Below are 142,218 nucleotides of genomic sequence, written 5' to 3'. Positions count from 1 at the left end.
ACTTCAGGTCCTGGTTATTCTCTATTTATCAAATTACTACTCTGGATTTTCAGAGAAACACTAAAATCATATAAGCAGACAAATCTCTCATCAGACAGTTACAGGATGATTGAAAGAGCTATTCAGGCCACCAGAAAGACCTGAGGAGAAGCAGTAAGGATTCTCACTTTATTCCAAAAGTATTCATGCTCTTCTGCCCCTCCTTTGGGTTAGTGGGAGCTGGGAGTGTATTTGATGGGTTGCAGGGAGAGAGGGAGTCCTTAATTGTGTCAGTGATATAAATTTGACTTGGGAAATCCTGTGAAAGCAGTGGATTACCCTTCTCAGTTTTGGTAGATGTCTGTGCCATGCTTCTCTTGGAGGTACCACCACCAGCGTGACCTCCAGCCTGTCTTCTCTGAGCCCGGAGAGAAACTGTTCAGCAGCCTCATGAGTCCCAGGAGCAGCACCACAGCCGGGTACAGCTGTGTAACTTCAAGTTACACTGGAGCCTACAGGGCAGTTGCATTCAGCATGTCTCTCGTGCCTTCCTAGGGACTTCACAGACATCACCCGGCCTTTACCTTCATGTCAGGGAGAGGGTCTCCCGTCTTAAAACAAGGGAGCAACTCCTGAAAGGCAGGTACTCCCTCACGCACACGCCCTTTTAGACTGCAGTGGTGTGAGGTTCCAAAACAAAGTCAGTGGAAATAAGAAACGGACCTCAGAAATTTTGAGTGGTGAAAGTCACCGAGCCACCAACGTGCTGCTGCACAAATTTATGTAGCAACACCCTGATGTGAGCTGGAAGTTCTAAGTATAGGACCATGCTTTGCCCGCGCTGCTCCACAACCACCCTCTACCAAGACGAGGAGGAGCACACAGCCGGGCAGGGACTCTGCTGCAGATATGCCCGCACGGCTCATGTGTCCCCTTTCAGCAGGGCTCATCTGCTGGGGCCCTGATGGCTCCAGGAGCAACCAGGATGGTTGATTCCTCCTCCTGAACCCAGCACTGGAAGCACAAACAAGCACCCACAAGGCATCGTCTCGCTGTTGTTTAAGCCACTGTTTCCCCAGTGCCTCCCTAACAATGACCGATGGGCTTGCAGCAAAGATTTTTCAATTTGAGAAATCCATTCTCATTTCAGAAATCATCTTCCGCTGAGCTCATCCATTTGTCATAAGTTGCAAGGCAGAGCTGGAGCTGCAGCCGGCACCACTGCCACACTCCTCTTCATCGGGGAAGGAAAGGTCTGTGGAAAGCTGGGATAGAAAGTATGGCAATTACAGCCTGGACAAAGGAGAATAAGTCATTGACTTTGTTTCAAAATAATTAAAGAAAGGATGCTTGAAAGTGTTAAGAGGCTAGTTGGACCTAAGAAAATATTATGGTGGTTATCAATACTTTAGAGCAGGTCTTATTTTTTTCAGGGTTTAGACACTTCTTTCACCTCTTATGCTGAAAGGCATCTTGCATGGAGGTCACCTGGGAGTGGAGGCACACGGCTGGGTGTGGAACGGGCAGCACACGGAGCCCCTCTGCTGAGAGGACAGGCTGGGAGAGCTGGGGGGGTTCAGCCTGGAGAAGAGAAGGCTCCGGGGAGACCTTAGAGCCCCTTTCAGTCCCTAAACAGGCTCCAGGAGAGAAGGGGAGGGACCCTTGATCAGGGAGGGGAGCCATAGGACGAGGGGAAATGGTTTTAAAACTGAAAGAAGGGAGATTGAGATGAGATATTAGGATGAAATTCTTTGCTGTGAGGGTGGTGAGCCCCTGGCCCAGGCTGCCCAGAGAAGCTGTGGCTGCCCCATCCCTGGAGGGGTTCAAGGCCAAGTTGGACGGGGCTTGGAGCAGCCTGGTGTGGTGGGAGGTGTCCCTGCCCAGGGCAGGGGGGTTGGAATGACATGGTCTTTAAGGTCCCTTCCAACCAAAACCATTCTCTAATTCTATGTCCAGATGCATGGCTCCATGCTGAGACTGTCCTTGCAGATGCTGCTGAGACAGAAATGGCACAGAGTACAACAGTTTGAAGATGTGACCTCAGACCTCTGTCCAGAGGTGGGGCTTTACCAGAAGCCAGAAAAGTTTTCTGTAACCCCTAGGAAACACTGAAACCTCCTCCAGCTCCGGGAACACGGATGATAAATGACAACTATTCAGGTTGCCCTTTTGCAAGCTTTCCCCTAATTAAAAGCAGGATGCTGAGAAATCACTTATCCTCATCACAGCTGTGGCCTGAGGGACCACATTAGGTGGCTGAAAGCTTTGATGCATCCTCTCAGGAAGACGTTCACAGCCCTGGAGGCTCCCCTTGTATATTTTTTTTTTCCCCCCCACAGATGAGACTGCTGTGGGCACCTAAGTAGACAGGGAGCCTCCGATCTGATTTAAGCAGAGAAGCAGCCTGAGGATTTCCTTCCTGCTTCCAACAGAGCAATGTCCTGAATCAAACAGTCTATAATCAAATGAGAAAGAGCAAAGAGAAACACGGCTTTTCTGGAAGCTTCACCAAGGTGTATTTCTAGCATCGTTGTTCACAAATTTCAGAGAAAGCAGGATGGAAAAAAATGAAATCATTAGAACTGTTTTCTTACACAAATACTGACCCCGGGATGTCATTGTAAGAGTTTTCCAAGGAAAGCTGCTCAGAGAGATCCAGCTACATAAGGAGGATAACCAGAGGTGTTACGGGAAAGACTGAACCCCTCCACCTCTCTGCGGTGCTGAGATGGTGCGGTGCCTGTGGTATCCATCAAAAAGAGGAGCCACATGGGAGACCAGATAACACCAGTTAGGACACCTAACACCAAGTAGCATCTTGTGAGCAGCATATTGTACCCAAAAGGAGAAGCACAGGGAAGAAGCGCGACGACACCTGCACCGTGCACACCAGCCTGCTCCCATCGGGTGTATTGGTGGGTGTGATTCTCAGTCCCCTTCAGCAGCCCTGCAGGCCCCAATACGGATGAGCACCCCAGCACCTCTGATGCCGTCCTTTATGGGGGTCCTGGCAGCCCCCCATTGCCCAGAAGCAGGCGGAACACCACAAGGGGGTGGTGGCAGGTCCTCCTGCCCAGGGCAGCAGCTGCAGACTCTCCACTCCCAGCCAGGGCAAAGTCTCCCCACCTAGGGGCTCTGACACCCGCCCAGGGAGAAGGGTGTCCCCAGCCAGTACACGTCCGTGGCATCTCTGCCTTTTGCATTTTCCTCCATCTATAAGGAGCTCTCTTTTCTGAGCTCATTAATACACGCCAGCTCCTCCTAGTCATTATGTGCCAGCAGGCTCCTGGAGCTTAACCCCTAATTAGAGTGAAGAAACAAACTAGGAGATTTCCCATAACTGCTACCCAGCACCTCCTGAAATCACTGAGAAATTGCAGCAATCTGTCTCCCTGCAAAGCCAGCAGTCGTTACCAAAATCAATTGTTTCATTTTCCTGCTCAGGTACCTCCTGCCTCCCTCCCTAAAACATCCAAACAGAGAGAAGACAAACAACAACAAAAGAAAAAAACAAAACCAAACAAAAACACAAGAACAAAAGAAAAACTCACCTTTGTGGTTTCTCTCCGAACTGAGGTATGTTCCAGTGAGGTGACACCAAAGGTTTCTGCACTGCACACGTGTCTTTGGTAAAGCAGGCAGCAAGGCTCCCCTGGGAACTAGGGAGTTCCCCTCTGCATCTGCAATGCATGTTGCCCCACATTAAATCCCCAGGCAATGATAAAATAAATCAGGGCTGTCAGTTTTTCCTGAGCACATGGATTGCTGGGGAGAAGGAAGATATGGATAGCCAGGCAAATCCAGCTCCTTCGGATGAGTGCGTCCCCTCCACCCATCACAGCCATCTTCCTTCTCTCACAAGGCCCTCACCACTGCTTTCCATCCCACAAACCCAACCATCGAGTCACCTCCTTGAAGAAAAAGACTGGCTCTGTTTAAAGGTAGGCAAATGGGATGAGAAGGACTCAGGATGACCTGCTGCAAGGATCAGAGAGGGGAAGCCATCCTGTGGTCATGCAAGGCTTCCTCTGCCACCGTTTTGCCAAGCACAAGGGACACATCTGCTCCATGTGATGGCAGCAGCAGGGACCTGGGTAAATCCAGACACCCAAGTCATGAGGAATGGGGATCACCCACTGTGTCTTCCATTCCCAGCTCACCAATATTGCCTGCCTTCTCCTATGGCAGTGTGCTCCGCTTGTGACATCTCCCTCCAAGTTCATATTTACTTTACTCCAGTCAGGGCTTCAACTCTTCGTCCTAACCACCCGTGCCAGGTCACCCTCCAGTATACTTAAGGTTGTTACATACCTCTCAACCTTCAAAGCCTTGCCAATCCCACAGGAGAATATCGTTTCAAGCGTTGATCCTGCTGAATTCAAACATTGCATTACAGATTACCCAACAGCAGGTTTTGTCTGGGCCTATTTATGTATGAGTGGGGAAGAAAAAGAAATTAAAAATAATAATAATAATAAAACTCTTCACTTTAGGATCCCCTGGAGCTGTAGCTGCAAGAGTAGAGTTTGCACCAGGTGAAAGAGGTCTGGGCTCACCAAAGGCGCCTGCTGAGGATGGACAGAAAGCATCAATAAGAGAGCTAGTCCATTCAAAATCCAGCATGAGCAAAAAGGGAGATGGGAATAGTTTAGCTGAGATATCAGCCCTCATTTCTTAGGAAAACCCCCTTTTCTTAGGAAAAGCACAATGGGGTCATTCACCTGTGGTAATAACTCTTTCTGAATTGCTCTGAGCAGAGATGCACATCTAAAGACCGGCGACTCCCCACTGGGGCTTCAGCTGAAGGATGCAACAGGCACCTGCATCCAGATATCGGGGCTGCCTGAAACAAGACTGCTTCTCTTCACCATGCTAATGTCTGACCACTGCCCCAGGGCACACACATCGCACCAGATAAAAGGGCAAATAGATCTAATTAGAATAGAATCGTAGAATCATTTTGGTTGGAAGAGACCTTTAAGATCATCAAGTCCAACTGTTAAGCCAGCACTGCCAATTTACCACTGAAATACCAAGTAGGCAGAGAATAAAACTGGGTCCAAAGGCAGAAATTTTGTAGACAACAAACCTGCAATAACAGTTATCTAGACTGTGATGTCTTTGGGCTGCAAACCATTCATGTGCGCTCATGGTTGAGCACAGGCTTCTTGTCACTGCGTGGCTGGGAGCTCTGGTTGCCAGAACAGCCCAACCCTAGGGGAAAGGACACAACATGCAAGGTAAAACAAGACTAGCAGATGGGCAGAACCCCCGGCCTGGGGGCTTCGCCAGTGGCCTGTGTGTCTCACCCACCCATCCACCAGTCAAGGGCAGGGGACATGAGAAAGTGCAGCGGAACCGCCATCTCCACCTGCAGGCTCTGCCCGTGGGGACTCCACTGAGCTGCACCAGGGTTCGTACCTGCTGGTTTCCCCAGCCCACCACGCAGGAGGCAGAGCTGATTCAGCCAACTCCTATCTGTAGCAGAGATGCCACTGCAGCCCTTGAAATGCATGCATTTTGCTTTGGGTTTGGTTTTGTGGGTTTTTTTTTTTCTGCAGGAAGGGCAACCAGTCTGGAACAGCGTTTCCTTCACTGCTCTCTAGCTTTTGATATTCATAGCTGCAACTGAGTCTCCAAAGCCCCGCCATTCCCCCCAGAGGAAGCAGGCAGTGAGACAAAGAATTCCAAAAGGGAGCATCAGAGAAGTTTCAGCCACCAGGTTTCCAAATTTCATGTCCGTTATCCGCAGGCAGCACTCAAACTCCCCAGGGATGCCAACATCGACATAGGACTGCAGTTTGCTGAAGCTTCAGGGAAGCGCACCAGAGGGGATGCCAGTACAGAGTCAATCAGACCCCACTGAAGCAGCTAAACCTTTAAGACCCTCACTTCTATTTAAAAACAGCATGGCTGAAACACAACACTGACAGCCAGGCAAAGCTGTGAACAAGCAACAAGGGTAATTAATCGATGTTTTGCATGGGGGATTATGCGATGGGGGTAACCTACCCTCCTTCCTCCCAGCACCGCAGCCGCCCGCTCTGCTGGGGCCAGCACATAGCAGCAAAGGCTGTTCTGCTCCACCGCTTCCTGAAGGAAGGCACTTTAAGATGTAAATCTAGGGGGTTTGTTCAAAGGACAAACCAATTACTGATGGCAACTTCCAAAGAGAGCAGTCCTCCCTGGGCTGCAGTGGTTGATCGCTTAACAGATGTTTTATGGAAGTCCCACCCCCCCCCACCAGTGTTTTAGTGTTCAGGATCTGGCCAAGCCACCGGCTTTTCCCAGTAGCAATACCTCATGGACAGGCATAAGGCATGCTGATTTTTCATTCTGGCAATCAACCAGAACCCACAAATAAATCATAACTTGGAATTTGCTTTCTCTGCTCTGATTTTTTTTTCTTCATATATGGGTTTCTTGGGAGAAAAATGGAAACAGCCAGCTCAGCCACAGTGGAATGAAACCAGCCTCTCGGGGCCTCTGTCCTTTACCTCCTGTATTCTGTAGGCTTTGCTGCAGTCTCTCTTCTGAGCCAAACTCTTCACAGCAATAACGACAACAGGAAGGTTGGAAAACCCTGAGCCAGGATCCGTGGAACCACCAGACTTGAAAGCCATACGCGTTGCCTGGAAAGGGCTCTCCTTTTCTTCTGCGTTGTTTCATTCTACAGCTTTTAAATCCGAGGTATAGAAGTGTACCAAATTTTCTTACCTGTGGTCGAGATTATCCAGTTGTGACTGTAAATCAGAGTCAGAAATCCTGAGTTCCACAATATAAAAGTTTGTTTAGCCTCACCGAGGAATTTGGAGAAAGTGAAATGGAAAACATGGAGGTCAAAGATTGCACTGAAAGTCTGCTGGTTTTTTTTAAATGGACCCCACTACTTATTCTTGTTTCTGCGTTTAAATTGCAAGTGACAGAAAAATAAGACCCTTCTTCCACAGCCAGGGCCTGAAGCAGGTGAGCAGGACTCGCTAAACATGAGATAAGCCTCGCATCTTCTCCAATACTGCTTTTATGGTGACACAGATCTACTGTGCAGAAAGTGAGCGTTTTTTTGTAACTTATCAGCCAGTTCAATCCCTGGCAGAGGCACAACCCTACCCCAGGACAGTGTGAGGAACACGTACGTGAGGGTACCTGCAGTGGGAACATGAATTTGCAGCCCCTCAGCTCCAGACTGTCTTCTTGTCTTCCCATTTCCCCTGATAAGTTAATGAACTTCCAACTCATCCACTGCACACAAGCCCGTTCGCCTGCTCGTACTGACACTGCCTTTCATCCAGGAACAGCTCTATCAATACCTGTCGTACCTGTGCATTTACTGTGTTTTCACTTGTGCTCATCAGGTCGTACTAATTAAACTACTCTGCCACAGACAAAGCCTAAGAGATCCTCTGCTCCTTACCCAGCCCTGCCCAGCACCACCCTCGGCCACCCCTGGAGGACGGCCAGGGAGTGCTGGCAACCAAGAGAGCTCTGAAACGCTCAGGACCACCTAAGGTCTGATCCCCCTCTGCTTTACAAGCACTCTTCCAGGGGCTGACCCATCAATGAAGCGTTAATCCTTCACGTGGTGTGCAGGTGAGGCTCAGACACCTTCTTTGGCATCATGGTTCAGCCTTGGTCAGAGGATGAGGGGATCCAGACCAGGGCACAGCCAACCGCAGCACCACGTAGACTGTGTCATACCCTGATCTGCCGAGGATCAGTGGGAGGGGACAGGGCAAGACATATGTATCAGGAGACATCACAAGCAAAAAAAAAAAAATTTCAAAGCCCTAAAATTGCTTTTCTCTGTTCCACAAAATGGCAGGTGTTTCCAATCAGTTTCTTACAGGGTAAACACTGCACTTGTTTTGTAATTTGTTTGGTAAACCTTGTATTTTCAGCTATAATTACCCCATCAAGGCAGCTAAGTGAAGATGACATTTAAAGTGACCTTCAGCTTACAGCTGCAAGAAGCATCCCACAGGAGAGGTGCAGCAGGGAGGGGAGGCAGCACACTGTCCCCCAGGCAAGGGGTGCCTGTGAACATGCCAGCCAGATGTTCCTCCAAAATCAGCCACTGCAGGCAGAGCGGTGTTTCAGTGAGGACAGCATGCAGAAACCCAAACCATATGATGTATCTGCTAGGGGAAGGGCCACAGTAAGATGCAGGCAGTTGGTGTTTCCTCAAGTGGGAGAACCCAGGATGTCTTTCATCCTAGGGAACAACAGCTCCTGCAAAACCATGGTCTGTGATGATACCACCTTGCAGCAAGGTCCATGCAAGAGTGGTTTATGCAGATAACTCCCTGCCATCTGGTTCCTCTCCTGTCCCCCAGTCTTCTCCACCTTGCCCCAGTCCTACCCCAACTGAACCCCTCCCTGTACAGTCCTCCCCTACTTTCCTGCTCCAATCTTCCAGATGCTCAGTTTACCCCTCCTCCCCCATACTCACTGAATTCTCACATTTAATCTCAATACACTATTTCCCATCCAGCCTCTCATCTGCTTTCTAGTTGCCCCCAGCCCTCCCGGCATCTCCTCCTCCAGCTCTCTCCCACCCTTCGCACTTTCCCATTCCACCTCTCCCCAGCCTTAGCTTCAAACTTCTCCATGCGGTTCCCTTCCTTGCTGTTTCTCACTTAGCTTTCCCAAATAATTGCCTTTAACAACTCCCACGCCACCACACCCTCCCCTTGAGGGAGGCAGGACAGGGCACATGGGGAGAAAGGGGCAGGAATCTGCCCATCTGCCAGCCTGCCTCCTGCACTAAGCTCCCATCAGAGTTTATGAAGCAAGCCTGGCGCAAACAGCCAAAAAAATATCAGCACTGAGGATGGCATAAAATCCAACCATGTCAGCATTCGGCTTGTTAATTATCCTCCGGATCACCTCCCCTCCAAATTCACTGCTGGAGAACCTCAAGCCATGGCTGAATCTAAATAAATATGGGAATCGGAGGGAGACCAGGAAGTCAATACTGCAAACTAACCGCTTCTACAAATGGATTTTCATTACCACAGGAGCAGGAGACAGTATCCAGAAAGCACCACAACAAGGGTAATTATTTGCTGGCAGTGCTCTGTATCCACAGAAGGTACTTTGCCGTGTTTGCAGCAGTAAAGGGCAGCTGAGCTATCGATCAGGTCAGACGCCTGTCACTCCTAGAGGCATCAAGGGTTTTAACAAGCCACACAAAGACCATATTGGAATTGTCACAAGTTCACGCTTGGTTTGTAAGGCAATTTGAAGCAGATTTATTGACCCCCTTCCCTCCTCCGCCATCCGCAGGGTACAGAGGGAAGGAAAGCTGTCCAGTAAAAAGTCTTGCCAGGACCTGCCAGAAGAGGCCCCTGGCTGGAACTTCTGAAAGAAGGAAGAGTTGAGTGCCGACATCAGCAAAGATTTTAGCTGGAAAAGCATCCGTGTGCTTCAATTGGGAGTACAAGTCACTGCAAAGTGCTGCTACTGAAAGCACCTCTGTCCTTCTGCAGCAAAAAATTGCCCATTTTCAGCTGCTCCTGAACCCACGCTGGTCTTACCTGACCCTTTCACCCTGCCCAGCAAGGCACAACCCAATTCAGAGCACAGGGAATACCCTCCAGGTTTCTCTTCCCCCATGCTCTGAAACACTTGGTGTCCTTCTCTGATGCAAGGAAAGGAGGTGCAAAGGGAAAGAGATGGGGATGGAGAGAGTTACAATAGGAAAGCACAGGGCCGAGTGCTAACCAGCAGACTGAAACTCCTGCCTGCCCACATCAAACAGCAGCAGGAGGAAGACCTACCAGAAAAGGTCCCACAATCTCATTCTACTCAGTCACAGCATCCTCATCTTCCAGCACTGAGGGCAGAAACTTAATCCATTTTCCATTGCAAATTAATTCCAATAAGCTTTGAGGGTTTTAAAGTTCCCCAACTACAGGGACTTAAGGTCATACAAAAATTGGAACTCCAACAGCTCATGCCTGAGCAAGGCCCCAGCTACCCAAGCAACTCTTCAGGGAGGTCACAAGCCTTTTTAAGTAGCATTATTTTACAGTAGGTAATAGCATAGCTTTTTCAGAATAGGTGACAACGTCTAAGTGTGTCAAGAACCATGGAAATGAAAAGGGGAAATTAAGCTCCTTGCAAACAACTAGAGCACTTTTGCCTTTCAGCACTTGCTAAGAACTTCAGTTTCCCAGTCTGTTGCCTTCGTGACAGAGCTGCTTGGAAAACCCTCCTTTAAGCAGGTACCCTTGCCAGTTAGACGGCACGGTAACATGTTGGCTAATGCCTCCTAACTCCACTTGTGAAAGGTGTCAGCCTTTTTGAGTGATGCCCAAGGTAGCCTTCACCCAGTGCCAGCGCATTCCCTGACCCAGAGGTCAGGCATTTGAACAACGAACAGCTGGGACTACATAAAGAAAGGCAGAAGTACATGAATGAGAATTAAATAATAGAAGTGTTAAGCAAACTGGCAGAGGGAGATGAGGTGGCATCTACCAAGAGGGTAACAAGGACCAAGTGCCCCTGTGATTGCATTTAAAATTCAAATCCGCCTATAACCGAACTATCACATGTGACCTCAGCCTAAGCAGGGAGGAACAGCAACAGCAGAGGGTAAAATAATCACTTGGACTATAATTATCAGAATCAAGGAACACTACATCATTCCCCAGGGGCTACTGAGAGCCAGAAGAGATACCTCAAAGCACATCTTCCCTGCTGAGGTGTTTGCCTAGGGTTGCCATATTACCAACACACTTTTTATTTCTATCCAAAATAACTCAAAAGTAAGTGCAGATAGATATATAGGCTTGGATAAAATGGAGAACAGCCTGGATACTCTTCCAGAGGTCAGATGAGTTTCCATTTTAAACAGTGCAGAAGGCCAGTCCATTTCTCATTCCCCATTTCTTTCCAGCCTTTATCCTCCTGCTGTCTCTGCAGCATGGATGACACCAGAAGAGAAAGAACAAATAAAGTCAAACTGTTCCTAGCCGTGGCTTTTCATAGAATCATAGAATCTTCATGGTTGGAAAGGACCTTTGGAGATCATCAAGTCCAACCATACACACACATAAAAAAATCAAAACCCTACAATCTCTGCCACTAGAGCATGCCCTGAAGTGCCACATCTAGACATTTCTTAAATACCTCCAGGGACGGTGACTCAACCCCCTCCCTGGGCAGGCTGTTCCAGTGCCTGACCACTCTTGCAGTAAAGTAATTCTCCCTAATATCTAATCTAAACCTCCCCTGCTGCAGCTTCAGACCATTTCCTCTGGTCCTGTCATTATTCACCTGGGAGAAGAGGCCAACCCCCACCTCTCTCCACCCTCCTTTCAGGGAGTTGTAGAGGGCAATGAGGTCTCCCCTCAGCCTCCTCTTCTCCAAGCTAAACATGCCCAGCTCCCTCAGCCTCTCCTCATATGCCCTGGTCTCCAGAGCCCTCACCAGCCTGGTAGCTCTCCTCTGGACACGCTCCAGCACCTCAATGTCCCTCTTGTACAGAGGGGCCCAGAACTGAACACAGCACTCGAGGTGAGGCCTCACCAGTGCCCAGTACAGAGGCACCATCCCTTCCCTGCTCCTGCTGGCCACGCTATTCCTGATACAAGCCAGAAAGCTGTTGGCCTTCTTGGCCACCTGGGCACACTGCTGGCTCATGTTAAACTGGCCGTCCACCAGCACCCCCAGGTCCTTTTCTGCCGGGCAGCTTTCCAGCCACTCTGCCCCAAGCCTGTAGCGTTGCTTGGGGTTGGTGTGACCGAAATGCAGGACCTGGCACTTGGCCTTATTAAACCTCATACAGTTGGCCTTGGCCCATGGATCCAGCCTGTCCAGCTCCCTCTGGAGAGCCTTCCTACCCTCAAGCAGATCAACACTCCCAGCTGGTTTGGTGTCATCTGCAGTCTTACTGAGCGTGCACTCAATCCCCTCATCCAGATCATTGATAAAGATATTAAACAAAACCGGCCCCAAAACTGATCCCTGAGGGACACCACTGGTGACCAGCCGCCAAGAGGATTTCACCCCATTAATCACAACTCTCTGGGCACGGCCATCCAGCCAGTTTTTTACCCCACGAAGAGTACACTTGTCTATGCCATGATTCGCCAGCTTCTCCAGGAGAATGCTGTGGGGGACGGTGTCAAAGGCCTTACCAGAGTCCAGATAGACAATGTCCACAGCCTTCCCCGCATCCAGAAGGCGGGTCACCTGGTCATAGAAAGAGATCAGGTTGGTTAAGCAGGACCTCCCTTTCCTAAACCCATGCTGGCTGGCCCTATTCTTGGTGAGAGTTTTGCCCTTCTTGTTTGGTCTAACATATCTCCTTGGTCCCCTGAAACCTTGGAAGGTAAGCAAAAGTTAAAATGCACATAAAGGCTCCCTCTCAGCCTCCTCAAGTGGAGCTTTAGGGACTGCCATGAGAAAGTCATTTTAGCCTGCTGTAGGCCATGGGGACTGTAGCAGCAGACCCACAGAAGCCTTACAGGCACTGGGCTGTCCTGCACCAGCTCCAGCACAGGGAAGCAGGGGGGCCCCAGCCACACGCAGCATTTAAGCTCCCAGCTGCAAATGCACAGGGGCCCATGTGCTGGGCACCAGGCTGACAAGGGGAGGACAGCCAGTGGCGTTTGCAGGAAGTGAGTTTAATCAACAGGGGAGAATACACCCCAGCAACCCATAGGCAGAGGCAGCACGATGTATTACACTAAACACAGTATTAACATAAGTCAGATGCGCTGCATTGACAAATCAATATCAAGTACAGGGATGTCTAGCTGTTTCTTAAAAAGCACTTTTATCCAGGTAGGTGTAAAACAGGATTCGGGCACTTTGCTGTTGAGAAGACAACACAAAGCATATTTCCTACCAAGCAGAAGGACTACCTCCAATGCTGCTTGCAGTTCGTGCCCCACTTCCCGCCCTACAAGTCCAGACATAATTACATTAGGCAGACTGGATCCGCCTCTCCTTGAGTGCTTTGCCAGAGAGAAATCGCTTGGCAGCAATCAGAGAGCGTGCGGTGGAGAGATGACCCCTGCAGTTTGTCTCTCAGATCTCAACAATAGCTTGGCTTGGCAACTTCAATTGGCTTATTATTTTGCCTTCAACACAAACTAGTTGTTACGTGAGAAACACCGGTTAGACGGTTGTCTGATAACCTCTCCAACATGCAGAGCTCAGTGAAGCTGGATCCAAGTCTTTACTACGTGAGGGTGTTGTGTTGCATCAATGGAGTAACTGATGCCAAAAGCTTAAGAACCATGTAGTCCCACCACGTTACAGCACTAAGCCATTATACATAGTAGTGTAGGATTATGAGCATTGTTCCAACAGTATTCGCTTCTGCTTAAAAGAGGTGGGAAAGTTCCACCTCTTCAAACCTGTACTTGCTCACCCCAGTCTTGTTTCTTGCTTCCAGGAAACAAGAATTTCAACTATTTTTTTGAAAAATTAAGTCCAGAAACAGCAGTACTCACACCGGGAGCAGATTCCACTCCTTTCCTTGAGGACAGAAGGACAACAGGCAAGGAGCAGAGCTTTTCATTTAGAAGTTCAATAGGCATTTGGTCTGTCAGGCTCAGCTACATCTTGGTCTGGCAAGCCTGAAAGCACCAACCTGTTCCAGCTCTTTGGAAGACGGTCAGACACAGCAGCTGAAGAGCTCTTAGCTCAACTGAAACATCTGTTGGCCAGGAGAGATCAGTGCTGACAATAAGTATCTGTTACCTACACCGTAACGACTCTCCATCTAGGAGTCCACATCTCTCCCAGGCAGCCACTCCCACAGCCCACCCTCCCACCAGACTGAAGTCTTCACCACCAGGTAGCAGCAGAAAAATACAGATGAAGAATTAGACCTAGGAGGTCTTTAGACCCAGGAGATCTAATGACAAGGGATGCCAGGATCCTGACAGCTCCCCACAGCATGGGAAAGTGCCAGGAGGGCACATCCCAAACCTCCAGGTTTGGGAGTGATAAGGAATTACAACTCGGTACTTCCCAGGACAGTAGGAGAGTTTACCAGCTGCAATCCTTACTGTACCACTGACCGCTCACCAGTTCCTGCATTCCCCAACTGCACTGTTCCACCATCAAGGAATAGGTAGGGAGAGTAGCATTCACATCTCTTGGGCAATACTCACTCTTGCAGTCTTTCTCCAGGAGACAATGGAGACAGTAAGCGATTTTGCATGCAGTAATTTTATTTTAAGCAGTTATGATCTAGTACAAGCAGCCTCCAGGAAGAAAATTCTTTACATGGCATACTAGCTGAGGGTTTAAGGCCAACAGCAACCATTGTTTTGTATATAGGCGATGCCTGGATACACTGATGAAGGACATACCACAGACAGTTTCCTAGGGAGGTGGGAGCATTGCAGAGCTTCAACTCTGTTCTCCTGGCCCAGAGCTCAGCCACCATTCCTGAAGGCAGCTACAAGCACTTAGGAATGGCCCTGCTACTTTCACCACCTTCCTTGAAAGCTCCCAAGGATTTATTCACTAGTACCCAATAGTCATCCAAGATGTGACAGCTCCACCCTTAGCTGGAGAGTGGAGTTTACATGAAGACAAGACCAAAGTCCTCACCAGAGTCATGCTAAGCAGGCCTGTGCTCATGGCCTTATCCTTTACAGGAGGGTGGTGGAAGCTTCATGATCCCCTGCTCCTGCTGTCTCCACCTCTTTCTCCTGCAAGGGTTCCTCTGCCTGTGAGGTTTCCACCTCCTCCTCCCTGGGGGAGAAGGGTCCCACCAGCCAGGACAGAGGAGTGTTGTTTTTCAGGTAGTCCAGCAGCTCCTCCATGTACTCCTGGATCACAGCTAGGTTTCTCTGGCTCTGGGTCAAGACACTGCTGGACAAGTCCTGGAAGGAGTTTGCCGCTGAGAAAGAAGCATGAAGCTCCTCTATGGTACTAAGAGATTGTCTCACCTTATCCTGAAAGCTTGAGGGAAGGCCTTGAATTGCAGACACTATTTTACAGCAGGTGATTTGCAGCTGCTGTGTGATACTGCATGCCATGAGCAGGGCCAGGGACTCCATCTCCTGGGAGAAGGCAGGAAGAAGATCAGAGGAGTTGATTTTAGAAAAGTGAAGGGGATGCCCAGTGCCCTTTTTCTTCCCTCCCCAGGAGGTACCTCTGGCTCTGCAGAGCTTGTGTCTCCACTCGCTTTGGAAGACTTCCTACTCCAGTCCAGCCACATCTGGTGAAGTTTCTCCTGCCCCTCCTGAAGCTTTTGATTAAAGCCTTGCTTAAACACTTCGATCTGTGGCAGGGGAAGATCAGAGCGTCAAGACAGACAGATCTGCTGGTGAGCAGCACAGCTCTTTATCATAGCAATGAAGTTGAGACCAAGCCAATGACTTGGTCCCCTCCTTCCAAGAGACTGGGCTCTACCTACCAGTTCAATAATGCGGTGAAGCTGTGCAAGGGCCTCCCGCATGCCCTGCCAGACCTGCTTCATTTTGTCTGTTGAGTGCAGGTAGGCAAATAGGCGAAGTTCATCAGAGAGAGATCCCAACCTCACAAAGTATCTCTTTGTCTCCTGCTGCTGCTCCACTGACATTATGCCTGCACCCTCCTCAGCTGCTGCCAGTTTGGCTGAAGAAAGAGACAGTGTCTGTAAGTGTCTGACCAGAGATGCTTACCACACAAACAAGTATTAGGAGATCTTGGACAAGTAGCCTCCAGCATGACCCATTCCAGAGCAGTGAGATGAGGAATGGGGGTGATCATCCCCTGTTTGGTGGTTCCCATTACAAGTAGTCACATGCACCATTCCCTTACCTAGTTCTTCATTTCCAAGAGGGAGACAGCTGTCTTCTGTTCTCCCCAGCACAGCTTCTGCTCCACTTAGAGCAGTCTGGCCCACTCTGGAGCCCATGACCATCCCCACACTGCTGGTCACTGCAGATCTGGCAGCCTCCACACCACTCTGAAGAGTCTCCTTCGTTACATCTATCACCTCTGTCACTTTGCTGCTCACAGCATCCTTTGCGTCAGCCACTCTGGATGACACCAGCTCTTTTGTGTCAGAGATAATCTGTGGAAGAGGAGACTTACGTCAGAGAAGGGACTGGGTCACTTAGCACACTACAATTCTGAATTGCACTGAGAGGACAGTTAGCACAGCGACTGAGTGTTTTACTCCTGTAGGAGCTTGCACCACGCACCTAGGGCTAGTTTGTTCCTCATACGAGAGCCTACTTCACTCCCAAGCTTAGAAACCCTGAAAACCAGGCCCCTCTGCCAGCCAGGGACTGCACAGACTTGGATTCTTACCTGTTCCACTGGCTTTTGAAGGAGTGGGAGCTTTTCCCCTAGTTTATCCAAACCCTTGGAGGCATACTCACTTGCTGCAGAAACTGAAAAAAAAAAAAAGTGTCAAAACCTGGTTTTCTGCTATTCCATCCCAAGTTCTCCTTTCCTAAGCATGTTGCTCTGCAGGGGGCTTAGATGAAAGTCTCTGGTCAGATCACCAAGCCAGGTGCATCATAAGCTGAATTTGTAGAGCAGCTTGTCTTAGTCTCCTCATAGATCTGTTCACTTTGCAAGCAGCCAGTGGCTATGTCTGACCATTTGTAGAGACATAGCCACCTACATCGGATCCCCTCCTGCAGCTTCTTGAGCTCTTGACTAAGCAGATGCATAGCCCTCATCTCTGCCCAAGCCTCCACATCCCAAGGATCCAGGACCACATGGTAACTGACAGGAGGGAAATGTGCTTTCTGGGTTTAGAGTGAACTCAGGCCTGTCACAGACTATTTTGTGAGACACTTGTCATTAGTAATAGCCCCTCTCACCAGGAGTTTAGAGCTTCTTCTCTATGCTACAGTCATGTTCTTTAAAGGCCATGGCAAACAGGACCTTTAGACTTAACAGGCCTCCAAGAGGAAGCTTTTTCCTGAAGCCACCATGAGCTTGTAAGAATCCTACTATAAGCATCTGCCACCTAATACTTTGGACCTTGCAAGATCAGTTTTAGGGAAGTCAACATTGGAGTCACATCCTGGTCCTCCATCGGACTACTTGGACTAAGATGCAGCTTTTTTAGCCAGGAGTTGTCATTTTAGTATGGCGATGGAAAGGTGTGTTTCCACATCCTATGTCTCCTTCTGGAGCTGGAAGGAGCCAGAGAGTCCCTCACAGACAGATGCAAACCTGCCCTTCCACAGGGGATTACCATGAGGCTCCAGGGTAGTCAGAACTGGCTGCACACGGCTGGCTGTGGCTTCAGTCACACTCTTCACTCCTTTCTCCGCTGCATCACACACAGATCTGATGTAGGGGTGGCTCTCCTTAGTGGAGGCATAAGCTGTAGAAACCATGTCACAGGCAGAGCTGACCAAGGTCAGGTTAGCCACCTGACTTACTGCATCCTAGAAGAGAGGGGAAAAAAAAAAAGCCATGAAGCTTGCAAACATGACCCTGAGCCTCCTATGCAGTTTTCCCCAAAATTTCCTCTTCTGTTTGCCTGTTCAAGTCACCTAGTCTGGGCGAGGAAGCAAGGCTTGCCTTGCTTGGACACTTGTTTTAAAGACTACAACTCAGTTAAATAAGCTGTGGAGCATTAACACTTATGGTTGGTCCATTCTAGCAAGATCTTCCTCTAGCACAATGCTACCAAAGGGACAGCTGAGTCTGTGGGCAACCTAAATACTTCTGTACCCATATCCAGCTGTAACTCATTTGGTACAGCTATTTAACAAGCTAATACCCCAGGAAAACCTTCATCACACAGGATCGAGTTGGTTTTAAGTCGACAGACTTTACACCAGTCTGCAAGAAGCATGCTGCTGGGCATGGGAGTAACACAAGTGCAGCAGGCTTCAGGGCTGTTGAAGCATTGGAACCTCTCCACAGAAGCACTGCCTGCAGATAGCCAGGATCTTCACTACAGAGCTAGAGAAACATCTTTCCAAGCCAAGAAACAGGCTGTTTTGCCTAGCCCAAGAGGTTACTTACACAGTCTTCAGGCCTGCTCTTTTGGCTGTGCCACCACTCACATTTCCAGAGAAGCTGCAGGGCACAGCTCGAGCAGAGGAAAGACTCTTGTTGTGGGGGGCTTGCCTCCCCCAGCCACAGCAGGGCCACCTCCTCCTACCTGCACCCAGGAGCTAACACTCATTACAGCTCACAGGGAACACCTACCTGCTGCTCCTCTTCCTTCACCTCCAGGGAGCTCTTGGCAGCTTCCTCTTTGTCAGGCATAGCAGAGGCCATTGCAGCTGAAACGCAAGTAGAACCACGGGTTTAGGAAGAGGAAAAGACAAGGCAGCCAGGGAGCCTCCAGAGGAATTCCCCTTCCCAGGGGCTGCTTCCCTCTGACCTCATTAAAGGGAGAGGTTCCATCACCACCCATTTTGGAGATGTTCCCATTACAGAAGGAAGGGACCTGGGCTACTTGCAAAGCCATCTAGTGTTCAGGTTTCACAGGGTTTATGTTAATTCAAGGAATGAAGAGAACAAAGTCTTTCCTCACACAGGAGGGCTCCTATCAGGGAGAACCTAGTGCTTATTATCAATATATTTAGAAGAGGCACTGGGTGCCTCCTTCCTCCCCATCAAGACTGCAGGGAGGTCTTGCATTAGAGAGGTAGTAACAGCAGAACTGGAAAATAAAGCAGCTCAAGATGCCACCCTGCTGCTGCTAGCACACACCAACCAGCACCAGCTTTTCACTCAAAACCAGCACAGGCTGTAGCCAACCTTTCAGGCAGGACCACAAGCAACCTTGTGTTAGCTAACACAAATTCCATCATTAAGCCGGGTAAGAAACATCTAAACATGAACCAGGAGTTCAGAGAACAATTACAGCTTTAACACCTGCAAACCTCCCCCAAAAATGTGAGAACAGTACCTTCTCATCCAGTTAGAGATGATCAGCAAGGAAGAACCAAACACCACACCATGCTCCAGCATCCCTGCTCTGCCTTTTTATGCCGGCTGGGGAAGTGGGGTAAGGAGGGACCCTCAGTGACTGACAGCTCTGGGAAGCAGCAGAAAGGAGCCAATCTCTGTCCTGGCCAATTAGAGGTGGCATGGGGCAGAAATGGGCCCTGCTGTGGCTCGTTAATTGCTCTGTAATCAGGCAGGGACACCTTGCCCCGTGTAAAGGAGCTCCCTTCAGAGGCTGGTGCTCCTGCAAAATGCGAGGCATTGCTGGCATGGACCGTCCGCCCTTTATGAGGTTGCCTCAGGTCACGCACTGTTTGGAAGCAGCAATTAGTTTTGTTTCTCTTTTTGATGGGAAACAATAACCAGAAAAGAAAAGCAAATATAGTAAAACAAACCCAGAGAAGGACTTCACACCTAATGTGGGATTCCTCTTCCTTTTACCTGCTAGTGCTTAACGTATAATGACAGAAGTAGCTGCTCAGCTGCTGCCTAATCTTAGAAGCACTGGCACTCAAGTTTCTCATCTGGAAGTCCCCAGAGAGCCTGGTCTCTCTACATCTTCCCCAAAGGCCTGCAGGGTGGGCACCCTGAGCGTAAGGCTGGTTGGTAGCCAGGGCAGACCCCTTCTGCTTGGCTTCAGTGTGTACTTTCAGGGTGGATCTGACTCATGCCATCCCCCTCAGACAATCCGCTTTCCTTTAAACACAATTGCACAGCAGCCCACTGATCTTTCCATGCATTTTGAGAATTGCAGCTTCCATTCATCCCTGCGCTGGGGGAAGTTTGGACACTCGGCAGCCTGGGTCAGCCACGGTCCTCCCCACCTCAGCAGAACTTCGCCTCGCTGCAGAAGGACCCTTCTGATTCACCGGGTTTCAGACCACACAGGGACCTCCGCGTGGTGGTGGGCACCGTCAGCGGGAAGAGGGAAGCCAACGGTGTCTGGGTCCTGCAAGGACTCTCCCTGTATGTGATCTAGTGACTTCAAAATACAGCGGTCTCGGAAATGGCTCTGGTTTAATTTATAGAGGAACAATTATATTGAGCAATCGCAGGAGCAGTGGGTTTCCCACCAATCTGTGTCTTGGAGCTGCTTTTCTCTGGCTTCTCTGAGGATTGACTCCACCAGGATTGAGGACAGAAGCAGTAAATCACAAGAGTCTGGAAGTCCTTTGTGACTGTGGTTATTTTAACTATTTACTAAGCAAGTCCCTCTCTCTTGCTGCAGAGCCTGAGCTTTTTGTACATATAGAAATGCAAATAGACAGGATAAATTGTGCTTGTCCTGCACAATGACTGGTCTCTGGGAAGGCGGCATTTACCAGGCACTGGACACATCTGCACACCTGAGGGTCCCACGTGCCCACAGCTCGAGCTTCATCCCTGGGGGTGTTGCAGCTCTGGGGTAGCTGCAGATTTGGGATTCTGCTCCCTCAAGTGTCTAGAGGAGGGACCAGCCCAGTTAAAGACCTGAGGAGCGCACAACAGCTTAGTCTTTGCACAAGGTGGGATTAAGTATGTGACAGAGCAATCTTCAGAGTCAAACCATGCATTTGGAAGCACCCAAAACTACCATCTGAGGGAAGGACCATCAGACTACCATCTGATGGAACAGGTTACCCAGGGAACTTGTGGATGCTCCATCCTTGGAAGTGTTCAAGGCCAGGCTGGATGAGGTTTTGAGCAGCCCGGTCTAGTGGGAGGTGTCCCTGCCCAGGGCAGGGGGGTTGGAACTAGATGGACTTTAAGGTCCCTTCCAACTTGAACCATTCTATAAGGGCTGGTGTCTCCAGCCGTTGGAATAGCTGTGCTTGGAGTCCAGCAAGGAAACACAGCAGCGGGGACCAAGGCTGCAGGCCCCTGGAGGGAGCTCAGATGCTTGCTGTGGGTGTCCTGGAGGAACCACATCGAGCAGCTGTGACACACCGAGAAGGGCCTCAGATCTCTGCCAGGGCTTCATAAGCTTCAACTGATGTCTAACATTTGCTTTAGGTCCCTCCTAGAGCCAATCCTGGCTCTAAGAGCCAACTTTCGTGGCCTGACTGCTGTGGGAAAGGCCACAGCAGCCATGTTCACCTGCAGTGATGGTGGTGTCTGCCCTCGCACACCAAGTTGATGGAAACCAGACCAACGTGGCGCGGAGCAGCGAGCGTGGCTGGAAACAATGCTCGCACAGCCGGTTACAAAACGTGGTTCCTTTCAGCCCTGTCCTTGGCAGGCCGCCGAGCAGGACTCCTGCTGCCAGAGCCAGATAAAGAAGATGGCAGATCTTTACACAGCAGAACAGTGGGGAGCAGGTAAAGCTCAATCAGGGAGGAAAACAGACTTTAGCCAGTCTTTTAGATACACAAAACAGCTACCCTGATAAACCCAAACAACTCAAATGTAACAGAGAGAAAAGCAAATCCTTCCTAATGAGATGATTGAAAATAAAACGGAAATTTCTATGTCTTTTCTCCTTTGGCTATAAAATCTGAAAGGGAACCCAGGCAGTCCTTAGCTTGTTCTGAGGCCACCCACACCCCTCATGCACAGTGGCAGAGGGGCAGGGGTTGTACATGGGTGCAGGATGTCTTAGCCCGAGGGGCATGGGGAGCAGCTCCGGGCAGAGTGGGGGTGAGCAATGGCCCCCATGTCCTGTTTGCCTGGCTGGTGAAGGCCCCCTTGGCATTGAATTCAGCTCTCCTATAACCTGGATTAATTCCATGCATCAGCGTGTTTCTAGTATCACCGCCTGTATTTTTGCACGAGGGTAGAATGGCTACTGGGTTTTGAGAGGAATAAATGTGTGCTGAATATCTGCCGAACGAAACCTTAGAAATACCTAGAAAAAAAAAAACGTTTGACTGGATGGTCCCAAACAGACACTGATTTGGTTGCATCCGTTTCATCATCAATAGCTGTGGGCATGTGTAAAGCAGTTTCTTGTTCCTAGATAACATTATTGATGAACAATAAGATTTCGGCCTATTTAAGGGGCACTCCATTTCTAAGTTTTTCTGAGGTGCCACAGTCCTTTGCAGACCAGGTTCCAGATATCTGTCTATAACTGTACCAGTTACTGACAGATCTCCTTATGTCCCTGGATTCTGAACATTACAAGTAATTCAGTTGCTCTGATGATGGACACTATGTTCCAAAGATCCTAGTTTTTACACTAAATATAAGGCATTAGCTGTGGTTTCTCAGGTGCATTTACTGGTAAACTCATTGTTAGAAAAAGAAAAAAATACCTTTGAATGTCCCTGGCTGCACAAAGATCACAGTGTCATGCAGTTTTCTGGATGATGATCTTGGGTGATTGTGAGGTTGCAAAATAAGTCCGCTGTAATGGCCATGAAATGACTGGCAAGTGTGATGCTGGAGGCTAATCCAGTAAATCTGGAGGTTCTGACATATTGCATCTTGTCAGAGCTCCCTATTGCCGTAATAGGGAACATATGAGCAATCAGAGTCTAAATCCCTCTCTATGCTCCCTCGTATCTTTTCTGCAAAAGAGGAAAAAAATCTTCTGCGCGTGAACTGTCCTCCAGACAAGGTCTGAAGCAGTAGTAAACTCCATGTCAGAGGATCCATCGTCCCACAAGGCTTTGAGGAAGGACCAGTGTTTGTGCCATTATCCTTGAGGTCTATCTTTCCCTTTCTGTTTCGGAGCGACAGCAGCATCCTTGAAATACGTCATCCTCCAGCGTGAGGAGCCACGCACCCACCTCTCATTGCTCCTCATATCCTCAGCTGTGAACACCATGTGCAGCAGGGGCAGCGTATCAAGGGTAGAGACCAAGCTGGGTCTTTTGGTGCTGAGTAGAGGACTTGAGGTGAGTAGGTCCTCCACTTGACAGAAGTCCCAGTAAGGCTTTGGATGATCAGACTCGTAATGGTTGTACAGGGACAGAAGGGCCCTTGGTGTCTTGAGCTGTTCATGCAGTCTTCTCTGCCTGAAGTGAGTCTCCTGAAGATCTTTATATGAGAAACTGAATTTTGAACCTGTGGAAATGGGAGCTACCACTGCTTCCAACCATCTTCCAGAATAGGGGCTTCATCCAGCTCATCAGTACAGCACAAACCTTTAAGGGACCCCAGACCCTCTTAGGAGGAGGGCCGCTCCTGCTGCCCCACACCCGTCAGGAGCACTGAGGCAGTGATCAACCCTCAGATCCTACAGGTTTCCCAGAAAACAAAAACGCATTACTGTTTCTGTTCCTGTGCTCGAGCTGCCGGGCAGTAGAAAGCCAAGCAGTTAGATCTCCCTCTTAGCTCCCTTTGGCTGTCACCAGAGGAAACAAGTACCAGTTACAAAGAGATGGATGCATCAGCCTGACTCAGCACCTGAACTCCTGCGGGAAACCTTTCCAAAATATACTGTCTTCCAAGAAATTGCCCCTGTCCTCTCTTGCACCCTTTCTTTGCCACTGGTTTTCCACAGCTCTTTTTGAAAGCAGGATGTTTTGCTAAGCCCCCTTGGCAGAAAAAAGCTCGCAGAGAGGTAGAAAACAGCAAGCGATTTCATGTTATGGGTCTGCTGCTGTTAGTCACCAAAAGGCATGTCCTAGTGCTTTGTGTCACAGGGAGAGCAGGGACTCTCTACCTGGAAACTGCTGTTCGGATCCTTTCTAGTATTGACTGAGCCTTTCTGTCTCAGGAAGAAGTAATGGGCGCGAGAGCTGTCAGCCTGCTGCGGAGCTTAGCGTAATCGCTGCACAGCTGGGTTTCAATAGCTGGGTAGTTACGGGATAGTTATGGTGATAACTACCCCTTTGCCTCGGCCAAAGCTGCACAGCACCTGCGTTTGCAAGGAAGGCGAAGACGAACAATCAAAAACAGAAAGGGAGACACTGGGAAAAACAAACAGGAGAGTTTTTGATGTTTTTCTCCTCCACTAAAGACCATTGCCATCATCTGCCCAAGCCAGATTTATTTTGGTGTAACGGATAACCTTTTTTTCCCCTTGTTTAGCAGGGGTGAAGGGGATAGGAAGAGCTAGCCAGAATGGCATTGGCTGTAGCTTTTGCTCATGGGCAACACAATTAATGCAGGCAGGTGATGGTGGTGAATGGAATCAGAGAATCCTTTGCTGCTTGATCATTGATGGTTGATGGGAAAACCTGTGCCACAGAGTCTGCATCCAGCTCAGTGGCAAGATGCTATAGTCAGCAGACTTGGGAGTAGTTTCCCTGGACGTAGGCAGACTCTGAAGGACTGGGCAACACCAAGCGTGCTGCTCTCAGGAGGAGATTGGCTTTTTTTTTTAATGACAGCATGGTGGTGTTGACCAAATGCAGTAACTGGTTGAGCAATAGTTGGTCTTCAGAACTGAGCATCATCCATCAGTAGGTACTATGAACTGTCCTGGTCTGGGGTAGGGGTGGTCAACACAGCAATGTTAATACAAGAGGTCCAAAACAGAGGCCTTCTTCCCATCTGCTTTACCTTGGACCTGTTGAGTGCCATGGTGTATGGTGCCATTGGTGCCTGGTGCCAAGTGCCAGTAAATCCCTGTAACTGCAATTTCAAAGAGACTAACAGGAGGATAGAGAGCTGAGCCTTGCTTGGGAGGGCTGCCTGGACAACAGCTCCAACTTCTCCCATTTTGACTTCTTCAAGGTATGGGGTTTTTTCTTTTCCTGCTGAAACTTATCCTAACCACACTGGACAAGGAAGAAAAACATACTGCATTACAACAGTTATGCTAGAAATGAGCAGCTTTCTACCACTGCTGGATCAGGCTGGCCCTGCTCGTCACACCTGGCCAAACTCTGCACTAAGTGGACCTGTTCCTCATAATATTTGTGCGCATGGATTAAAGTGGACAAGGAGGCCGCTGTGAAGCACTGCATAAGGGTCCTGTCCTGCACAAGGTAACTGTAATATGCCTATCCTCAGGTGTGCAGTCAAGGTTTTTCTGGCTATTTGCTCTGAAAGCGTGGCAGACCCTCTTGTAGGGAAGAGAAGTGGGTTGGGAGTGATCTGAGAGATGTACTGAGCTCAGCTGGGAAAGCCAGCACCTCTGAGAAGGAGATGGTGTGGTGCTCTGGTGAGCTGAGCATCCGTGCGTGGGCAGAGATGGCGGGTCAGGTTTGTCTGTGGGTTGGCAGCCAAGTTCTCAGCACTGCAGGTGGATGCTCATCTGTGCCTCTCTGCAGCTAAAACATTCTTTGGGGATGCATGTTCATGTGTGTGTGTGGCTGGGGGGGGTCTTTCTTCATATTCACTGCTAAGGCCACCTATTGCAAGGGAAAGACACTACCCAAGGCGGGGACAGGGAGAATGCAGATGCTGTTGTGCTGTGAAGGGCACAAGTTGCGTGTAAATCCTGTGTAGAAGTTATGGGAGGTAACTGATCCATCCAGCAGGTGCTGATGGCCTGCTCCAGCTGGTGCTAGAGAAATCAGTGAATCATCCAGCTCAGTTAATCTCAGAGGGTCAGAGCTAACAGTTTATTCTGTCTTTGTATCACATGGCAAGCATTTGCACCGGTTGCAAATGAATCGCTCTTTCTGTACTCGTTACTGCACTGATGTTTGAAGACCACAGAGCTATTGTGGAAGAGAAGGGCTCCAACCAAGACAGAGGAGAGCCTGCGGATGCTGTATCCACGACAACAGCTCCTTCCACTTTCAAACATTCGACACCAATTAGAGGTAGTCTTCTCAGTGCTAATGATGGGAACAGGGAGGCCGGAGCACTGGGCTGGACTTGGGGACTGTGGGACTCTGTCCTCAGTTCTGCCAGCTGCCTGTAGGGAGGCTTTCTCTGAGACTGTTGGGCTCTCTGTCTCAGCTTCTCCATCTTTAAAATGGTGATCATGATTTTGACCTTTTTCCACAACATGCTTTGTGATCTGCTGATGAAAAGTGCCAGATGAGAGCTAGGGATTACTGATAATAAACTCGACAGTTACCGTTAGAAAGGCAGTTCCTGCTCAAGTCAAGCCACAGTCCCCTTAACCAGAGAAATGGAGTTTCTCCGTGCAGACCTTGCCAGCACCATTTTCCAAGTCCTTGGACTTGCTTCCCTCCAGCAGGAAGTGGCATATTCAGCCTCTGACATGGGGATGTGCTGATGCAGGAGCTCAGCTCGAGTGTGTAAGCAGAGCTGTCAGGAGGACAAGCTGGGGTCCGCTGCCCATCAAATCTCGCTCCTTCTCCTGAGACCTGGGCGAACTACACACAGCGACTGTATGAAATAGGTGCCTGTCCCCTGAGAAGGTGCCACCAGTTGCCTTCCACCAGCATCCCTTTTAGCTGGTCCAGGACTTCCACGTGGGTTGGACCACTGGGGAGCTCCTAGCTGAAGCAGGCAATAGCGGGTTACCCATAGGAGACCATCCAAACTTCTCCAACAGCATCTTTAGTTCAGAGACTGATGCCTGGCTAACTCCGCTTGGTTTCACTGTGGGAAACAGATCTGGAGGGATTTCATGATGCATGTGCACAGAGGGGGGTTATCGCTCTTCAACAAAGCAGAATAGGAGGTCTGGGTGCCCCTCTGCTCCACAGCACACTTGCTTTGATTGTACCAACCTCTTTCAATCATCGCCATATCGTGTGATCAGCAGGTAACCTAGGCCCAATGTTTGACAAGGGTGCCCACTAAACTGTCAGAAACACCCTTCAGAAATATCATTTGAAGTCCCTTACAGAAAAAGAAACTGGAGCTTGAAATATATACAGAGCACAGAAGAATAGGCTCTAGCAGCACATTTTGAAAATCAGTGCTCTAGGCAATCTCCTTAGCAGCTTGTTAGATGTTTTATAAGTGTCCTTCCCCGCTCCAGAAGAAATAATACCACTAATGATTGTGTCAGATACAAAATAATTTCACAGCCTTTTTTGTCTGCAAGCTTTCCAACTTCAATAAATCACATGCCCTTCTATGCAGCTGAAGGAATCCAAAACGCATAGTACAGGCGGCTTGGCTGGCAAAAATAAAATAAGATAAAATAAAATAGAAAGGACACCAGAGCTATCTTTTTCTGCATTTGTTCCAGCCAATACCTTGTTTGCCTTAGCAAGTCAGACACTTGCTGAGCTGTGGCACCGTCTCATTGTGATACTCACCTCATCCCAGGAGGAGTTGTTAAAGTATTAAACATGGAGGGGCATAACAAGGGAATCGGCGCACACCTGCGTGTTTCACTGGTCTGCAAAGTGGACTGGTGTGTCCCGGAGAGAGGTGGTGAACATCCAAGCTCCCCCAGGGCTGGGGTGGGGGGATAGTCACCCCGATGGTGGAAGTTATTTGCACATCTGATGTACTGGGGAAGTGTTTTAACCAGTGAACTGTGGGAATTAGTGAGCTCCCTGCAAATACTCCTGTGCTCAGGACAATTGTCCTTGTGGACATAACCACACCTGAATGATCGCATCAATCCACCAGAAAATGCTTTCCTGCCAGCGGCATTCTTGGAGACAGCAGGGCAGAAAAGACACAAGTGCCTTGGTGCCTTCTACCCAACAACACACCCATGAGAAGTTTACTTCTTTGATTTTAAGGATGGAATATCATATAGGGGAAGTGGCAAACTCATTTTACACTTCTCCTTTGAAACAGTTGGTTTATTTCTAACAAAATAATTACAACCCAGGCTAGAGTTATTTGAAATATCCAGAAATAGCCAGTAAAAATTCACATTTCCAGGAGTCATTTGAAACTCCCTGTTGAATTTTCACTGTGGGTGATTGGGGAAAGGTCCCAGAAATGACTGTTTAAGAAAAAAAAATGATGCATTGAAAAGAGCAAAGGATAATGAATCTTCAGGGCTCAATGAAGTCACAGACCATGAATAAATAACTTGCACTGCTATACTGATTGCATTCATCTACTTTTTTTGTTCTGAATAATAGAAAATATCACTCCAGACTCTTGCAGAAAGTAGGCTAAGGCCAAGAGCTCTCCAACATCAAAGTTTGGCCTCCATTGGTCTGTAGAGCACTTGAATGGGATGATGACCTCCTCTTCTGCTCCTCCTCCCTTGCAGGTGCTCCCTCCTCTTCAGTCCAGCTTGTTGCGTATGCAATTGTGGGCTGGGGTGGTTAGAGCTGCTCCGTCTACGTCGGTGGATGCGAGAGGACTCACCCCAGCCTGCAGAAGGAGGAACACGAGCATGCATGTCCCTTGACCACACATGGTCCCTGAGCCGTGGACCTGAAGAGGCAGGTTCCCATCTCATGGCTACTGGCAGATCCTAGCTAAGCTTTAACTGGAATTTGTACGCTCTCCAACCAATTCTCTGGTGCCTTCTAGAGTGTGAGCTCACACAATGATCTTTCCCTCAATTAGCATACTTAGACTACCTTTTTCTTGTTCGGTTGCCTATTTTTTCACATTTTGTAAGAATTTAATTACCTTTGAAACCTCTTCCCTGCTCTCAAAGATCTGATTGAAGTTTAGCCAATGGATTCAGAAACTACAGTGTAGGGACAATTTAAAAACCCAAAGGAGACAGTTACACAGCAATGTGAAATAATATATAACCCATTTGAGTTTAATTTATCCACAGCACTTACAATATTTCCCTATATGTTAACTGATGTAATTTTCAGAAATTTATTCCAGTCCTGTGCGTCCCCTCTTTTTTTCCTTTGAACTGCCTGAAGTACCTGTCACCAGCTGGTAGATGTTCCCCCTCCAGACCTGCCAGGGACCCCACACCGGGAAGTGTGGCAGCCTCAGCTCACCTCCTTTTCAGTGTGTCTACAGATAAAAAACGCAATTCAAATGAGAAACAAAAGGTCAGAAACCAGAAAGCATGCGATTCACTAAATTTAAATTTTTGTGCGTGGATACTTAATCTCTTAATTGTTAGTTATTCCTGGAGTCCTGGGCTCTGCCATAGAGGTAAGTGAGCAACTCAAGTGTAGTTATCTTCTTCGGGACATCTTCATCTTCCACTTGTTTTGCTTCCACTGCACTGCTCTGTGTCTAAGCTTTGGTTCTTCTCTTGCCTATTCCACTGGCATGAGTCATGATAAACCCCCGATGAGGTCCCTGTTCCCTTCACCTATGGCCACCATCTCAGGGGATGGTGGGGAGCAGCCTGTCCCTCACATGGATCCATCATAGGCCATGGATAGTGTGAGCTTTTTATTTCTGGTAGAAAAGACTCCCAGTAACTGCAGGCTAAGATTGATAAAAATGACTGGTTGAGGCAATTTGGTGTTTTCAATCCTCCCATATATTGGCCTTTTTGGAAACTACCTGACCTTTAGTGTCCTTGTTCAAACTGTCTTCCAGCTGTACCATTGACTGACCCCAAATGGATGTCTTTTTTCCACATAGCATGGCTTGAGGCTTTCACGGGAGAATGATGATGCAATATACAGTACTTAAGGTCTGGAAACATCATTTTATAGAGGAGAATCTGTGTCATACTTCTGGGCAGGGAGACCACAGGGTGGGTGTTATTAAGTGCATAGGTGGGTCTAGACGACGGTTGTCCTTGGTCAGTTGAAGTCTAGCTCCCAAACACAAATATTGAGGCTTTAGACTTCCATAGAGTATTTGCAAAGTGGTGCCACCATTTACGTGCAATTGGTAGATTAATTTCACTGTGGTTCAATTTGCAGTTTAATGCATCAAGGTTAGAATGGATTACAGCCATTTTGTCTGGCCTCCAGCTTTAACTACGGCACCAGGTGTTATTCACTGAATTTTCACAAAAAATTTAGGAATGTCACTGGTATGCAAACAGCAGCCTATGGACTGTCCCAGTTATTTTGCATTTGAATTTCACAACTGATGGCCTGGGGGGCAAAATAGTTTAAATCATAGAACCATAGAATGGTTTGGGTTGGAAGGGACCTTAAAGACCACCCAGTTCCACCCCCCTGCCCTGGGCAGGGACACCTCCCACCAGACCAGGCTGCTCCAAGCCCCGTCCAACCTGGCCTTGAACCCCTCCAGGGATGGGGCAGCCACAGCTTCTCTGGGCAACCTGGGCCAGGGGCTCACCACCCTCATTACGAAAAAAATGCTTGGTTTTGCAAATAAACATCCAATCTTAGGTGGCTACATGATGCCAGGCAATCAAGATCACTTACAAATGCAGAAATATTATGGGATAACACTGACTTAATCAAAGGTAACTTGACTGTAACATTCATATATTGTTTTCCCCATCTGCCAAAAGCTTTTTTATTGCTTTGTTTGTTTGCTTGCTTGCTTTGTTTGCTTTACAAGCTACAACGTGCTTGTAGAAGATAATTTTAAAGATGTTACAGGAGAAATGTATGTGTCTACACTGTGGGGTCACCTGTATTTAGACTGATGTCCTTGACTATTAAGAACAGTGTTTGTTCCATGCTGCCATGGCTTCATGGCCATCCCTGCACCAGCACCCTCCAGGACGTCTGGCTCAGCTCTGCCTCTGGGAGAAGGTGTATTTTCCTCTTCCTGCTGTAAATCTCTTTTCTGAGCCATCCACGGAGGCTCAAAACTCCAGTGATGGTCATGGTGAGCCGTGGCCAGGAGCTCCCCTCCCTGCTTCGGTGGGATGGCTGTTTTCTATGGCAGACTTTTCCAGAAATTTCTAAATGTCAGAGAGACGTGCTGCAGCTCAGTTCGTAACTCACGACTTGCTGGTGTTTTATTCAACTGTGTGCTCTCAAGTAGCCTTTGTTTGCATTATTATCTGGAGCAGTGTGATATGACTGTCCTACTTTGCCTCTCGTAAAAATAGCACGGAAATAAGGTTTGATCTCTTTCCAACCGCAGAGATAATTGTGAGCTGTTTGCTTCCACAATCTTCCTAGTCAGTTGTTATAGCTATTTTAAAATGTTTCTTCCAGAGATTTTTTTTGTTTGTTGATGGGGTCACCGAGATTGGCGGTAAATCCTGATTCACCTGTGAAAATACTTTATTTCACTGACAGAACTTTTTAATGAGATGTTACAGCATTAGTGTATCTTAACATGTATCCCTTTCTTTTGCCATTCTTTAAAGTAGTTTGGAAGATACAATTTTCAAATCTTTTATTGCACATCCTTTTATAAAAAAGTGTCTCCATAGCTGCCTCTTTCTTTCTTTCTTTCTTTTTTTTAAATCATATTTGTCGCTGATAGGATCAGAACTGAAATCATTTGTTATGTTCCTTACATTTTTCTTTTCTGAAGCCAGGCATTGCTTTTTACACAGTTTGGGGGGGGGGGAGGAGGCTTTTGTACTTCTTTTCTCCCCTTTTAATATCAATTCTAGTGTTTGTCAGACAGTTTTATTTCTGGCATCTTTGTTCTCTGCTTTATGTGATCTTTCCTGTTGGTGCTTTCCTACAAGTTTTCTAACCAAATTTCTTTAATTTCCAATTGATGTACTTTCTCTTCCTGTTGGCATGGAAGAAAAGCAGAAGAAACATTATAGACTTTATGCTGGTTTGACAGTCTAATAAGAGGCAGCAAAAACCAGTATGCACTGAAAGGGGGAAAGCAGCTCCTTATAAATCTCATAAGTTTCTTGTAATGGAAAAGTAATGTATCTGACAAATATAAGTGGCTTCCAAAGGAGAACGGCACCAAGGTGGGGATCCAGCAAAGCCGGCGTGGGAACATAAATCAGTTGCTTCATAAAGCGGATCTCCTTCAGGAGAAGAAACGGAGCGACTTCCACCAGTTTCTGGTTGTCGGTGGAAGGTGATACATGGTGTAGCGAGGTCTGGGTAGAGATGGATTTCTTCACTATATTTCCCCAAGAATTCAGAAAGAGGATGTTGTCATACGCCATGGTGAAAATCTGAGTACGATAATAGAGTCGCTGAGCACTGATGTGAAAAAGTAAGTAGCAGTTTAGAAAAACTTACCCAGCTACTGAGGCAGGCTGGAATGAATCGTGCTCAGCTGCTGCTGCTTACGTTTCTCATGCTCTGCTTGTTTCTTCCATTTCTTACAACCCCCTTTGTTTTGGCTGTATCTTTTCTCGATGCCGCTGCACATCCCAGCTGGGTTTCAGCTGTGCTGGGGGTGGAGAGAGCAGCCAAGGAATCGCGGTGGGGCTCTCATAAGCCATTTCTGCTGTGCTATTTAATTCATGAAGTCTGTATTTATGGCGTTGAAGTCTAACTGAGAGTCAGGGCCACGGTGTGCTGTACTCACGCACAATCCAAAGCAAGGAGTGAGACTGATGCAAAAACCTTCCAAGTCAGGGCAGGGGGACAGCAAATGGGAGGAATGTCAGAAAAACCATGAGCTATTGCTAATAAAACTAGTCAGAATTGCCAGCGCATGGCGGGTGCCTTTGCAGCATCCCAGCCGAGCTGAGGTGTCAAGCTGGGGACAGCATCGCATCCCATCAGTGGTCCGTGAGAGGTGCAGGGTGAGCTGACAGGGAAGGTGACAGCCCGGGAAATGCCCAGGAAGGACACGAATTCGGGGCGGTTTGCATGTGCTGACTCTTGAGGAGCAAAGCTGAAAAAGCTGCCCTCATTACAGTAATTACAGCCGCGAAAGGCATGCAACTTTTTTATTTTTTTTCCAAAATACTGAACTTTCCCTGGGAAGGTATTAGCAAAGCCATCCCTCACCACCACCTCCCCAGAGTCCCCCTGGCTCGAGAGCTGCTTATTTAAATGATTCCCACCTCTTGTCTGTAGTAAGGGGAAAACCCCATGAGCCCAACAGGAATACAGCCTTTTAAAAGGAATATGTTTTCTGTGTAAGAAAACCAAGCTAGCCACGGAGAAATTGTTCCCCGAAGAGCAGGAACATCATGAGGCCTTTCCTCCAAGTTTCCAAGAATCACTGCCACCAGGTAATGCTTGCTATTGATCAGGCACCACCTCGAGCCATTTCTTACTTTCTCATTTATGAGCCTGTTTTAAGAACCTTGTAACTCAGCTGTTGGAGATGGAACAAAGGAGGAAATGAGGGGAACGTGTTACACTGGGGAATTCTGCTGAAATACGCCACTTGCAAATGGTCTCATCCTCTCTCTGGTGAGCCTGAGCTGGCCCTCCCTGGGTTCATATCTAAGAGCAAGAATAAACGTTGCACTCAACAAGTCCAAGGGAGATGTTTCCACTGCATCCACCTGCGACCTTGCTCTCTTCAGATGTGCCAGGGATAGAAGGGTCCATCTGACTGTATGCGCTGAAACAACTGCTGGAGCTGCACAGCTCTTAAAGCACGTGAAGCCACACAGAATTTATTCTCCCTCCTGTTCAGAGCTAAATTAGCATAGAAGTGATTATACTGGCACAGATGTATCCACCAGCACACTCCCAGACCTGCCATATTTAAGCTTCACGTGTATCATTAAGGCTCGCTGGCCCTGTCTATCCAAATTTGCTGGAAATCACAACCCTGGTGCCCCCCAGCTCCCAGCTGGCCGCCTGCAGGCATCATCTCCCTAGTCCTCCCCAAAGGACGTCAACAGAGGGGATTCTGCCCCTCTGCTCCACTCTGGGGAGACCCCCCTGCAGCGCTGCCTCCAGCTCTGGGGCCACCAGCAGCAGAAGGACATGGACCTGTTGGAGCGGGGCCAGAGGAGGCCACAAAGATGCTGGGAGGGCTGGAGCCCCTCTGCTGTGAGGACAGGCTGGGAGAGCTGGGGGGGTTCAGCCTGGAGAAGAGAAGGCTCCGGGGAGACCTTAGAGCCCCTTCCAGGCCCTAAAGGGGCTCCAGGAGAGATGGGGAGGGACTCTGGATCAGGGAGGGGAGCCATGGGACGAGGGGGAACCATTTTAAAACTGAAAGAGGGAGATTTAGATGAGATATCAGGAAGAAATTCTTTGCTGTGAGGGTGGTGAGCCCCTGGCCCAGGTTGCGCAGAGAAGCTGTGGCTGCCCCATCCCTGGAGGGGTTCAAGGCCAGGTTGGACGGGGCTTGGAGCAGCCTGGTCTGGTGGGAGGTGTCCCTGCCCAGGGCAGGGGGGTTGGAACTGGATGGCCTTTAAGGTCCCTTCCAACACAAACCATTCTATGAAAAGCGTTCAGCCCACCCCAGTGCAAACATCTGCCTGCCTGCCTGATGTCCCAGCTCAGGACATCCCGCTCGGGGGCGGCTCTGCCACATGCAGACACTGCTGCCAGAGCTGGGACCATCTCTCCTCTTCCCAGGCCACCTGTGAGCACCCTGGAGGGTGGACAGGCTCTAGCTCTTCTGGGTTAATAGATGGGGAGAAAGGGAGTGTCTTCTTTGGAAAACAAACCCTAATACCTGCTCAAGAAAGTTACCGGTTGTGTAAAAATCCAGCGTGTAGCAGCAAGAGTCCTCAGGAGTGTGACCTACAGGTGAACTTGGAAGGTTGTTTAGTTTAGAGGAGAGAAGATCAACAACAGACATTGCTACAGCTTTCAAATGAATAACAAATTCCTGTGCAAGGGCTAGAGCAAAAAACAACAAGCTCAGCTCAGGGCAGGAGGGAAACAAGGCAGGTGACAGAAGAAATCACCGACAGTGGGGGAGTGGAGCATGGAGGAAGGTGTAGCCTCTACCTGTGAGACCTTGAAGCACAAGACAGAAAATATCTGTCAGATACATCGTACAGATGATCATGCTCCGAAGCAGGGGGCTGGACACCTTCCAGCTTCATGCTCAACAAAGCCTCGAAATACAGAGAAATTTTGCCATCAGCCTCAATAAGCAAAACATCACGCACAGCGCTGCAGAAAACACCACGGAAAAGCAAACTCTCCTTCAGCTCCTTCTGCCAACCAGCATCCCAAACCTCAAGAAAAAAGTCATTCCTGAAATGCCCATCCTGTTGCTGCACATAGAGACCTTGTTTGAAAGTTAAGGAGGCAGGAGAGGCAGTATCATGGCTTGCAGAAGGCCAGGTTCAGCCTCTGGCTGTGCCATGAACAGCCAGGCTGGGAAAGAGAGGGAGGGAGGTGAATACATAACTAGCCAGGTAACCAGGTAACTAGCCAGAGGGGAGCCTGGTGACATAAAAGAAAAAAAAAAAAAAAAAAAAAGGGGGATCTTATAAAGTCATAAGATGATGTGACTTGTTTGCTTAGAGAAGTTTAGATTTAGGTTCTTTTGCACACCTGCTATCCCATTTCATTAATTATAAGTAACAAAATGTGGGAGTTTTTTATGAAGCCTGGAGGTGTGGCACATGCCCCAGCCCTGCCAAATATTTCTACAGCTGATTTTCTACCAGATGTTCCGGTGCCCAAACTAATGGGCAGTGAAACACACCCTAAGTCCTGCTAAGTGCTCACCCTCAGGTGAACCTCTTCATCTTCCAGGAGTCCAAGAGTTCCATTGAAATGATTTTAATGCTTTGGGTTCAGTTGAGATGCTTCTGAGATCAACAGCCCAAAGCCAAAGTTGTCCATGGTCTCCTTGTCCTAACTCTTTGACACATCGTGCCCGGAGTAATGATTTACTCTGAGCCTCAGCCATGCCCTGAGCTTCAGCAGTGCCCAGAAAAGCAAATACTGGCAGAAAATACATGTCCTGGAGGAGAAAGAAGCTGATCCATAAGTTTCAAACTAGGACCTGCTCTGTGACCACCCTAGTGCTTGCAGACCCCTACAGGTACATGCAGCGCTTGGACCCTTGGTGCTGCAGCTCCTCGTGTTTTTCCATTTGGCTGCAATAAAATTTTTTATTCAAAATAGTAAAATTTAACAACAACAAGAAAAAAACCCATACACACCTCTTCCCCAGAAGTGTTCCCAGAAACTCCCTTAGAAAGGCAAGCAAAACATGCAGGCATCTGGTCTTTCTCCCTCTAAATCTGGGTCTCCAGAGCTCCATCTAGACCAACGATGAAAGCAAAGGAGATGTAAAGCACCAACATTCACAAAAGCATCCAGACCCTGCACTCAGGTGGACACCCAATACATTTCACCTTCAAGAAATAAATTTGGGAAACTTTAAGCCATTTAGTCTTCTGGCCTCTACACTGCCATGTGGCAAGCGATGAGTGGGTGAAAATGACTTTTGCAGAGCTGCAAACTTTACTGCCTTCCCGTTTCTCAGGGAAGGTGGCCCTGGAAAGGGGCCTGGCTGGCTGCTGGGCAGTACCGTTGCCCACCACAGCAATACGAGGGCTGAATTTTAGTGGCTACGGAGCTCTTCCTCACCTCCTGCAGCACAGAGACAGGAACTCTCCTGCCCTTTTCTCCAAGCAAGGAGTCCAGCCAGCTCAGACCTGCTCTACTCATGGTAACTCAAGGACCCTTGGATCTTCCAAGGCTGCAGAAACCTTTTCCCTCTCCCTCAGCCTCCTTCCCCAGACGTCCGTCAGGAGTCACTTGGCTTATCCCCCCCCAGCCATCTCCTCAAAGCTAAACATCCACCTAGCTCTTACCAACGCTGAACAGCACTGCAGCTGCTCGCTTGCCCATAAAGGCACCATCAAGCAGTAAGTGGCTGCATTCTCCACACCCAAAACAAGCCAGGGGACCCCTTCAGGTCTGATGCCCCTCCAACAAGTCCCCAGATTTGGTGAGTCAGGAGCATCTGTACCAGGAAAGGCACCCTTGTAACTGGCGTACCGAGAGCAGTTAGCACCACACTCTGGGTTTTTTTGACTCTGACAGATAAATGAGATGTTTAGTTATTTCTCCGTGGTCTGGTTTACAGCTGAGAGAAACAGCTTTATCTGAGCTGCTCCACTTCATTAGTTATTTGGAGAAGAAGGGAGGAAAAGAGAAAACTGCCTCGAGGCTGGGAAATAAATACTCTTTTCTGTCTGTTCCCCCTTGAGAAAAAGAGCAGCAGCATTTTGGCTTCTGGGAGATCCCTCTACCTTACAGCTCAGGGGGAAAGGCGGGATACATGCAGCAGGACAGCAGACAGGCCACCAGGAAACGCCAAAGCTAAGGCTGCCGGAGCCCCCATCAAAGCTGTTGAGGGACAATCCTCCCATGGATGATTTTCTTCTTTCACATGGAAAGGGAGAGTAAGGGAACCCAGCTGAGCTGCTGCAAATGGGGCTGGATGAACCCTGCAAAGCCACGACTCACTGGAGCACAAATCTCAGCTTCTCCGTGGTAGCTGGACCTCACGACAGCATCGTGGCGCTTGCTGTGTCCCAGCTCCCCTGGAATTCATTAAAAGGGAGTAAATAAAGTTTCTAGTCCACGGGAGTGCAAAAAACATCTGCGTTTCAGGTCATTTGACAGTTTAGATCCCTTTTTAACCCTTTCCCATTTCCCTTTCACTTATTTCTTTTTTGAGTTGGACCTGATTTTAAAGCCAAAAATATCTTTGAAAAAGCAAGGCAGAAAAACTGCCTTAGAAAAGCTCAAAGAGAAAAACCTCACTTAAAAATGCTCAACATATTTTATGGCATTTTTCTTTTAAGTCTTTTTTCTCATTCAAAGCCTATTCACCGAACCTCTCCCTGAGTTGTTTCAGACCCCCAGAAACACGATTTGGGGGCAAACACCCTGTTCATGAGAACATTTCACCCAGCTCCTGTTCTATAGTCATCCGAGCATCAGGCTTTGCTGATGGAGGAACCACAAAAGTGCCTTCCCCCGGTGCCAGGAGCCCCGAGCTCTGTGGTCGCTGTTGTGAGCACTCCTGCAATTAGTGCAATTAGTCCAGATTTTCAAGGAAAGGTTGGCAGGCGACACCCCCACAAACAGGAATGGGGATACTCTGCTAATCTGGCCCTGGCCACGCACGATGCTGTTTTCTGAAACTCCAGCCCTGAACCACACAGCCCCTGGAAGTTTTGTTATCCTCATCTTTGGCTTTTTGACACTGAAGATCTCAAGGAGATAAGGGCTCAGATGCTGCTGACATTGGACACCAGCCCCATCTGGCCCCTCTCCTTATTCACTCTAGATTAAAGACTATAAAGCTTTCATGAAGTCAAAAGAAGAAGAAGAAAAAAAAAGTGATATGTCATCTGGATTTCCTACTGTTTGCTGGTAATTAAGTTTGTCAAATTCTTGACAGTGCCGGGAACAATGGAGGGAATCAGAAAGAAAAGACAGAGGGAGGGAAAATATAATAAGAGTCTCTCCAGTGCTTTTTCCTTCTGATGATGTTACAAAAGAAAATGGTTAAAAGAAATAATGATATTTCCATGGTGTTTGCTCCTCAGTTCCACTACAGATATAAATTAAGCCTAACAATTTGTCAAATATTTTTTTTTTTAGGCTCAGGTAATGTCATTCCAATATTTACTGGGCTGCACGCCAGTTCCTGGGTTTTATATCAATTCAAATCTTGCCTCTCCCTCTTTGTCGTTTCATCTTAGTTTATATCCTTTCTTTTACATGGAGAGAGAAAATAAAAATCATCCCAGCTCAGCAGCGGTGTCTCAGGTGCCAGGCTGAAGGGCATCGCAACAGAAAGACCTGCCCGTCTGTATCTTCCTGCAGGAAAAAGCGATCATTAGAGTTCATTTTCATCTTTTGCTCTGCTTACTGCAAACCGGGCTGCAGGGTACAACCAAAACCATTCGGAGCCAATTGCTGCTGTGGGCACTAACCTCCCTGCAGAAAGCCCCAGCTCATCGCCAGGGCATCATTTGTGCTTTACTACTGCCACAACCCCCTCCACCAAACATCCCATCCACACCAAGCCCATGGAGATGAAGTTGTCTGCAGATCATCCTTGTCAGGAGCCGTGTTTCATGCTCCTCTGGGACCACAGAATCATAGAATCGTTTCGGTTGGAAAAGACTCTTAGGATCATCAGATTCGGTGCGCAAGGACGCAGGCAGAGCAGGAAGTGTTGGCAGAGCTTCTCTTGGATGGTGACCGAGCTGCAGAAACCCAAACCAAGGGGCCATGGTCTTCACCCATGCAGTATCCGTGATGTCCGAGAAGGGCACTGCTGTTGGCAAAGGGGTGGTCTGCACGATGGGACTGCCTGCAGTGGAAAGGCAGTTTCAGGACTGGAAAGGCACATTTCCAGACAAAAGAATAATCTCTGTACTGGAAATATTTTTAAAAGGAACATGTGAATGTGGGAAAGTCATTGCAAACAACTACCCCAAGCCGTTCTGGATTTGGCCTCACCTCTGCTCTAGCAGTGCCCAGATCTGGAGCTCCTGCTGGCCTCTGCCTGTCCATGGAGCCCCTGACAAGCAAGACTTCTGCCTATTTTCCTTCTGTTTCCTGGGCCAAATGATAATTATTTGCCCCTTAGGGGAAAATACAGCCCCTGCCAAAACAACTGCAGCATTACGGGACATCACGGGGCAACTGCTCTGATGTAAATCTTGTGCTTTCCCACCTCTCTCCGAATTGTTAAATCTGCAGAAGGTTCTCAGAGTGGACTTTGCAGAGGGCCATGAGAACAGATTTATTTTGGAATATTTCCACTTGTCATTACAATTAATCACCAGAACCCAAGGAAAAGGAGTGCAGTTTATGAAAACATCAAGCAGAGGATGTGACTGCAGGAACCTGACAAATGGGACAGAAAGACAGAGATGGTTTAGAATAATCCATTTTCATGCCAGCTCCAGTAAAAAGAAAAGAGAAAGACTGAGCAGCATCCTTCCCCGTGACAACCTCCAGAGCATAATCGTGCCCTCATCTGAAACCACGCAGTAGCTCCTCAGAACATTTTCGAAAGACAAGGCACCATATTTTTCAAGCTCTGTCTCAAGCATGATGCTCAAGAGAGTCCCTCTGCCATGAAAAATAAATGCTCCTTTATAAAAGAACTAAAACCACATTTCTCAAAAACAGCCTCTACTCTGGACATGAACTTTGGAACACAAAGAATAATGCTGTCTAAAGTTTTGCTCTGAGGACACTGGCAAGACGGACTCAGTTTCTCCCCCTCTTTCCTTGAGAGTATTTCCACTCCCCGCCACCATCTGCCACGAAGCAACAGGTTCCTCTGGGATGCATCTCCCTGCAAGGTTTATATGTATTGTGTGTATTAATATGTAAGAGAAGCTGGGAGTGACCTGACTCAGTAGCTGAGACATAGACTCCAAAGTGAGACACACTGAGGCTGAAATAGCTGTGCTCATGAAGCGTTTATAAATGGCACCCTGCCACAGGAGGAGGATGCCCAGCCCCAGCATCTGGCTACAAAAGAGGGCAGAAGCGAGCCTGGGTTTCACTCCCCCAGTGAAGTGCCCCAACCTTTAAGTTACCTGCGAGGATGATGATGAAGAGGAAAAGGAGAAAGAGGAGAGCCCCTTCCTGGCAGCCTTGTGATTCTCACCTTCGACTCCATTTAGTATCAGAGACTTGCAGAAGTTCAGATGGTTGAGTCAAATGGGAGTTTGTTCAGAGTTTCACTGCAGTGAGAAGAAATGTATTTTGTGTTGCCCCAAACCAATGTATTTTTTGCGTTGTGGCAGCTGAGCTGTAACGACAAAACAAACCAATTCCCAAACTGCAACCCTGCCTTGGTTGTTGTTGGGAGATAAGCTCCTAAGACACCTGAATACAGGCATTTGGGAAGGCTATGAGGGTTCTGGGTTTTGCCTCTCTGTAGGATGGAGCCACAGAGCTCCCAACGCCAAGCAGTCCAGAGAAGGGTGCCCCAGAGCTCCATGGCTCTCAGCCAGCCTCCACAAGGGGCAGGAGAAGATCAGGCAGCTTTCCTTTGAAGACCTTCACACTGCGGACCTTCCCGGAAGCAGATGTTTGGGTTTTCCTAGTCTGCTTACCAAAACCTTTGGCCTCCCTCCATGTGCTCCACCCACTGAGTGCTTGCTTCCACAGCCAGACACAAAATACCTTAAAGTGTTTTGTGACTGTTAATTCAAGAAGTATGAAAGCACACAAGCGTATTTTGTCATGTTGGGTTTGGTTGGAAAGACAGAGTGAGTTTTGAAAGGGCCTGTGTTCTCGCAAGCCTTTCTTCATCTACCTGCTGGTCACCAACCTGGATGAGTCTTCGCGCAACAACACCACTATTTCCTATGGCAAGTCACAGCCAGCCAGAGCTCCTGATGGGGGAAGGGGAATCACCACTACCATGGAGTAGAGCATTTCTTTAATTCCAGCTACTCATTGACCAGGAACTTCACAGGCTTCTTGACCAGCAGTAACCATGAGAAAGTTAATAGCCAGGTTTCACCATGAGTTGTTTTAGTAATTCATGCACCTGGGATTCCTGAGATTAATTATGCCTCATTAATAGTTCATTATCACTGTCCAAAACACACTACTTTCTGAATACACTCATAGCCGTGAGGGTCCCATGGGACATGTATCTCTGTGGCTGTTATTTTAAGTGGACATACCAAGATCGTCTTCAGCATTCCCCAGCAAGGAGGCCCTCAGCTGGAATCTGCAGAGGGAGGGAGCTCTTTGCTCCAAAAGCTGAAATTCAATTTGTGCTTAATTATTAAAACCCCAAATAACAGCTTTCATGTGTGAGCTGAGCCATTAAATCACAGAGGTGGATCTAAGCATTTTTACACCGGGTGGAGTTTACTCATGTGGAAATTTCCTGGTGAATCCTCCGGTGGACTCATTACTGATGTAAAAAAAGTTGCGCGTGCATCAGTTTTATGGCATCGATTAAAAATGTTTCTCTTCCCTTCAAGACTACAAAAGAATTTGTGGGTTGTTTTGTTGGTTTTTTTTTTTTTTTTTTTTTTTTAAATCCACTTGTTATAAACAAATTCCTCAGTGTTTGAGCTGCATATCAGTGCTGATGCACACGATTTTTTTACGAAGAACACACTATTGGAACCGGAGTGACTTTACAGCAGCCTCGAATGAGGTCTGTGGAACTGGTAGAAGGGGTCAATGATGCCCCCAGGACCCCCCCGACTTCTCCAGGGCCTTATCCTGGGCCTCAGCCACCAGGCATGCATTAGCCAAGCACATGCAGTGGGACCACCATGCCGACTGCATTCCCCTACAGTCCCCTCCACTACAGAAGATTAAAGCAGAGGGTCTTTACTATTGGACTTTCTGGTGTCCATTGCTCCAGCTGAAACAGCAGTCTCTTACTTTGGCTCAGGAATCTCAGCAGCTTTTGATAAAAGAACGTTCCCATCGCTTGTGTAGGCCAGCAGAAAGGCTGCCCGCAAGCAGCTCTTCCCAGATCCCAATCACAGAGCTCCTTGTTACATTTGAATAATTTAAGAGACACAGGCAAAACCTTTCTAGCTGTTCACACACCCAAATCCAAGTATCTTTACTGTTGAAAAAGTGTAGTAGGACTAATGAAATCACAATGTACGTGTTAGTTCATGTACATATTTTCTCAGTAAATTTTGCACAGCTATAAGTGGTCAAATAAATAATGAATGCCATGGAATAATTTATGTGAGCTCGGTTTCTTACTTTACATGGTCTAATTACTGGTATGAACACATCCCAATGAATTATTGAAAGTCACAGAATAAATAATATTAAAATTAATTTGTCACCCATAAGTACATGAGAAACCAAGTTCAAATAGATATTTAATTCTACTAACATGTTGCACTGTAATACTTGCCCAATAATTGGCAGCAGGAGAGGAAACATTCCTCCTGGCCAGCTTGGTTAGGAGCTCCACTTCTTCTGGTTTTTGTTTGCGGATTCCAGGGGCGAAATTCAGCAACTAGAGCTACAGAGATGCTTTTCATTATTGGACCTTCGGAGAGAACTACATGAGGCCGACTCCTTTATGAAGCACTGTGTATAAAACCCACACCCGTCTTAAAGCATTACAAGCAGCACTTCGCACTCGCACAGCGCTCTGCAGCTGAGAACTTCACAGTCACTTGTCCATTAATTAGTTCAGCTTTACAATTTCCCTGTGGAGCTACATGTTATCCTCCCACATTTACATAGTAAACGAAAGGCTGGGGATGTTCTGGGCCTTTAAATGCAATTGTTGCACAATGTGAACTGGTTTTGCAGCTGCGACCAGAGGTTAAGAGCAACCGGCCAGAAGGAAATGGCCAGTAATTAACATCACTGGTCATTAGCATGCTCGATTGCTTGTTTCCGTTACGCATGCAGAGTAATTGTGCGCATCTTGTTAAAAAGTGTGCTCTCTGCGTGGTGGATTCCTAAAAGGTGCTGCCGTGGTCTTTTGAGAAACCGCTCTGGACGATTTGCCCAGCAAGCTATTTGCAAACATTTAGCAGAAGCGTGTGCCTGAAGGCCCCCACCGTGAGATGCTGAGCGTGTTTCCTGAATGGATGGGTGCAGCCACTCCCCCAGCCCAGCAGGCACGCTCCAGCCAAAGCTCTGCCGCTTACCTATTAGTTATCCACTTACTCAGTGCGCCGTGAGGCGCGACTCATCATTCAAACCCCCCCTCCTCCTCCCTCTCTCAGCACACCCATGGTTAACGTGATCGATGAACAGCGGTACCCCGAATGCTAGATTAATCAGCGGGAAGATTCATCCTAGGTCGGGATGTTCATGGTGACATTGCCTTCACCACGATTCAGCCGGGATACGTCCCGTCAGACGGCACACGACACTTCACCACAAGGAGCACCAGCAACCAGCACCATGAGAAGCCTGCAACCCTCCTTGCCCCAAGCCAAGCATGCAGGCTGGGCATCGACGGCTTCCAGCTGGCCACTGGCAAGAGCACAGCTCTCGAGAGCACTGTTTTTCCTATCAGGGGCTGACCAGCAATTCAATCATTTATTAAATTACTAGCACATGTGGAAAATGAGTCAGTGGTTCAGACCACAGGCTTAGAAAACCCAAGTTCAAGCCCTGGCCCTGCACTTGTGTACACAACCCCAGCACTAGGAGCCCAGGGAGGTCAGAAGCTGCTTGTCCAGGAAGAGCTGGGGTATCTAGACCACCCTCCGATGAAGGGTAACCAAATTCCTCCCGTTCCCAGAGCAATCCTGCCCAGACACATCATGGGTCACCCAGAAGGCAAATACTGGGTAAATGAAACAGACTGGAGGTGACATTCTTAAATGATGTCACTTCAAATTAGTCTCTGTGCCTACAAAATGAGTGTAACTATTTTTAAGTTACATTGGAGATTAGTTTTCAAGTTTTTCCAAGGTATATCATTTGAGAGATGTCATAGCTCATGCTTTTGATTCTTTTTACGACTTTACTTTGCATGCCTTCATTTTTTCTTTCTCCTGTCACATCCCAAACATGCATCAATTTTCCCCAAAAAAGCAGTATCCTCTTGTGCTTTTTTAAAGAGTTTTTCCTATGGAAATTCTCAGTGAACAATTCTTTGACCAGCTCTACAAATGGAAAATACTAAATACTTGATAGAAGAGTAACAATGAGCGGACAAGTCCATTCAACACAGACACACAAGATATCTTTAAGACCGCTTAGCTTGCAAACGAAGCTGCGAAAATAAGTCACAATCTGCAAATACACTGAAGGTAAGATTCAGTGACCACCCCACCCCATTAGGGACAAGTGCAAGAATGACTACAATGAGAAAAATCTTTCCTGTACCCAGATATACCAAAAAGGAAAGTTATTAAGCCCGGCTTGTGAGAGAGACCAGGTCCCGGGGTAACAACCACCCTCCAAGTTATTTGTGGAGCACGTATATAGTCAGAGCCTGAGCCGGGGTTGTTGACCCAGGGCATCACACAGCCAAACGCAACACCTCCATCTAGTTCCACACAGGGCACAACCCATAGAGTCGCTCAAACTCAGCTCGTAGGCAAGGTCTCAGCCCAACACCCCCCCAGCAGCATGGGCCAGAACAACCCCAGGTGCTGCAATTCAGATACGACACACTCAGGATGGCACAGCTGAGTGCGATCCCTGCAGAGCCCCTGCCTCCGTCACTAATATTCATCATTTCCTTATGGGACAGGTTCTCCGCTGCTGTCATCCCATTCGCCATGGATATGCAGAGTTCGGGAAAACATTTCCCTCCTGGCTGCACACTGTTTTCTCTTGCTTGCCCAGCTGTAAATGAGAGCAGAGGGGAAGCAGGATGGAGATCCAGCCCCTGGAGAAGAGGGAGGTAGGAGACCGTCCCCCTTCACCACCTGGAAGCAAAATTCAGCTGGTTCCAGCTACATCAAGGTCTGTCTCTGCTAACAAGGTGGAGCTGAACTCAGGGAGAGGCACTTTGTTCAGATCCAGACCAAAAATAAAGTCAGACAAGGAAAGGCACCACGCTTTCCAGGCTTTCCTCCTGCACCCTGGCTAGTCAAGTGACTTACTATTTGCTGAATATTTAACTAGTGCATCTAATATGAACTTTGCTTTATAAATGATAAATCAAGCAGCTTTTTTTAAAGTTATACCTTGTCATAGTCTCTCCTCTAGCACTTTCATGGGCAGGAATAATTATTTAGTGCACACTGCATGTATAATGAATTTTCAGGCATACTTGTTTGATCTATAGCCTTGGAAATAAAAATCCCATTAGTCTAACAAGCTCACCAATTATTTCCTGAGATCATTGAGCCCATTCCAGTGAAGAAAGTTGCATAAAATTGAAAGTGAATAGAGAACAGTGCAATATGTTGTTTTACAAAGTAAAACATTTTTTTTAAAGTGTTTCACATCCTGTTGGGGGATAAGGGGAGGTGAGATAGAGAGTGCAGAGAACTGGGTCTGCTTTAGCTGCTGGACATAGCTCACTTACTGCTGCAAGGTCGAAGCTCAGTTAAAATTAGGGAAGGAACACCGTTGCACAAATTTAGATATTAACTACTCGGATGTCTCTGTCCAAGTTAGCCACTCAGACTCCTTTTGAAGGTTTCGTGTTGGAAAAAAAAAAAAAAAAAAACAAAACCACACTCTTCCAGGACATCTGTTCTCACCTGTTGCAGATTTCTAAGTTCTAAAATGGCACTACAGAATTTATTTCTCTCTCTCTCAGCTCCAAGGGAAGCCTGTATAACTCGCTCAGACATGCTGTTTACACTGGAGACATACGAAGCTGGGTGATGCAGACCTCCCCTGTGTGTCCAGTCTCACCTCGTCACCATGAGCTTCCAGGGGCTCTGGAGAAAACACACCCTGAGAGCCACCCAGCCTAGCTATCTTTAGGTACCAATCTCCAAATTAGATCAGCTTCCCTCTAGGGTGACCATCTCTCTCCACTGCCTCAGTCAAACAAATTTCCTCTAATGAGATGCCTCCGCTTCAGATGGCCGGCAGTGGTGAGCTGAATCCACCCACGCACCAGAGGGATTCCTTAGCTGAGGGCAACTGGCCAAGGGAAAGATTCCCAGGTGAGTCTGCAGCTTGGAACAAGCAGGTACGGGGAATGGGCAGGATCAGACCTCAGTTTGCCAGCCTGTGTCAAAGACGCTAGCGTCAGCAAAACCCTCAACAAGAAGTACTTGACTGTTAGCGTTGCTGGGGGCTTAAACAAGGTTTACAACCAAATCTTGCTTCTACATACACTTCATAGCTCATGGATCAATACGCTGAGAAAGGCAGAAGAGAGCCTCAACACCACTGCACCTCCAACGGCAGCGATGGCTCCAGGGCTTTCATCAGACCTTCCTCTGCCACTCACAGCAGTTGAAAGGAGGAGGGAGCACCAGGCTCTGTCTGCAAATAAGCAAAGTCAAAGCACAACTTAATCCTTGTTTACTCTGCAAGGTTGTTGGGAGATGCTTTTTTTTGTGATCGCAGAGGGGTAGAGGAATCTGCAGCAGCAGCAAAGGAGGGTAGTGATTAGAGAAAATGCCTTAACAAACACATACGACACTGGCATTTCTGACTTTCGAGCACTCCACTCTGCACCCAAAAAGGTGGTCTTTTACTGCTGAAATGTCCGTGAAAAATACAAATTAAACAGACCCCGAAAACAGAAATATTTTGTCCTACGGGATGGGGTCAGCAGCAAAAATGGACCTCCATAGACAGAAAGCGTGAGGCAAATTAATCTGACAGGATAACTGCAGCTCTGATGAGTTATGTTCTTGGGCATGGAGTGAAGTGATGCATTTTGAGGGTTACTGCCACTGTTCCCTGCTGGCACCACAACAACCCCAGCGCTTATCTCCCAGATGCCTGTCCAGCCTCGAGGAGGAGCAGGGCTGGAGGGGGCAGCTCCCCTCCACGGCTCGCCCAGCCTGCTTCCTTCTGCTTTTACCCTCAACACATCCCCACGCCCTGTGCTTTGCTGCCATGGAGCATTCATCCTTGTCCTTGCTTCTCACCCTGTGCCCCCGAGCAGGTGACGGCTGGTTTTCTCCTCTTCTTTGCAGCATTGCCCTCTCTGCGAGCCTGAGAGAGACCATCTGCCTTCTCACAGGCCTGACCTGAGGCACCCAGCAGGAGCAGGTGTGATTGAAGGCCGGGTGTCCCTCAAGGTCTGAGGTGGAATATGTTGAATGGCTCTGGCTGAGCAGACCATGCTCGCAGTCAGCCCGTGCCTGGGAAACGGGGGTGTGTAAAGAAAATCCGGCACAAATGGGCTCTTTGGAGGCTGATGCCATCCCTGCTCTCATTTTCCCAGTTAACTGACCCTTCCGTTGGATTGATGCAAATGACCATGGTGCCGTGTGCTCAGTCAGATAAGGTTATTTCAATTTTAAAAAAAAAACCACAACACAATTTTTTCCCCGGTATGTCTAGAACAAGATCCACAATTGAAAGTAGAACTTGGGAGCATTAGAAGACAACTGGGAACAATGAGAAAAAGGGCATGAATGGGATAACTGAGCCATGAAAATGGAGTCTTAGCTTGTCATACTCAGTACCGTCTAGGGGACTCTGGAAATACTTTGCTGGCTGAATCCCTTAATACATATCTAACGGTGTCTAAGCTTTAGAGACTCATCCAAACAGGGCCATGAGCCACTTCTGGTTAACTTCTAAGGTTTGCCAAGTACTCATCAGACACACAGCAGGATATTAATTAAGGGTTTGAATAGATGGGCATCTGCAGATCACAAGTGATGGGGTTCAGAAATGAGTGCCCCCCACTCTTCCCAAGAGCTGCTAATTAGCACCCATCAGCAGGAGGTCACAGCTCCAGCACCGAAACACGCTGCACAGTGCGGGAAGGCTCCAGTGCAGTTTCACACAGGCGAGCAGGGTTTGCTGCACAGCTGGAGCCCAGCTGCTCACCGGGGAGGAGATTCCCAGCTGCAGACAAGATGTAGTAGCAGGAGGCACCAACCTCAGTCTGCCCAAACCCACCTGAGCAGCCTGTCTGTCTCCCAAGACCAACCAGCCATGTGTGAAGTGCTTTTTCTGGGGGAACAGTGAAGGTGGCTTTTCTACCCAGTTTTCTGGGCAGTCTCTTACCAATTCCTTCAGCTGAAGGGCTCTTTCTGGAGTACATCCCATGCAGTAGCTTTACTTATCCCCACATCTCAGACACTCTGGGGACAGACCGATGCCATGTGACAGAGCACAGGGCAAAACACTCCCGTGCATCAGCTTGGAAATTCATACAAGAATTCAGCTGTTTAAGCTGCCCAACATTTCCCAAAATGTACACACTTGCCCACCTGCTTTTCTCCAGAGTGACACACAGGTACCCACAGCAGGAGAAAGCCCACAGCAGAGCAGTTTCCTTCTCACAGGGGAGCAGGCTCAGCTCTCTGCAAGTGAGCCCTGGGGCTGTCCCCTGCCCTCTCTGTCCAGCTTGAGGGAGCATCAGAGCCCAGCTGAGACATGACCCCATCCAACATGGCTCAAAGGCTTGAGCAGGAGACAAGGTGGCAGGATTCTCCTTCTCTGGTGTTGGGGACACTGTCAACCAAGGGCAGGAGGAAGCTTTACCTCCTTACATGGTATGGTCCAAACATCACCTGTTCTGGACCCAAATTAGACCATGACTTTAACCACGTGGAAGTCACAACTCACCTCTTCCTGTCCAAAATAGAAGCACTCTCCAACACTGCAGACAAGTGGTTGGCAGCCAACCCCATTTTCACCAGTAATTGGTATTGGAAAACCCTCCCCGTGGGTATGGAGACCTCCTTACATCCAGGGTCTTCAGACCAAGGCTGACCAGTGTCTGGAAGGTCATGCAAGGACAAAAAACTGAACTGGAGGCAGAAGCCACAGGAAGAATATCCTGGGCAGAGGGAGGGCCTGCTCAGGCCACCACAACAGCCCTTCCTGACCTTGAAGTCAAGGTGGTGCTGGCTCAATAAAGCAAAATGATTTTGAAAAAGTCTGCCATTGCCCCTGGAGTTGGGATGACTGGCGGGGCCAGGAGCAGAGCAGAGCCACCCCAGCGAGGGGTAGCTGGAAGCCCTGAGGCAGGAATCTCAGTGGTGTGCAGTGAAGCTGGGATGGGGAGCTGGGACACGACGTAGCCCACCCACGCAGGTCCTCGGCTTCTCAACACCAACCATAGGCTAAAGCAGTGGAATCGGTAATTGTACACTGTGTACTTTGGCTGTGATGTTTGCAGGTGGCTTAGCTTGGGCTCTTCAGTAAAATTCCCCCTTATAGGTAGCTCTTCAGGGATAGTCATCGATGGATGAAGAAAATAGGGAGCAACTGAGGCGCAGGACCAGGGCTGAGGCTCATGTCAGGACCCTAGAGCAAAGGGAGACAGAATCTCCTCTTGGAGGCCCCCGGTGGCCCTGAGCTCCAACGGAACATTTCCCAGGGACACCACCTCAAAGAGCAGAGTCCATCCACCTGGTCTTCACTTAAAAGGCAATGCCGATCATAACTGTGGCTGAAGAGGAATGGTTATCTGCTTGGCCAACCACTTGTCCTGCTCACAAGAACTGCAGGAGATCCTGCTTGGGCTTCAAGAAAGATGGCTTTTTGGTCTTTCTTTCTCCTTTATAAGGCTGCTTATCATGTGGTCTCTGTCAGGCTGTCTTCCAATAGCCAACTTTTCACCTACCTGTGAGTCCAGCTGGGCATCTCCTTATTTACTGCTGCCCACCCATGAAAAAAAAAAAAAAAAAACAAAACAAACAGAGAGCACAGCCCAAACCCTTTCGACTCTGCGGCAGGCTCGGAGTAAATGCCAAGACAAGACTGCTAAGCTCTGCTCCATTTCCAGATATATTATCACAAGCCAAAGGGTTTGTGAATAAAATATGAAAATCTACAATACCATCTGTGCGTATTATTGGACAGCTTAAGTTGAAATTAAATACAATTTATTTCACCCAACTCTTACATTTTTATTTTTAAGTGAGGTAGACAATATTCTGGGTAAAATAAGGGTGTTAGAAGAACTGTTACCAATAAGCTGGAAGCACCAGCAGCTGAGTTAGAGACACCTGGGCTGTACACGAAGCGGGAAGTCTCAGCAGAAGCCTCCTGGAGTTCCTGGTAGAACTGCCCTTGCATCCATGGGGGCCCTGTGTCAAAAGGTTTCTTTGTAGCCGAAAGGAAATTATGTTTTTTCACGAGCAGCCCTGCAGTCTGCCTGCGGGAACGCTGCCTCTCAACATCCCCAAGTGCAATAGTGCCCAGTCCGTGCCACTAGCTCAGCAGGAGGGGAGGAGGAGAAAAAAAAAGAAGGCTAAAAATCTTCTAATCCACTCCAGAGACACAGTGCGCAGCCCTCAAGGGGCAGGGGAGCTCCAGCAGCCCCTGCAGAGAGGCCACTGCCCTGTGCTTTGCAAAGCCTCATGAGAGGCATCTCCATGGGCTGCCCACCCACCACCCTGGCTCGACAGCAGAAAGTTGCCAACCCCAAATCCCCATGGCAGCGCTGCCCCAGCCACCCAAAGCCTCTAACCAGAAGGGTGAAGGACTTCCTCCCCAGGAGGACACCAAGGAACAAGTAGAAGCTGGTGAAACAGAGGGACAGGGCTGATTGAGCAACCTGATTTTCTAACCTGTTCCCAATGTCAGAACGACAGTTGAGTGAAGCTCTGGGTCTGCACCATCAGTGAGGTGCTAACAGGCTCCCCTAAGAGCTCTCCTCAGAGACCAAAGTCAAGCCCAGTGCTTCAAGTAAGCTTCCATAAAATTGGACAACGAAAAATTGTTGACATCCACAGTCATGCAAAGGAAATTCATGAGGCACAGCCCAGCAGTTGTGGCTGAGGATCTGGGTGCCCTCCTTCAGCAGTTTGCCAGATCACATTTACAAAGCCACATAGTCCATCCAGGTACCAGTTGCCCTCTCAGCTGTGGAGAATATATGAATAATCCCCTTTATTCTGACAGTAGGCAGGTGAGACTTCTACAAAGCACTCAGAGGTTAAAGGACTCTGGAAGCAACAAGCATCTAATTCTGTCCACTACTGCTTTTCCATAGACACCATCTTGTTGAACGCCAACCCCAACATGAGCATGGGCCCATCTCTCCAGAATTTTTCTGCACCTCTCACAGCTGTCTGGTGGAGAGAAGTCTGCAAATCTTCATCAGTAGGGACATACACACCAGTTGACCAATGAGTCTTCATCTTCCCAAGCTACTCATCTCCCAGCCTGCATTCGTGGTACTTATTTCCAACATTTGCAGGAGAAAGAGCAGCTAATAATAGAGCAATGTAACTGTCTCCTGGTTAATTTGAGGTGACTAATAGAATCTTCATCAAAATACATCCCAGAAAATTCCAGTAATAGGCTGAGACTGCAGGGAACCTTGAGCAGGATGAGCAGATGGTGAATTTCCTAGCCCAAAAACTTTCCAATATCACCTCTATGTCCCAAGAGGCCAAGTAAAATGGTCAGTGCAAGGAACACCTTGAAGATGCAGTTGCCAATGTTGGCCACAGAGAGAACCTCAGGCTAAAATTCAGGACAGCCCTAAGCCATATTGAAGAAGTCAGATGAGTGCTGCCCTCTCCCAGCTTCATGGGAGGTTGCAGTTTTCCATGTTTTCTGACAAACAGCTGTTAGCAAAGAACAGAAGCCCTGAGAACTCCATATCCATCCCCACATTACCAAAAAAAAAAATATTTGGTTTGTTACACAGACAGCAGCTATTCACACATGTTCCCATGCACAGGCAGGTCCCAGCTTATCTTCTCCTGAGATGCTGGTAGCCTGACCTGAAGGAAACGACTCCTTGCTTACACAGGTCTAGGAGATGCCGCATCATCTTCTCTTTGTCCCATTGATTTAATAGCATTCAGGCTCACAGCTGCCTCTGCAGCTCCTGGTCTGTGTGCTGACCCCATTTCCCCCGGCTCAACAGCTACATCCCACAGGATCCAACCGAGATGCGATGAAACCCAGCGCTCAGGCAGTGCAAAGCCACAAGGCAACACAGCCTTTGCGGCTCAGCAGATACTGACAGCTCTGCTCCCCTGCACATGTTTGCATCCTTTGCCCAAAACAAATGCTCAAGGGAAACTAATCAGGGCAGATTAAGACAACACACATACATGTTCACTTATGTCTGCCGGAGCTCGTCAGGGCAGACTCATCAGTGACAGTGTCCAGAGGACAGCAGGAAGGGTGTACCACAGTCCTACCCAGAGATGCTCCCAAGTAGGCTACAGCCAGCCTCCTCTTGCGTTGGGTACCTCAAACCTGACCCAGAGTAGGTTTCACCTATGCTCTCCATCCCTCCCAATACAGGCTTTCAGGGAAGATCAGGGATGCGTCTAAACTTCAGCAAATCGTGGGTGCTAAATCGATCTTGGGCACCACAGAGGCAGCCTGAAGAGATCCCAAAGTCCAGTCACTCGCACCCAGGTCTGTCTGGGCTCCAGCTGTTGGGATGGTCCCTCCTTGGCACATGCCAGCCTGACAGCCCTCACCCATCAATCCTACACAGAACATCAGGTTGCTGGTGGCAAAGATCTTTCATTGCCATCACTAGAGGGAGGAAAAGCTAAAAAAAAAAACACACACACAAAAAACAACCATCCACTTTCCTCATTCATGTCGTTTGTGTTGGAAAAGCCAACCTGAGGAGGCCCCAGCAAAGGGTGAGCTCCTTGGCTGAGGCTCAGGACACCTTTGTTCCCCATGATTGCTCCCAAGACCTTCTGAACTCTGAAGAAGAAATTGAAATGGGCTTAGTTTTGTGCAAAAGGCTCTCACAGCCTCTGAGGTACCAGCTTTTAATGGATCAGCTCTTGGGCTGGGTGAGGGCTCCTGCACACCCAGGAGAGCAGCGGGTACCTCGGGTCACAGGCCAGAGGCAAACAGAGAACAAGCAGAAGACACCTCCCTCCATCACCACTCTGCAGAGCAAACCCTTGCTGCTTTCTCTTCCCACCCGCCCCCACACGGGTGGACAAGACAAACAATTCCTGCTGAAATACGTTTCAGAGTTTAAAAGGGCTCAAAGATTGATGTGTCCCCTGGACCAGACAGCTGGCAGGAGGGGAAAAAATTATATTAAAAAAATATATCACTCACTCCACAAATTATAATCCAATATGTCCTTCAAGCCTGAAGGTCCCCTGTTTGCTGCCATATTCGCTTTCTTTAGGGCACGAGGGATTGCAGCAGCTGAGTGGGCATCTAAGAGGACCAAATCCATGACAGCCACAAAGACCACGCAGGGCATCGCTGTGGGGTGCCCTGGCAGGGACAGGGGCTGGGGGCTCCTGCATTTGGCATCACAGAGCCGGTCCCTCTGACAGGGTCCAGATGAGGTGCACTGCTCAGGAGCAAAGCCAGCACCGGACTAAGGTGGACTCAAGGAATCTCTGCCTGTAGAGGAGGCATTGCCTTTCAGCTGCTCAGTTACAGGTTTGGTTGTTTTTTTTCCCCTCGAGTTGTCATTCCTTCTCTCCAGCTGAATCTTGACGCTTATGTCTGTATTTGATCACTCAGCTGAGCGTCACGTTAGGTGCCGTGAATGAAAAATCCAAGCTTTTCTCGCGTTGCGTGGCTATCTGCAAACACCTCACGTAGATCAGCCTGTTCTTACAAGCAGGTGCCTGGCACAGCACGCTCCAGCTTGGGTTACGAAACAAGCTCAGTTATTACCTCTGCTTTTCACATACAGGTAACTTTCCCAGCTATTCACTGTTTAAAGGTGAAACTTTCTATATTTTCTGTCTGCCTGAACTTTTTGAGGGGGAAATGGATTTGAAGAACGTTTTGTCATTTTTCCAGTCATGAGAGAGCAATTGAAAGATTCTTTTCCCAGAGGTTTAACAGGAAAATAACCGTGAGCACACTTTTGAAAACTGGTATAAAGCAAAAAAAAGCAAAAGTTTGAAACCTAGAACTGGTTCAGTCACCAATCTGTGGAACAACATAATGCCTGTAAATCAGGGGAATAAATGAAAGGTCGCTTCTGAGCAGGAGCAGCAGATACCTCCTATGTCTCTCCCGTCAGTCAGCTTCTGAGTGATTTTTTTCTTTGCTTCTTTTCATAGAGGAGCCAAATGAAGCCCTTTTCCACTCCCTTCCTCTGTCCTTGCTGGAAAGTCTTCCCATATCCTTGTTGCTGGAGTGTTTTGAAGAGCAGGCTGGCCAGCCTGCTGGCATGGCTTTGTCGAGGACAAAAGCAGCCTGAAGAAGCTGCAAAGTGGGAGCCTGGGAAAGCTCAGACCCCTGTGTTAGGTAAAATACTGAAAAAAAAATGCTATGAAGACTGACAATCCCCCTCCTTTCCCCTGTCCCTGGACTCCAAAATGCCAGGTGCCTTTGACGAACTGCACCCTTTAAGAACAGACATGCCTATTTGCTGTAGCCATGACCTGGCCAAAGGACACAACTCATCAGCCATCCAGGGTGGCATCCTTAACGCACGGTTTCCAGCCCAAGGCAGCCCCAACATATCAGAGGAAGCTAAGAAGTTGGGCAAGAGCAGGAAAAAATGGCTTTTCCCTCAACACATCACTTGGGGACTTTGTCACCCGTGAAGCAGCCCTGAGCATCACTGCTCAGAGGGCACTTGAACTACATGGGAGGAGATTTGCGTTGGTACAGCCTCCAATATCGACTAGAACTTAGTTTTGGTTTCAGTAAAGCAGATTTAGCTCTTAACCCATCTCTAATATGTCTTTCTCATAGCCAGATGAATAATGAACAAATATAAATCACGAAGAATTTATCTGATGATGGCAAGAAGAGAAAAAGATGAATAATTTATTTTATGGATATTATTCATCCATCCATAGAGCCAGCCAAGTAATGAAAACATTTATTCACAAATCACTCTGTTGGCAGTTGAAAACTTATTGTTCAAAGTTATTCATATATACGATTTGACTCCCTAAAATCCCAAAATGGATGGCCAACCTTGGAGAGGGGGAAAAAGCGTTAGTGCTGCACTTATCTTAGGCCTGCCTTGTGCCTTCCATCTCTGGGGTAGCTCTGGACTATGGGCAGTGGGCCATTCACTCACAAGACGCCCCAAAATTGGACAGTCACATACCATATGGCCATTCTTGGAGGCCCAGCCTGAACCTGTACTCCCCAAATGTCCTTGCTGAGACCATGCGCAAGGCACTTCGTCAGCTGGCAGCACAGCTGACGTTCTCCAGATCCGTGCTCCAGCTTAGAGAGCTCCCAGGCACCACAGTTACTCTCCTGCCTGTGGAAACCATTGCTCCCTAGTGCTTCAGAGGGGCTTCCAGCTCATCCCAGTAAAAATCCATTAAAACATGGCATCCCACTTTCTGATAAAGGCAAATAGATGCTCTTCCCACCAGCCCCGCTCTGTTCCAAAGAGTGCAGGAGCACCTGTTCCTCCATAAATGAGCTTCTAGAAAGGCTTAAAATTAACTTTTTTTTTTCTATCATGACATTCAGCTGCCTTTCTGAATCTTGCGCGTGGTTTATTCCATTATCAGAACTATTTCCTCTATCCCATCCTGCAACTTTCAGATTGATTAAATAAGCCAAATGGCTCCATATTCCCTCTAAATAACATGAACAATAGTCAAGTAAGGTTATAGCTGCCACAGATGAAAGTATGATATTTGTGTCCCCCTGAATCCCAGTCACTATTTTATGACCTCAGCTCCTCTAAAGAGGGTCACAAGTCTACATGAAGTCCCCAAGTGCAGGGTTGTGCATTTGGATCCTACAAGATATTTAAAATTACCTCAAGACGCACTGCTCCCTATTGACCATCCATATACAAAGGCAAGGAAACAGACATTATTCCGACATGATTTACAGAACAAATTGCCATCTGCTTTCAAGTAGTAGAAGAGGAAGAATTTCTACAGCCAGACCTCTGGAGCTGGTGAACCATCAAACTTGTCATGGTTCAATTAATCTCACAGAAACTATCAAAATCACGGCTGCTTCCCTGAAATAGATGCAAACTATCCGTTCCCCTTTGGTGAATGAAACTCTGCTGATAATCACGTTAAACCAGGCTGCTTATGAGATTTTAGTGCTTCTGGGAAGCTACAATGGAATAACTCTGGGCACATGGCATTTACGAGGTACTCTCTCTTCCCAACTGAGATCCAGAGACGTGGAAATGAGAATTAACACAACAATTCATGCAGACTGAACAGATGGCTGCCTTTTCTTTGCAACAAAGACCCTGAAGTAGACCTGTGTTTGAGGGGGGAGAAAGGTGGAAGGGAATAGAGCAGCCTGGGATGACTTAGAACACAGGGCTGGACTTGACTTCACAGACCTTCACACCACTTCCCTGCAAAAGCTCAATAATCACTAAAAGCAGGAGCGTCCACAGGTGAGAAACCGCTCTTTATCCTTCTCTTCACCTGCAGCAGGACAGGATCTGAGCAGCAGGACCTCAGCCAAACTCCCAACCCAGCCATAGGCAACCAGTTCTTTGCCCAAACTAACAAACCCTGGTGGCTTCTACCCACCATCATCCAAAAGGAGATCACGCAGTGGGGCTGTCCCCAACCCTTCTCAGAGCCAAGCACCAGATTGCAGCCGACCTCTACCCCAAGGGGCAGCCCCCTCCTCTCCCACCCTTGGCCAAGGCATCTCCCCTTTTAAAGGTTTCACCAGCTGACAAGTTCCCATGAAAGTTTTCAGTAGCCCACAGCACCGGCCAAAGATTATCAATGTTTCATGAAAAAAGTATAAAACCCTTGGAAATTTATGAGCTTGATCCTTACCTGGAAGCAGAGCCTGGGATGAGACAGAAGCAAAGGCCACACAAGCACAGCTCCACAATTAAGTTTGGTTCATCAACACACAGGCTCAGCCACACAAGTACCAAAAGCCAGCCAGAGCCTCACCAGCAGAGTAATTTTCCCCATTCAAGAAGACACAGTCTCTTTTTTTGAGCCTTTCTAGGGCTCTAGTCCCGTTTGTAAATGAATTCTTAAGTAAAACACTTCATGTGCACATACCTGCCTGGAAAGCAGGATTTCACCAAGTACCCAAGAACTTCAGAGATGTTGAAAAGCTCCACTATAACTCCCCCTCACCTGATGCATTTTTATTCCTTTCCTCTTAATTACCAGGCCCAGTACTTCCTATTAGCTAACATTAAACCTTCACAGGTGTCTACCAACCCAGAGCTTTAGGGAGAATCTGAACTACCTGAACCTGCTAGCAAGCTTTATTTAAAGAAACAGTAAAATCTCTACCATTAAGGACATTCCTCCAGATTCATTTTTTGCTGCTTTTTCCCCACTATTTTTAAGTATTTCTGTATTTTTATATCCGAAGTGAGGTCCCCTTCATTAAATTTTAATCTATGATCTGCAAAACCTCTTCAGCAGCCATGACTGCTCCCGTGCCCATTTTGCTTGGAAAGACAGATGTCCCCTTCACAAAGACACATCTGATGCCAGCAGCAGATGAGCTGAGGGCAAGATGTACCAGCACTTCCCTGTCCCTAGGCCAAGGAGGACGGAATGCTCTGACGTGGAGCTGACCAAAGAGATGGTTGTTGGTGGAAGAACGAAGAGGGGGGTAGTATTCTAGAAAGCACTTCTGGCCCAGAAAATGGTCCTCGACTCATCCAGCAATGTTTCACCAAGGTGGTGGGATAAGTGGTGGCAGTTAATGGAGCAGGTGGGCAGCGAGTGCTCTTGCAGCACCCGCTGCGAGTGCAAAGAGCTAACACTGACCTTGCTGACACCCAGCTGGACAAGTGGGAAGAGCCATACTTTCCCAGAAAAAAAAGGCTCAGAAGCCAGATAAATCCAGATGGGTCAAACATCTTCACATCCTCCGCTGATTCTTCCTAAAGTGAAAAAAAAAAAAAAAAAAGATAGGTTGCCTCACTGTACCTGCAAAATTATTTCCACATTTTTGAGATTTTTCTTTGCAGAGGGAAAAACCGGTGAGCAGGCATCAAATGAGATCTGCATAAGGCATCTCGTGGGCTTTGTCAGGATGAACACGGTGGCCATCAATGTCCCCATGCAGGATGTCAGCTCCCTGTGTCCAGCCACCTTCCTCTGCTGGGCTGTGAGCAGGCAGGCGGGCAGCTGAGGGCGGGCAGCTGTCCTACAGCTCCATCTAGTGCACCCATGACACGTCCAGGACCCAGGTTTTATCCTTGTCTCCGCATTTTGGGAAACCCTGGCTCCTGGAGTCCTGGTATTCCCAGAGACGAATCATAGAATGGTTTGGGTTGGAAGGGACCTTAAAGACCATCTCATTCCAACCCCCTGCCCTGGGCAGGGACACCTCCCACCAGACCAGGCTGCTCCAAGCCCCGTCCAACCTGGCCTTGAACCCCTCCAGGGATGGGGCAGCCACAGCTTCTCTGGGCAACCTGGGCCAGGGGTTCACCACCCTCACAGCAAAGAATTTCATCCTAATATCTCATCTCAATCTCCCCTCTTTCAGTTTAAAACCATTCCCCCTTGTCCTATGGCTCCCCTCCCTGATCCAGAGCCCCTCCCCATCTTTTCTGTAGCCCCTTTAGGGACTGGAAGGGGCTCTAAGGTCTCGCCGGAGCCTTCTCTTCTCCAGGCTGAACCCCCCCAGCTCTCTCAGCCTGTCCTCACAGCAGAGGGGCTCCAGCCCTCCCAGCAGCTCCGTGGCCTCCTCTGGCCCCGCTCCAACAGGTCCTTGTCCTTCTAATGTTGGGGACTCCAGACCTGGAGGTAGCACTGCAGGGGCGGTCATGCTGTAGGGTTCTCAAAAGCAGTACTTTTTCAGCTGTTGCTGCTGCAGAAGACACTTTAAAAACACAATTTGGGTGCGTTCACAACCAGAGAGGAAGTAGAAGGACAGTGAGCCTCTATTTTTTTGAATGCACCCACTGGTTTCCACAGGCCCACCCTGCAAAAGCCTGTGCAGCCCACCAGAGCTGCAGCCTCCACCTCTGTGAGTGTGGGGCAGGGCCAAGCATCGGGGCATGGCTGCCTGAAACACAGCTCTGGTTTTTCAGAAGGATGCAGATTTTCAAGGTCTCGGCACCTGCTCAATTGTCTTCAAAAAGCATCCACCACGCTGGGGGTGCTGAGGACTCTAGAAAAAGATCGTTTCCCCTTAAACAGCCTCTTGCTGTGAGCTGTCAGCACACAAGGAGCCTGCACCATGAGCATGACAGAGCTGTGGGCTCCTGGTTCTGCTTCCACGTTCAGTATCAAGAGGGAAGGGAAGGGAGGGGAGGGGGAAGGGGAAGGGAAAGGGAAAGGGAAAGGGAAGAGAGGGGAAGGGGAAGGGGAAGGGAAGAGAGGGGAAGGGGAAATGGAGAGGGAGAGGGAGAGGGAGAGGGAAGGGAAGGGAAGGGAAGGGAAGGGAAGGGAAGGGAAGGGAAGGGAAGGGAAGGGAAGGGAAGGGAAGGGAAGGGAAGGGAAGGGAAGGGAATCCAAGCCTAGCCTGTTTGGAAAAAGGGCAGCATTAATTTCCAAAGGAATGAAGGAAAAAGCAGGATGAGATCCTTCTCGCTGCTTTTTCCCAAAATGCGCCCCAGTTGGCGTAGTGACCAAGTATCTCTCTCCCCAGTACTCCAGGCAAACCCATTTTCAAACGAGCTTCTGCTGTCCATGTCCACCCCATCAGCCATGGACCAGCATCTCCCCCTCCTCCTGCAGAGGTGCTCCTCGGGGAAGCGAGGTAAGGCTTTGCGTACGGTGTTACATTTTTAACCATACCCAATATTCAAGGGGTTTCAACAGAAAATATGTCTTTGTCTGTTCAGCCATATCCCCTCAGCCACAGAAGCGAGAGTCTAATTGCCTCACTGGGCTGACGAACGACCTGTTTATTTGTCACCTGCCTTAGTGCCGGTTCACGGCCCGGCGCTCAGCGGCGCGGGCTCTCCCCTGCACTGGGAGGGGAGGAGGGGAACTATAAACAAAGGGAGATGTATAAATACTTGAATAAAGACATGAATGATTAACAGAAATAATTGTTTTTATTTTTTACACGGCAATTGCCCAGACGCATTATAGAAGGCCTACAAACGATTTCCAGCTATTAACAGATGAGGCTGTTAAGTGTAGAAACAGTGTTAAATGAAGGCCACAGAGTGATTTACGCAATGTGCTACAATGCATTTGAATCAATCTTTTATGAAGTATCTCTGCAGTACTTTTGACTGCTAACTCCTCATCAAACACGTGCTTCACGCAGCTTACAACCGCTCGGCTTTTCCGAGCCGTCTGCTTTGGTCTCGCAGCCTGAACCACCGCAGGGAGGAAGGGAAACGGCTGTAAAGAAATAGATTGCAAAATCCTAAGGCCAGTGCTTCCAAGCATCAGAACAGTCCCAAGGGATGCGGGATGCAGGATGCGGGATGCAGGATGCGGGATGCAGCCCAGCGGCTCCTCGATGCTGCTGCATCCCAACTGGCAGCGTCTCCCACCCGCCGGAGCTGCCAGCTCTGCCGCTGCCTGCTCTCCCGCCACTTTGCACCAGAGACGCAGGCAAATGGCGCGGTTTAACTAACGAGACAAAACCTGTGGCCAAAATGTGGGGTTCCGTTGTGTGGTTTTTACAGCAAGCAATGGGACCTCCCACGATGCACGACTCCCGTGGAAGAAATACTGGGGAAACTCCGCGCTGCCAGGCTTGAGAGTTCAAAAGCTCTCAAAAAGAAACCGAAGAGCAAACGTGCTTCCTCCTTGGAATAAAACAACTGTGATTTTCCATGCCGGGCGCTGCCCCGTGGGGACGTGCTCCAGCTGGCCACGGCCCCTCATCCCAGGGGCGAAGGACACGTCCATCTTTGTGTGGGCCCATGGGCTGCTGTTTTAGTTTGGCCGTGAGTCTCATGTGTCTTACAAAAACCTCTTAAACCAATTTCCATAAATGCTTTTATTCTGAGGATGGTCTGACTCGGATGCGTCTGATGCATCTCCCCGCTATAAATGACCCTTTTACAACACAGACCGAGCAGTCGAGGGAGAGCAGGGTTGTTTTCCCCCCGCTATCACGATCAAGTTGTTTGGTATAAAATGTGGCTTAAAAGTGAATCCATAATGTTCCTGGCAATGCAAGGAAACTGCTATTACCAGGAGTAAAATGTGGGTAGTAACTCTGTGGGTTTTTCTCCACTGAAACTGTAATTAATGTGGATCCTGTGTACTAAGCGCAGGGAGAAATACGGTCTTCACAGCAGCTAAAATGCATCTCATTAGCACCGAAACTACTGTATCGTCAAAATGCATTACGTTCAGCGAGGAAAAAGTGTGTAATTGAATTCCCACCAAAGCACAGTTCATCTGCATCAAATGGCATTGTGCTCATCGTGGAGCTCATTCCGGCTGCTGCTGGAAATGAGGATTAATTAGGATACCTGCTCGTTCCCTGAGGGAGCCTGTAGACATGGTGCGGCCAAGCCGGGGGTTGCAGCGAGGGGCTGCGATCCCAAACCTCGGCCAGGCAGAGAGGGGCTGCCAACTTTAGACACTCGCAAATTTTTTGTCAATGCAGCGAACGCCGGTGAAAAAAAGGCCGACAATTCAAATGAAGGCACCCCTTTGCTGCAGAAGTACTTCAGGAATAACTAATAAATGATTTATGCAATTGCTTCTGAATTATTCTAGGCTGGATTGGTACAAGTGGCAGTGATCTGTATAAATCATTTCATGTACAGCATCTAACAAGGATGCTGCGAGAGGTGCGAATACACACGCTAATAAATTCTCCCGAGCCATGCACGTGGGGCTCTTCACCTCGTCCAAGAATAACTCATTGATCTGCAGCATTTTAATGGGTAAATTATTATTAATTTAAACAAATACGTTAAAAGCTTCCGAAGACCGTACGATGCTGGGGAGAGACGGGGAGCAGACAGGAGACAGGCAGACAGAGCAGCAGGGATGTTTCAGAGACTCCAACTCCGAACATCTATGCTTTCACTCAATAGTCTTTCACTCAGATTGGAGCGAATCTAACCTGTCTCTTTACTACAGCACTTCCTATCCATGAGTCCAGGCACCGGCATGTGTATGGGCAGCAAGATCTGATTAAATGTATTTTTTATCATCATCATACATTTTCCCTTTTTTTTTTCCACAGCCACACGGAACAGCAGAGCCCCGATACACGGGTCTCCTGCATCTCACCAGCACAACGGCCAAACTGAGAAAACCAGGCTGCAAATCAGAAAAAAACGGAGTTATTTTGGGGCAGAGGCGTTTTGGGGCAAAGTGGCACAGGGAGCGGGCTCACCCCGTCCGCCATCGGGCTGCAGCCGGATGGCTGCAGTCCATGTTCTCCCGCAGATCCCCCCTCAGTCAGCTTTTTCCAGACTGAAGAGACCCAAATCCCTCAGCCTTTCTTCAGAAGAGAGGTGTTCCAGTCCCCTCAGCATCTTGGTAGCCCTTTGCTGTCCCCTCTCCAGCAGTTCCCTGTCCTTCTGGAACCGGGGAGCCCAGAACTGGACACAGTACTTTTTTTCACTTGGGTGAATTTTACCTACTGGAGGTGCTGAGCTCCAGCCCAGTCCAGCTCCCCGAACATGTGGGGCACGGTCCCACCGCTCCTTGGGCTCTCGCTCTGCTCACCAGTGCCTCGGTCCCCTCCGACACAGCCAGGCGCATCCCCTTACTTCTGTTCTTCAAATCCCATTATTCAGATCTAACGAGGAAATAATTTTAATTAAGGAAATTTAAAATTTATTTCCATTTGAATTTTAAGTAGGTGTTAATTTGAAAGCACTGAAAGGAGCCCTCCGGCAGCTTCAGGATCCGTTTGTGTCAGGAGGAGCAGGGGATGGGGATGGGGGCGGAGGAGGGGAAGAGCCCACTCCACCACCCGCGGACAGCAATGCTTGTGCAGAGGAGGGACCGGGTCCGTGGGGAGCAGGGGCAGAGCTGGCAGAGGTGATGTGGTGCCACCCCAGCTCCAGGCCTTTATGCAGCAATCGCCAAGAAGTTGCCCGATGACGCTGGGCAGGATAGAACCATTGACATGACAGTGGCATGGACTGGGCGAGACCCTTCCTGCTACGGCAGGTGGTGGCCTCACCCCCACTGATTTGCTCCGATTTGAAATGGGACGCGCTGAATAATTACTAAGGCTGTCCACAGTTCCCAGGTCTACCCGCCAACAGGAGATGGCTTTCCCAAGGTGAGTAAAGGGTCTCCAAGATCCTGTTGACCTGCACAGCATCAGTGTGTTGAGCACTTTCAACCCACCTGTCTCCTTCCGGCTCCTGTTCAAGCCCAGTTTGTCCACTAAGCAGGTATCACTCTCTTGGTGAAGTTTGATATGCAGACAGTTATCAGGATTTCCCAGGGTGGAAGTGCCGACCAGCAACTGGCAAAGCAAACCCCCAGCTAAAGAGGTCTCCTGCTAGTTGCATTTCTGCAGTAGGTGGTAAACCAGCAAAAAAAAAAAGTGCTGGAAAATCCTTCAGAGGAGCTCTGAAGCCATGAGGCTGCAAGGAGGGATGAGCAAGTTCCTCTTGGGACCTCTTGGGTCCCCTGCATGGGCTGCCCTGGAGGGCTGAGGACCACCTGGAGATGCCAGGTCCTAGTTCCACATCCTTCTTTGGTTGCTGCTGGTCTCCGACACCACAAGACTCTCCACCACCAGCTTCCTGGGGCTTCCACAGGTGCCACCAACCAGCGGGCAGCTCAGCTGAATGACAGTGGCACAGGGAGATGGCTTTTGGCCAAAAAGGAGGAGATCCTTCTCATTTCATCTCCTTGCACCAAAGACAGCCCAGACAACAGAACGTAAGGCTCACAGAATCAGAGAATGGTTCAGGTTGGAAGGGACCTTAAAGACCATCCAGTTCCACCTCCCTGCCCTGGGCAGGGACACCTCCCACTAGACCAGGTTGCTCCAAGCCCCGTCCAACCTGGCCTTGAACCCCTCCAAGGATGGGGCAGCCACAGCTTCTCTGGGCAACCTGGGCCAGGGGCTCACCACCCTCACAGCAAAGAATTTCTTCCTAATATCTCATCTAAATCTCCCTCTTTCAGTTTGAGGCCGTTACCCTGTGTCCTATCGTTACAGTCCCTGATCAAGAGTCCCTCCCCATCCTTCCTGTAGGCCCTTCCTGCAGGCTCAGTTTAATGCATCTGGATAACAGACCTATTGAAAACAGCAGCTAATTAGTTAAGTAATACCCAGTGTTGTTATTTCTCCAGCTCTGTCATCATCAACGTATTTGTAATAATAGTGTTTCCTCTGTAATAACATTAATCATAATGGATTTACTAAGAAATTAAGGGGAGGGGTATTATCTCCCTCGGGAACACCATTTAACAGCAGGTCTGCTTACTGTGCAGATTTTTATTGGTTTAATTCTTAATGTCTTCCTTATTAATCTGCTTTCTAACGTCCCCTCGCAAACACCCCTCTGTGAGTGGAAACCGCAAGAGGACAAATGCAGCACCCCCTACCAAGCGCAGCCGGGCGAGGGGGCCTCAAGCAGAGCCGCCCCAGAGAACGCCATCGAGTCCTTACGGAGGCTCAGCGCAGCCACCCGCGTTTTCTCACGGCGTGCGAGGGTGGGAGCGTGCTGTCCTGCCCTGCCTCGATGGGCAACCTCCACTGCTGGGCAGTGTCCATTGCTGGGTGATGTCCACTTCTGGAAAACACCCACTTCTTGGCGACGTCCACTTCTGGGTGATGTCCACCGCTGAAAGATGTCCACTGCTGGAAGATATCCACTTCTGGGAGATGTCCACTGCTGAAAAATGTCCACTTCTGGGTGATGTCCACTGCTGGGAAACATCCACTTCTGGGCATGTCCATTTCTGGGTGATGTCCACTTCTGGGCAACATCCACTTCGGGGTGACGTCCACTTCTGGGAGATGTCCGCTGCTGGGAAACAGCCGCTTCTGGGCAATGTCCACTTTCTGGGCAACATCCATTTCTGGGCAGTGTTCACTTCTCCATCCAGTTTGCTCATTCTCAGATCCATGCTCAAAAGTCTCTTTTGGCACTTCCAGAGAAGTAAGAAATACTCAGCACCTCTTCCCAACATTTATACCAAGCACGGATATGTTTCATTGAAACCTTTTTTCCCATAACCACTTCTCCTCCCAGCACGATTCTGGCTCAGGACACTTGCACCAGACCAGGCCGTAGACCAAGAGCAGCTTCTCTGAGCCAGGGAATCAAGCAAGACACCCACCAGGGACCTGTGCTCAGCTCACGGATGCCCGGGCAGGGCACCAAGCTCAGCCCATGCATCCCCATGTACCATGTTGGCCTTGGTCATGTCCCCACGGGAAACCTTGGCAGCTCCATCCCACCATCCTTACTAGTGCCCACCCACGATCAGTGCATTAAGCTTTCATCAGCACCTCCTTTCTGCTAAAAATTAAAGCCTGCTAAAAATTAAAACCTGATAAAAATTAAAGCCTGAAGTCTTAAAGCGAGCCAGCTCAGGATTTTTACGAAGAACTTGATTAGTTTACGGCTATGCATAAAGACGATGAGATTCGTAATGCAGCCTGCATTAAACTCCGTCGATGACTTGCCCAGGAGAGCAGCGATGCCACAGAGGCCACCAAAGAAAACGAGCAGGAGGTGAGAAGTGCAGCACGTAACAGAAAGCCCCGCGATGCTGCAGCAGCCGGGGCAGCCACCGGAGCGCTCGGTGCTGGTGTCCCCAGCTGGGGAGGCTGGTGCCTCCGAGGAAACAGGGGGGTTTCACAGCTGATAAGAACGTGGATTTGTCGTCCCTGTCCTTCGCTCCTTGCAAAGGACCCAGGGGCACTTTGTTCACTTTAACGCCTCTCGATACACACATAAACACTTTTTTTTCCTTTTTCTTTACCCCTTTAATATTTTCCCTTTTAATTTTTGCCCCTTTGCTTTGCAGCGGTGACTTTCTGGCAGTGGAGGATTCTGAAAAGCCCTCCCTCCCCCGTGCCCTGGATGAACTCTGGGAGAGCCGCTGAGTTGAGACGATGCCCGAGCTCCCACCTGGGCTCTGAGCTTTTCAAAGCCATGAGCCTGTTTTTCCTCTCTCTCCGTGTTTGCCGTGTTTTGGTTCTAATTTGTTAAGCATGAGTTGCAGCCTGGGTAATTACATTTGTCTCCATTAGTATGTATTACCACACGCCGCCGCGCTGAAGAAGCTTTTCTTCTGCGGCCAGGTCCTCACCGGGGCTGTGACCCCACGTTCCCATAACCGTGAGCCCAAGCTGCTGAAATAACGCAGCCCATCGCCGTCGGGCTGCCGGCAGCGAGTTGATTAAATACAGAAATGCGTTTTGCACATGTGCCCATAAATAAGTTATAAAGTTAGCGCAAAGCAGGATGCCTTTACTCCTGTTTCATCCCGGTTTTTTGGACCTCGCCAGGAGCAAGCCTCACCTGTGGGACAAGCTGTGCTGCTTTGTGGGGTGACACAGGGGGGTGTCAACCCCGAAAAGGTGGGGAGCAGGTCATGGGCAGGTTGAAGGAAGCATTTAAAGGTATTTAAAGTGAAGATTTCAAACGAGACCTTAAAATCAGCGAACAGCTGGAGATGAAGCCCCAGCTGCCGGGTCAGCTGTGCTGCCCCACGCTGAGAATCCACCCTGGATTGTGGATCGGGGGCTGGAGAGCCAGGGGCGGGAGAGGGTAGGGGTGAAGTGTGGAGTAAGATAATTAAATGAGGGGAGATCAGGAAGATTAGCGGTAATACCCAGCATTTCGCCGAGCAACACCGTGGGACTTGAAAAAGATTGAATTATATTACGAGTGTTTCAAGACATGTGCCGTAGATAAGGAATGAGGGAAACGATCCATCTTAATCCAGGGGACGGGACACAAGGAAAAGCCTGGGGAGGGAATAACCGAGGCCGAGACAGCACCTGCTGCTGCCTCCACCCCAGGCTGCGGGTGAGCAGGGTGTAAAAGGGCACAAATCCACAAAGAAAATGAATGCCATGTCGGAGTCAAACCATGGATGCCATTTGTTCCCAGCTCTTTTGGATGTCGCACAGCTTAACCCAAGTCCCGGGTTACGATTGATCCCACGTGGAAGAGCATGATTCCTCCATGAGGAACAGGGGACGGCAAGGATGCAGCACGCAGAGTGCGGACGGGGGGCAGGGAAGAGCGCAATTTGATTCAAACTGAGCTTTTTTTTCAGCTCCAGAGCCGGTTATCGAGTTTTGAATTTCCGAGGCAGCTGGCTTTGGGGCTGAGCACTGGAGTTCTGCTGTTAAAAATGAACTGCCAGGCGCTGCCAACGAGTCGCTGATTTTATGAAGTCATTAACCAGTCGATTGAAATCAGCTTTCTCTTCCACTGCCATCCTCCTGCCAGGCGCCCGTCCATCCATCACTCCTGGCTCTGCACATCCATCTCGGTGCCCCAGCACCCTTCTTCCCTCGGGACCGTGTTGCAGCAGGATTTGGGTAGGGTGAGGATGCTGCGGATGATGTAGGTGAGAAATTCAGTTGCCTGGCTGCATAAAGAGGACATTTTTTTGGATGGAGATGGGCTACTTTAGCACTCATGAGGCTGACAAATGAAAAGCACTGGCTGGGCTGTAGTGGAGTTCAGGCTGGGGCACTGCGGTCCCCCAGATCTCGCTGCTCCCCCATGGCTTATCCTGCAACGGGCTCATCCTGCCCTGACGTTGCTTCGCTTCTGCGATGGCACCAGCAGCACTCCCCCTCCATGTGCCAGCCCAGCACTGGCCACAAAGCCCAGCCCCATCCAGCCCAGGGACCACGGAGCTCCTGCGCCGGGCAGGGTACGACGAGCCCATCAGAGAATTAACAGCCCAGGGGACAAAATCACAGCTGAGGTCCCGAAGCAGGGCCGGGGACGTTTGGATGCAGGTCCTGCCCCATTGCAGCCCTTGCAGAGCCACACAGTTGCGATGGCAGCTCCAGCCGTGGCACAGTCGCCTTTGGCTGTGGTGGGATGTGCCAGCCCAGAGTGACAGCGGCATGGGATGGGAGAATCCACCCAGAGCAGGGGTGCTGGAAATACTCACCTGCACTGGGGAGGGAGGCAGTGGGTGATGCCACAGCAGCCACCCTGGGAAAGAAGGTCCCTTTTCTTGCGGCTTTGTGTGGCACGCTGGGGACCAGCTTTGCCAGGGGACCCAGGGGACCCCAGCTTTGCCAGGGGACCCAGGAGACCCCAGCTTTGCCACAGGACCCAGGGGACCCCAGCTTTGCCAGGGCACCCAGGAGACCCCAGCTTTGCCGCAGCACCCAACAGACTCCAGATTTCCTACAAGCAGAGCTGGGGCGGGTCTTTCCCGTTCAAGTGCTGGGATTTTATCGCCAGGATTCAAGCGCTGGCCTGGCTCTGCCCATCGGGTGCAGTCTGTTGGGGTGCAGAGGGATCCCCAAAAAGGACTCAGCCATTCATGGCAGCCTGAGCGCCCCAGGGAGAAGCAGCGCAGTCAGAACGCTGTTCTTCCATGAGCTTCGCTGAACCATGAGCACCCATTGCCACCTCCATGGGGGTAAGCAGAAGATAAAGACCTTCCCCCTGCCTCGGCCAAAACCTTTGGCTCAAGTTCAAGGCAACGAATGAGGCAAGTTCATGGCCATGATGTCGCTCTGCTCACCAAGCCCCGGCTCTTTACTGGCTGCCGCAGGAGTGATGGGGACCCCGAGTGCACGTGTCCGGGAGAAACTGCAGCCCTTGCTGGGTCTTTATCCCGATGTACCCATCACTCTCCCTGACCCAGAATTGGTTTTTGATGGATTGGTAAAACAAAAGCGCCCCAAACCTTCCAAGCAATAACAGGAGCCGTGGCGCTGACAAGGAGCTGATTTAGCACCTCCCGGCCCCACTGAGAGATGGTTTGTGGGGGGTGAATAAACCGCAGGTGAGTGATGAAAGAGATGGGTAAGGGAAGATTTGTCACGATCTCCGAAAGTGAACACTAGAAACGGTCCCAGCAGGAATATCGAAGGAAAACTCTCCCCGCTTGGCCCCCCCAAGGCGATGCTTCCTCCTGTCGGGCTTCGCCCAGCACCGCTCGGCCCCAGCCAGGCTCCGGACGTGGGACACGGTGCCCAGCCCGGGGTGTCCCTTTGACCCTGGGGTCTGTGAGCCATGACTTGTCCCCATGTGCTCAGTCTCCCCTGCAGACAGCACCTGAGTCCCTGGAAATGTTACAGAGAGTTTTCCCCTTGGCCGTGCCACAGAGACGGCCGGGACATGGGGAGCAGAGCCCCTGGGCACAGGGGGATGCCCACGAGGGGATGCGCCCGCAGCCGCCCAGCCCCGACAGCCCGGGGTTGGGCAGACACGTGGGAAGGAACATCCCCGGTCCCTAAAAAACACTCCCAGCAAAACGCACAGGCGCACACAGCCTCTTTCCTCTGCCGTGCTTTTGCTCGTCTGATTTAACTTTGTGCTTGTGTCCCTTGGCTGCCGTCCAGGGGACATAGATGGTACCAAGCGCGCTGCCAAAGAAATAAAGTTCTCTAGTCCTGTAGCAGCAGGATTATATGAGATTTGTCAATATTTGCTCAGGATTGAGGTGAAACTGAACCAAGCAAGGCTAAGAAATAATGTCAAATACTGGATCGTGAAGGGCCGTTGATAGCCCACAGTGGCGGCTATTGAGGCACCACTGGTTGTTAAAGAGAAAAGGCCCTTTTCCTTCTTTTTCTCCCCCCTTCCTTGTATTTTAACTTTAGATAAATTGGTTGTGAATTACTTACACATTGTACAGCCACAGAGCCGACCGGTGCAGAAAGCCAGCAACCTCTAATATGCTCGGCGGGGCGAGCTAATCCGCACGTGGGCTTCACACTAACCAAGGGAAAGGCAACAGCCAGCGCCGAGGGCGCTGGGGGCTGCAGCTCGTGCGCCCCGTCCTGCGCCCCGAGAGCTGGGTACAGGGCCCTGCTCCCCCCCTGCCTCCCCCCGGCACCAACCTCGGCAGCTCAGTCCCACCCGGCTCCATCTCCATCACCTTCCTCTCGAGTGGCACAGAAAGGGTCGGATGAGCCACGAAAGCAGCAAGTGAGAACCACAGATTTTGCCTTTAAACATTTCTTCCCCCCAAATTCGCCCTGGGTGGAGGAAAACTTAACTTAGAACATCTGCCACAGCTGCTCCACGCGGATTTACCAGCTGGTTTTGAGCTGCTCCCGCTCCCCTTGTGCAAGGGAGGAGAGCCGGCAGCGGCTGAGGCTGGCCCTGCAGGGGTCCGGCACGGACCTCTCCTCACTCGCCAAAGCCACGCTGGGGACGGCAAAGTCAGATCCCACCGGGGAGAGCAAAGTCAGACCCTTGGTACCACAGCAGGAGGAGGCTGAACCAGTTCAGGTCCTGCCTGGGGAAGGACATCCCCAACACAGGGCTCTCAGGCTGATGTGGTGGGAATGGGCTTCGCTGACATTGTCCCCTACGGTGCCAGCACCCAAGAGGATGGGGTTTGGTGACACAGAGAGCGTGAGTGGCACAGCAGGGCCAGAGAGGTCCCACAAAAAAGCAGTTTCCGTGATAAAGAAGAAAATGGAGCCTCTGTGCAGAGGCTGGCTGGCATTTACAGCCCCTGGGGACCCCAGCCCCCTCCCTCGGCTGCTAATGATGGACGAAGAGGGAGTCTCAGGGCTGAACCTGCACCGAGCTCCTTGGATGTAATGCCAAGAAGGTTGCAGAGACCCCAAAAGCACTGTTACACTCCCTGATCGTCCCTCTCTGCTGCCTGGGAGTGCTGGAGCATCCACCTGCGTCCCTCGGCCCCACCTTGGTCCCCCTGGCTCCCCAGCCTCCCCGCTGGCACCGGCTCTTGCTCTTCAGCTCGTTCAAACCCCAGGGCTTTGAAATGCCAGAAGCTCCTTTGCCCGTGACATTTGGGCAGCACCTGGCATGGCTGCCCCAGGGCACCCTGAGGATGAGGCAAAGTTGGGCTTCGGAGGCCAGGGTGCCCAGGGCACAGCTCCTCGGGGGCGGCTGGCATTGCACAAACCCCCGATTTCCAGGGCTGTTCTCCTCCTGACCCACAAGGCTGCTGCCCTGGGGTTGTTTTTCTCTCTGGGTCCGGGACCCGCTAAGGGCAGAGCATCCCTGAGCAGCTTCCCCCACGCAGGGATGTCTGTGTGGCCACCAGAGCCGCCTGCGTGGGCAACCTGGCCACAGCACCCAGTGACAACACCGAACACGGCCCCGGGTTTGGCTTTCCGAGGGGTGAGTCTCCAGAGCTCCCGCTGACACACTTTGATGGGAGCAGCCCCTTGTGCTCATCAATGGATGCTCAAACTTGGGTTGTCCATTGGCCCCCAGCAGAGCAGGAACCACGCTGCTGCCCCCCCCTCGCCTCCACCCCCTGCACTGCCTGGGGCACCACCAGGCTCCCCAGACCCCCCCAGACCCTCGCCAGAGGCTGGGATACCCCACTGGGAGCAGCCATGGGTCCTCCAGCCCCAGCCCTGCACATGCCACCACATGGGATGAAGGAGAGCCACTGCCAACCCCGCTGACCACCATCACAGCACTGTGGGATGTGGAGCTTCCCAAAAAGCTCCCGCTGACGTGGTGGCCTTGGGGCCACGTACTCCCCAGCAGTTTCGACCCCACGGCCGAGCGCGCTGATAAGCCCATCATCGCCCCCCGACTCAGCCCCCACCAGCTGGCTGCTGGGTACCACTTTTGTGCAACACGATGACAGTTATCCAAAACATTTTTATTTTTTTTTTTGTAAATAATTAGCAAAAAATTAATGCAAAAGTCAGATTTAATTATCATATCAAACCCAGCGTTAATTAGAAAGCAGCGACAGATGGCTCTTTCCCCCCGCTCCCCGCGCCACACATCCTCTCACCAGCACCTCCTCAGTCTGTGGGACATGTGTCAGCATTTTCTGCTGGGAACATGTGTCCCATCGCGGAGCTTTAGCGCTTGCTCCCCGGCTCCTGCCTGCGGGCGGCAGGCTGCTAAGGCAAAGGTTGGAAGAAAAGATGTCCTGGATGCTCCTGCTCTCCTTGCACACAGGTTATGGGCATGAAACAGAATCACAGAACGGCAGGGGTTGGAAGGGCCCTCTGGAGATCATCCCGTCCAACCCCCGGCCAGAGCAGGGTCACCCAGAGCAGGTGGCACAGGAACGCGTCCAGGCAGGTTTGGAATGTCTCCAGAGACGGAGACTCCACCACCTCTCTGGGCAGCCTGTGCCAGGGCTCTGCCACCCTCAAAGTAAAGAAGTTCCTCCTCATGTTTAGGTGGAACTTCCTATGCTCAAGTTTGTGCCCGTTACCCCTTGTCCTGTCCCTGGGCACCACTGAGAAGAGCCTGGCCCCATCCTCCTGACACCCCCCTTTCAGTATTTATAAGCGTTGGTAAGATCCCCCTCAGCCGTCTTTTTTCCAGACTGAGGAGACCCAAATCCTTCAGCCTTTCTTCAGAAGAGAGGTGTTCCAGTCCCCTCAACATCTTGGTAGCCCTTTGCTGTCCCCTCTCCAGCAGTTCCCTGTCCCTCTTGAACCGGGGAGCCCAGAACTGGACACAGCACTCCAGGTGTGGCCTCCCCAGGGCAGAGCAGAGGGGGAGGATGACCTCCCTCAACCTGCTGGCCACGCTCTTCTTGATGCACCCCAGGATGCCATTGGCTTCTTGGCCACAAGGGCACAAGCCCTGCCTCCACGCACATCTGACCTGGGGCTGGGAGGTTGCTGTTTCCTTCCCCTGCCCAAAAATGTCAGCAGAACGCCATGACAGTCATTACAAGCGTTTCTGTTCTGCAGCTCTTCGGTCAGGGAGGAGCAGACCCGGGTGAGGACAAGGATGAACACAAAGTTGCCGCTGGTGGGACTCAGACCCAGAAGGGCTGTTTGGGACAACAGACAGAAAAAATAGTTACGTGTGCCTCAGAGTTGCAGAAAGCCCCAGCACAGCCACAACCATCAGCCCAGCAGTCCCTCCTTCTCCCCCGTGGCACACAAGAGCCCCAGAGCTGGGACACCTTGAAGATGCCCTGAGGGAACAGCTCCACCACTGTGATGGGTCTCAGGGCCAGGCAGGAGAGATGCTCCCTCCCAGAAGCTGGGCCTCCATTTTTGGAGGATGCTCAGCACAGTATTTACCGTCTCCAGTGCTCCACCCAAGACAGCACAAGGTGATTTATCCCTCCCCGCGCAAATCAAAGCCTTCCTGCTCCAGTGATGCCTCCAGGCCCAGCATCCCGACACCGCCAAGAGCTCGGTCCCGACATGCCAGCCCCGTCTCCTGGGGCACGCGCCTGCACAAGCCTCTGCCAAAGCAGAAGCGTCACCGAGGCGAAGAGCGTCCTGCTGCCACTGGGGTTCACAAGCACCATTTTCCCTCATTTGCACCTGTAACAGCTCCACTCGCAGCAACGTGCCACCAAGAAGCCACATGGAAAATTTCTATTTTCTCATCTTCCAGCAGAGGTGAAGGAGAGAAAGGTCGGGGGGCGTTAATCGAGTAACAGGGATACCACAGACACGGGAGGGACGTGCTGCTGGTCAGGATGCCAGCACGATTCAGCCCTGTCCGAAGATGGTGGCCATGCTTCCCACGAGCCTGTCCCATGGCGGGTAGCGCTGCCGCTCTGTGCCTCAGTTTCCCCACCTATAAATCAGTTGAACCACTGGGGCTGACAAGCCCCATCTCCCCCCATGCCATCAAACACCAGCTGATGGTTTTCTTACTAGAAATGTGAGCCCCGCAACACAACCCCGAGCCCATCCGAGGTGAAAGCTGGGCAGATAGGTCAGGCACGCCGGGGCAGAGCACGGCCCGGCTTCGTGAAGCCTCTGACTCACCAGGGCAAGGAGGGGTGGGAGAAGCATCCCCAAATCGCAGCCAGATCCACCCAGCTTGTAACGAACCTGCCCGGGATTTATTCCACGGACCAGAGTTTGCACCGTGGGAGTGTTGCACCACAAACTCTTTACGGCCCTCCTACCTTCAGGGGGGCAGAAATTGGGCTGCCATTGCCAGTGTGGGAGAAAAAAAGCCTTGGACTGTGTCATCCTTGCAACAAATAAGTGCGTTTTACATTTTATCTCCATGGTAGGGTAGAGCTGAGATCCAACCCTCCCCGGCAGGGACAAGCACAAGAGCCAGGAGAGGATGTACCAAACCCTGGAGACGCCGGCATCGCCCCGGGGGGTACCCCGAAGGCTGGGGAGGGGAAGGAGAGCCGCTCGGGCCAGGGATCAGCCACAGCAGCCCGAGGACAGCCCTGCGAAGGAGGGACTTCATTGCTCAGAGCTTCACAAATGGCTCTCGCACCTCAGAGGTGATGAAGCCGATGGGGGAAGGACAGGAGAAGGAACGTGGACGCTGTTGGCCAAGTGCCCCAAAAGCCACCAGCCCTGGCCAGGAGAGGTCCCAGACGGGACCACAGAGGTCCGGCCGGTGGCCATCAGTCAAGTTTATTCCAACACCCCCAATCAAACCAGGAGTCATTAATAAATGGTGACATCTCCCCCCCTGCAGCTGATCTTGGCTCGTCCATTCGGCATGGTGGGGGCTGAGCACGGTGGTGGGGACCTGCCCTGGGCTTTGCTCCCAAACAGCCAAGGAAAGGGGCTGAGGATGTTTCCCCAGCAAACAGTCTGCTGATTCCAGCCCCAAACATCAGGGCCCGTAACACCCTGGCTCCATAATTGATGCCGGAGTGGGTGTATGCTTGATAATAAAGATGGGGCACATTTTATTTATGATATAACTGACCTCCTTGTTCTGATCCGTTTTGGAAGGAGGAGGCAAACTTCTTCCCTGGCAGCCAAACAAGTGCGATCTTGGAAAATGCAGAGAGGGAGTCCGGCCAGGGTCTCCTGGGTTTGGGGCCAGGGCTGTGCTTAAGGCAGCCTTAGGAACAGCAGAGTCCTGGAGGGTGAAATAAACGCTGGAAGTGCAGAGAGCTGCTCCGCTGACCTGCTCCCCGTTTCTGCAGGGAACGGCAGCGGGATGAGCAGCGCCTCGGCGGCATCCGAAGCACCATCGCTCTCCAGGCGCCGGTCACCTCCTCCTCCACTCAGCACTTCTCCATTAATAGAGACTAACGAGACCATCGTGGGCTGCTGCTTCGTGAAATAGCAGAGCAAGGCAAAGCAAGGACGCCAAAGCATCCGCGGCCCCCAGGAAGGGGCTGTTCCTCTGGCTGGGTGGTGTAGGGCAGGAGAACAGAGCCCAGTGCCCAGGAGCAGCGGCTGGACCCCGGCACAGGGATGCTGCCAAAAAGTTACCGGTCCAGTAGAGGAAGGCATTCGTGCTCCCCGAACCCGTGCTGCTGTCACTGGATGTGACCTCCAGAGCAGGAAAATGCAACTTGCTTTTCCAGCACACCTTGGTGGGAGAGACGGGGAGGGCAGAGGACACTGCGACGCGGGCAGAGCAAGGGACAGTCAGCGAGCTGTGGGTGCAGAGTTACTTGAAAAAGAGCATTTACCTTTTTTTGCAGGATCCAATGCATCCCTGCTGCCACGTTCTGCCCACCCACCGAGCCACGAGATGGTGCCACGCAACCATCCGGGCACTCTGGGGTTTCTCTGGTTATTGTAATGATTTTCTAGTCCCCAAGTTTCAGCCTATTACACGCAGCTGCTGCTTTTTAGGCTCTTTTGTGCAAAAATGCAGGCTTTTCCGGGCTCTGCACCACACGTATTTGGTGTAACCCCCCTGCATTTTGCCACTTGTAATGAGACTTTCCCCTTCCCCTACCAGGCTGACAAGAGACCAGCCCCACGCACATCCCACCTGCGCGGACACAAGAGTTCCTCGCCTCCCCGGATGGCATCGGCATGCTGAGGGGAGCGGCAGCATTTGTCGCTGCCTGCTGGAAGGATGCTCTGGTCTCTACTGAGATGATACAGGTGCACAAACCCAATTCGGACGCTTGCAGCCTTGCGAAGACAGAGACAAGGCTCCTCCCTGTTCTGCTGAGGGTTTGAAGAGTGGTGTGCTTCTCTTCTCCTTTTGCCTCCCTAAAGCTCTGCCTTCCCTCCGGAGAATGGCCCGGCAGCAAAGCCCAAGCCTTGATCTTTGAGAGCAGTCAAAACACACAGCACCACCCAGGATTTGGCCCACCCTGATTTGGGATACCCCAAGCCCGCTGCTGCTTCTCCAGAGCTGCTCCCAATGGGAGGCAGCTCCCAGCTGTCACCTCCGCCCCTGGCTGGTGGGACAGGGAGGTGCTGGGCAGTCGAGAGCCACCTGCCCCGGCAAAAACACACCCTCCTGCCTGCTGAGGGGGACATCGCCAGGGCCACGGTGGTTCAAAACGACCAGGGGGACCGTGGTCTCAGCATCCAGCCCCTTCCCTCTCCCACTGTGGGCCAGCTCTGGTTTAACATCCGCTGAACTGCACAGAGATGGAAATCCATCACAGCATTGCCCTCTGCTGGTAACCTCTCCCAGATAAGCCTTCTCCTCTCCGCATCTCCCCAAAATACCCTGAGGAGCAACTCTGCTGCCTCTGGCTGCTCACCTGGGCACCCACAGCGTCCCTGGGGACAAATCCCAGCAGCACCCCTGGCCTCAGCTGGTGGCACTGGGTGAGGAAGGCTCCAGCAGGCTGCTGTTTGCCCAGGAAAGCAGCCGAGCAACTGGAAAAGGGGACTGGAGCCTTCCAGGTGCCAGGCTTCACCCTTAGGGAAACAGGGAGCTGAAAATTAAAGTGGGGAAAAAACAGTTTTCATTAACAGTTGGCAGCCAGTGACCCTATCGCAGGATTAAAATATTGGCCTCTAATTTACAGAAGTTTAATGCAGTTCAGGAGAGAGACACAGAAATTATTTTACAGTTGCAAACCTCAGTGGGAGATGCTCCTCCGGGGCAGGGGATGGCTGTGGAGAAGGGTCGGGAGCCCCAGCCCAGAGCAGCAGCCACACAGCGCACGGCGGTGTCACCACCTCTGTCCAGAGACGCAGTTTTGTGCTGCAGGATGTCTTGTCTCTCCATCCAGAAATGCAGTTTTGCCTCCAAGCGTCCAAGCAGGAGATTGCATGGCCAGTGTTAGCGGGTCTCATCCTCCCGCACGCCACGGTATGGCTCGCACCTTGTGTTTGCGGGACATTTGGGACGCTAAAGCCAGGGTGCTGCCTACCAGGACCCCAAAAATCCCTACAAGTCTCAGTTCCACCTAACCCCAAAGCCACCTTCTCCCTCGTGCCCATAGGTGAGTCCCTGGGACCGGCTGCCCCCGACCGGGGACAGGACCTGCAAAGGTGGCTTCCACCTTGGATGGGGAAGATCTGTCCGAGCCGTTTGGCCCCGCGTGTCGTGTCCCCCCTCCCTGCTGACCACCCTCTGCAACACCTCCTCACACCGCGCACATGGAGCTAGTCACGGAGGAGGATGGGGAACTTTCCCCCATTAGCACCAGCAGGTAACAAGCACAGGAGCCTGAGCACGGGCGAAGAGCTAAGCAAATAGCAAAGAGCAGGAGAAACCCAAGAACAGCAGAAGGGTGACAGGAGCAGGCCAGAAGGGTACCACAAGCTGGCCCCAGACCCAGCTGGATCCAGGCAACCATCGCTCCTTCGCACCCATGGGACAGCCAACACGGGATGCTCTCGGCCACAGCTCCAAGACGACACATAGGAGGACGTCAATGGGTTCCCAGAGCACAGGCAAGACAAGGAGAAACCTCCTATAATGCCCTAAAACATGGCCTCAAAATCCTGCCACCTGACCAGCTCCAGAGACACCCAGCAGAGCTGAAACGCCTGGAGCCAGGGGAGGGAGGGACGGGGACAGGGGTGGGCTACTGAGAGCCACGAGACCTGGGAAGCATCACTTTGATTTACTGGACCTTGATGTTTGAAAATTAAGTCGAGAGCGCTCTTTTATTTGCCACAGGGCTGAGCATAAGCCGAACGCGCGCAGGATTTAGAGGGGGAAGAGCTTTCCAGATGAGCAGACTGCAATTTTGTCATAAGAACCAAAATAATGATAAAAATAACTAGCAGGGGAGAAAGGGAGTGTTGAGCACGGCATACAAATGTCAAACTCCAGATCCTCTCAACAGAGCCGTAATAAAAGGGTTTAACCTATTATATTGATTAGCGGTATTACACCTCTTGAGTGAGAAGAAACTCATTCTTACAGGCAGGCTAATTTCATAAATACGCTGTATTCAGAGCCTTCAATAAGCCGATCGGTTTTAATGAAAGGGCTGAGATTTAAATATACGTCTGCGAAGGGATTAGAGGGAGTTGCAACTGGTGATGGCATCTCCAGGGAGGAAGGCACATTGCCATAGTAACCCCGAGGCTGTCACACACTGGGGGTACCCACAGAGGTGTGGAGAAGCCCACGGGGCTCCATCATCCCAGGGGAGCCATGGGGGGACGGGCTGCCTGGGGGGACACCCCATGGCCCGGCAGCAGCACTGCAGCCCCAGTGCAGCCGAGGCTCTTCTCCAGCCCGCTCGGCTTTTCGGATGCCCCGTGCTGTTAAACACTCACCTGGCACCAGCGATGCTCCGGAGGACAGAGGTGGCCTCGGGACCTCGGGAGATGGCGTGCCATAGGGGTTGTGCTGGGGAACAGGGGGGCTGCAGCATCGCAGGAGCATCAGATGAGTTTAACAGAGGACGCAGGCAGGGTGGGTCCAAGCTAGAAAAGAGGAGGAAGAAAGGAGAAGCACAAGCAGCTTAGCCCAGGCTGCGACCTCCAGGGCTCCTGAGGGGCCCGACCTGGTGGCACCCACCCATCCTGCAAGAAAGCCCAGCAGTGGGACACACACCAAGTCCAGAGCTCGAGGGTCAGGTTAGGGCTGGGAAAACCAGGGGCAGAAGCAACCAGACAGTAACTCGCATGAGATAATGGTGCGGGGGGGTGAAGGCAGAGCCAGGGAGCTGTAATGTGTGGCTGAGTGAGGGGGAAGCGGGGTTTATTTGGCAATGAAATAAGGTCAGCTGTCCCCCAGGTTGGACAAGGTCCCGAAGCACAGGTAAGATGCCAGGGGAAGGGGGCAAGTGACAGAGGTGGGGTGGCAGCCAGCATTTCAGAGAAGGAAAGCATGTCCCCAGGGCAAGCACGGCAGCCGATTTATGCCACTAAGTGACAGGCACAAGCTTTCACTCCTAAATGAAATGTCATGCCCTGCACAGCAGCAGAGTGCCGCAGCTCCTGAAGAGAGCAGGGAAAGCCTTCCTGCTCCCTCTCATCACTGCACCAACAAACCTGGCCGAGACAGCACCTCGGCACCTTAGAAAAAGAAAAAAGAAAAGCCTTAGAGAAAGGCTGCCTTCCACCGTGTCCATACTCACCTTCCCGAGCTGAGGACACAGGTTCTCCGTGCCTGTAGGGTGCAGTCACATCTCCATCCATCCCTGAAGCAACCGTGCTAACGGACTGCCACCCCAGAGCGGGTACAGCCTGGCCCACGCTGTGACAGTCAACTCCAGCCACTTAACCACCAGCCTCCGCTCGCTGCCCATGCGCAGAGCCAGGCTCTGGCACAAGCCCAGCAACCAGCTCCCAAACTTTCTCCCCAGAGCCGTAATCCCCTTTTCTGCTCCTGCAGTTGGAGTTGAAGCCGCATCTGAGCCTACCGATAGGGACAGCGGCCGTGCACAGCAGAGGTCTTCCCCGGATGCAGCTTTGCCAGCCGACGCGCAGTGCTTCATCCCCGCTGGACGTGAAACGCTCGGATTGTGGAGAAGACAAACAGCTCGTCCTTCTCTCAGCACGGGAGCTATTCTCCTCGCTGACACCAAGTCAGCCATTTAGCCACAAGCGGTAAGAGCAGACCCATGAAGGCAAGAACAGTTGTGACACATCTGGAAGCAAAGCCTTCGGACCACCGGAGGTCTGTGAGGGACAGAGATATGGCACTCCTTCCTGGGGAGCACTTCCCTGCAGGCAAAGCAAAGACCAGGGTTTCATGACTTTTTCTGGAGAAGTCACGCTTCCCCTCAAATGCTTCCAGCCCCAGAAAGCAGATTACACATTTAAGTGAGCATATTGCTCCCCACGGCACCCCGAGATGGCTCCTGGTGTGCTACGTACCCAACTGTCCCCGAGAGCCCATTACTGACGTGCATTAACTAACAAGCACACTTGCGTACAACTCATCAGTTAACAACTGGAGAGTGATTTGCCACCAGTGGCTAATGGAGCTCCTCTTATTTTCTGCCTATTTAACATTACACTGAATGTTCTTGCAGTCAAATGTTTTGAAACAGTCCCAGAAAGAGCATCTGGTGGAGAGGAGACCAGGAAAGGCACATAGAAAAGCCATTTAAGGTAAAGATCCAATGCCACTGAAGATGGATTTCATAGAAAGCAGGATGGGGCAGAGCTATGGATTTCCATTATTGCTGGGAGGGAAGAGCCCCCGCCTGCCGGTGCCCTCCAGCCCCGGGGGAGGACGTGTGCGGAGGTTTAGCAGCAGCACTGAAAGCAAAGCCACCGCAGCCACTCTCTGGCCCAGCTCTTGCAAGTGCTCTTTGCCCGTTCGCCCTGTTCTAAAGGTACAAAAGCAGACACGTGGTGTGAGCGAAATCCTGAGCCTTTGAGTGGCAACCATGCAGCGGTATCTTTCCCAACTCCCCCAACCCAAACATCAGCATAAATATAAAACGCTTCCCTAGCCCTCCTGGCGAAAGCGTTGTGCTTCCCTAAGGTCAAAGTACAAACGTGATGTCCTGGTTTCTCCACCTGCGCAGCAGAGATAACCGCCATCCCCTCTGCCAAAGGCAAAAGCAGGTCCATCAGCCCAGACTATATTTTTGCCCTGCTTTAAATGTGTCGGTCTCATACACACACGCAATATCCATAATGCTTTTCACATTCCCTATAGGAAAAAAATCAAAGATTAACCAAAAAGCGATAATACCTAGATCCCAGTTTTCTGCTTGCCTCCTTTAACCCCTAACAGCAGCTCTACAAGAAAACGATGCAGCTGCAAATTTAGTTGTCCAATAAGGGCAAGTGAATTGAGAACATCTTCCTAGCAGGAACCAGACTGCACCTCCCAGGACGGGGAAATCCCGGGCAGCGAGTGCTCAGCTACAAAAAGCAGCCTGAGCACTGCTCCCTTTCACACTGCATCTCGGTGCTGCTTACGGGTCAGTTCTGCCTACAGAACGAGTCTGAAAAATGTTTTTAAAAAGCATTTTAGCTCTTCACTGATATTATGCAAAACATCAAGGAATTCAAGTGATATTCCAAGCAGAAAGGTGACCGGTCCTCAGACATACTAATAAACTGTAGAATTAAGAAACCGCCCCATCATTTATTCAAATAATCAAGAAAAAACAGGTTGTAAGAAATTAAGTTATCCTAGCCGCCTGGCTAAAAGTAAACAGGAATCATGGCACACACTCATTATTGCATTTTCTTCTTGCTGTGCAGACTAAGGTCTTCCTTTAGTTAAAGCAATTGGCTTAATGAACAGGAAAGCAAACATAACCCAGGAAACAGCTGGGCTGCCAGGTGGTGCCTCTGTCACTTACTTTCTGATCTTCTCCATCAGTAACCCTTAAAGCATTAACGCTGCTTAAGGGATTTCTTTTTCCCCTCCCAGCTACACCTGAACACTTCTATTAAGACACTTCACCACACTGGAGATGCTCACCCATAACTCCTATAATATTACTGCTTTAAAAGACAACATTTGTTAGCACAGTGCAGCACAGGTATCATAAAAAACATAACGCCAAGGCTCCCAGGTCTGTCCCTAAACCTGTTGCTTCTACTATTAATTCAGCTTTGATTTCTCCCTAGCCTGGGGATTTTGACAGGGTAGACCAGAATATTATTACAATAAGAAAACAGCAGCCCTCCGGCAATTGTGCTCAGCTAAGACTTTAGTTTTATACAACTCAGCTACAATCATACAACCAAAGTTCTGCTAGATTTAAACAGCGTGCGCCGCTCATGTAGAAAAAGGCCAAACTGCACCTAAGTTATAGTCAGATCACTTCAACATCACAAAGAATGGACAACAGCAGCCACAGATGAAAATTAATCAAGATATTTAATACAGTGCAATCCATAGTAGTTTCTTAATTAAAATAATTGTGTGCATGTATCTGAATGGGTTATCAATTATCACAAAAAAGCAATAAACATTGTAGTGCTATGTAGAAAAATGTACAACTGAAATTTCAATCTTCCCTATTTCCAAGACAGCGTTTGTCAATTGCAAATCATTATCACCAATTAAAATGGGAATAGTGACTACATTGTTGCGGTGACAAACACAAGGCTGGCCACACATCAGCTGAGGGATATAAATATAACTTGCAAAGATCTAAAAACATAAAGCATTCTCGCACCTAAACACAGTAAGAAGCCGATGGTGGCTTACGACTTTTCTTGGTTTTAAATGCCTTACAAGACTTCTAGACACACTAAAACTGACTTAAAATTACAGAGTGTTTTTCAGCTTATTTCAATTCAATATGGCCCAAACTTTTGAAGATGAAGATCCAGCAGTGGCAGTAGCACAGTCCGAAAGCTGAATGTTTGATTTTACAAATACCTTTTTAAAGAAATTCAACCCTACAAACAGCAGGCAATTCCCCCTGCTCCCCTTTCTTTCCTTTGGGCAGACCACGCTATGCAGAAAACAGCAACGCACTTCCCACTGCTTTGGGTTAAAATTAAAGATAAAGACATTTTGCTTATGCTTTCTCCTCAACACAACACATTTGCACCCAGAATAGGTAATCAAAGTCTTTTTCCAGCCAGTTACTGCTGTGGTTACATGGTTCCTGCCCAAGCTTCCAGCTCTTTCATGTCATCATCCTCTTCCTCCTCTTTCTTCTTGGCTGCAAAATATGAAAAGAAAACAAATGAGTGGGAATCTTGACAGAATCCTGTCTCGATTCTTTGCAGGAGAGAAGCCTCTGTGCCTCTGACCTAACCAGTAAATGAAGCACCAAACGCCAGTAGAGGAAAACAAATACACAAGACTTTTTTAAACCGAAATAAAAGGTGCCTTCTGAAAAAGCCAGAATGGGCTAAACTTCCTGATATTGCCACTTTTCAGTGGAAAGAGACTATATTTCACCCAGGAAGAATGTAAACGTGCAAGAAGGTTAAGAGGTGTGCATCAGCGGCGTGTATCATTTCCCAGAATCTCCAAACAGAAGACCATGAGTTTTCAGCTTTTTGTCTGGCATCTCCAGTATTACAGTCTCTCCCCTATACAAATAAATTCCTTATTCCATCATTAAATCCTCAAAGTCCGCAGCAGTCCTATGAGACTACTTTTTCCATCTAGATAGGTTTAGAATTTGGAGACCTCCAACCCCTGTGCCTACACACTGCCCCCGATAACATTTTTGGTCCTTCCAGGGGAGCAAATGCTGCTATTTGTCATAACACAGCAAGCGCAGTTTCTGGAAGTGAAAACCATTAACTCAGCAAAAAGGCTTTAACCCAGAAATAGCTGCAATAATTTTGGAAAACAGCAAAAAAAAAAAAAAAAAAAAAGTCATTTCCTCAGACAGTGTTGGTGTGTTTGCTCTAAAAGGGGAAGAGAGAGAGTCAAATAATTCATACTTAAAATGGTTTGTGTCATTCCAAATGGAACATTTACGTAAGGAAGAACCGAGTCAGCTTTAAGTCAAACTCAAGACCTATCAATTTGTACAAGTTTGGAATTTGTTTTCCTAACTTAAGCTCTTCCGGTCTCCGTTAAACAAAAACAGCTTTTGCCTGAATTTCTTCTGACATCAATTTAGCTGACAGGCAACAGCCAAAAAATTTCTCATTCAGACTGATTAAGTCAAAATCCAGACAGGTCCTGAGAACTGGAAGAGACAGAAAGCTCACACTCGTTTTCCATTCAATTAATAAAAAGGAGGTAATAAGAGTCAGCTCTACCGCAGAAGAGACATTAATTATCTCCACAAGACACACTGAGCATGTACCTGCGTTGTTAGGTAAAGCAGTCCCTTTGAAAATTCAACCCATGACGACCCAAAGCAAACTTATAATCCCAGTGTATATTAAGCCAATTTTAAGTGAAAAACAATTTAGGTTAAAAAAAAAACAACATACAAAATCCCCACCCACCCATCACCACCCCAGAATCCCCAGGTTTCCCAAATGCCCGTCTTGGAGGCAGTTTTATTGAAATAAAAAGAAGCATGCTATTTAAATACATTAACGGAATTCTAATTTCCATCCCAAAACAGCTTAACATAAATCCTATAAAACACTGAGCTTTATTCTCATAGTTTTTACTACAAAAAAATGTTCATTATTTTTATTATTTTATGATGTGCTACGTCTACATAAGTCTTATGCTGTATAGTTACTCAAATATGTGCGGAATTACAATGCCTCTTACCAGTGTGCGGTCACTACCACCTAATATAATGCAGAAAGTATATTTGAGTTCAGGTCAGTATGTTTTAAAGTCCATACCCAAAGAATATTTAGAGAACAAACCTCATTAAACCAGCGAGGAAATAAAAAGGTAATGCACACGTTTATTTAAACTATTTCTCCTGCTGTTGGATCTGAATCTAGATAAAGCCTCAGATTTAAGATATTTTGATATAACTCATTCTCCTCTCATCAACACTTGTCAGCAATTCTGCCTAGCAAAACAGAACTAGAAAACCCCAAAATCAACTATGTCAAAATAAAAGAGCTATAATGCAGAAGGAGCAAACTTCATTGCATACCCCCTAAAGCAAAACCGTCTTGTTTGGCAGTATCTGACGCTTCCCAGGTCCTTTCAAGCCTGGAAAGGCAGCAAGATAATTATAGATACACTGACTAATTGGGACTATTTTCATCCTCTAGTTTTTTTGGACCTTTTTTTCCTAAGTAAGCCCATGAAATAAAGCAGCAAAATCTACAACTTATTCATAATACATTAAGGCAGATTCAGCAAATTAGTAGTAAAGCTTCACATCCCATTAATGCATGCCAGAAGTATTCCAACTCAACTGCATTTCAAGAGGTATCGCTCCTAGTTCATCGAAGAGCGATCGGTTCAGATTTAAGAGCAGCTTTGAACTGTCTGTGTAAATAGGAACATTTCTTGCCAGTTCTCCATGTAAAATTACCACATTCACCAAAATCTCCTAGATACACGTGCTCTAAGACTCGGATGGCCCTGAGTTTGGTACTGTCTGGCTTGAGTACACGCAAACCTCAGAGGAGGCAACTGCGGTCCCCAAAGAGGGGACTCTCAGGTTAGTTCCTCCCAAAAGCCAGAAAAGCAGGGACCAAATTAAAAAACAAAGCAGCAACAAGGAAGCATGGTTCAACGTGAGTATCTGAACCAGCCTGGGACTAATTCCAAGAGGTAATTTACTCTCCACTCCCTTTTACAGCCTTGCTATGTTTGTCAAGATCCCTCTGTTGGGCCAGCAGCAACTAGCAGAAGGCTTCTGTATTTCTCCACATCTCCACTCTACCCAGAGAGTCATCCACGCTGCAGCTGAACTGGTAGCGCCAGAACAGATAATAACTGTTCCTGTGATAGCTATTAATTTTCGTGGTTCCTATGAAAGGCAGGTTACCCCTACAGAGAAACAGCACTAGATGTAATTTGTGATTCATGAAGCAATTTCGAGGAAATGTCTGCGCTGCCTGCAGGTAGATCCCTCAAATCTGAGGAGTTTGCAGTTAAATAAGCATACTTTTTAACAAGCCAAGATGTTTCTGGTAAAGGTCCATACGTACCTGGCTTTGACGGTATTGATATTGAGGGCACATTTGGTAGTGGTACTGTCTCGGGACCACTTATTTCCAGCAAGTTTTTGTCTAATTCTTCTTGTTCTAGTTCCTCTAGTTCTGCCATGAGTTCATCCTAGTTTTTCAAAGAAGAAAAAAAAAAAAAAAAAAAAAAAAAAAAAAAGAAGAGAAGAGACTTTGAGTCATATTTATTAGCAAGCAGATTTAGCAGGTCATATTATGAAAGAAAATAGCTTAAAGGCATAGGATCAGAGCGAACTGAGGAGATGGTGAGTCTGAATCTTCATCTGAAGAATTCCTGTATGTGATCTCTTGGAGGGTGAGGAGGGGAAAGCAGTGAAGAGAAGAAGTCTAAGTCCAAACATTCTCAGATCAAGCCATCCAGACCATTCTCAGCATAAAGTCAGGGTTACAGCTGCTGTATGCACTGGTAGGAACAGCTAGTAACAAGTTCTAGGACAGATTTTATATCCTAGTACTACACTAGACACATGTGATATGCAGATCTTAAAAAAAAGATCTCATATGAGTCACCATCCCTGGAGGTATTTAAAAGACGTGCAGACGTGGCACTTAGAGACATGGTTTAGGTGTGGACTTTGTAGTGTCAGGTTAACGGCTGGACTCGATGACCTTAAGCGTCTCTTCCAGCCTAAATGATTCGATGAATTTATGATATAAAGAGAGGCAAATTTAAAGCATACCTCATCAAATTCTTCCCCAAATCCTACTGGCTTTGAGATGGCTGTTGAAATCTCATCTGCCAGCTCTTGCTGTTCTGCAATGTCCTGCATTAATTCATCTACTTTATCAATGTCCCTGTAAAAGAAAGGAAAGAGTACAATATAATCAGGCGCTTCCCCAATCAGCGCATAAGACTGTGTTTCTTGGTTTCTGTAGAAATGCCACACCATGGTGACATTTTACAAGGTCCTTTTCGAAAATATACTTTGCATGCAAGTCTGAATTTCATCCCCCCGGTCTCAACAAAATTATGCATGTATTTTTCACTCTTCCCTAAAAGCTTAGCTCACAGCAGTTATAAACAGAGACTTCATATGTTCTTCATTACTAGTATTAATAATAATTTGCTCTGTTCCCTCATCCAGCATTGTTACATTACATCGACAATATTTGCTTTTGGAACAAGTACAACACTCCCATAACGCAGTTTACCTTTAATTATTGCTACATACACAAACTCCTCTGCACAGAAAGAAGTTTAAGTCTCCCCTCGAGGCTTAAAATTCTTGCTGCTACTAAGTGGAGCTGTAGCTGGTGCACCCTCCCATTTGCTTTAGACTACACTGGTGCCAGCCTTCTTTTGGACAAAGGCAGTGGTGGTAGCAAACGGAGAAAGCATCAATACTTGCACATTTTGCTCAATATCAAAGTATATCTAGTATTTTAGTTTAACTTCAGTTATAACACTTTAAAAGAAGATTTTGCTACTCTAGCTCTAGCTTTGGTTATGAAACACCTAGTGTTTAGCAGATCAAACTAATGACAAACTAAAGGTCCTATGGAAATATGCAGAAAGGAATAACTTACATGTTGTCATGAGCAGCTTTCATAGCTTTAGCAGCAAACCCCATGTTCTTAAGCACTTCAGTGTTAGTGTTGGCATTCTCAAGGGCTTCCCTCTGAAATTCAATTGTTGATAACGTGCCATCTATCTGTGCAAGCTGCTTCTCGTACCTCTTCTTACGCTTTAGGGCCTGAAGAGCAGCTGAACAAAGAAAAGAATAGGATTTGTGAAATTTGTGTCCGAAACAGCCATTCACACATTTTATGCCAAATGCCACTCAGTACAGAGAAATATTTTGCACCTTCTATTGTTTGTCATCTGCTTTTCTTCCCAGATAAACTAAGTTGCCTAACCCTTGTGCTTGCCTCCTTCAACAAAATTCTTTAAAGGTGGCCAGATGCCTACTGTCCATCCCCTGCCACACAAAGGATGCAAACCGAGAGGCTACTTGAGGATCAGGAGACCAGTTGCTCGTAACACACGACAAACCAGAGACTACGCTCCAACAAACAGCAGGCTCCAATATGCAAGCTGATGCGCTTGAAACCACCTTTGTTCACCACCACCCCTAATACATCCAGGCATAGTTGTTGGTGCAGCTCCCGGCAGATGAGGTTGGGATGCTGCTGCAGGGTCCCTACCACCCACCTGAACTCCCCTGCAGCTGCTGGGAGAAGCAGCTCATTCAAACACAATTGATTACTCCTACTACAGGGTACTGTCCACACAACAGTCTCTGATAGACATGAGAAGAGAGATGCCTAAATCGGTTTGAGCAATTAGCAGCTCATAAAGACTTGTCCAATGCCCGCTTATTGCAAGAGGAGCCCACCCCTGACAGCACCAACAGGGAGCTTCACACCCACGGGGTCACCCCGTGCCAGGAGGACTGGTCCAACTCGCTGCACAGCTGAGCTGCTCCAGCTCCTTCTGCAACGCTCAGCTCCACCCCACCTAGACAGGAATGCACCCAACTGGTGACAACAGTCAACAGCCAGCTCTTCCCCAAATACCTGGACAGACAGCAGGCCAGCACGTGTTTGTTCCCGAAACACTGACTGCAAATACAAACTACATTTACATATAATCTTGCCTGTACGTGGCTAAAAGTTTTGGCAGGAGCTGCAGCATAGGCAAAACTTTTCAGGAAGAATTTTTTCACTCTGAGGGTGGCAAGGCACTGGCCCAGGTTGCCCAGAGAAGCTGTGGCTGCCCCATCCCTGGAGGGGTTCAAGGCCAGGTTGGACGGGGCTTGGAGCAGCCTGGTCTGGTGGGAGGTGTCCCTGCCCAGGGCAGGGGGCTGGAACTGGATGGTCTTTGAGGTCCCTTCCAACCCAAACCATTCTATGATTCTATGAAAACCTACCAAGCCCTGAGCACTGCCGGCTGACGAACAAACACCAGGTATCACACGAAGTAAGACATATGACTAGAGCTCCCCTTCATGGCACTGCTGCTTCCCCTCCTGAGATGAACAGACTTGTCCACTGTGTGACAGACTTGGCCATATAATGCACCCATCTACTTTAAAACCTCAGCTTGGACACATGCTGCTGTCCTAACAGCCTTACTCTTGGTTTCTGAACTCAGCCATGCGCACACTTCATTTCTTCGATGCTCTGATCTGTGTGAAACTCAAAGCAGAAAGCTCTTAATATGATACAGGATCATCTCTTCCAGTACAGCTGCTACAAGGTACCACACACTGAGCGCACCCTCTGCTAAAAATCAACATCCTGGGCCTCCCAACAGATCAGTCACCTGCACCAGAATGGTGGCAAATAAAGGCTTTTAATCTTTAAGATGCTATTTCAAACATTTGCGTCCCTGTTTACGATTCCAGAGCGGGTTGGGGGCGGAGGGATGTGGGGGGACAAGGAATAGTAAATCCCGACAGCAGACAGCTTTCCTTATCTCCCCTACTTGAGGGCTGATAACTTTGTGACATGATGAGCATGTTCCTGCAACACAAGCAAAATAGCTCCTCTCCTAAAAGCGGATTAAACCTGCAGTCACCCCACGCGTTTTGTCAGATGCCATCTTGAGAAGCTTGACAGTCCTGCAAGATAACGTCCTGGTATCCAGAATCCCTACATATACCTTCAGTTCTACAATTGGTTATGAATACGCTGCATTTGATTACTTTCAAATTGCACTAATGTATTAGAGAATATAAAAAAGTAGTTTGGGAAGGTACAGCTAAGGTTGCCAAGCACGCAAAGTAGCGTGGGTCGATACAGCAGAAATGATGAAATACACAAAAGCACAGATCACCTCCACTGCTCCAACACAAGCCAAAGACCCACAACGAGCCCCCTCACCGACTTTCCGTCCAACAACCAGTCAATCTCCCCTGGGGCCAGTCCAACATCCATTCTCGTTTGACAGGGGTGGGAACAGGACCGGGTTTTCGTCTAACACAAAGGACGATGTTTGCTCTGCAGCGTCAAGCACAACACAAATATCATCTGAAACATTCCAGCTTTATGCCAGATCATAAAGTGATAAGCAACACATTACTGGTATATTTAGTCTGGTTAATTTTGTGCTAATGGTTTAATTGAGGGTATATAAAGTTTTCTTACTCGGAAAGATACAACTGTTAATAGGCTGTGTTTATTTAGCGACAGATGCTGGGAAAGCGTCAGACAGCGATAGGACATTCTTTATTGAGGATTTTGTGCACCAGGGAGAATTACTGGCAAAATCAGAGATTTTATAACCGTTATACAAACGCAAGTAAAGTACTACAATTTACATACAGCTCCCCACTACAGCTTTCTCTGAGAACAGCTACAGTTTATCTATTTTTCCTGCATGTGTACTTTTCAAATAAGCTGCTCAGACACCAAACATTGCAAGCATGGTTGTAAAAGAGCTTGCGATCAGAGTTTTTATCAGGCCTGTTGCGTGACTCTACCCCTCCTGCTCCCCATGCACGCCAGCTCAGTGTACCAGAACGCCGCTCCCCAGCCTTCACTCTGGTTTATAAATCCTTTCCTTGACTAATTTCTCACTTGCATACACAAATCAAGGCTCCCGTTTTTATGAAAGCATGGTACATAATCTTACAGCTGGCAGAACTGAGCAGGGATCCCCCACAAGCCCTCGGAGACGGCACACACATCTCCCTGCACTGCTACCTGCTGAATTACTGCTGAACCTCCTCATGCTCCCGCTCGGCTCTCAGCCACGCACCGACCACACTCAGACCTGCTATGATCCGCCTGGCAGATCCTGCCTAGGAACGCGAACAGAAACATCTTCATTTAAAACCTGCCCTGTTTCAAGTGAAAAATTAAAATGGATTTTCTAGACGTTGCCAACTCCTTCGGACCAAGAGTGGCCACGGGAGATATTTATATTTTCCCCTCTCTCCAGTAAGGCCAAGGCAAGGACAATGCATGTCCTGGCCACAGTACCCACCTCTACCTACCTGAAGACCAACTGCTAGAAGTTCCTATTTCAGTAGCCTGAAAGGAGTTGCTGGGACCACGTATCAGTCCTCATAAACACAGGGCCAGGCATAAAGCTTCTGTGCCAGGACAGTTAAACCCAAATATTTAGCACAGGTCGATTAACATCAAAGTGATAAATGAGTTTCTGCAACGACAAAAATCTTGCACAAGAGATTGCAATTTTTTGCAGTTAGAAGCACTAAGGAATGTAGAACAAGGTATTCGGTGCCTCAAATTAGATGGTCACGACTTCCTGCAGTTTATTTTCATCTGTGTTTCCTTGTTTAACTATCTTTTAATGTAAAGTCCTTGTTCATAGCTAGAAGATTTCATTAAACTGAAAAAATAAGAAGATACCAAGTTAATTTATGTCGCTTGCATTCATTTCATCCTGCAAGTTTTGGCAATTCATTTCCCATATTCCTCCCCCTGCCCCAGAAGAGGATTTGCACTTTCCATTCAGGATTTTCCTTGTTGCAATTAGCTGTGCAGCCCTTTGTTGTAATTGTCAGTGCCCCTCCCACAGACGTGCCCACGTCTGGACGCAAACACCGCTGGGAGAGGGCTGGGTGCCGCGTTCCTACATGTCTGCCCTCCACACAGCTTGGCAGAGACCGCCAGGATCTGGAGCAGACCCTTCTGTGCTCCATCAGTTGCAGCTACAAAAACACATCACTAACTGATCAGTTCTCTGCACCTAATTTAATTTCTTCCAAGAGAAATACTTAAAATCACATTCGCTTGTTTAAGACCATTACAGCCAAGTTGATTTGCCATCTCTCAGGACCCGTTTCTCAATTTTCAGGTACTTCTGGAGGAGCACACCACATCAATAGCCACAGTTCTGAGGTCACAGGAATTTCTCGAGTCTCTGTGGAGGCAAAAATGAGAGCCTGGATTACATAGCCAGGCACCAGCAAGGGGGAAGAGCCACAAACTCCTGCTTGAGATGCAGGACCTGCCACAGTCTTTGCTAGTGCAAATAATGGGTCTGCAAATTCCCCATAAGCCGTTATCGTACTTTACGCAGCCATGGTACCTGATGGAGGTACGGATCCAAGGGGGTGATTCTGTTCTGATCTACAGCTGCTTTATCTCTACTCTCCTGTTTAAGCATCGATTTCTGAAAACTGATGAGCAGTTCTGATACCTTTTTTCCTGCACAACAGTCTTCACCATTTGCATAAATACCTACTGAAATCTTATGTATTGCCAGAGTAATACATTTTTATTAAATTTTCACTGAAGTTGAAGCTACGAATACTAATCTGTAGGGAATTACATTGGCTCTTTTTCTCCAAAAAAAAAAAAAAATCCGTTTCCATAACTTGAAATAAGTATGAAAAAGAGACAGCAGGCTAGAAATATGTCCTCTAGCATCACGTTATTTTATACACACGCAAGAAATGGATGTGCATTTGAAGTCAAAGTGTATCATGGCCCTTCTTTGCTCTACATGAAGACTGCTATCACATTAGGCAGCCATGGAGGAGGCAGTCCTCAGGACCCACACCCCTAATTATGCCTTTACTGCTTCCAAGATAGTAATTACATAGGCAGGCAATGTAAATTAATACCCTGCTTTAACTGGTATAGAACTGCTTCAGCAGGACCTGTAACCATATATTCATTTTAAAGCATCTCTTCTCTAATGTAGACAGACCTTGCTGACAACCCAGAACCTGTTGCTAGAGACATCATCAGCGTATTTTTCTAGAAACTGCTGATTTAAGTTTTCCAACAGCATGACAATTTCTGTATCTTAGAGTAAAAAGCCATACGAGATACAAGATCACTGGACCAGACTCTCACAGCAGCTTCTGCAAAATGCCTGAGATTCAGAGGCTCGAAATAAATAAGGACTGATGCCTGCTCCCACCATGTTGTGGCTGTGTATTTCTTATGGAAATATCTGTCTTTATACAGAATAGAGCTCAGAAAGATCCTGACTACGATGTCCACATGTTACTGATTACTTGAGCACAGCTGGAAAGCTGGGGCAGGATCCCTCAGCGTGGCATTCCTCATGCAGAGGTGAAGGGAACCACTCTGTACAAAAACCTGCCCAAGCTCCCAGGCATGGGACTCGCAACAAAGGACAGTGGAACGGGGACGGAAAAATGCCAGCCAATGTCCCTGATCATCACTCACTGTCCCGTGAGCAGCCTTCCCTCCATGAGGAGCGACTTTCCACTGAAATTGCTCAATAACAGCCTAAGTTTCTCCTCCTGGAGTATCCTGCTTTTGGGGGAGGGTTAACTCACTCTTGCAATAACCCTATTACATATAAAACCAGCAGGACCAGTTCAAATCACTGGATGGTTTAGGAGGGGATTTTTTCCCTTGCCCCCTCCTCCCCCTCGCCCTTTTTTTTTTTTTTTTCCTTTTTTATTTAGCTCAAATCTCCCACAGGTTGCACATGAGGAAAAGACAATAGATGCTGCACCATTTTACAAGAACGAATAGGCAAATTACTCTCCTGACCTGCTGAACAGCCACAGATTAGATAAACCGATGCGAGAAAGCTATTGGCAGACTTAGAATCTACTATTAAAAAAACAGTTTAACATTTAAGTAAACCTTCACTTAATGTATCAGTGCAGACCCAATGACAGCAAAAATATATGAGCATTACACCGGAAGTTAGTTTTCACAAGACACCATCAAGAACCTGCCAATAAACAGTATTTTAGCTAATTTTTACAACCCATACCTTATCCTTAACAAGGACAGGGTGTGTTTTAGCTTCTAAGTCCAATGTGCATGATGAATTGCAGGCACTTAAAATATCCTCTAAAAAAGTTACAACAGATAACAAAACTTAGTTGTACTTTATTTGAATTTTAGTAGAGTTTTCAGCAGATTACATAAAGAAGTACGCACTGGGGAAAAAGCAGTTATATATGTTATTACAATTAAATTAAAGACAATACATTTAAAATTAACTGGGTGACTCCTGCCACCCATTAGGAGATGGCGAGCAGGCTCTAAATTATCTTCTCCATATGACATTTTGATATATTCATTGCCTTAATTATCAGATATGACTGGGCCGTTGGAGCAAATTTTTATTCGTAAAGGTTTCACCAGAGAGCTCTGACCAGTTAAAACCGATATAAATAGTTTATGACCTCCTTTCCATTGGCAAAGCAAAATGAAATGTCTCAGTGCTAATGAGCATCGGCTTCTAATCTCTGAAGTTTATTTTTGCAGAGAAGTACTCACAAAGAGTTAGGTTCCAGGGAGGAGGGCAAGTCCAGTAAAACAGCGTCTGAGTCAAAAGTAGTTAGATCTGGTCTGACTGAAGCAATTACTCGAATGTAAAAATGTGTATAAAAGTACATTTGAAGAACATTTTACAGCCTTTAAAAAAAACCCTCAAACTTTTTAATACATAAAAAGTCGTTCCTTCCTTTGTTTTTCGGGCGTCAGTTTGTTTCATTTTCAGTCTTCAACTGATGAACTGCAAAATGCTGGTTTTAATTTCTTATTTGCTTGAATTTCTGTGACATTCCCCCCCTAGAAATTCCAGCCGAAGTTTTACACTTACAATTTGAGCACAGCGACTAACAAGAAGCCCAGGGTTTCAATATTATGCCTCCCAAGGCAGCACCCAGCCCTCCAACACAACTGATAAGCGGGAACTCGTGTTCTGGTTTCAGTCACTACCTCTTCTGACTAATGAACACTCAGAAGTGAAAAGAATAGAGTCACTTACCCAGATTATCCTCCTCTGTCAGCACTCACAGTCTGAGAAGCATGACTGCTCACCCAAATCATTTCCCTTTGTTGTCAGCAAATGCTAGCTGTAAGAATTTCATTTTATGTATTTTAAAGTATTTCAGCCCGTATATAAGCAATTTCTTAACAGAGCTGTTGTAAGTCTTAAGATTTTCCTTGCAATATTTACAGCAGTTTGTTAGTGAAACAAGAAAAATGTTAGCAGGATAATAAAAATACAATTTTACTGCATAGTACTGCATTCAGAGAGGAAAAATTGCCTATTAATGTGTCAGTGATTTCATTAAAAATCAACAGCCCCCCTGCAAATAAGTTCTGCTTGTACATTTGTAGGACAGGTACTGTTAATGGGATATTTATGCATATACCTATTCTATTGAATTAATGCTTTTAAATATCATTAGTAGAAAAGTATAGATTAGTAGATAAAAAACAAGGAAGAACTTAAGACTTCTTTTTCTACATACTTGCAACTCCAAATTTTGCTAGCAAAAACATGTCTCAACCTTAGAAGAGCAGGAGGACCAGTTACTTCAAACAGCACCGGAAACAACTGAGAATATAATTCAAGACCACACTTGTATCAAGGTCCATACATTTGTGAGCCCAGGGAATTTGTCCCGACAATGTGCATGTTTCCTGCCTATCCAACTCCTGCCGCTGCAAAAATCTGCTAAAAATCACACTTACACCTAAAACAGAGAGGCTTCTCATCCAGAGGATGACACATGGGTTAATAGCTCTGATTAAATTATTTTTCCCCTCGATTGGAGTAATCTCACGTCTAATTCTTACATTCACTCTGGCAAATGAGAGAAGAAATGGCAGCGGCAGAGATACCACCACAAAAGGTCACCAGATGTATTAATATGGGATGAAACAGTTCCACAGCAGCCTCAAAAATAATGTACACCAAATGACAGTCACGCCAAAATAAACAGTGCAAGAGAGCTGCAGAGGAGCTTCCCAACAGGGGGTCTCTTGGCCCCTCTAGCAGAAAGCCCAGAGATAATTGAGATTATCAGCTTAATATTGGGTGACCGTCTTGCACGTTCTACTGTGTACCTATCTACAATTTGTTCAGGAAGAGGTGCCGTTATTTTTGCTGCTTCTGGAAATACCATTCCATCTTCCTGGCACTTGCTTCAGCAGCAAATTTAATGACCACCACCATCCTCACTGTCCTTGAAATGGGACAAACAAGAGGCACCAGTAGGTGTAAGAAGTATTGCCTGCAGTAGAGTAGCTTAATCTTAGGTTGCAATTGCTCACCTCTCATTCTATTGAGAATTAGAAAACTGCCTACAATACCCTAAAAGAAATTCCTGAAAAAAGGTAATTTAGAGCAATTCACAAAATATCCTCCAATGCCACAAACACGTAAAAAGGTAGATATAAATCCAATAGCGATAAACCCCACTACAGTCTCACCAAACTTCTTTCACACCGTTGAGTTCCTGCCTTCTGCAGGGATGTGCTAGCTCAAGAAACCGTTAACCAGCTGAAAAATATTCATCTTGGCTCAAACTTAACCCAGTATAAAAGCACCCAGGCAATATCTTGCCACAACAGATCTGCAGCACACACCAAGGAACGCTTGTCACACAGGTGAGTCTTACAAGAAGCAGAAGCTGATGACTCTTAATTCTCTAGTCAGGGTCTTAGAGGTCAGATCTTTTCAGGGTATTTCCAAAACCACGTAACAGCTAGAGAGCACCCTTGTCTTGCAAGCTCCTGCCCAAGCATTTTTGTTTTGGTGCTGTGTCCTGCCTTTCCTGTGCTCCACCGCAGCCTTGCCCACATCCTCTACGTTAGTGAGGTTTCTCTATGTGGAAAGAAACATAAAACTTTTCAGGGACAGTAACGTACAGGCCTCATGAAGGGCTGAAGAAGAAGAAAGTGAGCACGGCCACTAAGCTGATACCTATATTCCTAACCAGCATATTCCTAACTGGTTGCCCATTAAATACCTAGTTACACTGATGGCACAGCATGAAATGTCTGAGATCCAGTAAGTCAGGTTTGATTTTAAGCATCATGGTATGAAAGCAGTTGGGAGACAGAAGTACCAAAGCACGGTTAAAAATAAATTCACATCAACTCCAAGGCTAATACCGTGCAAAGAAGCATCTTCTTTCCCATAAGGATCACCTGCTGAGATCTGTCATGTCTAGAGGTTATACACAGGCCTAAAAGTCACTTTATGCTGAACATCTGAAGTCATTATCACACATTCCCTCCAATGCCAGGGTCTAATGTCTCCCGCATGGTGCCCAGAGAGCAGCTGGCAAGAGCGGGCAGCGGCCTGTGCCTTTGTGTCAGGAGATGCTGTGCTTTTAGCAGGGAACCGTGAGCAGAGTTCAGTCTTCATCCTCCACTTACCTTTCTGTGTCTTGTCTACTAAACATCTAATAAAGCTCCCAAACCCTCTCCTCAAAGGAGGGCAACTAGTCCCAGCTCAGATGAAGTGACGGATTAAAACTAGTCCAATAAAGCATCCAAATCAGGCAGAGAATACAAGAAGGTTTCAGTCCTAGATTATAACTTCCTCTCGAGCAAAGTAGTGCCAGAACATTTAGTCTACAGTGCAAGAGATTAAACTAAACAATAAGCATTCCTGGTCTAAAAACCTACAAATACATGAAGGCAAAAAAAAAAAAAAAAGATAAAGAAAAAAGCATCCTGTACAACAGCAATCAAAGCTTTGATACGTGCATTACCCAAACAATACAGGAACCACCACCTTCGTGCCACTGCTGACTGCGGTGCTGCTCAGGGCTCTGGTCAACATCCACGCAACCTTCGCACCAGAAATTGTTGATGCTGTTCCACATCCCAGAACATCCATATTGTTCCACATCCCATGGCCGAGGCATAAGGCAGCTACACTTGAAAGGTAACGCACTTCCTTGTCACGCTTCCTTATTACAAATTAGTCACGAGCAGTCATTTTCATATGGAGTGCAGAAAGTGTGTTTCCGAAGGTCAGAATCCATAATTACAGTGCTATTTATTCCTGAAACAGCACGTAATTCACTCAGGCTGAAAGTTACAGATGGGAATGTACTGCAGTTGTGGCTGCAGAACAGGCAAGGTGAGGAACTTCCTCCTAGTCCAGAAAGCAAGCCTTCAGCCTTAAACGTGACTCCTCTGCCCCTTGAACATCAAGGCAATGATCCTCTGGTCCATAATCCTCTGTAAAATAATCTCTAGGTGAGTCTGGGACAATTTTGTCCAAAATATGGAAAAAACGTCAACTACAGTGAGATTTGTAGCCCAAATCAGAGAATCAGGAAAGACAGATCCCAACTAGAGAGAAGTAGCCAACGGGTTGGTTCCATCCAGGAGCTGGAATGAGCCTAAGAAACGCCAGACAAGCCAAGATCATCCAGCCTAATGCTTCCAACTATCACATTAAATCTGATCCACCCTCTGGAAGGAAAGCATATACCATATTTCCCAATTTTCAGCGTTTCACTTCTTGCGGTCCTGCATGTCACCGGATGACAGCAGGGGATTGGAAGGCATCTCCAAAACTAATCTGTTCCAAATAAAACTAGATATTTTCTAAGGCTGCTGGGGTGAATTATCCTCCCTTATCCTTTTAAACTGCCCAATAACTTTGCTGTTAAAAATCTGCACCTTGTTTCACATCAGAAATTTATATGTATATAAAAGGAGATAATTATTCAGAATTCAACAAATGTTTAAACTTTTAGGATGAGAAAAGCATGTTCCTTAAGGACTCCTTGGGATTCTCACAGCCTGCAAATATTCTTTATGGGTTTTCTTCTTTCTTTTGTGATTGCTGAAGATGCCTTGATAAAGAGAATTCCAGTGAAAAACTATAATCTTCCTCTGAATCCCTGCCAGAAACGCATCAGGTAGAGGTTCAGCCTTACAAGAACAGAAGTAGCTCTTCTTCAGTATCTCAAAATGTTGTTTTCTCACAGGGGAAAAAAATCCCGAACAACCAAACTCCCTATGCTTAATAATATTTTTGTGATTAAGTCGCAAAACTCAGAAGATCCTACCTTTAAGCGGCCCGTTTCAAGACCTTTTTTTCCTGGGGAAAGAAACAAGTGTGTGCCTACGTAATCTGTCACACATTTTCTAGCTTTGGGCAATTATTATTAGAATGTTGCCTAGTCTAAGAATTTTGTTGAGGCTGTCATAATATTTAGCATTTCCCTTAACATCTCATCTGGCGAAGTTACACTATTTTGAGATGTGACAATTTGAACTTTTCTCCTGAAAGCTCAGATTCCAACACTAACAACTAAAGGGAAAAAGCTGACAACACAAACCTTTAGAAACCCAGAAGTTATAACGCAAATAAAACAAACCATGTTTATTTTCAAAAGAAAAGTTTGTACTTCTTGAATCGGCCCCTAAACACTTACTTGGCAATGTTGCAGTACGTTTCTTGAGGCCGGAAGTGAAATTTCATTTTTTTAATGGCAATCCCACACTCTTTGGCAGTGATTATTGGCTCCAGGAGCCAGGTTTAGCAATAAGCATCATTACTGCAGCCCTCGCAGCACAAGTTGATGGTGCTGCCAGGAAAGCACTCACCAGAAGAGGCTTTCTACCACCCAGTTTTCTCCCACCAGGGGGATGCTGTCAAAACATTTTACTAAGGTACCACCTTCAGGGGAGATGTAACGGCTGTGCACAGTTCCTAGTTAACCCATTGTGAAGTCTGCTTTGTATAACTTGTTTTATTTCATGGCTAACAAAAATCACCTGCAAGTTTCTGAGTGTCATTGATTGATGTTCCTGTCACCCTGGCGTTTATGTTTCTTTTCAGTTCCACTACATCTGAGCAAGCTCTGTGCAGTCACCTGGAATTAAACTTGACATCCTTGAACCTGAATAAGCTCCTGCCACGCCATGAAGAACACACATGATACGGATGTTTGGTAACACTTAACGTGCCACCACATTAGTCAAACAGCCAGTATAGTTGATCACAGCCTTATCAGAAAGGGGGACTCTAAAAAGACAGGTTTTACAGGGAATGACATTGCAAGTCTTTGCATGCATGGAGTAAGCTGGCAGCAGGTATCCAAACGAGCTCAAGATGCAGCTACACAGCCAAATTCACTGATGTTTACTATCAGGTTGACCTCAAGGGGTCTGTGCCAGCAGGATGGTGACCGCATTACCAAGTCTCTTGGTTTACCTTCTGCCTAAACCAACTCGACTTCAACATGTCAGACCTACTGGATGAGGGACTAGAGGACAGAGACCTGCTCATCTGCTATTCTGTTTTGAAGCAATTGCTGTCTGGAAAGCAGCTGCGGTGGAAGGTGGTACTACCTGGTTATCACTCCAGATATGGTCTCACAAGTGGGAATAGCACAGTCCAGGATGGACCACCAGTTGTACCGATACCCTTGCTGACTTGGGTGCCCTTGTCTGGGCGAGGGGTATAAGGAGCTGGGGAAAGAGCTGACTGCAGGAGCATGGGCTGGGGCAGAAGCACAGAATGGGGAAGGCAGCAGCCATCAAAGTCTGTATGGAGCTCAGCCCTCGCTTGCTGCACACAATGGTAAACATGCATGTCCCACTATGTGCAAGAGATGGCTATCCTGGTTATATGGACAACCCCAAACTTCCATCATTCACTGCCAGCCAGTTGAGACTTACAAGACCAGCAGCTGTCTGTAAATTACCCTATACTCATATCAGCCCCTACAAAAATGGTTATTGGCAAGGCTTCATTCAAACAATAAAAATGGAGGAAGCCACAGAAGACCTTTCTCAACCGGGATTCCAGCTGCAAGAACATTACAGTTCTTTGCCGCAGTCAGGCACTGAGCTTCACCAAGGGGAAACTTCTGCCCTACCCTGGCCACAGTGATCTTCCACATTTCACTGCCCGCGGTACTGGTGGCAGGGAAGGTCAACAAGTGCCCCCGGATCCCCACCTACAACCTGGCCACATCCTTGTGAGCAGACTTGTCTGCATCTGCCAACACCTTCAGCAACTGTAACACCACTTCTGCCCAACGACTCAACTCAGATGATTACGAGCAGAGCTAACCTCCTTATCATCAGCTACGTGCTGCGGCCTTGGGTTGTCTGAGGGACAGGCAAAGGTCTATCAACGTCTGATGCATGGCCTATTTAGGATCCTCCGACTGCATCCTTTTTGTTTCAGGCACTTCGTGGCAGGAGGTCCAGTTGCAAACTTCACAGAAAACATCTTAAAGCACATGAGCTGCTACAACTTTTACTTTTGCAAAAATCATCCATTTCTAAGTGGTGTGAGTAAATGGCAAGATTTTACTTTACACCCCACTCCCCAAACACACACACTCTTTCAGAGCTTTGCTGGTGGCAGAAGGTCTGGCTACATCCTCCCCACTCACACCGCATCCCATGCAAAGTCTCTGTCGCAAGCAGCATGTAAGACCCCAAAACGGACGGTGTTAAAAATGTTGAGCTTTTCCACAACAGATGGGTATTTCACAGAGGAGAGCAAAAAGCTGCCAAAATCATCTTTTCCCAGCTAGACTCGATGAGTGCCATCCCCCAGCCTGCTGCTGCTCCCAGCAAGCAGAGGTGCCCAGGAACAACCCAGAGCACGGCACACAGGCAGGAGGGGCTGGGCTACCAGCGGAGGAGACACAGAGGCACACACAGCTGCAGCAGACCTCTTCCAAGGGTGTCCGCTCAGTCCACCAGTACCAGCAACACATGGGTCTGCATGAGCTCTACAAAAGCTTAGAGGTGGTGGTACCCTCCTTATTTACGTCATTCACAAATACCAAAGAGCAACTACAAAACAGTTTGGGCAACAAAAAAAATCCTTCTCCTGGACAGCAGTGGCTGCACACTCCTCTTGATGTGGCACTGTCCCTCCATCCTTTTAAATTAATCCCCTGCTCAGTAATGAAGCATGGTCATGTCCTTCACCATCACTTCAGGCCTGGAAGCACCAAGACTTGCCAGGTAAGGAGCAGTGACCACTTTTACTTCCAAGCCCCAGGACAGCACCTTTCCTACGCTGACCTGCCTGCTGAGCAGCCCTGTAGATTGCACCATGGAGCGTACCTGAGCACCCAGCGTCTGGCCATCCCCAACGCCCCAGGAGGTCCAGCTGGGACCCTGCTCCATGTCCCAGATGATGTTCGAGTACGAGCACATGGTTCTTACCAGAATCCAGTCAGAACAAGCAAGAAGGGATTGAGAGAGGCCTGAAGGATACAAGAGCGAAGCCTAATGACACCCTGGTACAAATAAACATTGCACAGGTCAGCAGAAATTCTGCCAGTGAGAAACAAGATGGCAGTTTTCTGCACAAGTCTGAGTAAGTAAAACATTTAAACCAAATTAACAATTTGCATCATCTGCAAATTATAGTTTTGAACTACCACTAGGAGCCCTTAAGCAGGAATTCAGTAACTAGGGCTGGAGCTTAACGAGATACTAGAATCCAACTTCTAATACATTTGAGAGAAAACCTAACAGAAACAATGTCAATGGCTTGAAACACACCAGGTTCCCCTTCTGACAGGGCTTGACAGAGAAGAGGAACAGAGGAAGGTGTATTGCATCAAAAACCGTTACCAAAACTCATCTGACAGAACCACAGGTTTTTTGGTTTCATGCCACTTTCTAAAGCTGTTTTAAAAGGTGTTTGTAAATCCCCCCATTCCTCCCAAACTGTTATATACTACAGCAATCTGTGTCCAAAAGCCTCTGTTAAACATAGGTAGGATAGAACTACAAACTAGAAGTTTCCTCATTTATAAACACCTATTTAAAAAGAGTAATTATCAGACTTTTACCAAGCCAGGTGGTTAATGCTGAACTCGGCAGTCTCAGGGGAGATGAAGGCCAGCACTGCTCTCAGTACTCTTATGCTGAAGCCATGGTTTATGGCTAAGCACCTGGCACTCAAAGATGCATTTTACATTAGACTATGACTTAAAACCCAGAAAAGGCAGACTGAAGTACTACAGGAAGGGCCAGATAGTGTTTGCTGCAGGACTCCTGCTTCCCCTCCATCAGCATCTTATGATTCATGAAAACAAAATCAGGTTCATGTTATTTGATTCTGGGAGCAGAGATGCCAAGTGTCAAGCAGGACCTTAAAAACACGATCACAAGCAATGCATTAATGTCTAAGAGCTGATATACACAGTCACAGTTCATTTGAGTCTCTGCCCATACCCAGGCCTGAGGTTGCAGCTTTCTCTTCCTTGAATTCCAGATCATTGCAACATTTTGAACCACTCAAACGTCTAAATAAAAAAAATGTCTACGCCATCATGCAGGCTTGCTTTCATTTTTTTCATTAACGATCAGCGGCCCCCCTTGCTGGGAGATTGCACGTCATTCTGATTTTATCACAACTAATACATCTAAAGCCGCCCAAGCAGGGGACTGTTGCCAGGAGAGGCAGAAATGCCCTCCTCCTTCCAGTCACATTCCTGACTCCCTCTCCTGCCAGCTCTAGCATTTCACCAGTTAAGTGCGGAAAACAATTTTATTTTTTTTATTTTTATTTTTTTTTTTTACTAAGAGGTAGGTTTTGGCTGGATCAGCAAACTGATACAACTCATGCACTGCCCACGCAAACGCTAACACCAGCACAAGAGAAACAGGCGGGACTAGGCATGACCGCTCCTGGCAGCCACATCACCGGAGACCAGCGGTGCCAGTTCCACAGCCGCACCAGCACACACCAGTTGTACCTTTCAGCCAGGTTCACTGTGCTGCTACTGAAAGGGGCAACTCTGCCTCCTCTCTGGTGCCAGACACCGTAACCCTCCAGCAACAGGCAAATCGCATCAGCAGGCTGACATGACAGTGGGAAAAGGCAAGGGGATGGTAAACAGTTAATTTTCCCTCAGACCAGCCAGCTGAACTGACTTACCTGTGGCAGCTCTGTGATCTACTGTGAGCCAGAGATGGGCACAAAATTACGGCTTTTGGCTTTAGCCTACACCCAGCTTTCTTGTTTGTTGGGTTTTTTTTTTAATAGGTGGGGTGGAACCTAGGAGTGTTGCCTTTCCAGGAAAAGCCTGAATTATATACAGCAGGAATCTACCAGTGGTTTTGCATCCAGTTTGTACTCAGTCACCAGTGCTGAAAAAAGCAGCATTATATTTATTTACAGTGAAAGAGAAACTTTGACATCAGGGAAGAAAAATGCTAACTAACAGAAGTCAGAGTTGGTAGAAAATCCATGAAACGTCAGTCTCCTGCTAAAGCCTGAATATTTTTACCGCATATTAGCACAATGTTTGCTTTTTACCCATTCCAGTGTTTGTGGATCTAGTGCTAATTAACAAAAATGTAAAATCCAGTGGCAGGCAGGAACATAACTGCATTGATTCACCCTGAATCTAAACTCTAGACTGGACTACTTATAAAAGCAGCACCCTAACAAAGCATCAGGTTCTCTCCCTACTGTTATCTTCACATTGAGAAATAACTTGAGCTTTGGGTTTCCATCAGAAAAAGACAATGCAGAAACAGATTCTGGTATCGTTATACCCAAAGCAGTCAGAGATCAAGGAATTAACCCATTGCTTTTTTGGTGTGTATGCTATTTCTCTGGCAGCTTGGTTTTGCGAGCTAGCTCTTGTAGGATCAGATGACAGCCACAAGGAGAGGAGTAAAACTGGAGCAGCAGTGATTAAGATCAGCTTGAGCTATCCTGAAACTGAATACTGAGCACCAGAACTTTGTAACCCTTGGAAACAAACCAAGCTGCTAGGTCTTTGCATGAAGTTTGAGTGCCTGATAAAATATCCTGGATTGGATGCAACCACACCATACCGGCAAACTGGAGCGGAATAAAAGGATGCAGCAGCAGCACAGTACTTCCAAACCATCAAGCTCACAGCTGCGCACTTCTTTTGTTAAAGCAAAAGTTATTTTCAGGACAGATTTAAAATCCAGTAAGATACTGGCTGACTGGTCTTTGAACCATGCTGTACTACTGCTACTTCTGTTAACTTCACCAAGAGAACTCCACTACTCATGGTGAAAAACCTCTTGAGGAAAAAAAAAAGAGAGAAAAAAAAAAAAAGAGATAAACACCAGAACACACACTGTTTTCAAAAGAATAGGCTGAATATTTCCATGAGATAACACAAAACAAAACACAAGCATAACCCAGCTTCTTCCCAGAAGAGGCAATATTAACGTGCATCTTTTCAAGACACCATTCTGAAGATGATCAAGCTTCTCCTCAGCAGGTTTTCATCCCATGGACAAAAAGTTACATGCACATTAAAGCCGTAACTGCTGGTCTCCCCAACACACTCTAGAAGCAGTCTAGGTGTCTTCACACCAACATGACGCTTGGAGACTGCTGCCCTCTCCCTCCCGCAGGAGCTACTTTGATATTGTGGACTAATGAGAAGAAACTGGTAGAGTGAAGGCAAAAAAAAAAAAATTACTTCTTATTAAAATGACTTGAGTTCCTTCAGAAGGCATGGCGATCATAAAATTGCCACATCTGTACAGCCAGAAAAGAACAGAAAGACCCTGAGAAAAGCAGCTTTTTAATAAAAGTTGAAAGCCTCCCATACCAAGAAGTAACACAGACTAAGGAAATTTATAACAGTTAGTTACTCATTTTAACTTCAGAATTTCATCAGGAGTTATACAGCCTGGATATCATAAATACAGGTTATGAAAAATATACATGTAAAGTAAGTTTATAAATTAATAAAAACCTGCACGTGCTTGGGGCAGGCACAAGAACCAGCAGGCCTATAAGTTTCTGTGCTTTCATTAGACTCGAGAAGCACGGTAGGAATCAATCAGTCAATGAGCTTTTAGAAACCCCGCTGCCTTGGCACCCAAACAATCGCACAGTGTGCTGGAGAGCAGAAAACGTTTCCCTTTGTTACCCCCAGTGTGCCAGACGCCCAGCTTTCCTCTGAGAAAACAAAAATATCATCCCAGGTTTTCCCAGGTGGCTTTAAGCTTTCAGGAAAGCTCCCTGCCCCACTGCTGCGGACATGTGTATTCTTCTGCTGGCTTTATTTATCACAGCAGCCTCCATCAACGTCAGCGCGACTGTCCAGCTGAGCATAGGCACCATCCACAGTACATTTCTCTCTAAATAGCGGGCACACACAGAAATCCCCACAGTAAAATGCTTAACTCTTGGAGAACTAAGAAAGCTTAAGGATTCTTAAAGTTGTATTTTTTAAAAGTTGACACAAGACTTTGAAAAAAAAAAAATCCCTAATTAATTAGCTTTTGTTCAGTTTTACTTAAACCATTCAACTATATCAAAATATTTCCATTAAAAAGACAGACTTTCACGTATAAAACCAATAAAATTTCATTTTCACTTAAATGATGGATTTAAGTGACCTTGCACCACATTTACATAATTTTTGGATTATAAAACAGCCTGAAGTCAGAGAGGGAAAAATCCAAACAACTGCATATAAAAAATGCAATTTGTCAAAGCTCAGATGATGACTGACATCTTGAATCCAGAATAAATGAGCCGTCCCTTAGTCTGTCCTGAGGGGAACTCACTTCCCAGTGAGCTAGCAGATAATCAGCTGTCTTTCCTAGCAGCCCAGTAATAAAAGGTGGCCTTTTAGTTTCAGAAGTCCTCTGGAAAAAAAAAAAAGAGGTTTTGTTTTCCACCAGAAAACCAGCCCTAGCCCTTCTCCTTTTCACAGCTCCTTAATTACTCATCAGAATCCTGTCCTTCTGCAAGACCTCAATTAGTCTGACCCAGAACCCTGCTAGTGAATGGGCAGGTTTTTCTCCTTCCTCCACCTCAGAAGAAATTTAATCCCTCCACTACCCAAAGTGCTCCAGAGCACACTGACAGCAGCAGGCATAGAAAGGCATGCAGAGAGATGGCATTACAGTAGAGGAAGATAAAGACCTGAGCAACCAGCGTCAGAAAGAGAAGTTTAGGAGAAGTTAAACAGGACCAGTGTAAGACAGAGAATACAGAAGATGGGTAAGACTAAAAAAAGATGTATTTTAGTTCTCCTTTTAAGCTCATTACCAAACTAGGCCAAAAACTGCACAACAAACTCAGACTTATTAAAACCATTACAATAAATTTAATATAGAAACTAACTGAGTTAAGCCTGAAGTCAGGCTCTGTTGAGGTCGTTCAGGAGGCTCCTGGGGCAGCAAGCGAGGCTGCTGCCCACAGACTCAGCAAGCACTTCTCAGCCTGCGCCAGTCGCACCATCACTCAAACACAGCACAAGAGTGAAACCCTGGTGCGGCACACTGATCTGAAGTTTGAAAGGAGGCTTAAAATGCTGACTACAGGAGTGATATGAAGCAGAAGCTGTTATTGGCAGTTACTGTAAATGAACCTTTGTTACTTGGCCAACAGTTGCGTGTTAGCAGCTCTCAGCAGCACACAGACGCACCTCCTGCTTCAAACTCTGCTGTTCTGCTGTAACCCAGCAAAAAAGGGCAACGTCAACACCAAAATCTAAATACGCTTTCCTGAAACCGTTGTAAAACAAGCAAGAAGCTGATCAGAGCACCACAATAAATAAGGTGACGACCCACTTCTTATCCTCTGGCTGACAGACCTTTAACAGGTACCAATCGCTACTTGCAAATACACAGCTAGACCTCCCCAGGAAGGCTGAGTTCCACCTGGCAAACACCGATTTACAATATCCATTTATAAGCCACCTATAGCTTGAGGACACCCTGACAACAATAAAAATGTATTTAACCAAATCCTCAAATTAAGCGGGGGTTTGATACAGAGTTTTGTTTGTTAGAAGAAAAAGGCAACAATGCAGCAAAGCCAGGCCTTATTCCACGTCGATGCACTGCTTTTCCAGCTACCTCTGTGCGCAACCAGCAACACCCCGGCATCTGCTTTGCGAGATTTTCCTAACCTCTCTCTAAATTGATGCCACACGGAACAGAAAGCCAACAGAAGAGCCGAGCGACGGCGTGACATCGTTATCACGCGGGAGTGACGCGGCGCCCACGTTACACAGCCCCACCGGCGACAGGCCGCCCTGCCCGGCGGGGCGACAGCCGGATCCGTACAAACCTCGCTGGAGAAGGCCGCAGGCCCTGGGGAGGGGGCTGCCGCAGCTCCGAGGCAGCGCCCTATAACGTAAAAGCAACAAGCTATAAAATACAGCCACACATACACGTCTGCGCCGCGCACAGCGCACAGCCAGCCCCCCGACAGGCCCCCCGGCCCTCCCCGCTCCGGGCAGCAGGGCCCGGCCGACCTGTTGCCGGGTGAAGGGGGACCCGGCCCGGCTTCTCACCGCGCTTGTTCTTGGTGCCGTGCTTGCGGGCGGCCGCCAGCTCCTGCTCGATCTTCTTCTCTAGGAACTCCTGCTTCTTGCTGAGCATCTCCTCCGTCTCCCGGAGCCGCTGGATCGCCTCCTGCGGGGACGGGCCCTTGCCGGCGCCCTTTCCGCCGGCGCCCGTCCCGAACAGCTTCCCCAGGAGCCCCGACATGGCTGCGCCGCGCCGGGCCGGGCTGGGCCGCCGAGGCCGCGCTGTGAGGCGGGAGGCGGTGAGGACGGCCGTAGAGCACCGGTACCCGCTTCCCCTCGCTCCGTGTTCCCCTCACACACCCGACTGACCGACCGTCCGCCGGCCCGCCAGCACCGCCCGGGCCGCTCGCAGGACTCCCCGCACCCCGCCCGCCTCACCCTCCCCGCCGCCCCCGCGGCGCCTACGGCTCCCGGCGTGCCCCGCGGCGCCGCGCCGCGCCGGCGGGCCGGAGCCTCCCACGAGGGCTGCTGGGAGATGTAGTCCGGCACGGAGCGAGGCGCGGGGCATGACGGGAAGGTGCGGTCTGCGGCGCGGAACCCGGAAGTGGCGTCAAGACCTCCGCGGGGGAGAAGGAGGAGCCGGCACCATGGCGGGCGCAGCCCTCAGCGCTGGGCTTGGGCTCCACCGGGGCGAAGGCGGGGGCTGGGGAGGGCCGCCGCCTCAGCGGCCCCCTCGGGGTGGGGGGAAGTGCCGTCCTGGGACGCAGGCCGAGCCGGACGGGCCTTGCGGGGGCGGGATCGGGGCCCACGGGGGCTCTGGTGGGAGGAGCGTGAGTAGGTGAGGGAAGAGGAGCTGGAACCGCGGCTGGAGCCGGGGGCGGCTTGGGAGGAGCTGGGCCACGGGGACATTCCCGTCGGAGCCAGCCCTCCTCAGCCAGCGGAGCTGGGGCGGGCCTGAGGGCGAGTCCCGGAAAGTCGCCTCCTGCCCCGGTGCTGGTCAAGTATTTAAATGCAGAGTCATGGCTGCTGAATTGTCAGTGACTAATTGTGCGCTCCTTATTTCCTGGACACCTAAGTCACACATTCCGATTGGTAGAGGCAGTAAGGATTTAATTCCGTGCGATGTGACCACGGTGCCTATGTACAGAGTCCAAAGTCCAAACAAGAAATCGAGTCTTAAAAGAGTCTCAGGCTGGAACCAACTTTTACTGGATATTTTTCACTTTTGTTGCTTGGCCTCTATCATTTGTAAAAGTCATAAACACCTCCCTCTCCACTCAGTGGTGGTGTGAAAACAAGTTAATAACAGCCTCAGACAATAGTAGTGTTTACGGCTGGAAATCACCCAAGAAAATTCATCATTGCTTTTGAGCAGGGCTGGACTACTCAGTGCTCTGTAAAACAGGCCGGGATATACACACCAAGCGGCAAAGAGGAAAAATGAAGCAAACAACTGCTTATAGGGCAAGAGAGCCTTTTCATGGCCTCAGCAAGTAGGAGAAAGCAGTGTGCTGGGTAACATAATTAAGGGCAGCCTCCTGAGGTACAAGGCGGGAGTTTAGTGACAAGGCTGTGTAATGGATCCTGCCTCATTCTACCTTGTTAACATTGTAATGGCAGAAAAGAGATTAAAAAATACACAAGAAAAATCCACAGAGGATGACAGAAATCACTCCCAAGGCAGGAAAGCCTCCCCAGCTGATGATATCAGAGGCCGGAAGAGTTCCAAGGGCAGGCAGAGCTTTTACCTTTTCTTACTCTCACCTAAACACCTGCTGTCAGAAGCGTCACCACAGACCTTTGTTCTGATCCAGTATCGGCTCCGGTTCTCCCAGGGGATGGCTCTGGCCTGGGGTACTCCAGGGAACTTCCAAAAAATGCCAAGATGTTTTGACAGTGGTTTTCTCAAGAGAACAATCGTACACAGGGCACAGGATGGAACCGGTCCTGCAGAAAGATGCTGGGACAAAATCAGTGACCGGAGCAGCTTACATCTGCCTCAACCCACACTGCAGCTAAACAGCGGGCACGTCCCTGCTACAGAAATGGGGAAATTCCGAGTAGAATTCTTCCCTTTTGGCCAGCAGGAAATAGAAGAGCTTGTAGACAACTGACTCCAGGTTTGCGGAGGAGTTTAAGCAGCTGGACAAGACTGGGGCAAGAAAGAGAGGGTTTCTGAAGTTCGTGGCCTGCTGTGCTGAGGCACTTTCCCCGCGCAACTGGTCCCCATGTACTGAATAGTACCGACGACCGCAGGTAACTCACCATGTCTCAGCGACAGCATTTAGTCTGCTAATTAAGTTCTCCTTCCTGTGACATTTCCTTCCACGGCAAAATTTAATCTGCAAGCAGTACGGCTACAGAAGAGAGGGGTTTTTTTGTTGTTGTTATTTTAAATAATGGCATTTATTTTTCCTTTCCACAGAAAGGGCAGTGAGGCTCCAGAAGCAGCTCTGCAGGACCTGCTGTTGCTCCAGTGCAGCTAGCCCAGCTGGGAAGCGGGGCACAGGGGCCACCACACTTGCCGGCGGCCACCCATCCTTTCCTCTGCCAGTCCCCCTGGGGTGCAGCATCCGTCGGACTCGCATCTGCAGAGCTTCCAAAGGCAAGAGCTGCATAACCAGCCAGCCCGGCCTCGCTTCTCAGCAGGGACCTCTGTTATATTATCTTACACCTCATCGATCTGAGGTTTACTCTAAGAGGACAAACATCATGTTCAAGATAAAACTTGTTTCAGTTCAACGCTTCTGCACATATCAAACACATATCAAGCAAACAGTGTGGCATCTCCCAGCCCTTATGTCCCACAGTCACATTCAAGGCTGTTTTGTGACTCTGCTTCCACCCCTTGAATTACACCCAGCGTAGCCAGTGGAAACCAGCTTCTAGCATCTCATTTAGACTGGCTGGCCAGTGCACAGGGCTGGTGGAAGGCAGGGGCCAGAAAGGAAGGGCCAGGCCTCCAGACAGTGCCCCTGAGCTGGAGGAGTGCTGCACCCACTCATCTTCACCTCAAAATAGACCCGACTACAGCACTGCAGCAAGCACCAGAGACCACATAATGACACCGTACAGTGTGGGTACAGAGGGGAGGAAAATAGGAAAAGTATATTTAGAAAACTATTTCCTGATACTCTTCCGTTTCTGCGAGAGCCATGTGTTTAAAACAAACACTGGGGCAAACAAACTCTGCCCTTCAAAGCAGACAAGACGTTTCACAGAAGGACAGAATCATGTAAGTAGGCAGGACCAGCTGGAGGTCTCGGGCCCAGCTGCCTCCTCCCAAGCGCTTCCCCTCAGAGCAGGATGCCCTGTTGAATTTAGAGATCTCACGGCCTCTCTGTGCCCCACTTCCTTTGACCACCTCCTCGGTAGAAATTTCTTTTCTTTATACCAAGTCAGAAGTTGCCATGTTCCAACACGTCCCAGTTGCCTCTCGTCCCACCCCTGTGCACCTCTGAAGAGTCTGGCTCCATCTTCTCCCCTTAACCTCTTCTCAAGCCTCAACAACCCCCCCTTCTCCCAGCCTCCTCTCGTAAACCCTCTGCTCCGGTTCCTAACACCCACCCACAGCAGGAAGTACAGAAGCATCACAAAAAAGGGAAATGGGCAAAAAGTGAGTCGGGAAAGTGAGTAAGCAAAGTGAACTGGTGGCAGGACCCATCCTGACAGGGACTGTGTGACAGGCTTCCAGGGGTGACAGTGTAACCCGTCATTAGATTGGGGGCAGTCTGGGAGCACATGCCACCAGGCGGAGATACCATGATGGGCACGGCACCAGCACGCTGTCTCTGTAAGCTGCTATTTTTAAGATTTGAGCAGAATATACCACAAGGAGACAGGAGGAGCACCTTGAGGTCAAGCAATGGGCTGGAGCGCAGGCAGTTTGCAGGCAGGCGTCAGGATCAGGCCAGTCAGACCAGTAATGCTGGGCTGACAGCTCCAGCGGCCAGAAACACCCACCATTTCCCAGATGGCAAGGCAGGGGACTACACAGCCAGAGTTTTGGCACCCAGGACTGACTGCACCACCCCCAGAGAAACAGCCTGGAAATGCAGCATTTTGCATCTACAGACAACTTACCAGCTCATCACACAAATTTCCCAGGGAAAGCTCAGCTTGGCTGGCCTACACATGGAGCAGGAAGAAAGCACGGGAGAGCACAGCAACCTCCTTTACCAACATTGCACAATGGTAATTTTCAGTTCCTGGGTTTGGTGCTCTGGTGCTGGCTTTGGAACTCCTACTTGGGAAATCAGAAAGGAGAAGCCAAGGGGATAACAGAAATTGCCTCAGTCACCCCAGAATTTCTTGCTACCTAACCACACCAACTCCCTCCTGCCAGTGACCCACTGAAACTATAATAACCGGCCCACAGAACTGAGCTAAGGGAATGCGCAGGCTGGGAAGCAGCTGACAGAGAAGCACACGGAAGTACCCTGCAGCACCCAGCCCAGAGCTGGGGCTAGAAAATGGGCTCAAGGAACATCACAGGTTTCCTGCGTGACCCTGCACACGTCACTTCACCCAGGCCTTAGTCTCCCTCACTGGACACCGAAGGGGTCATGTTTAACTGTCACAAGGATTGATGTCTAAGGCACTTGGAGATCCTCGGATATGGAGAAAAAACATGGAAAGAACACATACTGTGGAAGGAATACCAACCAGAGAGAAGAGCCAACACACACACATGCTCCCACCCACCAACTCCACACGGCACAGGAGGTCCATGGTGTTTATAACACATGTAGTACAGACAAGGTGATCTTTCTACTGATAGAGACGGAGGGGAGAAAGATACCAGAGATAAGTCTATCAGGGTATTTCTGAACAGTGTTCCCAAAGGATCTCAGGATGAACTTGCTTCCACTAGGAAGGATCAATTGTTTGCTCTCGGAAGGGCCACCCAAATACTGGGCAATACAGCTTTTAGGCCAGAAAAACCACAGATGGGACAGGCTGTGATTTACAAAGCCACCTGATTTGAGCAGCTCTGTTTGTTGCAAGTTTGCATGCTCCTTCTTACCCTGATTCAGGGATCTTAAGTCCTTCTTGCCCCAGGCTGACCAGTGATGCAGTGGGGCAAGAAATAATGGAGCCATTCTCTTCAGTGCCTTGTAGCCGTTGGTGGCTTCCAAGCAGTCCTCTGCCCAAGGATGGGAAGAACAAGTGGAGATGAAAGCCATTCTCTCCCATATCCATCTACCTTCCCACAAGAGCTTTGGTCTTTTTCACTAGGATAAATTTCAGCACCGAGTCCGACAGCCCCAGCAGCAGCCCTCAGCCACACAGTGGCTCTACGCATTATCACTCCGTGGTTTGGATGTAAACAGGGACAGCCAGCATGGTGCAGGGGCCGTCTGAGGCAGTCTGCAGTTCCGCCAGGGACAAATTGGACGCAATGCTGTTGGGCTGCCCAGGAACGACAAGGTCCGAGTCAGCAGCTCCCGACCCAGCAACCACGATGGACAGGACTGCATCCGACTCCTGGAACGGTTCTTTGTTAGAGCCACCTTCGGGGGGGCTTTCCCCAGCAGCACCGTCCTTCAGCTCTGCCAGACCCAGCTGGTTGGGGAGGGAAAGGCCCGCCTTGCGCCCCCGCGCCACCCGCTTCTTCTGGGGCTTCCTGAGCTGCAGGTCTTTGTCCTTGGGTGAGCCCAGCCGGCACTTGTGGTCCTTCATGTACTTGTGGCGCGTGAAGCCTTTGCTGCAGGTGGGGCAGCGGTATTTGTAGTTGCCGGTGTGCGAACGCTGATGCTCCATCATGTGGGCTCGTCGGCTGAAGGACTTGTTACAGTACTGGCACTTGTGGATCTTCATCCCTGCACAGAGCATCGGAGGAGAGAGAGTTCAGTTAGAGACCTTGCATCCTAATGCAGATCTCCAGGAAAACCTGCACCGCACTGAGGGACTGAATGACAGCTTCATCTCCTCTGCCAAGGAGATGCTCCCTAATAAAAGGGAGAGGCGTTGTGACAGGCAAATTTGCAGTCAGAAAAGAGTGAGTGGCTACACCTTGAATGCCTGTGTTTATGAAGGGCTGAAACAATAGTTCTTACCTCAAATAAGAGGATGAAAATATGACTAGAAAGAGTCAGGTAATTGTGAAGAAAATGCAAAACAATCTTAAACTCTAATTTTTTTCAAGGGTATTTCTAAATAAAAAAAATTTTCACTTTTTTTTTCCTCCCAAGTATGGGAGTGTACGGACTGAAACTAACCTTCCATTGCACTGCCAGCACAGTCCCATCTGTTTGCGCTCTGCAGGGTTTTGGACATGACAGGCACGAGAAAAGACTTTCAGTTTTACCCCAAGAGACAGAAGTCAGAATGTTCCCTAGGGCATGGGAATAAATAATTTGTCTTTATTAGGAGTGGGAGCATCATTTTTGGAACACAGAGAGAAGGGAATCAAATCCCAAGAGATCTCCTTTTGAATGTGAGATGGTATTGAGGAGGAGCGGACAGAGCACTCCGTATATTCATTTGGTAGCAAACACAATGAGTAATCCAGCTCTGCTTCTGCATCTTGCCAGCAGGCCCTGCCTACGGATTTATATTGCCGTAGAAAACAGACCAAAGCTCAGACACAGCTGTAAATGCAAGCTCACTTAAATAGGCCTGCAGCAACTGATATAAAAAAATCTAAAGCTAATAAATTATATTAAGAATTTAGCCCTATATCTGGGAAACACTGTATCACAGGCAGTGGAAAATTCTCCCACAGGAAACTACAGGGTAGCTGTGTTACCTGAGCAGTGGGTGGAGGGACACCGCAGGGAAAGCATGTGTAAGGAACACCTTGCGCTTCTGGGGGTATAAAGCAGAAGCACTTTCACAGTTTGCTCTCTCATTTCTCAGTCTTTCTCCTCCTGTAACGTGCTCCTGCAGCACCACAGCAAATCCCAGCCACTTCATTCCCAATCACTAGCAGCAAGGGCAGAGCTGCACTTACCCGAATGGGACAGTATGTGAGCCTTCAGCTTGTCAGGCCTGTTGAACTCTTTATTGCAGCCCGTGTGGTTTCTGTAACAACAACAAATGCTACTGAGCAGCATGCATCAACTTGAGGATTGATGTATACACAGATCCTGGACCACAGAGATCCACAACCCTTCGCCTTAGCAGCACCCAGATGGGTCCCACGGTGCAGTCTCAGTAGGAGCTTGACTGTTTCGGCCCTTCTGGAGAGGGGCAAGAAAGAAACAAGTTGCTACAGGGACACGGGGCTTCTGCTGGACTACACATGGTCTGCGTCTCCCTGTGAATGCTCCTAAAAGCAGCAGGTTCAAGATCCCAGCTGGAGACAGAAATACTTTGGAAAGAGCTACAAGGTGGTTGAAGCAGGGAGAAGCCAGTCAGCCTTGGCTATCTCAGAAGGCCCATGGCTATGCCATGGCTTTGGGAATGCACCTTATAAACCTGGGCTTCTCTGGCTCATACATTAGCTCCTGTGTTGCCAAGTGCTTTTTGAGATACAGCAGTCGGGGAGAGCCCATCATTCAGGTAACCCTGGGCTTTGAGGTCAAATAATACTTCTCTTCCCCAGTGCTCCCCAGAGGCAACCCCTTGAAGGCAGGCATTATTTTACAGGTCTTGATGAACCGAGATGAAATGATGTGTCCCAACACCACGTCAATGACAAAGAACTGTTATTCCTGGGCTCCCAGTCAACAGCACACAGCACTCCTGCCTCCCCAAGCAGCAGTGGATTGGTAAATGCCACACATGTACCCTAGGGTACCTGCAGGAGACACTCCTTCCATGCCAAACCCCATCCCAACCCCATTAAGAATGCCACCACGATGGAGACATGCTACGTACGAGAAGGGACATTTATATTTCTTAAAAGGCTCATGGATCAGCATATGTCGCTTGAGTTTGTCTTTCCGATTGAAAGCTGCATCGCACACTGAGCACTTAAAGGGCTTTTCACCTGGATAAAAAAAAAGACCAAGAGTCAGGGAGAGTCCAGTCACACAGGGCTGCTCTAGTCACATACAGGATGCACTCTGGCAGCAGTGCCACCCTCTGCTTCTCTATAAACTTCCAAAGCTTCCCTACCCTGCCTGACTGATAAATGGGTGGATATAATCCACACTGCACTGTTCCTGCAGTTCTCCAGGGCCAGCTTCCTTAGCTTCTGTAAGCGCGGGCAGTGGGGAAGCCACTTCTGTGCCCCACTTCTAAGTGGTGCATGAGGCTGAACCAAAACCATACTTTTCCCAAAACTCATGTTACTACAAGTGACTCATACAGGCAACTCTATTACTCTGGTTATCAGGAAAACAGCCAGGGCACTACAGTGCAGCAAGGACTGTGATACGGAGACAGTGAGCATGTGGTGCCAAGGGAGCCCGTACCCGAGTGGATGTGGGCATGCAGCTTGAGGTAGTGCTCCCGGCGAAAGAACTTCTTGCAGATCTGGCACTTGAACTTGCTGCCCCCGCCATGCGTGGGGATGTGGCGGCGCAGGTACCTCTCGCAGGGGAACACCTGTGAACACACAAAAACAAGGCTAAGAGCCAGCAGCACACAAGGGACATCACTGAACCTGCATGAGCACAGGACACGTGGCTGGTATAGAAAGCTCACGGTGACTGCTTTCTTGGAAAGGACGTACTGAGGAAACCTTTGGTATGCATAAGGAAAATACAGATAGAGCTTTAGAAAAAAACAAACAAACAAAAAAAAACCCACAAATGTTTTTATCCTTAAGAAACACGTAAGCTGAAACCTTGCTGCTAAATTTTCTAACACCATATTGCTGAGGACCAGCATCCCAGATGGATGCCCAGTTTCCCACTGGAACCAGCAATAGGATGGGCTGGGCAAGGACCAGTGGTTACTACCTTCCCACAGCATGAACTTCCATTTGTGCTTCCTGATCATCTATTACCAAAGGCTCCCATTCATGGTTTTTATAAAGCCAGCATGAGTGGTTCCTTTCGCTAATGGGGACACTGGAAATTCCCAAGCTCAGTGAATTCCTAATGAGGATGCTGCAAGCACACATCTGATGGGAGCACAGGAGTGGCAGGAGTTCTGGTACCCAGGACTGTGCTCTCGCATCTCCAGAAAACAGCAATATTAGTAAGAATACGAACAGAAGTAAAAAACACTGCTGCAGATAATGGGCTTTCAAAGCCCTATACTGCATGCTGAAAGTCCCACCCAGGCTCAGAAAGGCATCTGTCACCTGCTGGGGGAAGCAGAGAGAAGACAGGCAGAGAAAGACGGGTTACTAACCATGGCAGGACAGTGTTTCCCCTTCCCGAGCTACCTCAGTACAGAGTGGTCACTCCTTTGAGATTGTCCCTGCCCCCACTGCAGGATTTTCATTTCCTTTGCTATAAACAGAGGAGCAAGGGTCCAAATTTTAGTCTGGATTTCAAAAATAATTTATTAGAATTCAAATCCCACCGAGTTCTGCCCCTCAAATCCCTTCAGGGGCTGTGTCGAAGAGATTGTTTCCAGCCAAAACCTACCCAGGCATCGTTCCAGTGCCAGTCACATCACTCAGACAGGCTTCTCTTTGCCAAGGACACAGAGCACTCACCCAAAAGAGGGGAATGAGGGGGAACCCGGAGAATTCTGTGGTGGTAGGAGATGAGGACAGCAACAGAGCTGTAGGAGCTCCCTCAGAACCTAGGGCTTTTCCTGCGCAACCTTCCAGCCAGAGGCAGGCAGGCATGGTGGGTCAAAGACACTGCCACCACTCTAAGACTTCACAAAACCAGCCTCGCTCCTCCTGATACACTTGCTTTTAAGAAATAAGGACAGCAGCGCAGAGTGTGCAGTCCTGGCAGTAAGGAGTGCTGTCGTGAGAGTAAGGGAGCTCCCCTGACAAATTCTGTTCAGCAAACAGGACCCAGGAGAAAAGCCAGCAGGGAGGAACATGCTCTGCATGAGGTCGGAGAGCTGGAGGCCAGGGGAGCAAATCACCTCTGCCCCTCTGAAAAGCACCTCGCGAGCCTGCCAGTCCGTACTGAGGTAGGAAGGGAGGGGAAAGGGAGCCAAGGGTTCCTGCCCCCTCAGAGCCGTAGCTACACGTCCACAACTGGCTCAGGCAGCAGTCACCCACTCACCTTCTGGCAGTGAGGGCAGGGAAAGTTGTGCGTTGCTGTCTGCAGATGGTGCTCCAGGGCTTCCGGGGTGGAGTACTTATTTACACACTTCACACATCTGCATGCGGAGAGAAAGGACAGAGTCTGTGAACAAGGCTACAGCCATCCAACCCCACACCCAGGCGGGGCTGCCCAACCCATTCACCAGCCACCTTCCAGGTCGATTTTTGACAGGGTCAGTTTGGCACAGACAGTAACACCACCACCCAGGTGCTCCAAAACATCAGCAACCCACATGGCCAGATCACACTCACACTTAGCACCCTTCATGAGGGGGAGATGCCGGGGAGCTGGGTGGGGAAGCCTTTGAATTGCTAGTGCTCTTCCACACAGACACCCACGGGAGCACCCGGGGACCCGAGCACATATTCCACATTGCTTCCTCATGGAGACAAGCCCTAAGTAACGACTTCATCTTACTTAAAACACTTCCTTCCACCTTCATTGCACAAAGACAGCAGCTCCCAGTGAGGGAGCTGAGAGTGGGGTTACAGCACAGCAACAGCATTACCCATGGCTGGGGCAGCCACAAGGCAACAGGCTCCCGTGTGGGGTCTCCGGCATCTGACAAAGCTTTAGCTCATGCCACCACCACTTTCACACCACCTGGGCTCTCTCCACCTAACTCACCTGCTCTCACACAGCCTGGCAGGATTTCTGCCGGAGACCTCTGCCAAAGCTGACTGATAATGGGCAATGGGCACATGCACCATCGACAGTGAATACAGAGACGCTCACATCGTGTATCTGCTGTGAAGTCCCTTTTCCTTAGATCAGGCTAAAACCTCCTCAAACATAAGCAGGGCTCTCATCTCAAAGATTCCCACTGGCAAGCTGTAGGATGAAGCTCCACAGCGCAAGGATAACTAGAAATTATGGTCAATGCAAGAAGTAGCAGATTATTTATTCCATGAAGCTCCCAGCCGACTTCAGTATTCTCTGGGCTTCCTACTCTTCCTACATGTCTCTACAGCCATTTCAAAAGCTCCAGAGAGCTCTTTGCGTAACTCCTCGCTCTTTCCCTCTACACTAATAGAAAGATTTCCCCAGGTAATAAACCCCTTCGCAGCAAAGGGGTAGGAGAAATAACTCATTTTACCTGGGCACAGCTTCTACGACCTGCACTCCCTTTGCTGCAGGTGTTTAAGAATCACAGAAAACAGGCCGGGAAGGCGCTTCCTTGGGTCTCTTCCCCAGCCCAGCACAGGTTCAGTTGTGCCCATCTCATTCTTGACTGGTGATAAGAGGATTTGCAGCAATGGGATCTTCCCACATCACTGATCCCAGCCTTTCACTGTCTTTCTAAAAGGTTCCTTGCATTCAAAGTGCTTTGCCCTAGCAGCCTGGTGGAGAGGCCCTCCATTTACCCAAAAGAACCATGGCCACTGAAGACACGGCCACTTCTTCCCTCTAATGTCCCCACCGTTCTCAGCCAAACACACTCTGCACCCACTCACTCCTACAAGCCTTGTGAGCACCGATTGCTACTGTACTTGTACACGGCCACATCCTTCTTGGGGCTGTGCTGGGGCAGCAGGCTGTGGGAGTACTGGTGGACGCCCAGCTCATACAGGGAGGGGAAGTCCTTGCTACAGAGGTGGCAGCGATAACTCAGCTCCTCCTGGTGGCTCTTGATGTGCTCGAGGAAGGACTCCAGTTTTTGGAAGGTCTGAGCGCAGGTCTTCACCACACACTTGTACACCTGAGCCAAGAAGAGAGAGTGACTGGAGCGGCACACCACAGAAACAAACAGGGAAAATCCTCTACCAACAGAGAGAACGGCCTTCCTCTTTGGAATTCATTGCCACTGGGTCATTTCCAGAACGGGTCCACTGCCCCTTGACCCACTGTGCTGGAGAACAGCTGAGCTGATGTTATGAACAAAGCAGCACTGCAGTTCCCAGAGCACCCTACCATGCCCATGGCGCCGTTAGCATTCCGTTAGGACACAGCAGTGAAACCCTGCCCTGGACTGCAGCAGGACACAATGTGGTGATAAAACATCCCCTTCCTCTGCTGCCTTCCTCAGGGAAGGGTCTTTAAAGCACAGTGCAGAGCAGCTCAGCATCAAAATGTGGCTGACAGCTCCAGGTGAAGACAACAGCAGAACCTGCCGGGAGTTGAACATTGTGCAAATGCAGATTTGTCAGGGCACTCCCCTAAGAAAACAAGGTGTGAGAAAGGGGTGCTGGTGTCAGCACCCAAAACCACTCAAGTGGATGAGACCACAACACTCCAGCAGTGACTGTCCCATGACCTGAGAGCTGCCACCTACACTGAAAACTTTGGACTTCACTTCTTTTTTTTTTCTCCAGCTACCCAAACCTGCTCAGCTGACTTCTCACTCAGCAGGGTGGAGGCAGCAGAGCTTTTCAAAGCCACCTAGACCACACAGCTGCAACCCAGAGACGCAGAGAGCCGAGCCGCATGTGAAGCACTGGCAACTTTATAGAGCAAGAGGCTCTGGACAGACCCCGAGAACCAGTGCACTATATGAAGCCCGTCCCTACCTCACCACCAACACAGGGCACCCTCTGTCCCTACCTGCTCGTTCTTGTGCTGTGTCATGTGCGATTTGAGCTGGAAATAGGTGTTGAATTTGCTGGGGCAGAACTGGCACTGGTAAGAGCTATCAATCAAGACAACCTGCTTGGCTTCCAGTTTTCCTGTCTCGCTCATGTCTTGGGGTGGTTCTGCAGGGTTCCTCGAGGGCTGAGTCAAACCTGGAGAAAGGGAGAGACAAAGTCACCACCTGCCATGAGACAGTTCTCAAAGCTGCTATGCAAGTGCCATGCTGTTGAGACACATCAGGCCTGGCTCTGGGGCCAGGCTCTTCCTTCCTTTCAAAGACAGACTCTTTAGATCAGATGAGTCTCACACTCTAACAGGGTAGTTGTAAGTTTGTCTACAGATTATCAAGGGCTCTGACTACTCCATCTTCCTCTCCTTGACCCATTCTCTTTTCCCAGGGACCTAATTGTGCCCTGTGGAACAGTCAGCAGATCAGGATCCCTGCCAGGGAACTGGAACCAGATTTACTCCCATCTCTGGTGGGAGATGGGAGGTAAGATCCAGCCAGTAGCACACAGTCCATGATGTCTGCATGGAGCAGCTACAGTGGGGCCTTGTCCTAGACATGACATTGTCACTGTGTTCGCTCCCCTCCCTAACTGGGACTGAGGCCACCAGCTGAAAGAGTATCCAGACACAGTCTGCCAGCAAGAAGCCCTTCTCTGCCTCAAGTATTTTCAGTTGGCCATCGGGGCCAGACCAAGTCCAGGCATGACTTGCACATTGCAAACAAGACAGAGCACTGGGCTATGTGAAACCACCGGCTTGTCCAGAGCTGCCAAAGCTGCACCTGCCAGGGAGGGAGAAGGGGGAAGACACCTCACTCTGTCCTCATCCACATACTAGCACAGCGTTTGAAGCTGCTGTCTCCTGAACCCACCATGGCTGGGGGTACCCCAAGGACAGACCTACCAGCAGAAATCTAGCAAACATGACTCACTTCTCTAGTGTGTGCTCCCCATGGGAGGAACGCAAACAGCACACACAGCTCCTGCCTCCCCTCTCTCCCTGTGTGGAGGTTCAGGGACACGCAGACTCCTCATACAGCTGCTCTGTCCCTAGCACGTGGCATCCCCAGGCAGCAAACCTGTGTTCTCCTCGTCCTCCTGCTGGTTGGGGTTCAAGGCCATGACCTGCACCGTGATGGAGTTGCGGGAGATGGTGCACCCCAGCCCTGGAGGCCACACTTTATGGGTTTGCATGTGCTTCTTCACATTGGACTTCTGGGCAAAGGCTCGGCCACACACGATGCACTGGAAGGGCTTCTCGCCTGTGTGACTGAAGGCAGAAGGCACCATATCAGCAGCTGGCAGAGAGAGGAGGCAGCCCCCAGGCATGGACCATGGTGGGGTGGCTGCTGTAGGACTGTGCTAGGCACTCTGCTTGGCAGATCAGCACCTGGACCAGCCAATCAAGGGCTTTGAGACCCGATTAACTCGAGAAAATGGACTGTGAGAGGCCTGGGGAAACAAGCCTGGTGCACAGACAAAACAGGGTCTGGGGATGACAAGAGATCAAAGGAAGAAGTGGGAGAGGAAAACAGCTCTGCAGCATTCACTGTCAGGGTTTCCACATGGACCTCGGGGACCCCATCACTTTCTCAGGTGTACGTCCCTTTTCTTCCCTGTTATCCCTCCCTCCCCTCCACACATATCTCTTCTAGCTTGCAGCCCCCTGGATCTCCCTGAATTTGCTCTCCCCTGTTCGCAGCAGAAAGGTCTTTCTACCCTGCCCTTCTGCTTCCAGAGGAACAGTGGACTCTAACATATGGAGGCTGGGAAAGGGAGCAAAACCACCACTTATTCCTTCTCATCTGTCCCAAGTCCGGCAGATTCCTCCTGCCAGAGAAGAGCTCTCTTATAAGAGCTCTCTATATAGACACTGAGCTTGGCTTACAGTTTGCTAACACCAGCAAACACAAAGGCTGCAGCTTGCTAGGGAGAGAGAGAAAAGGAAAGGGCAGAGGCAAGCAGTGGAGATCTGCTGCTCCAGTGATCAGGTGACAACAGGTTTGGCTTTCAAGGTCTCATCAGCAAGGAAAATAAGTCTCCAGTCCCAACCCATAATCAGCAAAATTACATCCATGATTCAACCTTCACCCCAGCCACTGGGGAGAAGGTGTCCCAGAGGAAGGGGGATGAAGGATCTCCTCCCAGCACAGCACAGATTCTGGGACGTGACAAAAGCAAGGTCTACTGGACTGTGCAGACTCCCTCAGCAGGGCTGTGCCCATCTCTCCCCCAGCCACCCTGATGTGTCTGGGCTAGTGGCACCATTACCTTCTGATGTGCTGCTGCAGGTCGAAGTTCTTGGTAAAGGCCTTGTCACAGTAAGTGCATTTCAGCTTGGGGGACTTGGGTTTGCCTGAAAGAGCAAAAATGCACACAGGAATGAGATCTTGTGGCACAGCCCTCTCCCCCCCTGCGCCACAGGGCCCTTGCCCCAAGACAGGTCTACTCAGGACCAAGAATAAAAGTCTTATGAAAGGGTAAGATCTGCCTGGCCAGACTGGGGAGAGGTTACGGGCACAAATATATATTTAACGTAGCCTGAGCTAACTCTAGAAGTACTGAGGAGGGAAGCAGTGGAGGGGCAGGGCATTCTCTCCAGCCATTAACCACTCCGGAGACCCTTCCAGCACCTACTTTAAAGGCATGCTGGGCATTGGGAAAAGACAAGGGATTAGTGAGAGGAAGGGCCCCAGTTCTGTCTGTCTCCAATGAACTCACCAAGGTCAGCCATCAGCCAGAGCACATGCATATTCCTCCCATCCAGAAGATCAGTCAGTCACATCTTCTATCTACTATAACGGAGTATAAACCAATGGAACACAGCAGAACCATGGGCTGCTCTAGGAAATTCTGGACTGAGAGCTGCAGCCTGCATGATCATTCACACCTCTGCAAATGACGTTAAACCCTATCATCCGTATGGTTCTAACTCCAGAGGCCCGGTGTTCCTGGGAGGAAGGCCAGGTGGCACTCCTCCACCTCAAGCCTGGGACCTCCCTTGTCACTCAGATGGTGCGCTTGCATCACACCAGCAATGGGCAGGCTGGCCAGCGATGATCTGACACTCCTCCAACCTGTAATGGGGCACACCCTGGTCCTGCCTCACCTGGGGACAGGCGTGTTTTCTTCATAGCCATTGAAACACAGGGCAGGGATGGGGCAGCTGGGCCCTCGAGAAGAGGGTCTTCAGGGCCAGACCACATCTAGCCCACCGGCCTTGCGGCTGGGCAGTCTTCCTTGGGTTAAAAGGGACCAAGCTCTAACACCTTGCAGGATCTCCCCATTTCAGGTGTGATCCAATAAGCACGTAGCTGCAGCAGATACAGCTCGCCCACGCAGTAGCACAGTGACAGTCCTTTCACATGCACTCAGAGGTGACAGACAAGAAGCACATCCGTACTTCAACCTGCTCTTGGTAGCTTCATGCAGGGCATCATGTTTCTCCTTGGCAGCTGCACACACAGCCAAAGCCATCCCATGGGGCCTGGAAAGCCTGTGGCTCAACAGTTCGCTATGGGATAAGAACGCTGGCCTACAGGTTAATGCAGGGCACATGCTATAAGGACGCTTACCCTCCTGCAGCCCACTCTCGTTTTTGCAGCGACGATTTTTGGCAGCGGAGGTGGAATCAAAACCAACCACACCACCTCCTCCTGCACTGGTCAAAGGTGTGGGAGTGCTGGTGCTCTTGGACTTGAACCCCTGCTTCCCAGGGCTGTACACAGGAGAAGGGTACACAGGACTTTCCACGCACTGGCTCGGTACCTGCAAGAGCACAGTTTATCAGAGGAAACAGGTTTGCTACACAGAGCCATACTGCACCCTAACCTCCATCTCCGCTTGCCATTCCAGGCCGTTAGTCTGGCCGAGTTTTCTGCCTTCTGCCAAACTGGATCAAATTTCTGCTTCACCAGTCCAACAATGTGTCTTTAACTAAAACTAACACCCTGCACGGCATGAAACTCTCTCACTGAACATCACAAAGTATCCAGGAGTTATTACAGCAGAAACAGGCCAGCAAAGAAACACTGTGAGAGAGCCATCTAATCCCTTATCTATGCCTTATGCCTAGAAGAGTTTCTCATCCATCTGTGCAGGTAACCAGAACAATCACCACTGGCCCTGTTGGGCTCCACACCACCCCTGAAGGCAGGGATCTCCCGACCCTGCTGCCTGCCCCAGCAGGACTGCACAAGAGAAGGAAAGCACAAGAGATCTCCAGGTGGCAAAGCACAGCTGTTTATGATTAGAAATATTGGAAAAGGACACTTAAAGAAAAAGACAGAGGCATCAGTCTGGGGTGACACGGTTTGAGGGCATTTCTGTTGAACACCCTGATAAATTAATACACAGCACTAAGTATCCAACATCGCCATCCATTTCTGACTCCTGACACTTTCAGATCAGGTGCCAGCTACAAAGAGACGGACGACAAACTTGTTAACACCCCGTAGTTTTCATTGTGAATAGCAATGCTAACTTGAACACTATAACAGCTGACCCACCGGTAAATCCACCCCTGCCTGTGCCTCTCTTTAGGAGAAGCTGCCTTGTCAAGCTTGCTTATTGATATTCAGATTAAATTTTTTCTCTCCACTTAAGCCTGCAGAGCACAGGTTGATGCTCCGCACCCCTCTGGGTCATAAGCTCCCTCTCCTCAAGCCTCACCAAGTGCTCCGACCCTCTTAACCGTTTTTCTTGTTCTCAGAATCCCTGTCATCTTTCCAACATCCTTCTGTTCAGTACCTTCTCCTATAGGAAATAAGCATCGTCAAATAACCTACCACATCTTCCTAGACTCTAATTCCACATTCCTAGTCCCGCATTAGAAGAGGCCCAGGAGGACAGAGTCCCTGTGGAGAGCCCCTGGCCTTACCTCCATGGGCGGATAGGGCTGCATCCCCAGCGTCTGGATCTCCACCGTGCTGTTTGGTGCCATAGGAGCAGGTGCACTGTACACTTCAACCACCCCGCTGCCACCGGCACTGGGCTGCCCTGGAGCCCCCAGGCTCGGGGGGGGAGGCGGCGGAGGCTGAGGAGGGGGTGGCGGTGGGGGAGGTGGAGGCGGGGGAGGCTGGGAGAGGTATCCAGCCCCAGCGTGCATACTCAAGCTGCTCTAAAACCAGAACAGGGAGAGACAGACAGACAAGACGTTGAAAATGAAGCACTGCTCTAGCAGCGACGAGTCGGAGAGGCTGCTCCCTCAAACATGTTCCCAATCCCGATTCAAAACGACACCAATGTCTTGACACAATGCAGCACTGCTCAACTGCCAGGCTGGACCAGACTGTGCTGGCTTGCAGAGGGTAGGTGTGACCTGTCAGTAGACATCCTCTCCTCCAAAACCCCACTGCTTTTTTTGCTTTGTTTTTAAAGCTTTTAATCCTTCTGTTACAAAGAATATTTTCAGAGGACGGAAAACGTATCCAGCCTGGTCAACCCTGTGGGGAGCCCAAAACAGCCATCCCAGGAGGAAAGAGATCCATGGGGCAAATTGACAAGGGCTTTGGAAGCCAACCATTATACAGGGGCTCAACAAAAAGCTGGAGAGACCACGTTACAAATATTTGGGCATCCAGCAACAAGGACACCAGGAGAGAAGGAGCCCTGGAGCTATCCTGTCTTTTATCCATCACTCCTTCCCGAGCCTGGCTGGCACATCGGGAAGGTGCCCAGGATTCAGCATTGAAGCAGCTCTCGGGAGTCCGATCAACCGCCAGGACTCTCCTGCTGTGCAAGCACGGCCCCATGCAGTGGGACTCTCCAGGCCCACACGTGCCCCTTACCTGTACCGGGGGCTGCACTGTCGGCATGGGCTGGTCCAAGGATGTAAAAGCAGACATGGCCGACATCAGCACCTCATCGCTAACTAAGATGTTCCCCTGCACCAGGGTCTGAATCAAAGGTGACGGGGGAACAGTGATATATGTAGAAATTTGCTAAAAGACAAAAAAAAGCATGCATTGTTGACCAGCAACAGGACAAAACAACAAACAAAAAATGATGACACTGCTTTTTACCGAACCTCAGAGTCCCTGCTTTCACAGCCTCTGGTCAGCAGATGAGCTGCAGTAATTATCTACAGCTTCCTACTGAGTCCGTGGTAGTTTCTAGCTGTAACAATAAGGCAGCTCAGAAACCTTCTTCAGAAAAGGAGGTAAAAAATATCACAGCGGCTCGGGAAAGTGGCTACTGCCTACAATTCAAATCAGGGGTTATTAAACAAGATCCACAGGACAAACTTGTCACAGACAAGTTCAGGCCTTCCCTGGGCGCTTCCCCTAGCTTGGAAAGGTGGAGAACTGAGGAAGGCTGCTCTGTCTGCAGATGGTGAACGTCAGGCTCATCTCTTCAGACTGGAGTTGGATTCTAGGAGGGTAGGGAGGCTGTCCCATTTTCCATGTGGAAACAACCTGTGTTTGCAGGACCATCCACTGGCCCTATGTTAACTTAAAAAAAGCAGTTGGTTTGAATGCATTTCAGAAACCATCATGATTGAAGGCACAGTACACGTCAGGCACAAGGGACTGGCTCCTCAGAAGTCTGTTGGGAAGGAGAGTTACTCCAGAGAGAATATTCCCTTAAAGCTCATCACACCGCATTACATGGGCTTATCTGCTGGAGACTGAGAGGAGAGATGCAGGGATGAAGCTGCCAGACATTGCCCTCCTCTTCTGGCCACGACCCAGACCACAGCCCAGGGAAGAACAAGAGCTGTTCCACCCTGAGCGCCACGGAGCGTGCACCCAGGCTGTGACACTGAGGTTCTTCAGCAGAACCAAAGTCTGGCTGTAGCACAGATACAATACGAAACCCCTCCTGTCCTGAAAAAAGGGCTATCAGACACTCCTGCTGGAGGACACCTCACTGCAGTGGACCAGGCAGCTTTAACCATGAGGTCAAAAGCCAAGAGGACCACAACTGAGCCTTTTAGAAGAGAGGTCAGTCATGAGGCACCCCTGGATCTAAAAGCACCACCCAGAGGACCCCCCACTCCCAAAACCACGGTGACAGAGCAGTAAAGCCTCTGCCCGCAGCATGGTACCTGCCGGCTGGCGCTCGGAGCCTGCTGCACCGATGTGATGGAGGGGGTGTACACACTGTTGGTGGCCAGCGAGACCGTGGAGAGGGAAGGGGTGTTTCCCTGGCACTGCTCTCTCTTGTGGGTCATGAAGGCAGGCAGAGAGTTGAACTGCTTCTTACACTTGCCACAGAGGAACACGTCTTCGTCATCTGCAATTAAGAGGACCAGATCACTGCTCCGGGCTTTCTTCTGCATTCCCCAATGCTACACCTAACAACCACAGCCGTAGAAAAACAGACACTTTTTGGATCTGAACACCTCAAGGACATCATCATCATGAGAGATCAGCTGCAACGGCCAAACTGTCCCTCCTCCCCAATCCCAAGCTCTCCCTAAAGCCAACTGATGCGACTGAGCCCATCTCAGCCCTGCTCCTATATACGAAACCCACTGTCTCCCTGTGGCAAACTTTATCCTGTTGTCTGTCTTCTCATCCCAGAGACATAAACAACCAACCCAGCCTTGCTCCTGTAGCACCCTCTGCTTTTAGTCAAAACAGCTTCTTCCAAAGCACCTGTGTTATACTGGCTGAGGCAGATTTTATTACGCAGGTTGCACAAAGGAAGAGAAGTAACTTGGATCAGGGCACAGAGTCAATGGCAGCTTGTGTCTGGAAGCCACCTCCCCACAAGACTGCTGGTTTCTGGTGCCTCTGCTTGACGTTAGAAGCAGAAATAAGACAACCCAGTTACCATGTCCTAAATTAAATTTGCAGCATTAGCAAACCACATAAGTATGCACCATTTTGCACTTGATCCAGTTGGACTCACAAGGCTGCACCTCCTGTCTGATTCACAGCCTGAAGCAGAATGTTTCTGGGGACACAGGCTATAACTTCTCCAGGGGAGAACTCTGTATCCACCCAGCAAGTCCTAGTCAAGCCCTATGAGCGTTCATGTGCACACCAACGACCAGTTCCCATATTTATTCACACGGATGAGATACTCAATGACTGGAGTAGTTGTACATCCCCAGGATAAGGAATGGCTCATTAAATAAAAAACTTGAACAGTAACAAGCACTAGCGCCCGCTCCTTCCCTTCATGCCTTTATTGGAAATGCGTGGTCAAGTCTATTGTCATGACTATCTCAAAAAGCATCTCTGCTCACTTGGGCTTGGGCACTTAGTCTCCTCCTTCCTGCACTGCCTAGTTCTGCTGAGGGCTCACAACACCCGTAGCAGCACCCTACATGTACAGCCGCTCTACCAGCTGTTACAATAGTCAAAAGTGCACACTGTATGAAGAAATCTGCAGTCCCTGCCCCTCTTCTCTCTCTCCCAGTGCTACCAGGACTCACCCATCGACTGGATGGCAGTAGAAGAGTTGACATTTTGAGCAGATGGATCTGTCACACCTCCTTGACCATCCAGTAAGGACTGCACAGCCAGCACTGTCTGATTATCCATTCCTGAAAGGAGACACAAGCACGGATGGGAAATCAAGCACAGCCCAAACATGGAACACTCAGGCACTGGGATCTCACTCGAGTGGTGGAGGGAAGCCGCTTGTCAGCTGCTGCTGTCTTCTCCCACAGAGCCACTGTCACCTTCTCATCTCCCTCTACTCCACAGCATTAACTATCAACTAAAGCAACACTCCCACCTGTCTCCATCCACTCCTTTCGTATAAAAAAAGGGAAGAAAGGGAAGGAAAGCCAAAAGGGGGCTTGGTTTCAGGTATTTGCTGCCGAGAGGAAGGATGCTCACAAACTGTGGGTATCAGAAGAGCTAAGAAGTAGATATTTGGGATGTCAGGGGCCAGCAGCCGGGGTGGGTGTCTCTGGGGACACACTGTGATACAGCACAGACAAGCACTGAGCTCGCCAAAGACAAAACCCTCGGAGTGCAGCAGCTCTGTCTCAGCAGCAGGGTTGGAAATGCCTCTCTGTTTTCAGGACCAGCGTTCCCAGATCTGATCAGACACAGGGCTATGAAGAACAGGAGGATTTAGGTGCAGCTTTAAGAAGGAGATATTAAGTACGGGTTCCTGGGAGAGATGCTTTGGGGGGACCTGCTCAGCCACCAGCTGCCATCCTAGTATTGGGACATGCCAGGAGAGCAGGACCATGGCACCCCTCACTCCCAGGACTGTGCTTCTTCACAGGCTTCCCTCAAGCAAGAGATGCTGGTCGCTCTCTCTCATTTCCATTTCCCTTGGGTCTCCACGAGAGCACACACACCCAGCCAGATTTGTTGTCAGAATCAGCTCACTTGCTTTGGCACAAATATTTTTTGCTACAGCTAAAATATTGTAAAATATTCCAGATAAATACCGGAGATGCGGACTGCTCCTCTAGGGAAACAACCTGGTCAGCAGCATGCGGATCAAGCCCAACACACTCTTTCTTTTTAGAAATCAGATGTAAAGACACATAGAACAATCTGATTATGGAAAAAATTGTGAAAAGGGGTGGATTTTATGCACCACTCCTCCCTACCATTCCTTTATGACAAGGAACACATGAATAGAAGAAGTGGCATGGCATGCCGGGGTTGTATTTTTTACTTTGTGGATTAAGGGAGAAAATAAATGTGGTGGGTTCCTAGGTTGCTTTTCACGTTTCTTCAAGATCTTTTCAAAACAAAACTGTAAAGCTCTGAACTCAGAATTATGTGCCACAATAAAATCTATTGGTCTGATCATTTCCAAGCAGTGAGGTGAGACAGTTCCTGAGGAGAAGTCGCTCAGCAAACAGCACCAGGAAAGACAGTGAAACACCGTAACAGATCGCAGCATAAAGGAACAGCACAGCAGGAGCAACCACCTCATCTTCTCATTGCAAATTCCTCTTGTCCTTTTAAAATTTCTCCTGCGCAACCAGGACATTACTTTCCCAACAGGGAGAACTCACATAATCCACAGCACTTTAAAGATACTCTAAATACTCATTTCTCCTGCATCTCTAGTGTGAAGCAAATAACACGATGACCCCATGAACAGCTTTTTCATTATTTCACCAAGAAGAGGTGGCAAACGCTGTACATGCCCCTGGGAGAGAGGAGAGCACCGTTCTGCAGCTGCTGGGGAGCAGAGGGCACAAGTAGCTACTGGAAAGCAATAGTTCCCATGCTACCATAAAATTACCACTGTGCCTATGGGAACCCTTTCACATAAATCACACGGAGACACAGCAAAGCTGCAGGTCCAGTTCCGCAAGCCTTCACTCGCGCGGAGAGCTGCAACCAGCCCCGCAGGACAGCCCTGCCAGCAGAACACCGCTGGAGCACTCCTGGGTGGATCTGCTCACACTGACAGAACCCCTGCTTTAAAATAAACCTCCTTTTCTACAAATAACCTCCTGGTCAACTGCAAAGGCAGCACTGCAGGCTCTGGTTGGCACATCTAAACCAGGGAGTGAAACGGAGCAGCCATTCTTCAGCAGAAGTAAGCTAGCAGGACAAAAAAGGGGGATCAAAAATTCAGGTTTAGTATATTATGGGGATAATTAAGAACAGCTTGCATCAGGAATGTCACACTTGGTGTGCCCAGCACTGCAAAACTGGGTTTCCCGTAGCCAGATCTTCCAAGTAAAAAAGCCAGATGATTGCCTTGATCCCACTAGCAGGAAGAAGCTTAAAAAGAAGCAAAGACCCAAGGACAGGTGACAACGATGCAGCAGCAAGGTTGGTGTGGCATTCAGCCTTCTGCTGGAGAAACATGGGCGAGGACAGCAGAAATATGTTGCTCTTCATGCATTTGGCAATTGGTGCAAATGCCCACGCTGTCCCTGCAGTTTCACAAGTAAATGAACAACGCCACACTTAACAGAGGGAAATCACCAAGTTCAAGGTTTAGTAAGCCATGAAGGCAAGCAGGCAGAGTTACTTGGTTGGTTACACGGATGCCACTCATGGCCATCCACGGACTCCAGGAGAAAGCTCTGGATCCATCCTGCACTGATTGCAGCCAGCAGGATGTTCTTCACAGTCATGACACCTAAAAAAAAGCTAGCTTTTCTCTCTTCGTGGCAGGAGGTTTGGGGAAGCCAGGAAAAAAGTACAAGACCACTGATTTGTGCTTTTTTTTTTTCCCCCCCCTTCTCAAGTTTCTCTCAGTTTAGAGATGGAAACAAGACTGTCCATTTCACCCAGGTGCTACGTTTCCCTCATGCCCTGATTTTCATGCAATAAGTCTTTTTTCTGCTGACAGAGGCACCGGGTGCTTTAGTGACAGGCGAAAATGCCCCTCTGCCCCACAGCACCCACTGGGGACACGGCTGCTCTCAGCACCACACACGAACGCCAAGTCACCATCGACTTGTAATCGAATCAACAAGACAAAACAAACAAGCTCAGCTACTAAAAGCTGCCAATTATTGTGGGCTTAAAAAAAAAAAACCACGCTTTTTTTCCTTAATTTGCTAAAATGTTTTGCTCTCCTGAATTCTGTGAGGAAACCCACACAATAGGAGCTGATTGCAAAGAGGAAATAGGGAAACTGATTATACACAGAGTGCTGTCAAATGCACCAAGTAACCTGACAAAATAGAAATATTTCTTCTTTGCTCTTCTTTCTGCCGCTGCAATCGCAGGTGCTGTTTGCAAAGCGATGATCCTGATGCAAGGCCTTCCAGTCGGTGGTGTTCCCTCATGGAAAGGAAAATATGTGTGTAATCCAATTTAGGAAAGAAATGCCTTGTGAAATACTTTTTCTCCCAAGGGGCTGACCCTGAGCTGAGTGTCAGACTGACACAGCTTCGCATATCCAAGAGTTCCCCTCGGGCAGCCCCCTCCTACTAGTGTCCCAACGCAGAATTGAGATGAACACGAGTGTGACCGTTCCCCCGCACAGCAGACAGGAGCCGGGCACTGCCCTGGCTGTCCCAGAGCACCCTGCTCATGTCCCAGGGAATGTGCCATGCAAAGCCCCCACACTAACCCATGCACACAGGGGTGAGAATCAACCCAGGGACTGTCCCCGGCAGGGTGCATGGGCACATCAGTGAGGCCAGGGCTGGCAGCGTGAGCCCTGGGATGTGGGGAGGATGGGGGGACCCCTGCACGCAGAGCATGAGGGTGTCCTGCTGCATGGTGGTGTCCCAGTGTGCTGGGCACAGAGATGGGGAGCAACAGGGATGCCCTGGGGATCGGCAATCCCATTTACTGGGCACAGAGGTGATGGGAGTGCCCCAGTGTGCCAGGCACAGGGGCAGGGAGGCGATGGGGTGCACTGGGGTGGGGGATACAGGGGCAGGGAGGCGATGGGGTGTCCCAATGTGCCGGGGAAAGGGGCGGGGAAGTGATGGGGTGCCCCGGCGTACAGAGCACGGGGACAGGGAGGCAATAGGGTGCCTCAGGGTGCCAGGCACAGGGGCAGGGAGGCGATGGGGTGCCCCGAGTTGCCCGGCACAGAGAAGCGACGGGATGCCCCGGGGTGGGGGGGCACAAGGGCAGGGAGGCGATACGGTGCCCCGGGGCACCGGGCTAATGGGGGCTGCCCGGTGCACAGAGCACTGAGACGGGCGGTGCGGGGATGCCCCGTGGCACAAGGCCGGGAGGTGACAGGGGTGCCCGAGGGAACCGGGGAGGGCCAGAGGAGCCCTGGGCTCCGGGCAGGGGATGCCCGCTGCGGTCGCGCCCCGCCCCCCCGCCACCCGCCGGCCCCGGGGCCGCACCGGTGCGCGCCGCCGCCGGTGGCGGCGCGGAGAGAGAAGAGGAACGGAGGGGTGCGGGGCGCGGCCCCGAGCTGCTGGCAGCCCCTCGCTCTGCACCGGGCCAGGCCTCGCGGCCCCTCGCCCCCCGCGGCGGCGGCAGCGCGGTGCGGCGACGCTGGGCCGGGGTTGGGGGGGAGAGAACGAGGAGAGGCGCATCCCCGTGCCGTCGGCCCAGCACAGTCCCGCCCGGGCCCGGCGCGGCGGCCCCGTTACCTTCCAGCGCCTCGAAGATCGCCTGCGCCATCTTGGAGCCGGGGCGGCCGCGACCCGCCAGCCGGAGCGGGCACCGGGAGCGGCGGCGCCGCCCGCCGCCAGGGGGCACCCTCCGACCGCGGCGGGGCCCGGGGAGGGCGGGAAGGACCGGGGAGAGGGGTGCAGCCCGGGGGCCGGTTCGCTGCTCTGGGTCTGGCCGGGGGGGAATCTCGCGTTTAACTCGGGCCGCGGCAGAGCGGCACCGCCCCGGCGGCCCGCGGAGGCCGGGCCCCGCCGAGAACGGAGGGAACCGCCAGGCGGCCGCACCTGCCCCGCTCGGGCTCTCGGCGCGGCGCCTGCGGGGGCCGGCGGAGCCCCCGCTCCGCACCGCTGCCACGGGAAGGCCGTGCCCTGCCCGCCGCCATGACCCGGCCGGGCCGCCCCGCGGGGCCGACAGCGGCGAGCACGGCCCCGTCACCGCCCTCAGTGGGAGGGGCGGGGCGGAAGGCTCCGCGCGCCCCCCCCATTGGCTGCCGGATAGACGCTCACCACCAATGAGCGGTTAAGGCAGCGCCGCCTATTGGCCAACAGCGACGATAGGCAGCCGGGATAGCCTGTGCGTGCGGCGGGAGGGGTCCCGCCCCCGGAAGCGAGCGCCGTGTCGGCGGCCGGGGCCGGTCGCGGTGCGCCATGGCTGGTGGCGGCGGGGATGCGGTCCGCGCTCTGCTCCGCGCCGCCAACGCCATCCTCCAGCAGCGCCGATACCGCGCCGCGCTCGCCGTCCTCAAGGGCTTCCGCAACGGGGCCGTGTGAGTGCGGCGGGGGGCCGGAGGGGGAGCCGGGCCCGGTGGTGGACGGGGGGGTGTCCCGGTTCCTCCGGGGCCTAGTCATCCCGAGGGCCGCAGGATGCCTGGGGGTGTTGTGGTAGAGGTTTGGGAGAGCCGTGTCTGTCGCACTCACGGGTAAGAGAGGGTTTAACCGGTTTTGGGGTCCCCTTTGGGCGTGTCTCATTGGGGTGTGCGTTCTCTGAAGCCTGTGGCCTGGGCTGCTGCTGGTTTGGTGTGCTGACTTACTAAGCAGCAGCTTTTGGCTGTCAGTAGAATATAAGTAGAATCATTTGATAGCGTATCACAAAAAGTCTGAAATACCTATTCACTTTTGCAGTTATGGAGCAAAAATTCGTGCCCCACATGCCCTGGTGATGACTTTCTTGTTCAAGAGTGGAAGGTATGAACTCTAGTTCTGTATTTCTGTGTTACTGCTTAGAATGCTTTCACTCAAGCATTCAATCTTTCAGAAGGCTTAAAAACCAGAAAGATACATGAGCTATGGTCATAGCCCGTTGTTCTGTTACCTACGTAGGACAACGCGTGTGCACACGCATATATAAACATAGATATTGTTGGGGGTCAACCACTTGTGCAAGGGTTGATGAAAACCAGTGGGCAGAGGAGAAATTAGCAGATGCAAACAGCAGCGTTCTGCTTTCTGTTCAAATAAGGGAAGCCAAGCTGTAGCAGGGCACGTTGTGTCTTTCCCTGCTTATGCCAGAGGTTTGCACTTAGGCAAAAAAATTAAAAAAAAAAAAAAGACTGCTTGACTGATCATAGAATTAGATGGAAGCACAGTCTGCAGTCTAAGTAGAGCTATACTCCACTGAGTGAGCTACATGTAAAGGGATATGTCCTCTTTCACAAAACAGATGTTCTGTGGGATGCCTGAGCTGTCAGTCTGGATGGGCAGGCCAGAGGGGCGTTGTGTCCAGGCTGAGTGACTGCAGTGGTACTGCCTTTTTGCTCTCCTAATTGTCTGTTTCCTTTCTTCAGTTTAAGAGAGAAATTGAAATCGATTGCTCAGGCTACGTATACTCATTCCCGGAACTTGGCCTATTTTGTGTTCACCTACAAGGGGCTGATGGCGTTGCAGTCCTGGCTACAGGGGAAAAAAATTCCATTTCATTCTTTCTTTGCAGCCTGCATTGGAGGTTGGCTAGTGTTTGGTGAGAACAACCCCATCAACAGCCAGGTAAATGCATTTGTTGAAAGTTTCCTTGACAAAAAAAAAACCAAACACCAACCGATAGATGATACATGCCGGGAAGTGATTGGTATAGCCTGGCATGTTTCTGGTGGTTCTTACTGTGTAGCGTTATTCTTTTATTATATTTCTCTTTGCACAAGTTCTGGTTTTGGCTGCCCTGTGCTCAAATCCTAGAGGTGGTTGTGGGCCTCCGTGAATGGTGTGTGCAGTTTGAGGGCTAAAAGCCCAAGTTTCCCCCCAGAGCTGCACTTGCGTGCTAGGAAGGCAGGCAGGCAGTCACGCAATTCAAAGTTGCTGGGTTACGCCCCCTGCCATCAGAGCTGTGGTGACTGACTGTGGGTGCCCCTAGTCTGCCCACTCGCAGGGTTAAACCCTTCAGCTTGAATGTTGTGAGCGTAGAGCGCAATCGGTTACTGAGCTACGCTTAACTAAACTGGTTAAACTGACAAAAGCTGCTCAGGGGATGTTTAATTTAAAGCTGGTTGTTAACACACAGTCACAGATTAATCAGTCAGTAAAACACACAGATGCGGATTAATCAAAAGCTTTTTACTTATGCAATACCCTCCAAGAGCATACCGTCAGTCTGGTTTTAGGATGCGTCCAGACTATCGAGTTTGTATCTGCATGGCAGCTTAGAAGAGCTGCCCTGTTACTATTCTATCACCAGCAGCATCTGGGGTAGCATTAGCTGAGCAAAAACAAAAGTTGTGCAACCGCAAAGATGCGTTGCATCAAGTCTAACTTGATTACTAAATTAAAGCACCAGCGGAGAAGTAGGATTTTGAGGGTATAGGGAAGACACAGACATCTCCAGTTATAAAGACTATGTGATATGTGAAGCTACAGCCTCTTTGCTGTTAAGCTGGGTAAATTGTTTCCACCCCTCTTGCCTGGCTTATCACTTCTAAATCACTTAACTTGGCTAGTGTATCTGGTCAGGCTATTTTCCTCATGTTCTTTGGGTTTTTTCTTCACACAGATCATTATGTACCTGCTGTCTCGCATCCTGTTCGGCTTGTCTCGGCTGGCAGTGGAAAAGGGCTATATCCCACAGCCAAAGCAGGATCCCTTCCCGCTTGTCGCTGCTCTGATATGGGGGACAGTTCTCTGGCTCTTTGAGTACCACCGGCAAACTCTGCAGCCTTCTCTGCAGTCCTCCATGACCTACCTGTACGATGATAGTAACGTATGGCATGACATTTCAGACTTTCTCATTTATAACAAAAGGACAGACAACAAGTAGGTGGTTCATTGTCAAATACCTTTGAATGGGACGGTACCTGCCAGCAGCTAAGGGAAAAGGTTATTCTGTTGCTCTTGACTGGTGATTTTTTTTTAAATTAACATCTATCAGGCATAGGTGCTTTTTGTGTTCTGGCCAAAATGTTCTGATTAGTCTTCTCTCTGCTCTGTTTAGAGTGAGTAAATACCCCACAGAAACTTGTTGCAGTCCTCAGTGAGAGTAAAATGCCTTGGGAATCTTGAATTAAAAGAAGTCATTTTTTTAAAAGAGGCCTTGTTTTCCCTACAAGTATGTGGTTTTATTTTTTAAAGAAGCTAAATATCAAATGACAGCCTGAGAGTAAGTGGTCTAATCATGATCACGTGATCGTGTCAGATAATGCAAAAGTGTTCTAGGGATTGTCTGAATGCCCTCAAGACGTTTTTCTGTGTGGCTGTGCTCACCCTGGTGTGACGGGAGTGGGGGAACCTGCTCAGGTCTGAAGGCCGGAACATAATTTCTTGATTTCTGTGGACGACTGAAAATCTTGTTTAAGCTATTACAAGGCCAATTGTGTGCTCCCTAAGAGTGTTTCTCTGTAGTGTTCCCTCAGGGAGACAATAAGATGTTTGAGAATAAAACTGTTAAGATTGTCTGGTACCAGTCTGTTAAATCAGGCTTGGAGGGGCTGTTTTTGCTTGTTTTCTTTCATGCACTTGGGCTGAATCTGTCCCTCTGCAGAGTGTGCTAATTAATACCCTGTAATTACTTTAAACTTATTTGTAAAGTTTTTAAAAACTGCTTGAACTAAATACCAAAAACAGTTATGCAACTTAGACTCCTTTGAAGACATGCTGAGGCGCATTGCACGCCCTCAGATATCACACTGGGTCCTTTATACGTAGAAGCAAGCAACACTTTTAACAAGCACTTTTATTTTGGTGGAAGATAAGCACATGGGTTTCTCTTAGGCCCAGAATCTACCCTCCGCAGCAGTGGCATATGTTAGCTGTAATCAAACTTGAACGTACCTGTAGTTTGTGCAGGCTTGTTGCTGAGCCGGGTTGAGGCCACGGTTGAATACACGAGTGAATCTTGCTCTTCAAAATACACTACTGAGCCCCAGGAATAGTGCAGCACACACTGGGCTTTACCAGAAGATTGACTAGATAACTGAGAAAGAAGAAAAGCTGGTTTAAAATTAATAAAATCAAGCTCTTCGTAGCGCAAAGCACTTACACTGCCACTACACCATTCACTTAATGACGTATATTAAAATGATTCCTGACACACTGGTTTAACATGGTGATATTTGCAAGGGAGTCATCCAGTTTTCTGTACTAACCGTTCCCTTTTGGCTCAGTCGGGACTGGTTTGTTCACTTTCCCTGTACCCATCTGCTTTTCCATCCTGACCTGACCACGTCGTTTTATAATCCCGCTGATGCTGTTCTACATCGTCCTTTGCAGTCTTTTTACTCCAGGCTCGAGCAATTTGTCGTGTTCAATGGTATGACTGAAACAGTACATTTAAGTTGAGTAGCTTCGGAGTAGAAAAAAATTCTCAATTTCTTCATCAGTAATTTTTCTTTGTCCTCCTAAGCTCTTTCATTATGATTGCACATATTCTGAGTGCTGCTTTGCTCTTTATTTCTCCACTCTCTCTGTCAGCAAGAGGGAGAGTGAAACGTTCTCCCCCCCATAGTCTGCCTGCTGCTGCAATGTTTGGGATTGAATCGCATCCCGAGTGGCTCAGGTCGAGTAGGAATAGAGTCCTCTGGCTCTTGAAGTGAATCTAGCGCCGAGTCTACCTGCGTTCACTGTCAGATCTTACAGCATAGAGACAGCAGCTTCCTTGTGCTCATCCTGTGCAAATCCACGACGTACTTATCTTTGGTGCCCAAAAGACAAGACATTGCTTTGCCATAATAACTGGCTATGGTATCCTTAGCTTTTAACTTCACCTGCTATTATGGTCTGTACAGAATACTTGAGTTTGCATACTGATCAGTATTTAATCAGGTAGACCCCAGGAAAACTATAGAAGCTAGGAACTGGTTTTCTTTCTTTGTAGGTAAATATTTTGTTTGGTTTAGATAAGCTTGAAGATTCAAATATAGAAAAAATACTGAAGCTAGGAGTGAGGTCTGATTTCTTTATAAATATTGTATCTTTATTTGCACCACTAGTGGGTATCTGAAGCAGCGCGAGTGTCGCACTCTATTTTGGAAGCCTCAATATTGTTCCAATTAAAAATTTTAGTATTCTGCTGATATTGCTGAATTCCTACAGGCTTTGATGGGATTTCAGAAAACTCTTCCACAATCTGACGGCTTGAGAATTTCTCCCTAAAACTATTAGACTCTACAAATCCTTGACTGTGTATAATTATTGTAGCAAAAGATAGCGCAGGCTGGTTATGTGAGCCAAGTGTCTATAAGAAGTTTTTAACCTTTTTAATTTATAGCTGGCATTCCTTTCTCCCAGAAAGGCTTGTGATTCCCTTAGAGGTGAAATAATTTTCTTCTGCTGGTAGTTCTGCTACTGCAACCGCGTGGCTGTTTGTGAAGCACTTCTCTGGCCATGTGCTGGACGAGTGACCCGTCCTGTCCTTTTTACGTTCCCATAGTATCTCTGTCCTCTATAGATGGCAAAAGTAAGCCAATAGCAAGTTTCTAATATCAACCTGGCAGCAGCGACTGGTTCCAAACGTCCTTTTTCTCTTGGGAATCCATCACCGACCTCACTTTCAAAGGGAATCGTGCCTGAGCCTCCAACCATCTGTACTTCTGATCCAGGAACCAGCTGCCCTCCCTGGAAGAGGCAGCTCATCCCGGGAGCAGGATCCCTTCTAGCAGCAGCCATTAGCTGGGCGTTTGCGGACGGTTGGTTTTCCTGCTGCGTCGGGGCAGGACGTTAAGCTGCAAGTCACTTCTTTCCCCAGGGAAGTAATTGGAACGGTTCTTTAATGGCATTAGTCCGCAGTGCTGTTTCTGTGACCAGATAGCTGGGGATGAACCCCTTATGCCACCGAGGTGTCGGAACAATGCGGGCGTGTAGTAAGGAAGTGAACTAGAAGTAATTTGTCTGAGTCAGACTTTTCGGATACATAAGTTACACTCCCTGCCCTCCCCCAGTGCATTGTGTGGGGAATTGAGTCCCCTGTTTGTGTTCCTTTTTTATTAGCATTAAAACCAAAAGAAATAAAGAGACAGTTGGGAAGCCACCTGCGAATCGGCCAAATGCTTAAGAATCACAAAGAAGTGCCGTTTTCTCTCCCCAGCCCTTACCGGTTTTGAATTTTAAGATGAATGTGGCTTTGTTTGTCTACATCAACTTTATTTTCCCTTGGTATTTCTTCCTTGACACCTGACCGTGAGATGCTGAGTGCCTCTAAAGAGGAGCAGAGCGTCTCAATGCTTAGCTCAGTTTGTCAAAAATTAAGATTACTGGATAAAATTGAAGTATTCATTTTTTAAATGATGCTTCTCCTTCAGATTTTAAGCCTCTTCTACAGGCAATTTTAAAGGTTAATGAATCAAACTGATCAAAAGTTTTCAGCAAGCCTTGAATAGCAGAGTGACTATACTGAGCTATTAATCATTTATTTTATGAAGGAACAAAGCAAGCTCAGGGTTATTTACTGCCGCTGCATGCTGCCCTGGCATACCCACTGTGCTTCACTTCTCTTTGGAGGACAGCTTGTGTGCTGTCAGGATTGCTGCAGAACCGTTTCCGGGACAATTACATTATTTAACAAAGGTGAAAATTAAATGGCTGCATGACATTTGGTTTAGCTAAGCTTTTCTGTACTGCGTTTGATCCTTTTCAGTGAAGGGGAGGATATTTCTGAAAGGAAAAACGTATGCTTGTCCAATTTGTGCCACAGAGAAGCGCTTACGGAGGTTGCGGCTGCTGTATGGTGTGAACAGCGTGATGGCGTGCTTTGTCGTGGCCACCGTCCCTGTGTCTGGGCAATAACCAGCCCTCCTCTGGGCAGCTGGGTCAGGGGGGAGAGGCTGCAGAAAAGCTTTGATATCGGTGCTGTGAGACTTTCTTGCCCTGGTAGAGTAGTTCAAGCTCCGCTTTAAACTGAGCCAGGTCGCGGGTGGAGGTGTGGGGATGATCTCTGTCTGCAGAAGTAGACCAAAACCAGGCGTCCGTAGGGACTCCCAGTGACCGCCGAGGGTCCCCTGTGCACGCTTAGCTCTGCTGCCAGTTGGGAGCCCTCGTGGATGACTGGTGCTAGCAGAAGTAACCAGAACCCAGGCTGGACGGGGCTTTGAGCAGCCTGGTCTAGCGGGAGGTGTCCTTGCCCAGGGCAGGGGGGTGGAACTGGATTGTCTGAAGGTCCCTTCCAACCCAAACTATCCTATGATTCTATTACCCCGTGCAGATACCCTCCCACAGGAGAATCTGGCGTAACTCAAACTCATTTTCACTGCATCAGCACAAATATGACCTTTGGGTAACACCCGGAGCCGTGTGCTGTTTCCCATTTGTCGGGTTATGTTTGTTTTCCTGGGTCATGCCAACTTGAAGCAGTATGTGGTCGGTTTTCTGATGCTGGTTTTGAAATCCAGCATCAGATAAGGGAGGAGAGAAAATAAGGCGTAATGCTACCCATGATAATGTCTGTCTGCCACTGTTAATACTTATAGGGTGCTAATCTTGAATTTTCAACCTGTGTGTTCATACCAGATTGTTGGGAGGAGGTAACTTTTTTTCTTAGAAGAATTTTCATCTGTCTCATTTCCTTATGAGCCTGGTGATAGGAAGGGGAAAACAAATTAAATGCTCTATAATACAAGTATTTTTGCCTCTGCTTTTGATATATGTTTTGTGTTCGTAATTGCTGTGTAATCCAGGTCCTGATTTTCTGACAGCGTAGAATAAAGCGAAGAAATAAACTCAGGTAACTTGTAATTACGCTGCTCAGAATGCATGTAGGAATGCCTGGGGTTTTGGTTTTAAACCATGTGAAAGAGGGGGCAGTGGGCTGCTGAAGTAGCTCTTGTCGGCTATGAATTGACTTGTGCAGTTGGTGTAGTACATCAATCCAATGTAAGACTTTCTGCCAAACTTATTTGCCGTTTATTTCTGTATAATCACTCTTTGAATATTACAATACTGTGCTTTCTATAATAATAAAAACCTTAATTTTTTTTCTTTTTTTTTACTGTCATCATTATTAAGCTAAAATATGTAAAGTAATACTTAATTATTGCATGTTACTAGTCCTATATGTAGAGAAGTCATGCACGGAGTGCATTTTTGATGTCAGTTGTGCCCTCGTGTTACCAGCTTGGAGGCAACAGCCAGTGGTGCTTTGACCATGCCGTCAGGTTTAGCTGCTGTCACACTGGCCACCTCAGGTAAGGATCCCTCCTACAAGACATCCTTTTTGGTTTTGGGGGGCGTTTTTTAAGCATGAACTTTCCTATGAGGTAGCTGTTGGATGGCGTAGCGTGGCCGTATCTTCAGACCAAGTGAATCAAGTTGAGGCTAGGCAAACTGGACGTACTCAAACGCAGCGGAAATGGGAAAGACCGCGACCGGCTCTTGCACTGCAGCGAGGTCCATCTGGGTATTCCTGGGTGACACAGTTGCAGGGCAGACTGCTCCTTGGTGCCTTGCAGTTGTAGAATCATAGAATTGTCTGGGTTGAAAGGGATCTTTCAGATCATCGAGTCCAACCATCAACCTAACACTGCCAAAACCACCACTAAACCACGTCCCTCAGCACCACGTCTACCTGTCTTTTAAATACCTCCAGGGATGGCGATTCCACTGCTTCCCTGGGCAGCCTCTCCCAACGCTTGACAACCCTTTCGGTGAAGAAATTTTTCCTAATGTCCAATCTAAACCTCCCCTGGCGTAGCAACACCAGGAATGCACGTGAGTGGTCGCATGCAACTGTTCAAGAGAAGTCAGCTGGAGGAACCTTTGTCTGTGACAGCCCAGCGTACGTGTGGAGTCCCGGTT

General features: G+C 49.0%; 4 protein-coding genes across 5 annotated transcripts; 1 reads left to right on the top strand and 3 right to left on the bottom strand.

Moving 5' to 3' along the window:
- Positions 1-14,597: 14,597 nt before the first annotated feature.
- On the bottom strand, positions 14,598-64,694 carry LOC128916723 (perilipin-3-like). Its single transcript, XM_054218739.1, has 10 exons — positions 64,317-64,694; positions 63,005-63,125; positions 22,575-22,824; positions 18,118-18,196; positions 17,150-17,345; positions 16,249-16,331; positions 15,754-16,009; positions 15,368-15,567; positions 15,104-15,232; positions 14,598-15,011 (listed from the first exon to the last, which is right to left on the bottom strand). Exons 1-10 carry the CDS (start codon positions 64,692-64,694, stop codon positions 14,598-14,600), a joined length of 2,106 nt encoding a protein of 701 aa, XP_054074714.1.
- Positions 64,695-81,680: 16,986 nt separating this feature from the next.
- On the bottom strand, positions 81,681-107,764 carry CHMP4B (charged multivesicular body protein 4B). The gene is made up of 5 exons (XM_054218309.1): positions 107,375-107,764; positions 86,937-87,114; positions 86,090-86,204; positions 85,374-85,500; positions 81,681-82,495 (listed from the first exon to the last, which is right to left on the bottom strand). Exons 1-5 carry the CDS (start codon positions 107,568-107,570, stop codon positions 82,428-82,430), a joined length of 684 nt encoding a protein of 227 aa, XP_054074284.1. The 5' UTR covers positions 107,571-107,764; the 3' UTR covers positions 81,681-82,427.
- A 1,807-nt stretch (positions 107,765-109,571) lies between these two features.
- On the bottom strand, positions 109,572-133,399 carry ZNF341 (zinc finger protein 341). Of its 2 annotated transcripts, none has more exons than XM_054218595.1 (15): positions 132,991-133,399; positions 128,422-128,532; positions 127,084-127,271; positions 125,825-125,977; positions 124,915-125,154; positions 123,611-123,803; positions 122,307-122,391; positions 121,115-121,305; positions 120,001-120,179; positions 118,950-119,158; positions 117,418-117,514; positions 115,693-115,825; positions 115,154-115,265; positions 114,285-114,355; positions 109,572-113,151 (listed from the first exon to the last, which is right to left on the bottom strand). In XM_054218595.1, exons 1-15 carry the CDS (start codon positions 133,019-133,021, stop codon positions 112,637-112,639), a joined length of 2,508 nt encoding a protein of 835 aa, XP_054074570.1. In that variant the 5' UTR covers positions 133,022-133,399; the 3' UTR covers positions 109,572-112,636. The 2 variants fall into 2 exon arrangements, with proteins under 2 accessions (XP_054074570.1, XP_054074569.1); XM_054218594.1 differs by lacking the exon at positions 132,991-133,399 and adding an exon at positions 131,601-132,643.
- A 210-nt stretch (positions 133,400-133,609) lies between these two features.
- PXMP4 (peroxisomal membrane protein 4) lies at positions 133,610-141,402 on the top strand. Its single transcript, XM_054218093.1, has 4 exons — positions 133,610-133,778; positions 134,134-134,196; positions 134,796-134,994; positions 135,992-141,402. The coding sequence occupies exons 1-4, from the start codon at positions 133,660-133,662 to the stop codon at positions 136,253-136,255; spliced, it is 645 nt and encodes a 214-aa protein (XP_054074068.1). The 5' UTR covers positions 133,610-133,659; the 3' UTR covers positions 136,256-141,402.
- The last annotated feature ends 816 nt before the right edge of the window (positions 141,403-142,218 follow it).

The sequence above is a fragment of the Rissa tridactyla genome, chromosome 12 (assembly GCF_028500815.1).
Source record: "Rissa tridactyla isolate bRisTri1 chromosome 12, bRisTri1.patW.cur.20221130, whole genome shotgun sequence".
Taxonomy (NCBI): domain Eukaryota; kingdom Metazoa; phylum Chordata; class Aves; order Charadriiformes; family Laridae; genus Rissa; species Rissa tridactyla.
The sequence above is the reverse complement of the archived record's forward strand: the minus strand, read 5'-3'. Positions and strand labels throughout refer to the sequence as shown.

Bases quoted from the DNA above. Each gene is read 5' to 3' on its own strand.
- LOC128916723 (XM_054218739.1), bottom strand. From the start codon at position 64,694: ATGGATGTTGCCCAGAAAGTGGACATTGCCCAGAAGCGGCTGTTTCCC. The intron at 22,825-63,004 runs GTGGGTTGAAAG...TCTCATATAAAG, and splicing joins CAGGAGCCGGAAGGAGACAG to ATCTTCAGGAGACTCACTTC. The intron at 15,233-15,367 runs GTAGGTAGAGCC...CCCCTGCCACAG, and splicing joins TTCACCGCATTATTGAACTG to ATCGAAGTGTTTAAGCAAGG.
- CHMP4B (XM_054218309.1), bottom strand. From the start codon at position 107,570: ATGTCGGGGCTCCTGGGGAAGCTGTTCGGGACGGGCGCCGGCGGAAAG. The intron at 87,115-107,374 runs GTGAGAAGCCGG...TTCTTTGTTCAG, and splicing joins CGGCACCAAGAACAAGCGCG to CTGCTCTTCAGGCCCTAAAG. The intron at 85,501-86,089 runs GTATGCTTTAAA...TTGAAAAACTAG, and splicing joins TTGGGGAAGAATTTGATGAG to GATGAACTCATGGCAGAACT.
- ZNF341 (XM_054218594.1), bottom strand. From the start codon at position 131,826: ATGCGAAGCTGTGTCAGTCTGACACTCAGCTCAGGGTCAGCCCCTTGG. The intron at 121,306-122,306 runs GTAATGGTGCCA...TTCTGCCTTCAG, and splicing joins CTGCAGCAGCACATCAGAAG to TCACACAGGCGAGAAGCCCT. The intron at 115,266-115,692 runs GTACGGGCTCCC...TTTTTTATCCAG, and splicing joins GCATGCCCACATCCACTCGG to GTGAAAAGCCCTTTAAGTGC.
- PXMP4 (XM_054218093.1), top strand. From the start codon at position 133,660: ATGGCTGGTGGCGGCGGGGATGCGGTCCGCGCTCTGCTCCGCGCCGCC. The intron at 133,779-134,133 runs GTGAGTGCGGCG...TCACTTTTGCAG, and splicing joins GGCTTCCGCAACGGGGCCGT to TTATGGAGCAAAAATTCGTG. The intron at 134,995-135,991 runs GTAAATGCATTT...TTCTTCACACAG, and splicing joins ACAACCCCATCAACAGCCAG to ATCATTATGTACCTGCTGTC.